This window comes from Impatiens glandulifera, chromosome 2 (assembly GCF_907164915.1).
Source record: "Impatiens glandulifera chromosome 2, dImpGla2.1, whole genome shotgun sequence".
Lineage (NCBI taxonomy): Eukaryota > Viridiplantae > Streptophyta > Magnoliopsida > Ericales > Balsaminaceae > Impatiens > Impatiens glandulifera.
Window position 1 is genome coordinate 58,395,752 of NC_061863.1, and position 140,939 is coordinate 58,536,690.

Below are 140,939 nucleotides of genomic sequence, written 5' to 3' on the forward strand. Positions count from 1 at the left end.
TTCGAAACACTACACTAAGGTATTAATTCTATCATCTTGATCATGAATAAAATAAAAAATAAAATTACGAGATTCTAAGGGTTGAAAAGAGGTTGATCCTAGAAAATGCTCATTGTCATCTACTCTACACCAGTAAAAGAATGAAATTTTACGACAAAAAATCCGTCACTGTTATGCATTGGTATTTAACGACGGTAAATATATTAGCGTCGAAGATATTTAACTGCTAAAAGACATTAAGTCGATGGTAATGAACAAAGTTTGGGTCCTCAGTCCAAAAAAAATACCTTCTTAATTTTTGTTTAGTTTGTATTTTATATTGGAATATATAATAATATTTTTATTAATTTTGTATTTAAATTAATAATATAATTTAGTTAGTTAAATCTTTTACATATTCAACTTTTTGTGTAAAACGGTGTTTTTTTTAAGAGCTCGGAAGGGGTGCGGTCTAGCTCGCCTTATTCTAGAGTCGGCCATGATGTTTAGCGACAGATAAATTATGTTTAACGAGAGTATATATCTTTAATAATAAATTACAAACGCTGCGTCAACAAATTCAAAGCCAGTGAATTGAATCACAATGAGTTGCTTCTTGAAAGATCAAACAACTTTTTTTTCATAGAGTATTCAATCAATTCCTCAAACTTATAAAATGATTAAAATTGTTGATGGCATGATTAAGGACTGAAAAAGCTTTACACGTTTCAAAGTTTAATGAAGTCTATGGGAGAGCTGAATTAAACTAAATGATGATGTTGATGTAGTTTAATTTAGGGGAATTGTTATTTATTTAGTTAATTAATTGTTTTTATATAATGATTAGATGACTTGCTTTCAGTTAGGACAAAAAAATATTATAATTTATGAAATTTATAATACTTAATTGCAAATTTGTCCATTATCACGTGTAAACATTAGGTATATAATTTGTTATTACTTAAATTATTATATTCTAATATTTTTAAAAGAGAAATATTATATTCTAATTTTTTTAAACAAAAAATATTTGAATCAATCTAACAATTTAGGTCTGATTAGTTTGAATTATTTGGATTAGTTTGAATTATTTTAACAACCCAAATCTAAAAAATATAATTTCATTTTATTCATTAATCAAAATAATAAAATATATTTTATTTTAAATTATTATATTTTATTTTATTATTATATATTAATACATTTTAATTTTTTTTATTAAATAAAAAATATTGACATTTCTTCTTAATCATCACAAATTATTATTATTATTATTTTTTTTTAAATTTGAACAAGACATATATATGATACTTAAATTTAGATTGTTAGTTGTAATTCATGTTATATTTTTTAATCATTTTAATATAATAAAACAGTTTTTACTATAGTAAAAAAATAAAATTAAAGTAGAGGTTTATAATATTTGTATTAATAATTTGAATAAAAATAAATTAATCAAATGATTAATATTAACTAATAAGTTCAAATAACCTAAAACAAAGCAGTTTTAAAAAATCAGTCAACGTTTTGATCGCTGCCCTCATCTTCAATTCCTAAAATTCCTTTTATCAAGAAAATATTAAGGCTTATTCTCTCTCTAGAATTTGAAGGAGAGAGAATAGTAAAGCCATCCGGAGGTAGGGTTCCACTTTCTGCAGCGGCCATTGCATTTCGCAAAGGCAGTGGACTGATGGACCCAGTTGTTCTTGACAAGATCATCGATCGCCTTTTAGAGGTCCGATCAGCTAAGCCAGGAAAGCTTGTGCAGCTCACAGAATCGGAGATTAAGCAGCTATGCATTGCTTCTCGCGATATATTCATCTCGCAGCCTAATCTCCTCGAGCTTGAAGCTCCTATCAAAATATGTGGTACTGAACTCTTTCTATGTCGTTGACTATGTTATTTTGCAATATTTGTATCCTAGATAATCGATTCATTCGATGATTGTAAAATATAAGACAATTTCACATCAATTTTTGTTTCCTTGTTCTTAAAGTTAATTGAATTTCACCGGATTGAAAGCTTCTGATGTAATTGCACAATGAATAAATTTAAAAAAATAAAATTTGTGATATTGTTTAAGTAGTCGAATTAGGTTATGATGTATGATTGATTTCCTGATCTACTTTTATGATTTAGGTGACATTCATGGACAGTACAGTGACTTATTGAGGCTCTTTGAGTATGGAGGATTTCCTCCACAATCCAATTATCTATTTCTTGGGGATTATGTTGATCGTGGAAAACAGAGTCTAGAAACTATATGTCTATTGCTTGCCTACAAAATTAAATATCCTGAGAACTTCTTTATCCTTAGGGGTAACCATGAATGTGCTTCTATTAATCGCATTTATGGGTTTTATGATGAATGCAAGCGCCGGTTTAATGTAAAAATATGGAAATCCTTTACCGAATCTTTCAATTGTCTTCCTGTGGCTGCTCTTATTGATGACCGAATCTTGTGCATGCACGGTGGGCTTTCTCCTGATCTCAATAACCTGGATCAAATCCGTGAGTTACCTCGTCCAACTGCTATCCCAGATGCAGGTTTACTGTGTGATTTGCTTTGGTCTGATCCTAGTAGAGAGGTCAAGGGATGGGGAATGAATGATAGAGGAGTTTCATTCACCTTTGGTCCTGATAAGGTGTCAGAGTTCTTGACAAAGCATGATTTAGACCTGGTTTGTCGAGCTCATCAGGTTTCGTGTTCACCTTTTTGTTGTTGCATTTTTTTTCTCTGTATGTCCACTTATCCACATAGATCTTTTAACTTTATTTTCTTTCTAAACCAGGTTGTTGAGGATGGCTATGAGTTTTTTGCGGATAGGCAGCTGGTAACAATATTTTCAGCTCCAAATTACTGCGGTGAATTTGATAATGCTGGTGCCTTGATGAGTGTAGATGAAAACTTGTTGTGCTCGTTCCAAATTCTTAAACCGGCTGAGAAAAAAATCAAGTTCATGATGTCCACCAAAATATGAGGGAATGAACAACAGCTTCCTACCCAGGTTAGTTCAATATATTGTGTTAGTTACAGTTTGTTTCTCAGTTTTGTCTCAAAACAAAATGAGATTATTTTGGAAGATAAGGACATAATCTACTACAAGTGAAAAAGATGCTAGTTTTTATAATAGAACTGAGGTTTCAGGTCATAAACACATTTTTCCCTTCAACTTGCTCAAGATATCCAAATCAGCCCTTCTACTTTAATTTATGCAAGAAGTTGTGATGGCCCTCCAACTTTTGTTATTATACTAGCCAGACTCTGAAATCGCTGAACCATCTCAACGATGATACACTAAGGAGAAAGTGCCTAGTCTAAAAGAAAATATAACTCATATTAAAGTGTCTAGTTTTCCTTGTTTGTTGGGCACACTTAAAGGAAACACTTAAGTTGAGGGCAAATACGCGTTACTGGCCATGATTTCTATAGTGCTAACTTTAAATCAGCAATTTTCCAAGGCTTGTTGTTGACTTATATTTCTCATTCTATTATATGTTTTCTGTAAGGATTCATCTAAAGCAAGATAAAATAATGCTGATGTCAAGAAGGGGGGAGGAGGTGGTAGCTCTATTTTCACACTGTTATCTTCTGGTTGAACAACCACAAAATTCATGGCTTTCCAGACAATGTTCTTTTTAGAAAATTTTCATTTGTGTCTCAATCTCAATAAGAAATTGCCAAAACTGTAGTCGTACTCAATATATTTTTAGTTTTGTAAAATTATGTAGTTATGTGTGACCACAACTCTATTTGGAAAATTTAATAATGGCTGCATCATGATTCCACTTTTAAAAATATATATATCTGTGTGTGTATTTGTTTGGTATAAAAGTGTAGTTGAGTTTTCAGTCTGATGAAAACGAAATTTGAGCAGATCAGCAGAATGAAATCAAATATCATAGTTGGCTCTTTCAAAAGGGGTCCATTAGGTAGAGGAGATTATTAAATAATCTTGGAGGAACTATATCTCAGTCAGTTGTGAATGAATTGAAGGAGTTACAGTTTTAATCTCTCATCGTAGTCCTCCAAGTTTCTCTCATCTAGACTTGGTTATTATTATCTCTTATAAACCCTAATTCAGAACCTGTAATGTAAACAGAATGCTATAGGAGGTATGAACAACTAAACACGAAGTCGCGGTTCCACAGATGCTGTAATATACCCGAAGGGAACTTGAAGGGCTCCATCTGTTCTCTGCAATTTTCCTTTCTTGCTTAGTTTCAATTTGTTCCCTCCAGTGCCACTTTTTATTATCTTTGTTTCCACAGCATATTCCTGTTTTTGCTGGTGTCTAAATTCAACATTTGTACATATTCTCATTAATCCAGTTGTACTTCAAGGTTAATGTTATTGCAAAAATTGCTTAATCTTATGCTTAATTGCCTCTTTGCTGCAGTTACCCCCTCTAAAAAGCTGGTTGATTTGATAAAAAGCCTCTATTTGAGTTCATTGAGGAAGGTACAGGTTAAAGTTGCAATTACTACTTTAATTAGTTTTGATGCTTAATACATGAAATTAGAAATGAGAGTGACTGGTTCAGATTACATAGATAATGTTTAGATATCAACAGTCAAACTTCTCTTTACATTCTTGTAAGTGTACCTCTTAGCCACACACAGAAAAACACACAAGTTCAAACTACTGATAACAGCCAGAAGCCAGTAAAACTTATCCAAACGGCTATCCTTTAGATTCTTTCCAAACCAACTATCCTTCTTCCCATTCTGTTTTGTGACATGATCCACTATTGTTATCAGAAGGCTGCTCAAGAAACTCCCAATCCCAATCACACTCAAGAAGAAGGCCATTCCCATGCTTCTCATCCTGTCAGGAACTTGATCGTAGAAAAACTCCTGCAAACCGACAAGTGTCAAACTGTCTCCAATTCCCATCACGACAAGCTGCGGTGCCAGCCAGAACACGCTAACCGTGCTCGGTTCCGCCGCTCTCAACCTCTTCCTTTCTACCAAAGCCGCTATGACCATGGTGAGAACAGAAAACGCCATTCCTATTCCCACCCTTTTTAGGATGTTTATTCCTCTCTCGTTTCCAGTCGCTTTCCTCAGAGTCGGAACAAGGACTTTGTCGTAGATGAGAATCGATGTAATCATTCCGATGGCCAAGATTGCATTGACTGAGGCTGATGGGATCGTGAAAGAAGTACTTATTTTTCTGTCCATTGTACTACTCTGTTTGACGAAGAACGTCGGGGATTGTGCCATTGTCAACCCGAATGCTAACGAAGATAACCAAACTGGGATCATGTTGAGTAGAAGTTTCAGTTCTTCAACTTGGGTCACTGTCGCTAATCTCCACGGGGAGGAGTTTATCGTCTCCCCTTCTATTATCGCAGCTTTGTCTAGAAATCTGCAGTCTTTTTCATATGAGTGATCAGTTTATTGAATATAATATATAAAATTATCTTTGGTACCTAAGATGATCTGTATGAGAAAGGTTCCTTCCATGGGATTCCAGTTCCTCCTCATACAACAAAGTTGGAGTCGAAGGCAAAGAAAGCTTCCTCTTTGCAAAAGCAGCAACAATGACTTGAAGCATAGGTATTAATGGACTCCCTTGTGCAGTTCTGTACCTATAAAATTTCCTTCCAACACAAAACACAAGGAAAGTAACTGCCATTGAGAAAGTAAGGACAAGATTGGCAACACCCCAGCTGACATAGTCTTGCAAGTAGACTATAGTGGTCACTCCGAGGAGCATCCCGCAGCAAAGGGCAGAGCTCCACCAATTGAAGTAGGACATCTTCTGCTTCCTCTCGCTAGCGTCGTCATCATCGAACTGATCAGCTCCAAAGCTCTCGAGACAGGGCTTGAACCCACCTGTCCCTAGGGAGATGGAGTAAATGGCAAGAAAGAAAGCCACTTTGTGGTTTTGGTCCGAGCAGTCCTCTGTTTGTAGGCTGCCACATGGCTTTATTCTCGGAACTAATTCTCCCATAGTCAGTAGACATAAGCCCTGTAAGTGTTGGATACCGAATTTTAAGTGTCAACTAACTTAACTGTAAGAGAAAGAGTGTTTTTTTCATTTTACCATAAGATAGATTATGGAGGAGATTATGATCATGGGAAAGCGACCGGTGTATGAGTCGGCTAGGAAACCTCCGAGGAGAGGCGCGACGGTTGTTACTCCAGCCCAGTAGTTGACATTCTTGACCGCAGTTTGAAGATCCTGATGCATCACTTTGCTCAAATATGTGATGAGATTTGCTGATAGAGCAAAATAGCTCAGCCTCTCACTGAACTCGATCGCTTTATGTTATACAAAGATGGAATTAATAAGCCATATATTATCAAACTTTGGGAACATATTACATTACATTTACTTTACCTAAGACAAAGAGAGAAGCTTTCCATAAGCCGGTTGAAGATCGAAGAGGAACCCTTCCTTTGTAATCCAGAGAAGAATCATAAACCAATTTGCCATGATCTTCTGTAGTCTTCTTCATCATCATCTTATCTTTAGTTAAAAGAGGTTCAATTCAATGGCCAAGTGTTTTTATAGAGTGATGAGCTAAGTTAGCTGTAAGACTCGGTCTTCAATTTCTGGTTTTGAATCTTATTAATGCATGGGGTCCTACTTCAAACGACTATCGTGCAACTAATTTAATATATATATATATATATATATATATATATATATATATATATAATACTCTAGTGACTAGTCAATATTCTACTCCAATTTCTTTTACTTTATTTGTTTATTTTTGATACGCACGCCTCATTAATATACGATTTTGATATATAATGTTATAAAATTATTTGTAGTCTAAAATCAAATGTTATAAGTTTAGTTTCAAACCTGTGTATTTTTTGGTCATATAAACACAATAAGCTGGGTCCCTTGCGATAGTGCTCCGCTAATGTTGGGTAATAATTGAACAAGTTTGTTTTATATATATATATATATATAATAAAATTATATTGTTTGTTATAATATCTCTTTTAAGCTTGTCACTGACTTCAATATATGTTGATTTAATAATTAAATGATATGGTTGGAGTTATTCACTTGAAATAAGTCACCATATAATTTTCTATATTTGTTGCCGTCTGTTTAACATAATCTTGCATCACTTCAATAATAAACATAATCTCATTCATACCAAAATCTTCTTTGTATGTTGTCTCGTCATCGTCTAGTCTCATGCCTTTATCATGTACATCTCGTATTTCGTTACACTTCATGAAAATGAAATTTATATACTGACAACATATGTTCGTCTTTTTCGCTTTTGTAATATTATTTTCTCATTGATTTACATATCTAACTTTGCTTGGAAAAGTTTGTTGAAAATTTATTTGATAAAGTGCAAGTTGTAAAAGAAAAAATTGTGGACTAAGAAATGCACCCTTTTGGAAATGACCACATCCTAGCTTCTTAAAGATAAAGGGTCATTGTCTTCAAAGTTAAATACAAAGCAGATGAATATATGTTAAAAATAAATTATTAATTTCAAAAGCTTCTTCCAATCTAACGGTATAAACCTTTTTCCATGTTAGAAAGTTGAGCACTATCAACATAATTTCATCAATTGAATGTCAAAAACCCTTTCCTTAAAAAAGTAAACATCACCGGAAATTCAAGCATATTTCAACTTCATAAATTTTTTTTAAAAATTGTTTTATTTTTTGTTCAAACTCAAAATGTTTCTAAAATAATGTTAGCAATACTTTATTTAAATAAATACCCAAAAAAAATTAAAAAAAAAAAGAGCAATTGACACACGTGCTCCAGATGAGCTACAAAAAGTGAATTAATCTTCAATTTAATAAATTAGTGGAAGTGAAGAAAAGGCACAACTTCCAATGGTTGTAATGTAATCCTTTTAATAAATTGGGTTGGTATCCCCTGTCATGTGCATGTATGATTTCACAATTTCCCGTACTTTTTAATAATGTTGATCATAAATTAAATGGGAATAAAATGGATTATACTTGCACACTGTATATATTATTTATTATATGTGAATTTGAGTTGTCAACAAAAGTTGTCACAGTATAAACAACTCATATTTAGGTCTCCTTTTCAACAGTATATATTCCAAATAGCTTTTAACAAGTAACACAATAGTTATATATCTATACAAATATTGTTTTTTTATTAATTGAATACATTATCCAAAAGAACTAACCTAGCTAGAAAGAAAAGAATAAACTATATTTTGCAGCAATAATAGCTTTTGAATCCATCATTATTATTAAGTCATTAATTGTGTCCACCAAGGATGGGCAGAATAGTAAGACCATTTCCCTGCTACTAAAGTCTATTATACCAAAACTGTGGCCAATAATACCATTACTTTCTCAAAACTTCATTTTTATGGGAAATTTATCATTCTAAGGTATTCAATACATTGTAGGAAACAATAGACTGTTTTCGGCATATGGAAAAATAGAGTAACAGATAGAAGATTGATCCCTCGTACAGATCAAATGTATCGAACAATTTTCTACAAGAACCAGTTTGCCAAAAATTGGTTTTGAAATAACGTCTAAGGTAGTTAACAACTTGAGGCAACAATATGGAAAGTAATTTCACACACAAGTGTCAAGTGGTTCTATCAATACTGCAATGAGTTGCAGACACAATGTACTTACAAAGAAGATTAAATTGGAGCTTTGAATCATTTCTTGATCGTTTTCAGCATATCACCAACCAGATGTAAAGAGCCAGCCACAAGCACCTATATATTGAAAATAAGCAATTTTCAGATATAGTGAGCTGTTTAATTTGATATCAACATCTTAAAACCATGATGATGTAAAAAACTAATCTCATCATGAATCATAAAAATAAAAAAAATCTATATACCAAACAAAAAGAAAAAGACTTTCAATTTTGACTTTGATTAGTTTCCAATTGGATCGTTAATGTGACATAATACCAGTTTCAAAATAGATTCTATAAGCAATGAAAAATTGTGAATATTAGAAGCTACAAAATCACACTATGATTTGCAAGTCCATCATAAACCCTAAACCCTAAGGAATACTGTAAAAACAAAAACAAGTTTACCTTATGCATTTCCAATATTTAAATGAAAAGGGTTTCAATCCCTCGTTTGAGTTGGTGCAGTAACATGTTTGTTTAGAAGTAATTTTTCAATTCATTGTTTACTTAAAACATGTTTTTTATTACATTTTCTGACCTTTGTTTACAGAAAAATAATAATTTCAAAGATACAGGAAAATAAGTGTTTGTCAAATGAAATAAATTTAACCAAATTTGAAATTTATAATATCAACAGTCACTATATGTGAATCTCACATTGATAGTACTCAATAACATACCTGCAAGCGTGTAGATTCATTCTTCCGAACCATTTCTCTCAACAAGTTGATAGCCATGGGAAGGGAAGCTAAAACTGTGCTGCTTTCGGTGCTTTTATCATATGCATCTGTAATATCTTTAGTTTGCCGGATGTTCGAATTTTTGGAATCCAGTCCTATCATGCAAAGAGAAAAAAAAAAACACAAATGAAACAATTCTATCAATTAATTGTGAATATGGATTCTATGCAAGAGTGGTACCTCTTTCACCATGCGATAGATTCTCCCAGACCGTTTGGAGATTCAGCTGCCATGAGAGGTCCACTTGATGATCACTTGATGTAGGCAAGGCACTATTCCCAACCTTGTTATAAACTGATATATTTGGAACGAACAGAACTTTCTCAAAATGGACACCTGAAACTCAAATTAACAAGCTGAATTCAAAACTTTAAGTAGAATTATTTCCACAAGCACACAAATACATTCTCCTACTGTTTCACAGTTACATCGAAAAATAAAAGTTGAACGCATCTTGCGCCCTTTTTAATAAAAGTTGACCTTTTAGAAAAACAGTTACATTGAAAAATAAAATCTCTACTATCATAGAAGTAATTCAGAGAGTAGAAACCTTCTTTCAAATACTAATACTCTCTATTTTAACCAGACAAATTGATCTTTACTTTTGAGAGATTCTTGTCCAAATTTGACTACTTATTTTCAACCGAAGGTTATACAGTCCAGATATTTTTGAAGATTTTTTTCCCTGCAAGTTCTTATAATTTATCAGTTAGTATGTGAATATTTTAGATAGAGTTTAGTAGTTATTTCAAATTTCAGATTTATGAAATTATCAAGTTGATATATGAAGATTTAGTTAGCTTTAGATTGCTTTTATGTTGGGAAGATAGACTCTATAGATAGATAGACAAACTCTTATCATGCTAAAATACATGGTTAAATAATGAATGCATTTGAATCAAGTTATCATATCTCAGCTATACACCTCTTGTTCTCTTCAATGTATGTTTTCTTTAACATCAAGAGGATAGAATTTTAGGATCGTTGGAAGGCGGAAGCTAACTCAATAAGTACATTAACCTTCACATGTTTAGACCGCATTTTTCAACTTGGCGAGATGTTCAAATCAACCTTCTACTGACATTTATGTCAAATTGGAATCTCTACTTACACAACATATCAAGTTCAATCTTCAACTTATAGAAAAAAATTGTAGATCAGAGGCCTTTTATAAAATTGATTTCCTACTCTTTTTTTAAATTCATTTTCTGATTTTTATGGAAAAAGGTAAATCATCAAATCAAATCCACCCTTCAAAAGTATTCCTAGTTGTTTAAAAGGTTTACCTCATTTTCTGTTCATGTTATTATCGGATGTAAATATAATATCTTCCCATAAAACTAACAGTGAATGAATACTTTTCATCCAAAATGTTTCAAAATGACAATTATTTCCAAGTTGAAGGTGAACGAGATATATCCCGCAAGTTGAGATCCCAATTTGGCATGAACATATAAAGTAGAGTTTCTTGGAATATATCTCGAGCAAGTTAAAAGGCGATAAATGAATAATTGGCCTCAAATATTGGATGCATTTCAATTTGTTCTTAATCAATATTCATTATATCTCAGCTATGCATCTTGCCCAATTTAATATCTGTTTTGTATCATATCACAGGGAGTATTAAAATCTTTAGGCCGCTACCAACATCCTCAGCTTCCTTAATGTAACAAATATTTCACAGTTTATTAATATTGCAAGAATTATTATTGTTTGAAGGTCCCTTGGAATTAGATAATTACCATGCTTTGAACAAGTAGTCATCAAGGGTGGAAGGAGCAAAGCTGGGTCTCTCACGGGCATACAATTGAACAACAAGATCTGCATTTTCATTAGAAAAACTTCAGCTCAACAGCATTACGTGACACTCAAGCATTTAAAAGCAGAAGTTAAAATGGAAAATGAAAAAAAAAACAGAAAAGAGGAGCATGTTCCATTCCCTTTTGAATCTTGTCCTTACAAAATGCACATGCATATATAATTTACAAAATATCACTCTCAACGTATGCCATAGAAAGACTGAAACTGCATGTGTTCTATGTTGGAGGCTCCATCAACATAAGTTCCTTGGAATTGGTGCAATTTTGCTTGCACTCAACATGTTGAGTGTTGTCAGTCCTTCCTTTTATTACACTCAATGTTTCTTTAAATATCTGAATTTTTTATGTAAACCTCATCTCAATATTTTGAATATCATTATCACTCTTACTATCATTTTTACTCTCAATCTTTTATCTCAAGAGCTCAATAATTTCTACATCTTTAGAAGTCGCTACAAAATTATGAGATATTCAAAAGAATCTAATTTCAACATGAAATGATAGATAAGACCTTAGAGTAAACTGAAAAAAAAAAAATTAAGGAACTATTTGTTTGTTTTAGTTCAACCACTGTAAGGTTATTTTTCCCCAAAACTCGAAAGTGCACATGAAAAGGGAAAACAGTTTTCTTTTGGCTGCATAAGTAAACAATTGAAAATAGAGTTATAAGCATGAGTACAAATATTAGGAAAATCTGAAGTGGATATGTCGCCAGTGAAATTATAAGGAGCCCATCAACAGAGAATGTGTGCTGGCTCAAGGCATGGCATGAAGAATACTTATAACCTTCTTAATTTGTCAGTCTTTTCTTTACTTAGAATAGGATCCCTATTAGTAGGTAAAAAGTACAGAGGAAATCAATAATAATCCATCTGTATTCGAATCTAATATCCGTTCCCTTGATTGTAGACCTGATGTCCATGCCACTAAGCAAATAGCATCAACATGCATCTGAGAATCACACTACTGGTTACTTTATGTATAAAAAGAATGATTAATTTGGACCAAACTTACAAGTCCAGCCCTCACAATTTGGACCTCAATAAGTTCAGGCCTTAATTGAGTCCATAATATATATTGGGCCAATATATGTCTCAAAACTATGGCCAGCCTTTGAACAGTTAAACCTTTGTTTAGTTATCATTAATTAAAATATTAAACTCTTTAAAATTGCTACAAATACATGATGCCAGAACTCATGAGAACCTAGATTTGGCGAAATGAACCAAATCATGAAAATTTAGGTAGACCTGCCTCTAGCAATCTTTGAAGATTCCAGAATCTTACTTCTAGACATGTCTTAGAGGAGAAGCAGAAGAAAGAGCTAAACCAAATTCTTATTGGAATACTAACCAGGGCTCATTCAGATCAACGCTATTCATTCTATTAACATACTAAGAAACTTTTGTAATCAAATATTTAAACAGTGTCCCTAGTATTGTATCATCCTTCAAAACTTCTTGCTTAGGTTTTAGTTAATTAACAGAAAATATTCTGCCCATATCACATTCTAGTTGTCCAAATTCGTAAGTGTGGTCCATGAGGAACACTGTCTTACCTGTTTTGATTTCTTCCGAGAATTTATGCTCAGATTCTTGTCATCCTCTTCTTTGATGGCAACAGAAAACCACTTTGCACATACTTCCATACTTTCTGGACTATGAGCTCCATCCAAATAAAACACCAGATCTCCAGATCTTTCAGGCTCAATGGAAGGATCTGCAACTATTTGAGCCCGTCCTTGCAAGCCAGCAGTCGAAAGCCCTTTAAGAAATGTCTCGGGTAGAGATCTCTATTTCCAATCAGAAAAAGAAAATTTATACAGGCGGATACTAAGTTAGAAACTAAAATAGATAAATGCCCGGAAGACCTACAGTTTGTTCCAAATAGCTGATATCACTGTGGCCAGTCTTCTGAAGCCATGTAGAACATAAGGCAACAGCAAGGGCAGCGTTTATATATTGGTGCTCACCATCAAGCCCAAGATGTAGAGACTTGTCCAAAGGGGAAACAACTTGAAGAGGGACCTGAAATGAGCAACTTATATAAAATAGAATCTCATATTTATCTTTATACAGATAAAAGTATTAAGTACATAAAGCATGAGAGAAGGGCAGAGGGCCATGGAGAGGAAAAAACAATAATGTTATGTTTGGATGTGCATACTGGAATTGGGGTTAAAACTATAGTTCCAATTTTATAAGAATTCATATGCTTAGACAATCATACAATTGTAAATTCCAAAGTGGGAATGATGAAATTGAAAACTTAAGGAATCATATATATTGAATTTCAATGGAATTATAACTCCAGTTTCAATTCCTTATTTTAAGTCATTAAACAAACGAAGGATTTGAACCCCCTAATTCCAATTCCGCCCAAACCAATAGCCTAACTTATTTTTCACACACACATCACATATAATGCAATAAATACCTAATTACATTAAAATAAGAATAATAATAAATATAAATAATGTTAGGTTAAGGAGAAAGTAAACGAAAATGTGTAATTAAAATCCAAGATTAAATGCATATAGATAATAGTGAAAGTAATATTTAATGAACTTGAATATACATAAATATTAAGAATCTAAAATATTTGTACATATATAAAATATGTGTGCAATGATTGGCTGATTACAAAGATGTATCAGACTAAACTACAAATTTTGGATCATATTTATTATCTGGCGCATCGCTAAAACACTTCAGTGAAGCTTAAACTAACTTTCTAGAAAGTCTGATGCGAGGAAATTTCGGGAAGCAAAAATAATGTTGGTCAGCAAGTTAATGACACTAAACCAACCCACTAACTGATTACTTAAGGAAAGCTCAAGTTATGCCAATTATGTGAAAGCTGTTTCTTCCTCACATTAAGCTAACACCAGTCCTCCCTCGAAAAAACAATGGTATCAGCTTACGTGTGAGAAATTGAGAAGTTGGATTGTGCCAAAAAATATAAAAATAAATAATTGGAAATGGCTTGGCTTCAGTGATATATAAAGAGACTCATACTATGAATCAGGATGAGTGTAATTATTAGGGGTAATTAGTAGTAATAGACAATAATAACTACACTACCATGGAGTAATAGATGGTCATAGAAGTAGCTTTGGAGAACTAACTTAGTACACTGCCAAAAAAATTATGTAGATTCTTAGCACATTGCCAAAAAGAATATGTAGATTATAAAAGATTCAACTTTATGGTAATAGGAACCACAAAACTTACATTCAATTCAGAAGCTTTCTCCTTAAGAACCTGCATTGGTTCATCCAGCTGGGGAGCAGTAAAGGCTGGAACACCTTGCTATACACAGGCAAAAGATTGGGTCAACAAAGATTTCAGCAAGTAACACAATATAGAAACATTCAGAAGTTCTTTTTTTTGGGGCATTGAGGAAATTATTGTTTTAGTAATTTCAATGCATTGTTGGAACACCTTGAATATACCAGCCTTCTCTCCAGCAATTGCTCCAAGAGTGTTACCTGCTTACAAAAAACTTCCCCCCATAAATAAAGAAAGCGAACAATTTATGCATTTGGCATGACTCATTGAAAACAAAATGAATCCAATCTTAATGCATACATCAAACAAAATGAAGTTTCAAAATAATCAGTACAACTCTTATGGTTGTATACAACACCAATTATGATGTGAAAACGTACACATTAGCCTAAGTGTGCAAGACTTAGTATTTCTGCAGAACATTGTTCCCTGGTATGTTTCTAATATTTTCCAATCAGCAATCAATAGGCAAATTTCCCAGAAGCATTAGTGTTGCAAAAAAAGTGATAAAAGTAAGAAGAGACTAATCATGAGACCATTTATTTCATGGTAAGGCTCTAATCATTTAACTTGGAAAATAAAATATAGCAGTCCGCATGACAATGAAACTTAATTGTGGTTCTGTAACTAGAACTGGTGTGCCAAAGATGCAGATATGTCGAATGTCAGAATAAAAGCAAAAGTATAAAAAATAAGGACTTCAAAACAGATTAAATGATTCTCATATCTCTAATATATGATGGACACTGCCAAGTAATGTAAGAAATATTTTCAATGTGGCAAAATATATATATGCATCATGCATGTCATTTTTATTCTAGTTTGCAGACAAGATGAGATGGCTAACATAAACCAATTCGTAATAAAAATTGAAAGAAAAAGTAATTATGAAAATTGATCACGTACCAAGAATTTCCATATGATCAAATCCAAGAGAAGATATACCACAAACCATTGGCTTTTCAACCTGAAATTGGATAAAAAAATAGTTATCAACAAAGAATACATATTGTAAAAAGGATAAATCCTAAATCAAATTTTGAAATAGTTTAGGGGATTATTTACAGGGTTTTTCCTAAAAAAATGAGAACTCCAACAATCATACTATTGAATCAACTAAAATCTATAATGACCCTTAGAAGGATAAAATGGGGGAATTGTTTCCAATGAAATAGCTTCTATGTCTTTCTGTGTAAGGAATGGGAAACCATCCTCAACTTTTGAACACTAAGCACCACGACCTTAAAAGATCTCAGAGGAAGATACAGAAACAAAATTATATATATAAACAATTGCTCTTAAGGTGAGAATCTTTAGCTACCTACCGCATTTGTTGCATCAAACTTTCCTCCTAAACCAACCTCCAAAATGGCAACTTCTACCTGCATCAACATGAAAATCCTCACAACCGTAGTACTTTTGCTTTCAGCTCACCTTGTCAGAATCAGAACAATGATGCTATATAAGGGATGCTATATAAGGGAAATATAAAGTTGTTAATATGTTACCTGCTCTTCACAAAAAATCTTGAAGGCAAGCAAAGAAAGGAATCGAAAATAAGATGGCATTGGCATATCCTCATTACATTGTTCCTAAAATTACACAAGAAATAAATAAAGCAAATTTACAAGTTCAACAACAAATAATGCAAAAAGATTAGAATGGAATAATAATTAAAAGATTGAAGCATATATGAGAAGAAATCAAGTAAGCAAAGCATGCCTTCAATCTATGCCAACACCACCAGAAATACGTCAAAAACTTCTCTTCAGAGATGTCCACACTGAAACAACCCAACCAAATGTAAGAAATAATGCCACAGTTAAAAGTTCTAATATGAGAAGTGTATCACAACAACTACATTGTCAGAAATATGAGGATAATAAACTTGCAAAGATATCACATATTCACTCCTTTTCTATGCTCACAAACCATCAGTTAGGACTATCTTTGGCATATTCTGGGAATGCACAAAAGGCAGAAGCAAGAACACAAACTCAATTCTACAGATTCTACCTAAACCTTAAATTGCCAAGATTATTTGCACAAACTTCTATAGTTGCTCTTTAATATTCTTCAACTAGTAGTATACATAGAAAAAAAAAAAAACTAGTAGTATACTATCAAAAAAGTTAAACAATATAACACTAGTATGCATCTTTTGGTCATGATGAAATCAAAGGAATCAAACAGATCTGAGAAAGCTCACCCATCCAGTCGAAATCTTTCACGAACATCAATGAGGTGAGGAGATGTGAATAGTCCAGTACGAAAACCACAATTTCGTAATATCGATTCGGAGAAAGCACAGGTTGAACCCTTTGGAAAATATCAAGGTGAAATATAACTCAGCACTTCATCCCATATACACAGAGCTCTGAAGTTTGGTCACACGCAATTTATTTTTCAATCACAAAGTGATATTGTAGATTACAGGTGCAGACTTATGAAACTTTAGTGATTAACAAAAGAACATGTGAAAGAAGGAAAGACATGCCCATAAACTATGAAGAGTGGAACTGGAATATGGAGAATCTGATTATATGTTCTAGACACTTTGAAATCTCAAAGTACAAAGACGAATTGACTCAAAAGCTTGGTCTGGCAGTTTATGGCAACCATAGGAAGTCAATACATGAATTCTCATATCCTCCATTACTAATAACTTATAAGAAGGTGAAAAGAAAAAGAAAAAAAAACTATAAAGTAGTACAAAGACCAATTGAAACATATTGAGGGTGGTCATCTGACAAGTACTAACAAACTTAATCAAATGCAACTCCATCAATGAGATGGAGATTTGGAAATATACCTAATAATGTTGCACTTAAAGATAAATGGAACAAAGATTGAAACTTATGGAAAATAGTCAATAGATAAATAAGGACACAGAACAAGTCGCATAGGCTAACGGATGTAAGCAGAGTTACCAACCTTCCCCTTCGTACCAGCTACATGGATAACTTTCAAGTTCGAAACTGGCTCTTCTAGGTCCATCATCTGTAGCCAACAAAAGATAAAGTCCTCACACACACAAACAAAGTTGCAGTATTACAGAACACAATGAAGGTTCTACATTCGGATTAACCATGATATCAATAGACAGATTTCATGACAATATCTGTGTATTATTAAACATGTTCAGATAAAAACATTTTCTTCAATGCTTATAATAAAAAATGAATTACACTTCAATTATTTAAGACATGTTTGACTCCATACTGTGCATTTCAAATCCAAAAGACGTCAAATCATAAAACTTAAAGCTTCTATTATTCATAGTCTAACGTATGAAATCCATATTCAACTTGCAACAAATACAAAACAAGGGATCCAAAGGCACCACCTTGAAATAATCAAACATTAACTCAAATCGATCGCCGTTGTTACTCTTATCAGCACGAGTGCGTTTCGTGATGAGAGACGAGAGGGCTTCCATTGCCTCTTCATATGGAGACTCTGCAGGCGTCGGCAGTCCATCTTCACCTTCAGAAACACACACAAAACGGAACAGTAAAACAACTTTTGAGTAATCTCTATCGTTCACTGAACTAACATGTCATTTCAATCCGTCATGAAGAGAAGAATGATCAAGAATTACTACACCCATAAAAAAGATCGTAAGAAACATATGTTTGCAATAGTATAAATCAATTGGGGAAACATATGACGAGAAGTAACTCGATACCTTGCTGCTGCATAGTTAATATGGCCTTGTAAAGAACGCCACACCAAAATGGCAAGCTGGAAGAAGAGTGTGGAGTAGAGAAAGTGGGTTACGGCGCTTTGATGGAGAAGACGGAGAAAAGGTTTAGATTTGACGAGCTCGGAGGAAGAAGAAGAACAAGACTAATACACTTCCTCGACAGACGATTGGATTTGGAGCGAAATCAAATAGTAAACAATGACCGAGGGAAAGTATATCAAATAGCATTTGATCTTATAACAAATATCAAATAAACTCCTAAACATGTAAAAAAAAGTATTAAAACCCTAAATTTATATGATGTATTGTATTTGGATCCAAAAAATATAAATATATAATGAAGTACTTGTATTAAATAAAATATAACAAATTATTATTTAAATTATAGGAGCTTTTATTAAAAAAATATGTGAAACATTACAATAAATAAAAAAATATGAGAAAAAAATATATATATATATATATATATATTTTTATAAGTGTCACTTAATTAATGGAATACATGTAACATCGAAATAACTGAATTTGGAGAAGGAAATAGGGGTTAATTCGATGCTATCATGTATTCATTAAAAAAATGTCACATGTACAAAGAAAAGGAAATCAAATGAGGGAAGTGATGCTTCACTTTTGTGTATATGTGTCACTTAATGGAATCAATTTTTGTCTTACTCAGGTTCAAACAAGTTTTATCATTATACCCATCTTTTCATTTTCATTCACAAAATACTCATTTTTCTCTCTTTAAATCATTAATTAACATATTAATTATAGTATATGTGTTATTTCAATATAATATATTTTATTTTAATATATAATATTAAAGATTTATATTTATGTAATATATTTTATTTTAATATATAATATTTATTTAAATTATTTAATTTATAATGTTTAATTTGAATTATATATATTATATTTATAAAATTAAGTAAAAATAAAATATATATGTATTATTAATTTTAATTATATATATTTATATTGGTAAAATAAAGTATTAATAAGTTTAGTGGGAAAGTTGTAATTAATATGTTAATTAATTATTTATAGATTTATAAAGAGAAAGATTGGTATTTTGGGAATGAAAATAAAAATGTGGATATTTTGGGAATGAAAATAAAAAGGTGGGTATAATGGGAAAACTTATTTAAAACATTGGTAAGACAGGAATTGGTTCCACTTAATGAGTGGGATACAGGTGATAGCATCGAATTAATCGGGAATAGGAAAGGGGAATGATAAGGCATCACTTAATTGGTTGGAAAAATTAAAAAATGTGAAAAAATATAAAAGAGAGAGATAAATTATTAGATTTTTTCGGTAATCGAATTTCTGGCCTATCATTCTCGTCCAATTCTCTATTCCAATCGTTTCTTAAAAAAAATATGATTAGATAAATATCTTATAAATAATGTAAATAAATAATTCAAGTAGATGGAACTCTTTTTAATTTTTATTTAGAGAGATAGAACAGTTCATTATAACATAGTAAAAAATTATTGTGAAAAAAAAATGAAATAACATGTAAATTTATCTATTTAAAGAAATTAAGGTCAATACCATAATTTCTCCCTGGCCCTTCTTCGGATTTAAATTTTTAAAAAACTCGAAAAAAGAAAAATGGTAATGACGGGTTGATTGTACTAATATATATAAAAAAAAAATTATAAATAATATTTTAAAATTTAGTTAATAAATTGAATTATATGATAAACAAGAAAAAAAAGTAAAATAATGTTGAATTGTTTAAATAACCTAGGCCTAAATATAATTTATCTAATTGTAATTATAGTTAAACAAAATAAGATGAACATATTAGATATGGTCACTATTAAGTAGATTTGATATGAGAGAGATTGATGTTAAATAACTTTGGATTGACACATTACAAACATTGCATATAGTGTGTAAGCGCTTTAAATGAATAATCTCACAAATGAATGGCAAAATAAAATAAGCTTGATACACTACATATGGGAAACTTATAAAAACCATTTGGAGAGAAAAGGTGTTGTGTCTTGGTCATAAAGAAACAACATATTTTGGTCCCTATCATAGGTAAGATATTTATTTTTTATTTTACTATTTTAATATGTTTATAATATATATATATATATAATTAAAATTAAACATATTAAAATTAACATAAATATTAATATTATGTATTAAAATAAAATAAAATATATTACATAAATATTAAAATAAAATACATTGCATAAAAATGACACTTTACATTAACGTGTTAATTTTATCTTTACATTGTCAATACAATTTTTGAGTTAATAATTCATATAAAGTTTTCGGTATACATTCAATTCAAATAATTAACTTATAAAAATAATTTATAACTAACTTCGCATAGAATACAAAATTCAAGCAAATTCCACGGGTTAATTTTTTTAATTTTTTTTGGTCGAGAGTGATATATTAATAATTATTTTTATTTGTAGCTGATGAATAATTATTTTAACGAAACTGTAAAATCAAATACAATTATAGATAACTTAAGTGATGTGGATGATCAAAATTATGATAATATATTTTGTTTTTAAATATTTAATTTACTCTGCTTAGTTTTAATTATATATATATATATATATATATATATATATTATATTTATAAAATTGAATAATCTGTAAATTTTAAAAGAGAAGACGAGTAGTTTGATAATAGAAACAGATGTAGGTATAATAATAAAATAAATGAGAAAGTCGGGTATATCCGAAATTGAATTATATTTTAAGAAATAAAATATAATTGTTAAGTATCTTTTTATAATAGATATTTTAAATGATGATTTGTCTTCAAGATAATGAGCTTTCCAATAGAATGAATCGTTATGGTCAAATTAAATTAAGTGAACACTAACTAAATTACTTTGGACCAATTAAGCTAACTTGTGAATTCCTTAGTTCATTTTTTGCATTGCTGTAAGGCCTTGTTTGGAGGAGTATCTATAAGAGAAGAATTTAAAATTGAAAATATATTAAGATTAATAAAAAAAAAATAGTGTTCTAATTAATATTATTATAATGAAATTAATATAATTTAATAAAATAAAACTCAAAGTAACTTAACAGACTTGGATTTGGACAAGAGAAATGGCTGGTCTAAACTCTCAGGTGCAAATATAACTCAAACCACTTTGATTGAAATTGAGTTTGAAATGAGTGAAATATTATATATATTAGCCATCTTTATAAATTAAATTATAGTGAAAAAAATCTTAAGAATAATAAATTATAAATATTTGGCTCTTCCAAACAAGGATTAAATGTTGACTATGAATGTCAAGCAGATCTGTAATACCTACTCCCAAAACTCACAATTATATTGCTGATATTAAAGATTAGTAATTTATTACTTCCAGCTAATATTATTATTTCATTTATGTCAACTATAAGTCTATACAACATGATATAGAATATGAATTATTCTCTAAATGAAAAATATGTATATATTTTAATTGAAAGGATATATATATTATTCAACTTTGATATAGTTATTTTATTCTTATTCTACTTTACAATATAATTTTCTTATAAGTCATTAACCTTTTCACATTTTTTATCCTAAAATTTCCCTTAAAAAAACAAAATTTTGTATTAAGGTTCTTAGTATAATATTTTTAGCACTTAATTTTCAATCATTTTTTTTAAATAATGTATATTAAAAATAAAATAAATTGTTTAAGCATAAGCACAACGACAAAGCATGACATTAAGAAAAACAAGAAATAAGAAAAAACGGTACTCAATAAATTATCGAGCTCGTAAATTCTCAAAAAGAACGATTAACTATTAACAAACTCTAACTCTACTGTTTTTTCTGTACGAATCTCAAAAAGCGTCATAATAATAGTATTATAAATAATACGAATAAGAGAACTACGATCATTAAAAATTCGACGATTTCTCTCTACCAGTTAATTCACCAAAAAATAATTGGGATGATAACTCAAATATGTAGGTCTGTCACATCAATCGCATCAATCCAAACTTCTTAACAACTACCCAAAATGAATTCTAGTAATACTCCACAAAATACTTCAAATACTAGTCACTCATCGACAATGCAAAAATAAGTGAGTTATCGATTCAACCTCTTCGTGATAGATACGACTAGTCATAATACAATTTTTTTCATGCATATACCATCTGTTATAATTCCACAATGAATAATACTTCATCCAAAAAACGAGATCTTGAATGGAATCATTGACTTCCAAAGTTTTCCCAACAAAAAATATATTGAATCATCTTAGCAAACAGCTTGTAACAATGCTACACATGTAAACTATACATATCTTGTCAACGCATAACGTTTTGTTTAGACGGTGACACTTGCTTGTGTCATACAAAAAGTAAAAACTCTATTATGGGACGAAGTCTCCATAATATTTAATCTCCTTCAATATCTAATTCGGCTAGCGAACCCACTAGATTGAGAATCAAACATGTCATTAACTGTGTCATTTCTACATATAGCAATGGAAACAACCTCAAGATACGTCGTAGTTAAACTTTTGACACTACATCAAATATCGTCCCAAAATGTAATCGAAGAATCATCCCCTATAATGAATTTAGACTACTCACTAAATCTGTTTCACATAGAATAAATTCCCTTCAAATGCTACACCCCGCTGAATAATTAAACATTTTGGTGAACAACGACCAATCATTACTATATTTACATCTGATTATCGATGCCCAAAAACTATTCGGCTCCATTACAAATCTACTATATTATTTTGATAGAAGAGTCTTATTAAAAGAAATAATATCTCAAATATGTAGACTTCCTTGATCTTTACAACATTTAATATTATCCTAACTAACTAAATGAAAAAAACGATGAGTTAGAAGATCTTCATAAAAATTTACACATTATTCTCTCCATTTTCACCATCACAATCTTTGAGATAATGAATAACGACGTCATATATGTGGGCATAAATGACAACACACTCTTAATGAGTATTAGCTAACCCCTTTCGAGATTAATTTACCTTTTCATCTAGACAATTTACATTTCATTTAACACCTAATGACATACCAATATATGTTGACGGAAAACCATCCATTCTAAACTCCAACATATTTGTCAACTCTATTCTTACTATATAACATTCTTTATTACCATACCTTATCACTTGGACTAACGATACATCGGTAACCTCATCCTCTCTATTCGAAACAGAATTTGAAAAAAGATGTTTAACTTATTAAGATTAACTTAAAGACCAGAACATTCACCAAATAACCATAAAATATCCCGAAGGTGTTTAAAATTCTTATAGGTAGCATGAACCATATGCAAAGCGTGTCATCAACAAAAATGATATCTTCTTAACCCACAACTCACTCAACGGGTGAGTTCCGAGTTTTCTGCGAAATCCATCATATTTTTAAAGAATTTCTATAACATTGACAAACGTAAATAAAAAGAGAGTGAATCACCATCCCTCTAAAATTCTCAAAAAAATCTCTTAGAACTCTCATTAACAATAATAAAAAAAACTTAATAGTCAAAAAAATCAAAAATTTATTCTAACCAATCAATTTCTCACTCATTCTTGTTCACTCACATAAAATAAAAACTCTCAGTCTATATAATCATAACAATTTCCAATCACTTTTACTCACTTAATTATTATTTTTTTTTTTGTTTATTATCTATCAATTTATAATTTTTGTGTTTATAGGGTAAAGCTTATGATTTTTTTTTTTTATAAACTATTAGAAATAAAAAAAAAAACACAATTTTTTTGAATAACTATCCTGACAAATAAGTCGTTACAATTGGAAAAATGACAATATAAGACATTGAGACTTAGAAAGTCAACATATTACATTGGAGCATTTCTACGTTGGATAACTACAAGTCTAAATTTTACTTCTTTTTATTTACAAACTTTAATCTTCACTCTGGCTCCTCACAGGCTCGTACCGACAAACAAATATATATATATATATATATTATTTTAAAATGTCAACATTTATTAAATTATAAAAATTAACGATAACCTTCTTTATTATTATTATTAGATTTTTTTAAAAGTGGTTAAAAAACTTTGTGATAATAAATAAAATTAAAATATAAAAAATTTGATAACAGTTGATATAAAATAAATTAGGGTATGTTTGAATGTGCTATTCTATTGAAACTATAATTTTAAATTTAATTTTAATTTTAATCTTAAATGATAACCAAACTCACCTAAATTCAAATTTTTTTAGTCACAAAATGATAATAAAAAAAATTAAAATTAAAATTGATATATGATTCAACTTATATTCAGCTTCTTGGTTAGAAGTTGAGAGAAAATTGGGTTTAATGTTTTATTATAATATTTGTGTTAAATTTATTAAGCAATCGCTATCCTCCCCAATCAAACGTGCATATAGAAATAGTAGGAAGTCTTCTTCTTCTAAATAAGGTCGTCCACATCTCTTACCCCCACCCACTTGCCCACTTGCTGTCTGCTACTACAAAATGATGATGGTTTTATAAGAGTGAGAGAAATTAAGAGAGAGAGAGAGAGAGTAGAAAAAGATGGCTCCATTGCAGAAAGCTTCATCACACGGAAGAACATTATCATCATCATCTGATAATGATCAAACAATAATAACAATCCAACACTTCACCCACTCAAAACATCCTCTTCAAAGAGTCTACATCCAAGCAGAATACAATTGCGACGGCTGCAGCACCTTAGGTGGGGCTGGTTTCCGCTACCGCTGTTCGGCCGGCTGCGACTTCGACCTCCACGAGCAGTGCGCCACCTCTCCCTTTACTCTCTCCTCAAACCTCCACCCTAACCACCAGCTCATCCTAGTCAACCAGCCCGGCAACGGCCATTTCTGCAATTGCTGTCGTCAGTCCGTTAACGGACTCTTCTATACGTGTCGCCCCTGTAACGTCGACATTCATCCCATCTGCACTCACACTCAGACTCAAGGCCAAGTTCTCCGCCCCACTGGCGCCCCTGCTCTTGCGACCCGTCCAAAAGTCAATTGGGCCGCATCACAACAACCTAATAATAATAATATTAGTGTTAATTCTTCTCGGTTTGTGAATCAAGGATTTCAACAACAACAACCATATAACAACAACAACGGTTTTGTAACAGCACCAGCAGCAAATCCAACAGTGAATTGGGCCGCATCACAACAACCTAATGGTGTTAATTCTCCTACGTTTGTGAATCAAGGATTTCAACAACAACAACAACAACAACAAACATATAACAACAACAACGGTTTTGTGACAGCACCAGCAGCAAATCCAACAGTGATCAATTGGGGCGCATCACAACTACCTAATGGTGTTAATTCTACTAGGTTTGTGAATCAAGGATTTCAACAACAACAGCAACAACAACCATATAACAACAACAACAACAACGGTTTTGTAGCAGCACCAGCAGCAGGAGCAGCAACCGGGTCTAATAGGCAGACCAATAATAATACTCAGTTAATAGGTAAGCTTGTGAGAAAAGCTGTGACAGCTTCAATATTTGGGGTTCCATTATAGGTAATTAGGTCCTTCATCAATTTTATATAACTTTCTATTTCTTTATTATTCAACTGTTGTTCATATCTTAATTATGCTATGTGTGTCTGCTGCGAGCTGTTTCAATCTGATTTGGAATATTTTCATTTTCTTGTTTGTTTCATCATTTTAACTAAATCATTTCATTTTGAATTACAATCCCAATTCAACTCAACTCAATTGTATATGGATACCATACCAGTCTCAACTTATAGAATTTTATTTTATTTTATTCTTTTATGTTTATACATTATGAATTATAATTATACATTTTTTCAAAACATGAAGTTCATTTTAAATTCTAAAAGAATTGAAATTGAATTTTTAATTTTAATTTAATTGATATTTTTATCTAAGACTGATCAGTTCAACACCAACATTTAAGACTGAGTTTGCCTAATAATTCCTACAAAATATCAATAAAAATTATAACACATATCGGTATTAAAATGTCATTTTTTCTTTACTTCATTACTCTTAAATTTATGTAATTAACGTCTTCTCCCCTCATTAATTTTTTTTCTTTATTAGAATTTTTATTCATTGTTTTGTCATTCTTTTATTTGATAGAACCTAATTTATTTTTCATATTAGAATGATAGTCTATTTCAACTAGAATGTTATAAGTGAAAATAAAAGATGTGACTGGTTTTTATCTTTGAACTATAACTTATTAGGTTAATTATTATTTTAGTTTAATTAATTAAATATATTTGATTCACCATATAAAATAATAAAGTATTTGAATTAAATATATATATATATATAATATTTTTATTATTAGTTTAAATTATATTATTAATAAAATAATGTGGAATTGAGGATTGAGTTATTAATTATTGATGATTTATAAAAAAAATTAGTAAAAAACAGTGATTAGTATTTAGAATATATATATATATTATATATTATTAACCATTAATACAAATATATAAAAATAAAACAATCATAAAATAAGCCGATATAAAACCTACCTTGTGAGGTGGGAGATTGGTTTCAAATAAATCAAACTATCATATCTGTTTAAAATATACATACTTTTATTTTATATTTTATTAGACTTGTACATTTTCGAATTTGTTTTAGCCAATTCAAAAATCGAACCCAATTTAATTTTTGTTTCAAATTTTGAATAATTCGAAACGAATTTAATTTTTTTTTTTATTGTCAAATCTTAAATTCAAATTATTCTAATTCAAAACAAATCAAGACTACAGAGAAGAAACTCTAAAGTTAGCTAGATTAGATAGATCGAAATTTAAAAAGGCAAATATAACAAGATTAGATTAATAGTATCATTTTTCAGGTGCACGGTTAATGATTTATGAAGACATTTTTATATGAGAATAGAGATGAAAGAAGGAAGTGGCGACTGAAGAATTATGTTAAAAGAATAAAGATGAAGGAGGAGATGAGGAGGATTAGGTTAAGAAAATAAAGATGATGGAGACTAAATATATTATTTGATTACTAGAGAGATTATTTGATTAAGTTTCAAGAACATAAATATATGAGGTGGGCGTCTGAGGAATAAAGTTTAGAGAATATAGATAAGGTGAGCTGATGAGGGAGTTGAAATAGGTTTAAAGAATATAAATGATACGAAAAAATGAATTATTATATCTAATATATAATAAAATATAAATAATATATAATAAAAAATAATTCGGTTTTTGGTTTAGTTTTCGAATTGAAACCCCCAACTCGAAAATTTATTTGAGAATTGGTTTGAAATTCGATAAAAAAAAAGCGAAAACGAAATTTGAATTCGATAAATTCGAATTCGGTCGGATATTCGGTTCAGACCAAATATTGAACACCCCTACATACGGAATAAAATAACCATTTGATTATTCAAATATCTGTAGATCAAACAAGGCCTTAAATGTTTTGCACAAGAGAATTTCTAAACTCATATTCTATAGACATTGAAAGCAGCCAATGTTCAATATAAAACAGTTGCAATTTTCTCATATTTTGTTAAAGCTAAGATGCTGTGTGACTGATGTTGATAAATATAGAAAGCACAAGAGAAACAAAACACATTATAACTATCATAAACCACAATACAAAAAACTTACCCCAAAAAATTATAGGAATTTCTTGAGATTCTTCAGCCACATCAAGTACTCTCTGCTGTCTTTGTTGATCATGTACTCCTGCAAGAAATTTGTTGTGCTAGGTTTGATTCCTCTTATCTCAAGATACTTAAGGAAGGCATTTTGCAGATTCTCGTCCAAGTCCCTAACACATATAAACAAAAACAAATAAATAACATGGATATTAAGCTAAACACAAGGTCGGGCCAAATGAAACTCACAAGAAGTCCGGTCCTTCATAGGCAATCTGATCCTCGGATTGATCTGGATCCTTCACAGATAGGCTGTGGATAGATATCTCATCAGGAGAAGCGTCACAACCAAACTCCAAGTAAGGACCATCCGTCTTGGAGATGCTCACAATAAGTGGGATGTTTGGTTGGTTGTTTTTGTGGGCATCATCTACATTTTCATCTTCTTCTTCTTCCCCGGTGATAAGACTGCTCATGTGGACCTCTACTTTGATGGTTTCACCTTGATATTCTCTGGTCAAGCTAACCGTCTGTTGGCCAGGATTATCTTCAAGTTTGAATGGAAAATCTTCTGGAGTGGCTTCAATCTATACAACCAAAAAATAGAAGAACTATGGATAAAACTCATCATGGTTGGTCTGGCAGACTGAAAGAAAACACTCATTTCCCATTCAAGAGCTGTTTCTATACAATCACGGATTGCATATCAAGCCAATCTTGCATCTCTGCTAACAACATAGATTAACAAATATGTAAATTTTTCTAGTGACTGTTTTTGATAGGGAATACCTACCTGATCAACATCGACAGACTCTTCGGCGCACTTGATCTCCGATTCAACCATCTTTCGTATAGAGTCGTCAAAGTTCGACTTGGTAGACATGAAATGGCAAGCTGGGAACAAACTCCGGCAAAGTTGTCGGGGAAGAGAGCTGGAATTAGCGGAAGAGGTTGTCAGAGTAGAGCAATCCTGTCGCAGATGGTTTCCGATTGCTCGCCTCGCCAATGGAACGGCAGATGCTACCGACCTCCGTAGAAAGGAAGCAAGTGCCATTCTGTGAATCGGGGGTGAAAAACGAGAAAAGGAATTTAGGGTTTTAAGAGGGTTTAAAGAAACAACACAATTCACTTTGACCCTATTTATATGAAAAAATGAATTACAATATATTGTTTCTTTTAAGAAAAACAAAGTTCAATGGTACAGTATTCCCAAAATAGGTACCGATGGTTGAATTCGAAAATTTTAAATTGAGGTCGGGATGGGTCTGGAGTATGCGAAACTCAAACCACTTGTCTTTTTTTATTCCTTGTAACATGAATCTGTTTAGTTGACAATAGAAGACAGAAAGTGAGTGAATTAAAATTGAGAATTGGACAAATTTTATTAAGAATATAATTAAGATACAAATATGCAACCCATTAACCAATAAATACTAGATCTCCATCTCAAAGACTCAAATAATGAAAGCCAGTATACAAACCATGCTTTTACACAATACAGAAACATTTCTTTAAAAGGGAAAGATACTACTGCAGAGATTTGATAGAGACTCTAGTTGGGTTGTTTCTTCACATTACAATCTCCGGTTTCAAGATGCTAGATTTGATCTCCTTATGAGGAAGAACCACACCACCATTACTATAAATTTCATCACACACATGAACATCTTCTCCCAGGATAGTCATATTCTCAATTCTAGCCCACTGCCCAACGGTCGAGTGCCACCCAACAATACTCCCGGATATGCACGCGTGTTTCTTCACCCGTACTCCCCTCATCACAGTGCATCGAGAGAGTCTCACTCCCGATTCCACAATGCACCCCGGTCCAATTGCTACGTCCGGACCAATCAAACATCCTTCCCCAATTCTAGCCGTCTCGTCCACTATAACGTTGCCCACTATGTGGGCGCCACTGGCTAGCTTAGATGATGAGTTCTTTCTTAGGGAGTCTAGATAGAGTCTTAACCCAGTTATGTAATCCCTCGGCTGACCAATGTCCATCCAGAACCCGGGTAAAACCATGCCAAACAGCTTTTCTTCTGCAGCAATTTGAGGGAATACTTCTTTTTCAATTGAAGTTGGCCTCAGTTGAATTCGGTCAAGAACAGACGGGTTCAACAAGTATATCCCAGCATTGATCTTGTTTCCCACGAATAATTTTGGTTTCTCCACGAATCTCTCAACCTTCCCTGTTCCTTCTTCCATCACAACCACACCATATTTGGATGGCTCGTCCACCTGCAGCATTAATTACCAATCATTATTCTTTACTCAAAAAGTAATAGATCAGAAAACATGCATATGGCTTTGTTTAACCCCTAATTCTCATGATAGTTTTACCTTGGTCACCATAATAGAAGCCTCCCCTCCATGTGACTTGTGGAATTCTATCATCTCTTTTAGAGGGTATTCGCTTATGACATCACTGTTAAGAACGAAAAATGGATCACCAGATTCATCCAACAGTTTGTCCCTAGCCAGAGCAAGAGGACCGGCAGTTCCAAGTGGTTCAGTCTCCTGTGAGCATGTAATCGTGATTCCAAGCTTTGCCTCAAACTCCTTCAAGAAGTTCAGCATAATCTACAGAAACAAATATATGTGCATCCTTGAGCATTCATTTAACTTTTGGTTCCCAGAAAATAAAGCTTATCTCTGATTATTCTTGTTTACCTCTGGCTGGTAATTGATTGCTAATACGACTTCAGTCACGCCAATAGCCTTGAGCGCCTCAATCTGTCACGATGAAGATAAAAATTGAGATGACTGACTGCTCGCAAATATAGAAGCACACATACACATGTTTACTTGTACATACATCACATTGCAGATACGTGTAAAACAGGAAAAGAAGCCTTATGTTATGGAGTGAGTACCTGATGAAGAATCATAGGCTTGTTAGCAAAATCAACAAGTGGCTTTGGGACGCTGAGGGTCAATGGCCTCAACCGAGTTCCAAATCCACCAACAAGAATAAGAGCCTTCATCCTGTGGTTAATTATAAGAGAAAGCAAATTTAGCAAAATATTGAAAATAGATAGTCAGATTTCAACATGTAAACAATTCTCTATGAGGAACAACAGATCTTATTTCATTTATTGGACCACAAACAATCAATATATTATATATAGTACCTACCAAATTGGAATCAGTTTTTTTTAGGTTACATTTACATCTGATTCTAATTCGACAAAGATTCCACATATGCCAGCACTAATCCGCACACACAAAGACTGATGATGCAGCTTTAGCAACTATTCCTAAAGTTTTTCAGAGTTTTTCCAGACGGATGCGAATCTTAATAGAGATTCTGCTCCAATCTTTCATGTCGGCCAATAACATGAAGAGTGTAAGCAAATTAATAATCAAGAGATATAAAAGAACAAGGATCATTCATCATTCAGACTAGTTTCTAGATCTGAAGTGATATAGCAAATATAGCAGCAATGAATGCATATGAGCTCATTTTTTATCTGATTCAGTTTTTTTTAGGTTACGTTTACATCTGATTCTAATTCGAGAAAGATTTCACATATGCCAGCACTAATCTGCACACACAAAGACTGATGATGCACCTTTAGCAACTATTCCTAAAGTTTTCCAGAATTTTTCCAGACGGATGCGAATCTTAATAGAGATTCTGCTCCAATCTTGCATGTCGACCAAAAACATGAATAGTGTAAGCAAATTAATAATCAAGAGATATAAAAGAACAAGGATCATTCATCATTCAGAATTTGCTTTCTAGATCTGAAGTAATATAGCAGCAATGAATTCATATGAAGCTGAAGAAATTATTCAAATAATTCAGTCGGAAATACGTGAGAGCTCAAGTATTACAAATATCGACGGCGAAATGGACGTTCGGAAGAGACGGAATCAACGATGAAAAAGAAGGAAATGCAGATCTGATAAGAATAACATCTAAATGAAGAATTCACCTGAATTCGAACTTCGGAATGTGCTTGCTGAGAAACTTCCCTCGCTTTTTTCTCTCTCAAAGTCCTTCCGCTATGAGAGATACCAACCGTTTATCAGAAGGCTTCGTTTGACCAGCCTTAGCTAAGCATATAGAAAATCGTCATTATATATAAGATCATTCATTCTCTCTCTTTCACGCTCTCTCTACAGTCTAAAGAAGGTGGAGAGATGTGTCAATGGTAACTAACGCAGCTTTCTCCTTTAAAAAAAAAATGTAAAAAATGATGGATATTCCTTTTTATTTTCCCAGTCCAGGCTGGCAAAATGGTTGGCCCACAGAGCCCTACATGACATGGTAAATTACTAAATTACTATTTTGTAATGTTTTTACCAATTTAATTTTGGACTACATTAAATTCATATTTAACTTCTATAAACTAATTTATTTCTATTTTAACTTTATATTCTTCTCAACTTTTTTTAAGATTCATAAGAATTAAAAGTGATTTTAATTAATTAAGATTATTGTTAAAAGTTTTGGTAACAAAAATATTTCACTTTAAATGAAAAAAAAGATTCTTAATAAATGAAGAGCAATAAAGAGCGCGAGGATACAACTTTAACTTTTTTTTGGTATTTCTATTTTTTTAAAGTGATAAAAATTAAATTTAAGGAATTTTAATAGATTACATATTTGATCCTCGTTTAAAAACATACCAAGATTAAGTGAAAGTCAAAACATAACATTGAGATTATGCTAGCTTCTTATTTTATATGTTCCAACAAAATATTGAATAAAAAAAATCTTTTTTGCTTATTTTTTTATTATATATTTTAATCAATGTTTTAAATTTTTAATATCAAATGTAAACAAAATTATGTCAATTTTTTACTTTAATATTTTTTAGGACTTATTATAATAAGATAGTACTTTAAGAAATATCTTAATATATATTTTTAATGATATTATTTGGTAATAATTAATATATTACATAAATTATATTTAGTAAAATAATAATTAATTTTACTTGATAGATTAGTAGTTATTTCAACTTACAAATTTAAAGTCATCAGTTGGATATTTGATTTAAATATAGTTGGATATAATTAAGATCAAGCAAAATATTTATTTTATTTAAAAGTATTTATTTATCTTTGTCATTTACTATCCAACTTTTCATTTGATGTAAAAATTCTATAATAATATTTATTAAATTATTTGAAAAATAATATGCATTATAAATTCATATTTTATTTGATAAAATATTATTATTATTATTATTTGAGTTTGAATTGTGTTAAAAAATATTTAAATTAAAAAAAAAGACTGGGATAAGAGGTGATTTATTTGAATTATTTAGATAAAATATTAAATTTAATAGTTTAATTAAATAATTGGACAGTAGATTGAATAGAAAAAACTTTAAAAATAGTCTCTAAAGCACTATTAAAAGAACTAAATTGATATTAAAAAAATTAAAAAATTAAAGAAGAAGACAAAAGTAGCTCCTACAAATATTCGTTTTGAAATAATTAATATTTGTTTTGGGACTTTGCGCTAATTGGTTATTTGAGTGACTAATTGCAAAGAGGCCCCTATATTTTGGGCTCGTTTTATCTTGGATATTTATAGAATTTGTGTGTGTAGGGCTTGTTTGGATTCAAGTTATTCAAATAATTTGGATTATTTAAAAAATAATAATTAGTGATAATTTTGAGAATGTGAAGATTTTTTTGTAGTAAAAAGTTTAAGGCTATTAAAATATAATTATAAAATACAAGGTTGATATCCTCATATTTCTTTAGAGGTCCTAATTTCGAGTCTGTCAGATAACATATTATGCGTTAGTTAAATGGTTAAGTGTATTTGTAGGCTATGTGTTTAACTTTTGTGGTCAAATTTTTTTATAATAATAAAATACTTTTTTTAAATAAAAAATATTTTAATATTTTGATTAATAAAGTGAGTGATATGATAAATAAAATAAAAAGTAAAATATATTTGATTAGGTTAAATTATTTAAATAAATTAACCTAATAAATTAATTAATATTTACTCAAAAATAAATTAAAAGAATATTTATTTTATAAAGAAAAGTCAAAGAACTTTAAATACACACAGTAATTAGAGGTTGATGGGATCATGGGAACCACATATTATGTGTTCTTAATAAATAATAATAATAATAATAATAATAATAATAATAATAATAATAATAATGCAACCACCAATATCCACACTAACCACACAAAGTATTGGGACCATAATTATTGGATTTTGTACCCTCCTCGTTATATATATTATTTATATGTGATTATTGTTGTTTGTAGTTTAATTATTGTTTTATTGTCAAATTTAGAAATGGTATGAATTTGATCTTAATCTTAAACTTTTGTAATTTTTTTTTCGATTTTTTTTTTAATAAAATAATACTAAGTTGTTTTCCAAAAAAAATAGTTGTTACCTTAAATGTAAAATTTCTCCATCAAAATAACAATTAACTTTTCTCTTCTCGTTCTCGTTGAGGATGTTTTTTTTGTATGCCGTGGAGAATGTCGTTTATATGAGCTATGGATGTCACGTAATTTCCTCTAAAATTCACAATCCTAATCATTAAACTTAAAAATAAGATATTTAATTAAATTTATTACTTTTACAAATATATAATGTTGTAGCATAGTTCAAAATAAAACTTCAAATTTTTATTTGATTATGTGTGGGTTGACTCTCAATGTGCCGCATCATATTATTTAATTAATTATTTGTTTAACTACATATATTAAGAAAGTCAACTATGAACACCTCCTAAGCCAAACATTCAATAACATAAAGAGTATACACTAGTGTTAGATTATCAAAACCATTAAAAGCTACAGTAGTTAACGTGTTGTTAGCAATATCGTATAATTTATTTTATTCTTTGAAGAAAAAAAAAAGTAATTTTCATTATTAGAAATAAAAAAAAAATTACACATGATAAGTACTTTGTTTAGTATAAAAAAAAGTTAAACAGTGAATTTTATTTTATTTTGTGAATAAAACGAATTTTGTTAATTTATATATTTGTGAAGATCTTCAAAATATGGTAACATACATAAAAATAATAATAATAATAATAATAATAATTTATAAAAGTTGAAAATCTAATAGTGAATGCAATTGCTTCTTTCCAACTAAAAAATAGAGTAAAGTGAAAAATAATAATCAAAAAGGGTAACTATAAATTGTATTTGAGTTGTAAAATTAAACAATGCTTACAAAATTTACATGAAAAGAAGACTAAACACCATATATGTGAAGCATATAAAAATTATGAAAAAGTAAATAAAAATAATTTTATGCATTCAAATAAGAAACAATTTCAAATTCAATAATGAAATTAACACCATCTCAAGATAACACAATTGAAGAGAATTGGTATACCATCAGCTCACTAAGAATTTAAAATACTATTGAAAAAAAAATTAAACCGAACAAAATACAAAATCAATATTAATCATTGGTCAGCCAACAAGATGATTTTGTCTACTATAGGATTTTTCTAAAAGGGGATAATATAAGTACAAAAAACTAATTATTGTTGAATAATAGTACTTTAGGAATGTTTAATTATTAATATTTGTTTGCGTGTTCATTAATTAGTGCAAACATGAGAAACAAAACAAGTAATAATATTTCTAAATAGGCTAATTTCCCCTCCTTTAGTATTTATCTTGATTATAATTAATACAACATAATAAATTAAAAACTGAAATAACAAGAATAATAATGAAATGTCCCACATAAAAATGATTTATTGTAATGGACTCATGAGGTCATTGTCTTAAGAAAGTTCTTGCTACCACAACCACCCTAAATAAAGGAAGGAACGCATGATCTCTATACTAATAAACTTGAATTAGGTACGATTGATTAATAATTAACATTGACAATCAAATCATTTGAGAATTTATTTTAAGGTTACAATTATATTTAAGATTCAGAAAATAAATCAATTCATTTTTTTGAGGAAAATGACAAGTAAATACCCCCATGCCTACATATCAGGGAAGGTTCAGATCAAAAGAACATGGGACATACCCGTCATTATCCATAAATTGATCATCCGTACAATAGTTTAAAAGAAAATTGATATGAATCTATTTTATATGAGAAATAGATTAAAACAAATTGTTTCTAAATATGTAAATGCACTTCTTCTTTACTTATATAAATAAAAAACAATATCTAATAATATCTTCTAAGTTCTAAGTAACCAACATTTTCTCGAGATAGCTCTATTATAATGTTTTCATTCTTACACAATCTTACTTAATATTATGCATTTTTAGTATATCTTAATTGTAATGCAAGCATTTGATAAAATGAATTTACATTTGGCTTGATGGGATATTAGAATATAATTATACTGTTTTTAGAAACCCTAACCAAGAGATATTAGGAAGGAAGGTTTTGTCCATTTTGAATAATTTAATTAAAAGAGAAGCTAGATATAATAGAGGTATGTATATTGAGTTCTAATTACACTTCCTCCAAATAGAACAAGATAGCAAAGAGAAAAGAAGTTTCTTATTAAAAGAGCTGCCAAGATAATAATTTATCATAATCAGCCAACATTCTTTTAGAAAAATATCTACCAATATATATGTTATGCTTGTTAAAAATGAATGTAATCTAAAAAATATGATTTATATCAAATGAAACCAACTTTACATATTAATGATAAAATGTTGTTTTTGAGATAGACTATTTAGTTAACAATCTAAGTACATTTTCTAATAGTTGGGTCAAAATCCACAAAATTATTATTTTTTAAATATTGGGGGATTGGGATGATACATAGGTAATGAATGACCCATCTTGATTTACTAAATGATATATATATTTTAGCAACAATAATTTAAACACAATAATTTAAACGTGTGCATTATATATATAATACTACTTTTAATAGTTTGTAGGCACAACTTTCATAAATTGTTGATGAAATTTATCTATAAAAAAATGATTATATTAGTTTAATTGTCTTGAAATACAAATTTAAAAATATAAGCACAAACTGTTCCTTTAAATTAGCTAATAACATACACTATCTAACTTGTTGAATTGAATTGATAGAAGAGGAAGACTGTGGTAACATTTTTACTAAGGTTTTTATTTGAAGGTTTTGAATATATTATATCTCATAACCCTCACTTCAATTAAGATTTTCTATTATTATTTGCTTGGTTCAAATAGAGGAATGAGAATAGAATTGGGATTGATAAATGTGTGGAATGAGAATGAGTATGATTGATAGAAATGTAGTGTTTAGTTAAGAGTTTTAATCATTCTCATTGATAACGTTTTGATTTATAAGAGAAAAGTTATAAATATAATTTTGTTATTAAAATTATGATTATTTTTAATTTTTTTTATTAAATTAAAAATATAAAATATTATTATTTTTATAACATTTAAAATATATAAAATATTTAAGTAACGTAATTTAATAAAATATAAACATTTAATATTTTTTCATATTAATTATATTTTTTAAAATAAAAATACTTATAACAAAAAAAATATTATTTATATTTTTTTTAAATAAAAATAAAAATACTTATAACAACAAAATGTTGAATATTTCAATTTTTTACTAATTATAAATAAATAAATAATTATTTATTAAATATAATTAATATAAGACAAAGTTTTTTAAATATTATATATTAATAGTAGATAAATACATTTAAAGTAAATATAATATTTTATTTAATAATATATTATAACATGGTATAATTTTTTTAATAATAACTTTTATTAAAATATTTAATATTTAACTTTTTTAATAATTTTTTTATATAAAATTGTTATTTTATTTTTAGTTTTATATTTTAATTTATTTTAATTTTATTATTAATATATAATATTTAAAATTAATTATATTATTATTAGTTATTGTAATTATTATTAAAATTTTATTTTAAATGATTCCTTAATATTATTTAAATAATTTCATAAATAAATAAAAATTTATTATTATGTTAATTATAAAATAACTTATAATATAATTATAAAATATATATGATATTATAATTATAATCATGAGAAAGAAAATAGGAGAGTGGAAATAATGAGAGAGAAAGTGTATCGCTCCGAAATGGGATTCATTCCTCCTAGATAAGATTGGATGATTCCTCCCAATTTAGAGAAAATTGGATGATTCCTGAGTATCTGAGAATCAAATCAATATCTTGGATTCAAAACCACCCATCATATCATTCCTTCCTTCCTATTCTTGAGTAAAAAACCACTTATTCAAGCCTGCCCTGTAATAACATTTTTACTAAAGTTTTTATTTGAAGGTTTTGAATATATTATATCTCATAACCCTCACTTCAATCAAGATTTTTTATTATTTTTTTCTTAAAAATTCTTAGAATAGTACTTGGTTGAAAATAAATAAACAATTGTTATTATAGGAAAACTCGTTTAGTCAAGTGGGTTAAGATCGTGGTTATTAAAAAATTAGCAGGACATGTTTCACGTGGTATTAAGGACAGTTGTAAGACCAATAATAGAAAAAATAGACCATATATCTAGATAGTAGATTCTCTACCGACACTCATATTATTTTTTATATATCAGATTCCCTTTTCTCTCTAATAATCTATAATTGAATTTAAATTTATGATAGGAGAACGAATTACTCGAATCTAACAACACCCTTTACAAGTTGTATGTTTTTAAACATTATAGTGAAAACACAAGAGAGTGTCTTGACTTAGGAACATGAACAGTTGTTGGGCTTAAACAGCAGTTTTCAGGATTGCAAGCAAAAGAATATATATACATACATCATACCAAATTAAGCCTCTAGATCTCCTCTAAGCTGTCATTTATATATGTATTGAAACTTGACCTTGAAAGAATGATTCGTTTAATAATATAGATACAGTAGAGTAAAATACGATACAATGCTGTTGTATGTACATATCGGCTGAAACCTCCTCCTCCAATCTACTACCAATGGGGATTAGAATTACTAACCTAACAAAAATGTGTGTTAGATATGTCCTCCTCTTGGCAGCCATGGAGAATTCAAGTAGGCGATTCAGCCGCCATGAGAAGGGTATGCCACCAACCACACGCAACGTTTCTTGCAATGCATCCATCAATTGGAACTTGACAGGGAATGTTTCTGTCCATTACATCTCCTAGACCAAGCTGATTTTATTACCAAAACAACAAAAGAAACTTTCATTTTTTAAGTCGCAAAAGCAAAACGAATTAATATACATATTATGATAAATAAAGACTACCTGCCCGTACTTATTCCATCCCCAGCAGAATACCTTTCCATCATCTACAGTAAGAGACAAACAATTATTTGATCAAACTAACCTCGTCAAAATTGAAATTGACATTACCTGTAACCACAGAACTGTGTCGAGCTCCACACGATACAATAATAGCATTCGTGTCTGATAAACTTGGAGCTTCAAGAACCCTGGGCAGAGTCTGCAGAAAACAGAACACCGAATCCAGTCATACCCATTACCCCCAATAGCTTTAGAAATAAAAATTATGTCAGGACTTCCTCTAAGGGAGGTTCTAAAAGCTGCTAAGAGTAAACATTTTTTGGTATTAAAATCAGCTGAATATAAAAACACTGAATGTATACCTCAGCTTGATCACTGCCGGTTCCCAGTTGTCCAAACTGATTTCCACCAAATGAATAAACATCACCATCGGCAGAAATGCAGACTGTGTGCCACAGACCGGCAGCCACTCCCTCTATTCTGATGCCCAATAAGGAAGATACACATACGGGACTGAGCTCATCGTCTGTGCTTCCAAGTCCACACTATAAGCAATACAAATGCTTACAAATACATAAAAATAATGCTTTTCTGTGCAGCTATAAATTTTAACACACAGACAAACTGCTATAGACAGACATATATGGCAATCATAAGAGGATACAAATTGTTCATTCACATTTCTAGTTATAGTTGTTCAGATCACAAAAGAAAATGTTTGAGAGAAACTGGAGGCCTCACCTGTCCATAGAGTCCCCAGCCAAAAGCAAGTAGCGCACCAGCATCTGTAAGTTCAACAGATTGAAGCAAAGAAGTAAATAAAATCGCTGCAACAATAAACATTAAATTTGGAAAAAGCATAAAAGAAATGATAAATTTAATCTGTCAAAAAAACAAAACTAACATTTTTTACAATAAACACTAAAGGAACATCAAAGAAAAGCTATTTCTTCTGTTCATCTTTTAGTTATTGCTATATTATTTTTTTGAGAATTGGGTTTTTTCTCTCTGGAGAAGACAAGTCCAAAATCCCGATGCCATGACCCCCCACTTCAATCAAGTCTTGAGACATGAACCCCTTAGTTCAAAACTCTTAGTCTCTTACTATATGAGCTACACTTGATATAGATAAGCAAAAGCATCCACATTTGTCCTCGTAGACGTACCTGTAATCACTGCACTATGTCTCCCCCCACACGCAATTCCCTTCACATAGTTTCCTGGTACCCGATAACCCTGTCCCTCTGAAAGCAAACCTCCTTGTGGAAACGATGTAGGCTGATCTTGCCCAAAAGCACACGAAGAAATGCAAGGCACTGGATGTGGAGATGATACCATACGGATCCTTGATCCTAGACCAAGTTGTCCTTCACCTCCATAGCCCCAACCCCACACTTGTCCCATATCTGAAACTTCACAGAAAATATATCAAGGGTCATGCTTTAATTCTAAAGCCACAAATTCAATACGCTTACTTCATTCTATTCTAATGTAAATATGACGGCGGCTGGTCAATGCTACAAATGAATACCTGATAGTGCCAATGTATGACGACCACCGGCAGCAACTGTCGCTATTCTTACTCCAGGATTCAGAGTCACTAAACATGGCAGTGCCGAAAGAGTTTCATCACCAGCTGATGAAGTTTCTGCTGTTTGCTTAGCGGATGATATTCGCCTGCGTTTTGTAGTTTCTTCTCCACCACCACTGCTAGATCTTAGCTGAGTGCGGGGAGTAGTCACTGCTAGAGTCAATGTTTACTTTACTACATAAGTTTGTTACATTTTAGAATAGGTTTCTGTTGGTTATTTCTTATATAATAATTTCAACCCTTTCCCCCCCAATATTACCTTGATCTGTCAATAATGAGTTCTGCTTTTCAAGTACTTCTACCTTCTCCAAGCTTACTCCTGTGGGTTGATCACCAAATATCTTTCCTGTAGGAACACATTCTTTCCATCCCCATGTGTAGACTTCTCCATTGTCTTTGTTGAAGAACAGAAAATATATGTGATTGTTCATGATGAAAAGAGACAAGGCAATCGACTAGACCATATGATTGATACCTGTAACTGCAACACAATGTGCCCATCCAGCGGCAGCTTTGACTATTGAAGATTCAGTGGGAAGAGGAAAAGGCTCTGGTGTTTCCTAAATAATTGAAATGTCAGATTACACATGTCAGTCAGTCAGTCACAATTTTAAGTTGAGAAAAACTAAAAGTGAAGATCTGGTTTTGCCTTTACCCCGTGTTTCCCAGAAGTAACGTAACTTTGGCCTAGGTCATCCGTTGAACCCCATGTAATTAGTCTCCCAGTATCTGATAGAACAAGTCGAATGAGTACACTTTTAAAATAAATGAAGACGGGAAGTCAATGGAAATAGTTTGTTCCATCAAATTGACCAACAACATTTGAATCGACGGAGTAATCGAGAGGATGAATATAAGAAAGAAACACACCTGATATGGCCATTGCAAACCCACATCCGCCGCCACAAACATCGTTCCACGAGGCTCCTCTGATACCCGTGGAGTTAGAGAGCGTGACGGCAGTCGGAGACAAGAGCGGCGACCTCTGAAGAGATACTCCGGGAAGGTAGCCACACATGAAGACGGAGTTGTCGGTCTCCATTTTCACACCTTGGTCAGTTCCTCCTTCTGCATCGGCACTCATTCCAATTTTTCAAGAGAGCGAAAGATAAAGTCTTTTTGTAAGCCAACAAACAACCCCTCCTCCACTAGAGTGATAGAAAATTTTGCTCCGGTGGTTGGGGGGCTGCCGCTTGAGTGGGATTATTGTAACGTGCCCTAATCGATGATGCTAACTGATGATAGTGCTTCTTCTGCTGCTGCTGCTTCAAAAGAAAGAATGAAGAAAGACCCGTATCATTTCAAGAGAATGGGGAAAGACACGTAGGATGCTCACGTGGTAGGTCAGACACGCGGCGAATTATCAGCCGCTAGATCTCTCGGAGAATTCTAGCCAGGAGTTACAAGAAGTTTCTGGAAGGTCGGTTGGGTCACAGAAAAACCTTTAAACACCATTACTCCATCCAGAGAACCCATGTGTGGTAGCTGCTTGTCGTGTCCTGACAGCTTGTCCGCCACGTGTCTTCTTCCAGCATCTCCAATCATTCGCCTCGCCTCACCAGGTCTCTCTTGAAGAATCCATGTCAGCTTTGAGGTAGCCTCCCTGTCCCACCCACTTCGCATAGCCCTTGTTTGATCTTGATTTTTTTATTTCAAAATTATGGGTCTGTTTAATTCAGTGTTTTTGAGTAATAATAATATTCTTACAGATTTGGTATAAAGCTAAAGTAAAAAATTATAATAAAAAATATTTTACGTTTTTCTCAACATATTCTCAGTCTTCTTAGGAGGTTTTGGGTTCGAATCCATCAACAAATTTTAAGTCTGTATTTGTGTTTTATAAGATTAACTTTCTTCTTGCCACATTTTTTTTTTCCCAAAAATGAATTGAATTCTATAGAACATAATTGAGAATAAATTTGGAGGAAATAAGTGACTATAACTTTAATTAAACTTACTTTATATTTATTGATTATTTAGAAAAGATAATAAATATATTTTTTAATCATTACGTAGTATATTATTTTAAATTAATATGAAAATAACCCACTACCCAAACTATGCCAAAAAAAAGTTTATCATGTTTTCTTTTAGCTGGTGAAATCAAACAAAGAGTTTGTTTGGATTGGGTTATTATAATTTAAGATAAAAAATAATGATAGTAGATAATTTTGGAAAATAATGATTATTTGTAATAAAAAAATTTGAATTTTATTGATATATATAAATAAAATATAAAATATAATGTATTTTAATATTTTGGAGTGAAATCATGTTTGATTTTACTCGGGTTATTAAAATAACTCAAATCGAATCAGGATCTGAAATCGAATCAGGATCTGAGGTTGAAATGATTTAAAAATAATAAAAATAATTATTTATAATGATTTTGAGTAGGTATAATTTTTTTTTTAAAGATTTTAAAGGTGTTAATATATAATAATAATTTAAAATAAATGTTAGTTTAATATTTTGATTAATAAATTAAGTTTTTAATAATGAAGATATATTTTTTGAATTAAGTTATTTAAATAAATGAATAGAATATACCTCACATAGGGCTTTGTTTATTTTTCTTGGATCTGTTGATGACACGTGTGCATATCATTAATGTGAAAGTGGGGAACCATTTCCTGTCTTACCCACCTTTCAAACAATTTTTCCCAAACTACCCACATTTTCATTCACATTCCCAAACTACCCACCTTTCTCTCTCTAAATCATTAATCAACCCATTAATTAACTCACTCTCTATCTTAACCCACTAATTAACTATCTCTCTAAACCCATTAATTAACTCCTCTATCTCTTTCAACTATTAATTAATATCCTCACTTTTAAACTATTAATTAATTCAATTAAAATATATTATATAAATATTAAAATAAAATAACACATATGTTTTATTTTTATTTAAATCTATAAATATAAAAATAAAATAACACATATGTTTTATTTTTATTTAAATCTATAAATATAATATATATAGTTCAAATTAAATACACTAAATTAAATAATTTAAATAGCTATTATAAATTAAAATAAAATAGAATACATTAGGGAACTTAAAATAAAATATATTACATAAAAATTAAAATAAAATACATTACATCACAATAAAATACACAACATAAACATTACAATAAAATAAAATACATAATAAATATTAATCACGTTCAATATACAATAAAATGCATATTTTATCTTTATAATTCAATTTTATGATATCTACTCCATTTTCCACAAGAGCAAAAACCTCTATATAAATCCACATTATGTTTGTTACCACCCTTTCAATATCCATTTATGGTTCTGTATTGTGCAGTAACGATTTTGAAGACTCCTCTTTGTTCATTGTATGGAATAATCTTGTGTGATGATGTTTTTTCTCAACAGTTTCAAATAATTCTCTTGACCTTTGACAATAAATTTGACCATTTTGAAGGTCATTAAACGTCGCAGTTTCAAATAAATAAAAAAATTGAATTATAAAAATAAAATATGCATTTTATTGTATATTGAACGTGATTAATATTTATTATGTATTTTATTTTATTGTAATGTTTATGTTATGTATTTTATTGTGATGTAATGTATTTTATTTTAATGTTTATGTAATATATTTTATTTCAAGTTCCCGTTTATGTCATGTATTTTATTTTATTTTAATTTATAATAGTTATTTAAATTATTTAATTTAGTTTATTTAATTTGAACTATATATATTATATTTATAGATTTAAATAAAAATAAAACATATGTGTTATTTTATTTTAATATTTAATTGAATTAATTGATAGTTTAAAAATGATAATATTAATTAATAGTTGAAAGAGAAAGGAATTAATTAATGAGTTTAGAGAGAGAGAGAGAGAGTTAATTAGTAGGTTAAGATAGAGAGTGAGTTAATTAATGGGTTGATTAATGATTTAGAGAGAGAAAGGTGGGTAGTTTGGGAATGTGAATGAAAAGGTGGGTAGTTTGGGAAAAATTGTTTGAAAGGTGGGTAGGACAGGAAATGGTTCGAAAGTGGGGGCCTAATATCAATAATCTCGGCACATCAAATGGTATGCTTTATAATTTGATTCTTCTCGCCGACCAGAATTATACTTTAGGAAAGTAACTACATAACATTCAACCCAAAAAAAAAATCAACTTACTTTTTAATTTATACATAGTTTGCTTAAGGATTTAAGTTGCAATTATTGTTTGCTAATGTGCGAATCAATTATCTACTAAATAAACCGAATCAATCATGCTTGCAAATATATTGTAAAGCTGCAAATTTTCTCAATATACATGGTGTGTTGTGGTGGGGTAAACAATTGATGTCAACATTGTTTGTTTGATAGGGCAAAAATTTTGTTGGTGCAAATTTTCTATCATATCTACAGACCACTAAATAAGTTTGACAAATTAAATATTACATATTCAATTAATCTTTTGGCTGCCTTACTTATAGGTGTCATCTAAATAGTAGTATTGGGGGAGAAGGTAACAAATTTAGATATTAGTATTACAAATTATTAAAAAATAATTTTGTGTAGTTGATTTCTAAACATGCCTCTTCCAGATCTAAACATGCTTTCAAAATTTAACATATAATCAGCGTAATCAAGTTTGGCTATCAACATCATTTAAATATATGATCATTTATACAATATGTCATCTCTCTTTTTAACCAGACGGGATCCACGACAAATGAGTTCGATAAACAAAAACAAAAAACTCCAACAAAAAAATCTTCAAAAACTTGTATATATAGTTATTTCCAAAGAAGAAAATAATACATACAATTATCGAGTTTCTAATCTATATATAATGATGCTTAATTTTCAAAATGTTCGGATTGTTCGGTCGAGAATTGTGGTTAATTTGGATATATGCGAGAATAAATGGATATTTGGGTCAGATTGTGGGTTGACCCGCCCATAAACTTAAAATGATTAAAAATAAAATTAAAAATATTATATGTATGAGTCGAACTTGTAACATAACAAAACAAGTACAATTTTTAACATAATAGGCTAATAAAACTTTATATTTTAAATTCAACACCAAATTTGATGAACGCGAGACATTCTTAATAAATATAAGTTCAACTTTTAACTAACTAATATATTTATATATATATATATAATGATTCTTAATTTTTAAAGTGTCTGAATTTCCGAGTTGAGAGTTGTGCTTAATTTATATATATATATATATATATATATGTGAGAATAAATGAATACTTGGGTTAGATGGTGGGTTGACCCGCCCATAAAATTAAAAAGGTTATGTATGTTTCGAACTTGCAACCTAACAAAACAAGTATAACACTTTAACCAAGTGTAATTGGGATATGGTTTGCCGAGGGATAATAGACCGGTAACAATTGAAAGGGGTTAAAAATATAAATCAAATATTTGATTGATCAAAGTGTGACGTCACAATGCTAAATATTAAAAAATACGAATCAGATATTTGATAGACCAAAGTGAAAGTGTAAGGTCACGAGATGAGAAGTTCATTGAAAAAAAAATATGTGACGAGATATTTGAGAAGATAAGTTGTTTTACCGAAATAAATAAAATGTGAAATGAGAGTATTTTATTTTTTATTGCAATATATTATTCGTGATTTATTAAAAATTTTAAACATTCAAATACATATTATTATAATTTTCTTAAATTTTATTTTATTTATGGAGAATTTTCATAGTTTATAATAGACGGGAAGAATCTCATTCAAACACCATCAATGCCACGTTATCATACAATTTACACAATAAATCAAGATAATATGATTATGTAATGCTATTTTCATTAATCATGTGATAATAAATAAGAAGATAAAAAATAAACAAGAGCAAATATATGTTTATAAAGATTTACATACTATATATATATATATTGAAAGATTTGTGATAAATAGAGCACAACTTTAGGCATATGATTGAATTTAATCAAATAAAAAATATGGGAAAAGTAAGGAGAGTCTAGAGTCAAATTTAATGAGTAATAAACTTAGAGGCTAAATTAAAAGGAGATGAGAGTTCAGGGGTCATTAATTGAATATAAAACCATCTTTTTAAAGGATGGATGCACACGAAAGAAGAGGAAAATTTGATTGAATGACCTAAAAGATTGTTTTATTTGTACCGTGGTGATGGTATAAATTTTTTAATGGGCTAGTGATACCTTTTATTTTTTGTAACGAAAATGTCCCTATTGGGAGACCCAATCGGATGTCATGTGAAAAATTCACAATCGCGAGACGCAACTGATATTCGCGAGAAAAATTATTTTATTTTATTTATAAAAAAACGTCTCGGAAATGCCGGTTGCGTGTCTCGTGATTATGAACTTTTCACCATGCATCCAGTTGCGTCTTGCAATAGAGACATTTTCGTCCAAAAAATTAAAATGTGTCACCAGCGCATTCAGTTTTATGCGCTGGTCAAAAAGTCAAATAAAACCTAAATATGATTCTGTTAAATTTTCCAACAACATCAACTTTTTATTACCGATATCAAGAGAATTAAAATATTTATTTAATTTTTAAATTTTTATGATTTTATGAATGTAATGATATTTAATGATTTTGATTTTTTTTATAAACTTTAAATTATTTAAATTTGTACGCATTTAAATTTATTAAATATTTTACGATTTTATGAGTTTATAAATTATTTTTAATTTATAATTTTATATAATTTTAAAAAATAAAAAGGTAAATTTATATTTATAAATAAACAAAAAGATTATTTATTTAAATAAATAAATTAATTAATATAATTGATTTTGTAATTATAATATTTATGTTTGGGTTATTAAGTTATTTTTGTTTTTTAAATTAATTATATATTAATAATAATAACTAATATTTCTTTTTTAGAGTAAACATTAACTTAAACTCTTAATTTTAATATGTTTGTCAAAAAAAACTTATGACTTTCGTGATGAGAACAAAATTTAGACATCAATCATCTCTGAGTTGGTTGAATATTTCTTGTAGGATAATAATTATAAAATAAATGTTTATTATATTATTTAATATTTATATCGAAATATATAGATTCAATCAAGCACAATTAAAATGAGACAAATGCATATTCTATTATTTCACTTGATTAAATTATTATTATTATTATTCGAGATAATAGGAATAATTTTAATGAAACACTATAGCATTTTTACTTCATGATAATTAATAAAAAAAATTTTTTGTTGATATTATAACTAATATAGTCAATTATATATATATATATATATTTAAGATATGGAAACAATCATATATATATATATATATTTTCATATATATTATTTTTATAATCCGAGATAATAGGATAATTTAATGAAACATTATAGCATTTTTACTTCATGATAATCAATAATTTTTTGTCGATATTATAACAAATATAGTCAATTTTATATATATATATATATATATATATATATATATGATATGATATGATATGTTGAAATAATCATATATAAATTATAAAAAGACCAACTATATAGTGATTGAGTATATGAAAAATATATATGAGAAGTAAATATGAAGTCACAACTCTTATAATAGAAATAATAATGCATATATTCAAAAAAGCCTCTAGAAATAAAAATGCATATCCTTTAAAAAAATATTTTGTCAAAACTCTAAATAATAATGTAAAATATATAAAAAATAGTTATTTATTTTTTTAAATGATAAGAATAAAAATAGTCTTGATTTAGATGTAATATTTCCGGTTTAGTTACCCTTAATAATTAATAATATACTTAAATAACCGAGTCAAATAATGATATAAAAGATGAATATTTACATATAAATAGTAATAACATGTTTAACATTTTGTCAAATTAAAACCTTTTAATTTTATAGAGTATTAAAAGTTATTGATAGTTTATATTTTTGTTATTGTATTATAATTATTCCTACTTATAATCAATTAAAAATCATCACACAAATTAAATTGATAATGAATTTTGAATTTAGGAACCAATCTTATAAATATTGTATATAAATATTATTTATGATATCATGAAAAATTAGATTTATTTGTAATAGTTGAAAATTATATTTAATATAACTTAATTTATAAAATTAGCTACTTTGTAGATTATTATATAATTTATTTTCAATTGTTAAATATAAATATATATATATTTATATATATAAAATGTTTATTATAAATTGTATTTAAATAAATTTAATTATATATTTTGTAGATAAAATTTAGTGATCCAAAAAATGGGTTTTGATTAATTTAAATATTTGAGTAAATCAAGAAAAATATAAAAAAAAATAAAAATATAGAACAGATCAGCTATTTTAAAGAGTGAAGTGTTGGAGTGTTAGTTGGGTTTGAAGTTGCTGCTCTGTTTTCGCAGAGCGGGCAAGCAAAGTTGCACGAACTCCCACCACCAATCGCTTGAAAGTGTAATTGTATGTATATGAACAATCATTATCTTCTTCTAAACATACTTTTACTTATTTTGAACGTCAATCCTTCATCTTTCTGCAATGTTGTAGCGGATTAATAAGCGAGAGAGAAAGAAAGTTACCAGATCGGATCTGGGGGGCGAAGAAGATCGCTAATTGGAGCTCAAGGATAATGATGAATTCCTTAAAAACCGGCGGTCTAGTCAAGCTCTCTGGCTTCCTCCTCGTATCTATCGTTTTCTTCTACCTCGGTAAGCATTGGTCGGATGATTCTCAACAACTCATCTTCTTCAATTGGCGCCAAACCCCAACAGATTCCTCGTCTCATACTCCTACTATTTCCCTCTCACCCAATTTCAACAAATCCTTCGATATACCGTCTCTCATTAATGACACCCTCCAAACGGAAAAAGTAACTGAAAAAGCCCTAGATACGAATCAACCCACATCGGATCTAGGGTACATCCCTGTCTTGCCTCCTCCTCCGCCGCCGCCACCGCCAACGTTGCAAAGATTTGGTATTGTGGATGAAAATGGGACGATGGCCGAGGATTTCGAGGTTGGGGAGATCGATACGGGTGTTGTTGAAAACTGGGGGAGTGAGGACGAGACTGAGGTTGTGGAAACTGAAAATGGAGAGAGTAGGGTTGTTGTGAAGAAGTTTGGTATGTGCCCGGAGAGTATGCGAGAGTTTATACCTTGTTTGGACAATGTAGAGGCAATTAACAGGCTGAATTCCACCGACAAGGGTGAGAGATTCGAGCGGCATTGCCCTGATCAAGGTCAGGGCTTAAATTGCTTAGTTCCACCTCCCAAGGGGTATAGAACTCCTATCCCATGGCCACAAAGTCGAGACGAGGTATTGGAATTTTTATTAATTTGTTCTTTCATTCTTTACAAGATCTGAGTTTTGAACTGTTTGGTGGGTCGTCTTCTCCCACTGGTAATAAGTTTATTAAATGAATCAGAAGTCAAGAGACTAGCTGTTAAACATATTAAAGAAGAAGCATTTTGTAAATTTTATCTAAAGATTTTGAGCCCTTCTCCATCAGGTATGGTTCAGCAACGTGCCTCATGCTCGCTTAGTTGAAGATAAAGGGGGTCAAAATTGGATTTCCATAGATAAAGACAAATTCAAGTTTCCTGGAGGTGGCACACAGTTCATACATGGAGCGGACCAATACTTGGATCAGATTCAGAAGGTTTGTTAACTTGCCAAATAGTTGAATGATGGTATACCATTTTTTTTTTATGTTTATGGTGATCCGAAAAATCTATTATTTTGCCAAAATCATAATGTAGAAAATAATTTGATTATGGTCCAGAAAAATCTCTGCATAAAATGAAACAAAAATTACATTATATGATTTGGGTCATAAAAATTATTTATGTACCAAATGAAACAATAAAAATTACACTATAATTTGGATAATGATCTAGAAAATAATATGAATTGCCATCCGCGTAATGATACAGATAGTGCAAATATATGTTTCCAAAAGGGTTCATTATGTCTGCAGTTTCATGCTTCCCATGGTTATTTTTGTGTCTCTTTCTTAGATGCTTCCCGAAATAGCATTTGGACAGCACACTAGAGTTGCTTTGGATGTTGGATGTGGCGTGGCAAGTTTCGGTGCCTATTTATTGTCCAGGAATGTGGTCACCATGTCAGTAGCCCCTAAGGATGTTCATGAGAATCAGATTCAATTTGCTCTTGAACGTGGTGTGCCTGCTATGGCGGCGGCTTTTGCAACAAGGAGACTTCTATATGCCAGTCAAGCTTTCGATCTAGTACATTGCTCAAGATGCAGAGTTAACTGGACTCGTGATGGTAATTTTTACTTTTCATGTTCATATTTTAATGTTTGCCTCCATTAAATAGGGTACAAACTTAGACAATTTTGACAATGCACTAGTAGACTACAGTTATAAAACGTGCAAAACTCTATTGTTCTTTTGTTTGGAATTTCAAGATCTTGTTTTGGAGAGAATCATCTTAAGTTATGCATCAATATTGTTCAACTATCAAAATATCAAACTGGATGCACCTCATCTTGCAGCTTTAAGCAAATGTTTTTTTGATGATATTGTGATGGTATACTTCTATTTGAGCTTTTAGTTATTTAAATGACTAGGATTTCATTCATATAGTTTCTTGGCCTTGATTATTGCTGAAACTTAAACATAAAATTCTGAAAAAGATTTTTTTTAGAAAAGTAGGCCAAAAACCTAAATTAAGGCTTGGACTTCTACGTGAAGCTGAAATTGAATTAAAGATGTTTTTGCATTATAATTTCTCTAAACTTGCATGAGAAATTGAACAAATCAGGTTCTTTCATGAGATATTGAAGTTGTGGCTTATTTATGGCAATGATATGATCTTGTATATTTTATTGTCAATGTGATGTTCTCCTTTTGACACGGCTTGCTACAACGAGCCACGTATACTATTCCTGAGCTCCGCATGTGACAAAAGAACCAAATAGGCCCTTAGAACACTCATAACTTCTTTCCCAAAGTAAAGGAAAGAGGGACATAAAAGAGAAATTATCACTGCTACGGTGCCACCTCCTTCACTATTGTTGCAGTATGAGAATGTAACAACTGAGGGCTTACTTGAAAATTTTAGGAGGAAAGAAGATAGGATTGAGCAAGATTAGAATCTCTGGAAATAGTAGAGAGAGACAAAGAGACGGATAATTTTGAGAGAGAGAGAGAGTGAACCAAAATTTTCATTCTTTCAATTGATAGATAACATTCTTTAGCTAGACCCTCTATTTATAGTTATAGAAGTTTCCATTTATACTAACAAACTATTAGCTTTCCTAACTACTTGGATAATAATAGCTAACATAATCAAGGGCCTCTTAACTAATTGTGCCATTAACAGAGATTTTTTCAACCATCAGAGCTTCATGACCAAATTGGGACCAACTTTACCTCTCTTACTATTTCCTTATCAGTCTAGTCTAACATTGGACACCTCTTCTTCTTTGTTAACTTAACCGTCACTCAGATCAGGTTGTGGGGCCTGTTCCTCCAGTGTTCTTCATTTTTGCCCTCCTGGACAATTTTTCAGAACAAAGCTTCAATGAGACCTTCCCAATGAAGTTATTCTGGCTTCAAAGTCTCTGTGTATTCAATTTGTTCAACAATAACAGATCAGGAGATTTTCTCAAGGTCCCATAGGCATCTATTAGTTGCCCAGCCTTTTTATCTCCACCTAGGTGGAAATTATTTCTCCAATGTTATTCATTAGGTTTGTGTTGCATGTGAGGATACATACAATGTCATGAGTATACACTAGTGGGGAGGAGAATGTGATTATCTGTTTTTTTTTTAAAATGTGATTTTAACTGAAAGAGGTTACAGAAAATTTCTACCTTGAGAAGATTAGGAAGGGGATAGTAACTTCTTAGAAAAGCAAGGACGATACTAGTTTGAAAGCGGAATTCGAAGATTAGTCTTTCTCTTCTTTCTGCACACGCTGTATTTTGCCCAATAATAGAATAAAATGGAAGGGTGTTTGGAGAAGAACAAGATAAATTATACTCTAGACTAATATAGTGAAATAGGTTGCCTAGCAAATCTCTGAAAACATTATATTGTGCAAATTGGGGCTTCATTACAGAAAAAATGTTTCCAAAGAAATTTATTAACGGTTTCTCATCTAGATCCAGATTCAGACAAAGTGTTTCCAAATGGCCCAAAATGAAGCCCCAATCTGCAGAATCAACACAAGTTCCAGCCATGAATTGTCCAAAAGGAGTTTGAACTTTGATTTCAATTTTTTCATACAAATTGAAGCCAAACTTGTAAGTTTTCTGCCAATTTTAATAGACAAACTTAATCCTCTAGATTCTGAGGAAGAACTAATAATTATTGAAACTCTATGGAGGACCTATTTTGCATAAGTTGTACATTAATTAGGCACCATTGTATCCACTAGTTTAAGACTTTTGACATTCTGTTTTTGTGATGTAGTATATCATCAAAGTCTCAAAACCATTTGCCCAAACTGCATTTGTATGCAGAATCAGTCTTCATTATCATCTTGCAGATTGTTCTCTCTTTATTTTTTCTTCCCATTTTTAATGTACATGTAGTCATCTCTGATATTTTCATAAAGACTGTTGTATGTAGTCAATTTGTTACCTTTGAATGTTATGATCAAAGGATTGCTGATCCCCTTAATCTTCTCCATGCATCATTGAAGATGGAATTTTGCTACTTGAGGTCAACAGGATGCTACGTGCAGGAGGATACTTTGTCTGGGCAGCACAACCTGTCTATAAGCATGAACCCCTCCTAGAAGAGCAATGGCAAGGTATTATCTCCCAAGGGTTTGCGGTATTTGTTTATATGGATGGCTGATCTTTCTGTAAAATTTGCAAGCGTCTAAATACCAGATCAAACTTTTCTTCTGTCTTGTTCTCAGAGATGGTTAATCTTACGACCCGCATTTGCTGGAATCTTGTGAAGAAGGAAGGTTACATTGCTATTTGGCAGAAACCCCTTAACAACAGTTGCTATCTGGACCGAGAGGTTGGGACCAATCCTCCTCTCTGTGATTTAGAAGATGATCCAGACAGTGTTTGGTATGGTGCCTTTTTGGCTATTTGACAAATTTTCAACCTTTTCATCTTCATAACAAAAGTTTTTATTTGATCAAACCAATTAATTGATTTTCTTGCTTCCATTCATCCTTCCTAACATTTAGTATGTGACTATCTCAGGTATTCTGATCTAAAAGCATGCATCACTCCGCTGCCAGAAGATGGAAGTGGATCCAATGTCAGCGTGTGGCCTGCTCGCCTGCATAACCCTCCTGACCGGCTCCAGAGCATACAAATGGATGCATTCATTTCTAGGAAGGAATTATTCAAGGCTGAATCCAAGTACTGGAGTGACATTATACAAAGCTATGTTCGTGGTTTACGTTGGAAAGAGATCCAACTGAGAAATGTTCTTGACATGCGTGCTGGATTTGGAGGGTAATCAGTATTTTCCTTATATGTCTTTATGCTCCACCTTAGTCCTCCCTTTCCATAGATTTGAAAGGTAATTTTCTTGGTCTTTTGTTCTTACTTTGTCCACAGGTTTGCAGCTGCCCTAATTGATCATAAACTTGATTGCTGGGTTCTAAATGTGGTGCCTGTTAGCGGCCCAAACACTTTGCCCGTTATATATGATCGTGGGCTTCTCGGTGTGATGCATGATTGGTTAGTATTATTTACCTTCATTACAGTGCTTCTTTAGCAAATTTTGATGGCAATTTTTATATTTAAGAGATTTTGGAGAAAAAGGAGTTTCACATCATGGTTTGTGCTTAATGTTTCCCAGGTGCGAGCCTTTTGACACATATCCTAGGACTTACGACTTAGTGCACGCAGCGGGTCTTTTCTCAGTAGAGCGCAAAAGGTTTGGTTCTCTGGTTTTCTCTATTAGTGATTGCAACAAATAGTTTCTGAAACTATAAATTTATTTAATTATTATATATGTCAGATGCAATGTGTCAAGCATCATGCTTGAAATGGACCGAATATTGAGACCTGGTGGCCGGGTTTACATACGCGACTCTCTTTCGATAATGGATGAACTAAAATCGACAGGGATGGCCATGGGTTGGCACGTATCTCTTCGCGATACAGCTGAGGGTCCACACGCAAGTTATAGGATATTGATTGGTGATAAACGTATTCTCCAGACCTGAACCAACATTAGGATTATACTCTTTTGTCCTGCAGCAATAGTTTTGTATCGCGGGTGAGAAGAGGCCGGGGTTGCTGGACGACATTGAGGATTTTTGATCTTTCAAATGCCAAGTATATCTTTGTTATATATTTATATGCAGAATTCCTTGTTCCCCTACCTGTATGATTAGCAGCATAGTTTGTGTAGATTTATTATTATTTTTTCAGTACTTTGAAGAATGATGAATGTAATAGTTTGCTCTCTCCACACAACAACATAAGTCCAATATATATTAATTTATTTGTCAAAGTTGTTCATTCAAGCTTTTTACATTACATGAACATTTATTTTATAGGAATTAAGTAGTGGGTGTTATTCAAAAACAAACAAACAGAGCCGAATTCATTGGGCAATTAAAAGTGGTGAAAGCAACAAGAAAAATTCCATGTGCACGTCTGATCAACTGCGGGTTTGAACTTGTGAAGAAACAGTGATCAGGAGGAATTAAGTGTAAACAACAACAGAAAGAGAATAATATAGAAGATGTGCCAATAAATAAATAAATACATAAATAAATACTGTCAGGAAGGCAGCTAACATACCTCTCTAAGTCTCTCAGTGATCTCAATCAAGTCAGAGAAATTAGCCATGGCCAACTTTAGCTCAATAACCACATCACAGTAGTAATGTCCTCAAATATCCAAGCTTCTTCTTCTGCAATCTGTTTTCTAATTAATTAATGGTCTGACTGGGCTGATGATGAATAAATACCTAATATTGGCAATTCTTCTGAGCCTCCCATTAACTGAAAATTATATTGCTGCTATTCACAACTACATTCTGAACACTACCACATGATTGATCATCTATTTACTTGTACTTCTTATTTATAGTAATTATAAAACTTCAATTCTTAATCTCACTTGTTCATGTTAAAATGACATTTCACCTACCCTAATTTTTATTGTTCATAATCCGCCAGTTGTTCATGATCAACCTATTGATTTTGGCTTGACTAATGTTGACCCGAGTCAGAAAGTGAAAAACAAAATACATTCTCAAAATGGTGGAACACCATAATGCATGGTCATGCATGTTGTTGATGGGAGACAAATTAAAAATACTATGAAGAACTTTCTGTGTGTAAAAAAATCATGTCATTTGAGTATTAAAGAATTTCCCTGTTTTTTTTTGGGCACTATCGAACCGCTAGAGTAGGCAAATTTTCAGATCTTCAAACTCTTTATTTGTTGGTCGCAACCCAGTTTAGATTAAACGATATTGATAATTGCTTAGCTAGCTTGGGGTCGAGCTATCAATATTGATGAAATATTTTATTGGGCGAAAGTATAAATCAAAATGATCTTCATTCAAACGAATTTGAGATTTTATTCATTAGCCTTGTCTAATGTGGGAGAAACTCCCTGTTATACATCAAAACAAAAATCTCCTATTCTATTAACACTAAAAACGTTTTAAGCTAAAGTGAATTAAAACTAAAGTAAATATAGATAGGACTGATTTGAAGGCGTGTTAATAAATTAATTTTTAGTTATTTTTTCGATATGCTGACATCACTAACAATATATATCACTTCAATTTCAGTTGAGTATTAATCAATTTCTTCAAACTGCAAATTAATAACCATGTTTATTGATTAAAACAAAAGTTCATTAATTAGTTAATCCGTTAATAATTCTGCAGTAAAAATGAAGGTGTTGGAACAATGGAACTAAGTGAGAGTGAAAAAAAGAAAAGAAAAATGAGAGAATATTAATTAATCAATTCCTAATGAATTAATAGAGATTGCCAAGCCTGAGCTCAAGATCCAAATGATCTTCACCATTAATCCTGATTGTAGCCTCAAGATGATGAGCAGACGATGATGTTCTTGAGCATGGTTGACGAAAGAATGGCAATGTTGGTATTACAGTATTAGTACTGACTTTCATTCTCTTAACGTCGACCTGAAGATCACGATCATCAATATTGACATGATCCCCATGGCCAGTACTAGTACTACCCAAGCTCAATCCAATGCACAAGTTTACATCTTTTTCTCTCTTCCTGATCCTCCTCCTCATCCTCTTCAAATTGCCATCCTTTTGATCATCAATAATAATTCCCTGATCCTCTGATATTGGAGACGAAGAATTATTAGAAGAAGAGTTAACAACAACATTATAGCTCGATGAATTAGTGTTGTTGTTGTTATGATCACGGGTTGCTGCTGATTCTTGATCATGATCATGTTGATCCTGTTTGAGTCTAGCTCTATCCCTTCTGTGAACATTCATGTGGCCTCCAAGTGCCTGAGCAGACCTGAACTGTCTATTGCAAAACCCACATGAATAGGATCTTGGCGGCCATACTAGTCCTCCAAACGGACCACTCAGACCATGATCTTCATCACCAGTACCAAATGCTTGAGATTCCCATGACTTCCCGGCTTGCTGCATGATGTTCTTGCTCTTCACCCACCTCAAATAGTTCGAGTATTCATCCATGATTGTTATGATAAAGAGAGACGCAGATTGTGAATTAGTAAGGGGGAGAACCATCTATTATTAATAAGGATACTGCAATGCATGGGGTGTTTTGGCTATTTGTGTAGGGAGAATTTAATATGTGAAAGGTACGTACATAAGAATTTAATATCATAATAATATTATTCCTCTTACAATATGTAAAACCATATCCTTTTTAATCAAATATTGTTGGGTTTGGTTTATTTTTATTTTTTTTACAAAAATATTTACTGCAGTTATGTTTGATTTTGTTTGTATTGAGAGAATGAATGAAAGTGGTAAAAAAGAAAAGGATGGGTGTTGTTGAAGAAATGGAAGGTGAGGTTTAGGGTATAATAATGGCTTGGCAGTAATTTTGGCTCTTTTAGTGAAGTTTCTCTCTTGTTCTTTAGCTCTTTCATTCTAATAATTACTCGTCCAAAAACATCTACCTCTGTGGGCCATATATATATAGATATATTAATTGTCAAGAGAGTATTCATGAAGGCCTTAATTAATTTGCAACTGTCAGATATTTCAAACAGATCCATATAAATGGACTGCCTTTTGTATGTTATTGTGCCCTAATTACAACATTGATATTTGATTCATTAACTTTATTCTCTAATAATGTATTTACCTTATATATATAGAGTTATTATGCTTGTTAAAATAGTAATAATGTGACACTAATAATACCCAGAGATATTTTGTTTTGGATACTTAAATTCTTTCTTACTGAAGCTTCTGAATGTATTGGATTTTTTTTCTTTTCTTTCTTTGTTTATACATTATTGAGATTGAGAATCATAGTGTACAGATAAGACAGATAACTTAAAAATTAGATTATATAGTTTAGAATTAGAACAGGAATATCAATTTCATATGTTATATAATGAATTTAACTAATTCTAATATAAACTTTTTATCCCACTCTACATTGATTTTAATAATTAACTCCTATATATATTGGATCATGTGAACATGAGAAATTGCAAATGATCTTACCCATATGTCTGGTTGTGAATAGTTAATTTGTAAACTCAGCAAAAAATGTAATTTTGATTATTTATTAATAAACATAAACAATTGGAGTAGTACTTATCTTTGTCTTAAATGTAACAGAATCTTTGCAAGTCTTCCTTCAAGATCACATCTACAATATATATTTAAATATATTGATATGTTTATTCTCTCTCTCTCTCTTTATAATTGTGACATTAGTCTCTTGCTTGGCCTGATCACTTGCCTTGATCAATGGCATTATGTTGCTGGGCTCTATACAATGTCTATAGGAAAATAATTGACTATACTATATATTTATATATTTATATATAATAGCCATTAGCAAGCTGCTCAATTAAACTTTTTTTTAATTTTATTTTTAAATTTAGACTCCTATATGTATATAAAATACACACACTTTGATTCCATCTAATAAGAGGCTAAGAAACATCTATGTATATAAATATATACTTTTTAAGAATTGCAGAAGGAAGGAGCATCAATCAAGCACCTTCCCTTCAATAATTAGTGATCAATCATTTGACTTATTAAGGTAATTAATTAATACTTTTTTACTACAAGAGTTTTTAGATCAAATTGCATAATGTAACTTATTACAGTATCCCCTCGTGACAATTTGTTAAGAGTTTTAATGAGGCAATTTTCAATGTCGGTCTTTAAGTTTGAGGTGTCATATATAAGCTAAATAAATAAATTTATTCTTTTTTACTTTATTTTACTAGATATATTTTTATTTTAGATTGATTAATTATAATAGTTGTGTATTGTTATTAATAAAAATATTTTAGTCTAGATGGTTAAATTTTATATTAATACATGGAGAAAGTTAAAATTATATTCTGAATATATGACCTTCTAAGGTATTTCTTTAGTTAAATGAACATCTATAGTACATTAAGATAAACAAATGATGAAGTGTTCTATGGGGTTTTCCTTTCTTTGTTCTTATTTTTCTACTCGATATAATTGTGTATTTTGATGTAATGTTGCAAGAAAACCAATTAATATCGTCGTGTCTTTCACTTTAATTTAGATCTCTAAATAGGATCGATCAAATTTGAGAACTTAGAATGATAATTGTTTAAACTTCTTGTAATTAACTCAAGATGGATACTAATTAATTAAGTTAACATAATAATTAGGAATATTTTGTGTCACATTACCCTATAATGATTAAAGCTGGTTGTGTAGTCATTTTCAAATTCTGCTCTTGAATGTCTTATTCGTCAACTTGTGGGAGTGGAAGGAAGTTGATCCCCATCAAAGATTTTGTAGTTTTGTGAGTACAAATTAAATGAACAATTAATAAACATATATAATTAATTATTTATTAAGGAGCAGTTAATATATATAAGTTATGAGTTGTTAATTTATAGATAAGGATATTACTTAGTCCAACAATTAGTTGAGACTAGCTAGGGTTTTCATTTTCAGCCGGCTAAAAGTGTTTTTTTTAGGTAAATTAAAACAGAAGTAGTCATTTATTTATACACATTAACTTGATCACGTAAGCTCACATTTGATTTTATACTTAAAAATATTAAAGGGATTGTTGCAAGTCTTACAGCAAAAAACCTGGATTAAAACAACTATTTTGTATGTTTTGTTACAAAGGATATTTACTATACCAACAAAACTTGTTACACTTTGAGCTTTGGAACTTTCCTCTAATTTTTAAAACATAAAATACTCAATTTTTCACTATTAGTAACCAGCAAATATACGAATAAAATAAAAAAAATTTTTTTATAAGAAATTAATTCTCACTAAATTTAATAATACAAGATAATATCTACACCATTAAAATAATTAATTAATCATCTAAATATTAAATTATTTAAAAAAATACAAAAATAAAACTTCCAATGAAAAAATTCAACGATCATTCAATTGGTTGAAAATCCTCGAAATCAACGATGAATGTTGTTGAATTAGAGCAAGATGAATGAAACAGTGTTGAAAGAATCTCTACCAAATATTCTGAACGACAATTAAAATTATCTTTAGCCAATGGTTGGTAAACAACGTCGAAAAATGTTCTATCAAATAAAAATAAAATTTTTACATGTATGACCGAAATAGTGATAAATCCATACAAATAATAAGAGGATATATCTGAAATGTCCTCCATATGAAAGATCAAATCTAGATTTTTTTTTGAAAAAATGGAAAATAACTCTAGATCCGATAATTTCGTCTCCTTTGTTGCTAAGAAGGGGACGGACACGAACCCGAGAAAAGATCACCAACACAATCGGAGGATATGAGCAACAAACGACCCACCAATGATTGAGAGCATTATTTGAATTTTAAAAATCCGAGACAAAAAAACCGATACAGCTAAATAGGATGCCAGATTGAATAAAACGTAACACGATAACATCAACTCAAATCTGAGTTATGAAAATAGAAACGAGACACACTCCAATGCTAAAAAAAACCCACCGAAAAGGTTAAGAAAAATCAACCTTTCAATTTTTTTAGAGAGAAAAGTGAGATTTTTTAATAAAAATATACTTTAACTCAAATCAATTTTTTCAAAATAGAGAAATAACATTAGTTTCAATAGCCCCTCGACTAAAGTTTTGTAAATGGGTACAGATCCAGAAACATAAATAAAAAAGTTTTCAAATAGTAAATCAAGTCCATGTTCGGGATAAACGTAACTATAACTATAGGAAGATTATGTTTGAGAACTTACCTTTTAGTATTTTAAACAAACTTGTAAGCAATTGAAATAATTTGATTATCCTGAAAAGTAAACTAAAATGACATAGTGCATTCAAGGGTTAATCAAATCATGTTGTTTGGAAACATTATTGTCCGCCATTAAAAGTTTACCATTTTGTTGAAGAAGAGACGCGGAAAAAAGAATAAATCGTTGAAGTCCGTAGTCGTGGAAGGAGGAAGAAGTAGCCGAAGAGGAAATGTCGAAATTGATAATGAAGAATGTGAAGAAGAAAAAGGAGGAGCAGGGAAGAATAAAAAAAAAGAATACGAAGAGAGAAGAGACGGGATCACAAAAATTAGGACTAAAAAATTAAAAATAAATTATTATTTTTAAAATAATAATGTATGAGTTTTACTTTTTTTTATATATAATTAAATAAACAAATAATAAATTAAATTAAAAAAATATAATATTAGAGAAATTATAAATTTTACGATAGAGCCTAATGTAGATAGAAAAAAGGTTATGTTCCATTTCACTAAATAATTGATTAATGTAAATCCTTAAATTTATCTCTCATTTAACTAATTTACAAATTTAAATATAGTTGAGAATCTAAAGAAAATAATATATTAAATTATTTTTTATATTTTTTACTTAAAAATAATATAATAATTTTAAATCATTATTAATTAAATAATTATATTTTTTTATGAGAATAACATAATTATTTTTTATATATATATAATAATATATATATATATATATTGTTAATATTATTATGATATATATTTAATTAATAATAATTTAAAATTATTATGTTGTTCATTCTATAATATAATATATATATATATATATATATATATATATATATATATATAATTTAATTTATAATTTTTTCCTTTAAATTCTTCACCACAATAATATTAATGTGATATATATTTAATTAATAATGATTTAAAATTGTTATGCCATTAATAAATAATATTAATGTGATATATATTTAATTAATAATATATTTTTATAATTATTATGTTGATTTTTTATCAGTGCATACTTTTTTTAATATGTTAATATTATTAGTAAAAATACATATAACATTTTTATGTCATTAATAAATAATATTAATGTTATATATATTTAGTTAATAATATATTTTTTTAATTATTATGTTATTTCTCGTAACAATATATATATATATATATTTAAATAATAATAATTTAAAATAAATAAAATATTTAATATATTATTTTCTTTTTTAAATTCGAATTATAGGTTGATGAGTTAGTTATGAGAGAGAAATTTAAGGATTCAATTTGTCAATTATTTAAGAATTGAACTAACCCATAAGAACTAATGCACCTCAACAAAGGAATAAATAAGATCTGTGTTGTTCTTGATCCCTATTCTTTGAACTTTTGTATATGATTATAACAATTTTTTTCCCTGATTTATATAACTTTAATTGGTTGTTTTGTCACAAATATACATTCTTTGCACAAATGCACATTAATTAGTAGTTGCACCCTCAAAATCAAAGTTTAAGCTAACCTAATTAGTCAAATTTAATAAATTATTAAATTAATTAAATTTCTAAGATTATAAAATTTTATGATCTTAAGATTTTATATGCTTACCAATTGTTTTAATTTTAGGATTTTACAAAAATAATGTGAATAGTTATATATATACTTATTTTTTTCATATAAGTTATCACTTATTTAAAACAAATGTATAATAAATTTTATAATCATATATTATATATTACATTTTTTTTAGAAAAATTATATACATGTTTTTTACACACCATTTGTTTCAATTTTAATATCATCCTGATTTTTTAAAATATACTTATATTATATATATTGAAACCAATATACTATAATAATTACTTTAAATACTTATTAATTATTTTTTAAAAGTACATATATAGAGATGTAATTGAGTCAGGCCGAACAATGTCAAGCTCGAGTTCGGCTCGTCTAGTATATATTCGAGTTTGAACCTGTTTCGAACTTTTACAATCGATCTCGACTCGTATGAATTTAGTTGAACTCACAAGCTGCTCGTACTCGGATCGTTTAGAGCTCATTTAGAAAGCTCGTTTAGAGCTCCTTTAGAAAGTCGAACTCTTCTAGAACTTGTCTAGTGAAAGATTGTTTACTGATTGTATAAAAAATAAATTTATGAATTCTAACAATAAAATTATTGAAACATTAAAATTAGAATTATAAATATACTTTTCAAATTATAAGAGTAACATTGAAGTAAACCTTCAAAACTACAACACTAACCAATAACATAAAACATTTTGCTTTAGCTTTAAAATACTTCTAAAAAGGTCATAACACACAAATATTATAAAAGTATTTTCTTGTCAACCAATAACATAAAGCATTTTGCTTTAGTTGCATTATACTTAAAAAAGGCCAAAATACTTGCATATTATCGAGAAGCCCATAAGCAAGTCTATAAACGAACATGTTTGCGAGTTTACAAGCCGAATATTGAGAAACTCAAGTTCGTCTCGTTTAAATTTTCGAGCTTTCAAACGAGCCTGAGCTAGGCTCGTTAAGACTAACGAACGAGCTCGGACGAGCTCTTTGCCGAGCCGAGATTCGAATAGCTCGCGAGCAGCTCTGTTCATTTATATCCCTATCCATATATTAAAAATAAAAAATCATTTAAACACAGCGAAAAAACATGACATTAAAAAAATAAAAATAAAACGATACTCAATAAGTTATTGAGCTCGTAAATCCTCTAGAAAACAATTAACTCCCCAACAAACTCTCCTTGCTTTCCTGAACAAATTTCAGAAAACGTTATAATAATAGCATTATGAATGATATCAATCAGACGACTACGATCATTGAAAGTTCGACGATTTCTCTTAAGCTAGATAGTCCACCAAAAAATAATTTGGATGATAACTCAAATATATAGGTTTGATATATCAGCCACGTCAATCCAAACTTCTCAGTAACTACCCAAAGACTCGGGCTTTACCTAATGAATCCCAATAATATTCTATAAAAGATTTCAAATACTAGACACACCTCGATGATGCAAAGTAATGAGTTGCAAATTCAACATTTTCATGACATATACGACTAATCATAATACAACATTTTTTCATACACATATCATCCGTAAGAATTTTGCCGTGAATAACACTCCATCCAAAGAACGAGATATTTGATAGAGTCTTTGACTCCCAATATTTTTCCCAACAAAAATGATATGAAATTATCTTAGTGAACAACTTGTAACAATGTCTCACATAAAAATTATCAATATCTTACCAATGCATAATGTTTTGTTTAGACAGAGACACTTGCTTGCGTTGTACAACGTTCTAAAAAAATAAAACTCTATTATGAGATAAAGTTTCTAATATATTTAATCTCCTTCTATATCCAATTCAGTTGGAGAAGACTGATGATCAAACATGTTATTAACCGTGACATTTCTACATATAACTATAGAAACAAACTCAATATATGTCGTAGTTAGACTTTTGATATTACACCAAATGTCGTTCAAAAAACTAATCGACATAAAATAAATTATCATCCAAATGTTACACTCTGTTGGATAATTAAACATTTTGAATATATGAAAATTTTTTAAAAATTATAATAATAATTACAAATGATAAATTTAGGTTTTTTATAAGTAAATTATCAAAATGATATTTTTTTTAAAAATCAAAATACATGTGTTAATTTGCTTATTTATTTTATTGAATTTTTAGGAACCGGTCTCACTCTAATTTAAGATACATTTAGTTAGAATTTAACACTAGACATTTAGCTTTAAGATAGACATGTAATGATTTAGTTACCCTATTGGGCTAATTTTAATTTGTGAAAATATTTGAAAATAATATTTAATTTAATTTTGAGTTAAAGCCTTATAAATTATTTCAAAAGAAATATTTTAATATTGATTAATTTATTAAAATAATTTAGTTTTAAGTCTATTTTTATATTTCATGCTTACAAAATATTTATGTAAATTCTTAATTCGATTTTATGTTAGTTTTCTAAATAGTATATGGGGCTTAGAAGGAATGCAGCTACAAGGCCCATAAACACAAATGAAACCAAATGCCAGCCCATTAAGTTGATTTTTACTAAGAGCCTAAGAGACCGTTGGCCCATTTCAAAAAAACACCTTAATGACCAATGTTTGAATTTCAATAACAGGTCACTTGGTGCAAAATGACTAAAAGGAAAGAAGATATTATATATGGAAATAATTTAAATTAAATCATCTTAATTTTAGACATAATTGGTATTTTTTCAAATTCCTTCCTAAAATTTATAATATATATTTTTGCTAGTTAAATGTGATTTTAATTTTTTTAATTAAATAGTTTATTATTATTTTACTTTTCAACCTTTTTAAATTATAATGATTTTTTATTGAATAATTTTTTTATTATATCAACTTTTTATTTAATAATATATATTTTTAAATAATATAATTACTGTAAAAAATTATTATAAAAAAAAATATGCATAAATTATTTCAAATATGTCAAAATAATGAAATATCGTGTATCTATTTTTCTATATTAATTTTCTAAAATTATTTTTATGAATATAATAAATCTATCAAATATAATAAATACTAGTTTTTGTCAACAAATAATTCGAAATATCTTGATTTTTTTCCATTTAGAATAAGGTTAAATGTTGTAAGGATCAATAATGTCTAGATTTTCGAGTACTTAAAATTTAGCAAGGTTCTATCAAAATGATATAGTAGATTTACAACGGAGTCAAATAATTTTTGGGCATTGATAATCAGATATAAGTAAGTCATTATTGATCTGGTTGGTTCATCAAAATGTCTCATTATTCAGCGGAGTGTAACATTTTGAGGGTAATTTATTTTATTTAGAAAAAAAATCATAAGTAGTCTAGATTCATTTTGGAAGATGGTTATTCGATTAAGTTTTGGGACGACATTTAGTGTAGTGTCAAAAGTCTAATTACGACGTATCCTGAGTTTGTTTTCACTACTATATGTAAAAGTGTCATAGTTAAGAATATGTTTGATCATCAGTTTAGTAGTTTCGCTAACCGAATTAAATATATAATGAGATTAAACATTATGAAGACTTCGTCCCATAATAGAGTTTACTTTTGGTAGAACGCAATCAAATATCCCCGTATGAGCAAGACATTATGCGTTGACAAGATATGAATAGTTTCCATATGAACCATTTCTACAAGTTGTTCATTAATTAAGATGATTCCATATAATTTTTGTTGTGAAAAACTTTGGGAGTCAAATATTTCATCAAATATCTCGTTCTTTGGATGAAGCGTTATTCACGGTGGAATTTTATGGATGATATGTGCATAAAAATGTTGTATTACTGTTAGTCGTATGTGTCACGAAAATGTTGAATCGACAACTCACTTATTTTACCATTGTTGATGGGTGACTAGTATTTAAAGTCTTTTGTGCAGTATTAATGAGATTAATTGATGATGCTCGAAACTTTGAGTTGTTGTTAAGAAGTTTGGATTGATGTAGGTAATATGGTATACCTACATATTTATGTTACTATCCCAATTATATTTTGGTGCACTATCTACTTTGAGAAAAATCATCGAACTTTCAATGTTCGTAGTCGTTCGATGCATATAATTCATAATGTTATTATTATGACGTTTTCTGATATTCGTTCAGAAAATGCAGTAGAATCTGTCGATAAGTTAATCGTTTTTCTCGAAAATTTACAAGCACGATAACTTATTAGGTACCGTTTTTTCTTCTTATTATTATTTTTTTAATGTTATGTTTTTTCATTGGGATTAAATGAAATTTATTCATTTTTAATATATATAGACCTTTTAAAAAAAATAATATATATATATATTCAAATATTAATAAAAAAATTAATCTAATTATATTTGATATAATTTAATTTTTAATATGAATGTAGTTTACATTTTTTATACAAAATATAATTTTATTATATTAAATAAATTTAATTAATATTATTATTATTATTAAAAAAAAGTAATTATATTATTTTTTAAAATCAAATTATTTAATTATATATATATATAATTAAATGAAAACAAAATTTAAGAAGTTCAACAATAAATAATAAAAATAAATTATATTCAAAGAATTTATGCAAAGTTTATACGAAAATACCACTTCATAGTCCAAAGTTCAAATTTGAATCAGATTGAGTTTGTGCAAAATGGTGAAAGTGAGATATAGACTATGTATAAGAAATATTTAAATTGAATAACTTGGGCCTTGTTTGAATTTGGGTTATTTGAATAACTTAGAGGGATAAAAAATAATGATTGATGATTATTTTGAGTAGGAAATTATTATTTTTGGTAAAAAAAAATTAAATTATATTGATATATATAAATAAAATAAAAAATAATAATAATTTAAAATAAAAAAATATTTTAATATTTTAATTAATGAATTAAATGATATGATAGAAGGGAGGTGACTGAAATGATATTTAATTTTGTTTAAGTTATTTGAATAATGTAAACCGAAAAAAGCCTTGCTTTATTCTAAATTTGTGTATGTTTTAAGAGTTTATGTCAATATTATTATTTTATTTAAACAGCCATGTTTGTTTGAATGACATATTTTATATTTTATTATTTATAATAACTTAGTTAAATATATTATTCAAATAATGAAAATTATTTTTGAAATAATTTAATTATATATTATAAAAATAAATTATAATATCTAAATTTAAAATAGAAAATATTAAATTTAATTATTTAAATAATATGATAATATTACTTAATCAAACTTTTGAGTTTTTTTTAAATGAATTAAAGTAATTTAATTAAGAATTCTAAAAAATGAGAAAAAATCAAATGAATTTATGTATTTTCTTGAAAGTCTAGGAAAATTAAGTTTGTTATGGTCTAAAAATAAATGAATTATAAACCATCATCAAAATTACAAATTTGTCTCGCTAAAAAACAGTATATTTGATGACTTCCTGATAAGATACATTTCGGTTCCCATGTAACTTTTGAGTTATTTATAAGAACTAATGTTCAATTGGGTAGATAAACTTTTGGGTATTATAATTACATTCAATTTTATAATTTATTATGTATAGTTAAATTAAAATTATTATTTGTTAAGTATATTTTATAAAATGTTATGTATTAATTATTAAATTTAATAATTATCTATTTAGTTAAAAATCAAATAATCACTTATTATGGAGATTTTTTTGCATAGCAGACCTTTTTCTTTTTCGGATTTGAATTATTTAAATAATTTAGTCATTATGAAAAGGCGGTAATTCAGAAGCCTCAGTCTTCACTTAGTCTACACTGAACCATTTGACTTCTTCCTTGTGTAAAGGTGTCCATTAGTCTCACTATCTTTTCTTTTTCCTTTCATTTCTTCTAGAGCAAGATGGGGATGGATGAGAGGAATAGTAATATTTTTGGTAAAAATAAAAATTAAAATGAATTAATATATAATAATAAAATAAAAAATAATAATTTAAAATAAATAATATTTTAATATTTTGGATAATAAATTTAATCATAGGATAAAAAAAGGAAAAACAATATGATATTTTTGAATTATAAATTATTTAAATAACTTTACCAAACCACACCTGTCCACTTTTGCATTATCTGCAAGGACGATGAAGAAAAAATCTCATCCACTCCTTCACTCACGAATAGCCAAGTAATAAAATAAAAGTCACATATTTTTAGTTACAAAATTATGGGAAAGAAAGAGACTTTTGCTTAACAATGCCCAAACTTTGGAATTTGTTTGATGTTAGATTATTTCCGGATGGATGTTCAACCACATTTGTAAATTGACTTACTTAATTAAGTGGGTTAGACCGTTAGAGAATCAAACTTAAGCTTTAGAGTTTATATTTTTAATAATATTTAGAAATTAATATTATATATTTTTTAAATATTAATTTTAGAAATTATTCATAATTTATAACTCATTATATAATTATATATTTATAAACATAATATTTTCTACTTAAAATAATTTTATTTTTGTATTAAATTAATTTTAAATATTAATAAATTATTTAAATGAATAAAAATTATATAAATATATTTGTTTTATAAGTTTTTATTCATATATAATTTTAAATTTTAATTAAATAAAAAGTAAAAACAAAAATATCCTTTGGCTATAAAGTTGATATGGATTTTTGAAATTTAAACTTTATTTAAATTTTTTATTAATTTTAAAAAAATGATCTTGAATTTATTTTAGAAGGTTTTTTTTGGATTTTGCTTAAAAAAATAAAATAATCTATTTTTATTTTTATTTAATTTATAATTAAATTAAATTAGAAAAAAAAACTAAAAAGAGAAATTAAAAGAAATATAATAATAAAATTATGAGAGAAGGATTAAAAAAGAAAAAAAAAAGGTGATAACATTATTATTAGTTTAAATAATTTAAAAAAAGTTATACCAAGTTTGGGCTTGGTTGATGGAATTATATAAGTATAAGTTGTACAAGTATAAATTTTAAAGAGGTATGATAAGGTATCAATTATATAGATTTTTTATTTTGTCATATAAGAAGTAGTAAAAAATGTAAAAAAATATTTTACTTATAATTATATAAAATATTTTAATATTTATCTTATAGGTGATTTAAATGATTAATTATATTGAAATTAATAAAAAAAAAATATATATATAATTATCATATAAATGTATTTTTAAAATAAATAATATTATTTTATGATTTATATTCTTTTATATATATTTCTTATAATTTAACTTATGTAAATAATTTTTATATTAATTAAAATTTTTGTATTATTATAAATATTTGTATATTAAAAAAAATAGTTTAAGCAAAATGACAAATCATTATGTTAAGAAAAATTGTACCGTTATTGAACTCGTAAATTTTTGAGAACAACGATTAACTCTTTAACAAACTCTACTAGTTTTCTTGAACGAATTTAAAAAAATATATAATAATAGTATCATGATTCATTAATGATACGCAACAAACAATTATGATCATTGAAAAAGTTCGACGATTTATCTTCAACTAGATAATTCACCAAAAAATAATTAGGATGGTAACTTAAATATGTAAGCATGTCATATAATAAGTTATCGATCTCGTAAATTTTCAAGAAGTCTGATTAACTCTTTGACATACTCTACTGATTTTCCTAAACAAATCTTAAAATACGTCATAATAACATTATTATGAATGATACGCATCGAACACTACGATCATTTAAAGCTCGACGATTTCTCTCCAACCAGATAATCTACCAAAAAATAATTAGGATGGTAACTCAAATATGTAGGCATGTTATATTAGTCGCATCAATTCAAATTTCGCAAGTTATCACCCAATAAATCCCAGTAATATTTCACAAAATACTTCAAATACTAGTCATCATCGACAATGTAAAAGTAAGTGAGTTGTCTATTCAACATTTTTATGACTCATACGACTAGCCATATTACAACTTTTTGATTTTATGCACATAAAATCCGTTAGAATAAAATAATTTTATTTCTTTTCTCTCTTTCTTTACACATTTTTTTTTCTTTTTTCAAACAATTAGGTAATGTCACGTAATTTTTTTTCCCAAATTCTCCATAAGTCCTCATAAATAAATGTATAAATTAAAAAACAAATAAAAATAATTAATTGTTTTAAATATAAATAAATATTTAGTTATAGGTTGTTATTTTTATTAAAATATAATAAATAAATTAAAATTTTAATAATTTTATAAAATTAAAAGGTAAAAAGAGAAATATTAAATTTTATTTAAAATTATATGTTCATTTCCACCCCGTAGGAACTACGAGATCACCCCAAGGACGCCTTCGGCATCCAGGGTTCGCGGACCGACCATAAAACCCTGTTCAATAAGTGGAACGCATTAGCTGTCCGCTCTCAGGTTGGGCAGTAAGGGTCGGAGAAGGGCAATCACTCATTCTTAAAACCAGCATTCTTAAGACCAAATAGTCGGGCAAAAAAGGGAGGAAACCTCTCCGTTCCTGATTCTCCTGTAGCTGGATCCTCCGGAACCACAAGGATCTTTAGTTAGAATGAGATTTCAACTCCTTTGAGTGAGATTTTGAGAAGAGTTGCTCTTTGGAGAGCACAGTACCTTGAAAGTTGTAAGCAATATGTATTATATTTTACCATTTTCAAAGTATATTATACTTAAATAATACCGTAGACCAAACAACCCCATATATCTAATTTACCGATCAACAGTACCCATACCAAATGTAGTTATAAAAGTTATATCAACTTATAAGTTGAAAATAATAATTATAAGTTGAATAGTGGTTTCATTTAATACAATGTTATTTTATTTGGTACCAGAATTTCATGATGACAAGATGAGCAAACAAATGTAACTTGTCAGGATACAGATCATTTGAATAGACTTTTTTTTTTTTTTTTAATAAATCATTAAATTTTATGAAGAGGGATAAAAGGGAGAATTTGGGGATATAATGAATTTGTTGAAGAAATGATAAAGGATAAAGAGAGAAGAGAAAAATTTTGTTATTTTTTAGTGTCATTCCCTTTAAATTCTCTTTTCCAATTATTTCTCATATTTTATATATCTCATTATCATTCTTATTGATTAAACTATCATTAAAAATATCATAATACATTTTAGTTACTTTTTTAAAATCTATTTTACATAAATAATTTTTATATCATTTAAAATTTTAAGATTATTTAAATAATCTAGAACAAATTTAGTGTGCATAATTTTCATTTGACTAAAAATTCTACATTTAAGAAGAAAATCGTGTAGTTAATTTAAACTATATAAAAAAAAATCAAAATATATATTTATATGAAATCAAGATTTTATAAGAGAAACTAAGAGCTTGTTTCATAAATGAGTTATTAGGATAAACTTAAGTTTTATCTCAAAATTTAACTGTCTTGTTATTAATCTAATCAATTTATTTATTTCTTAAAATATTAAATTATTTCTTATTTTTTTTAATATAAATTAATTATTAAATAAAATATAGAGAAATAAAAATTTATTTGATCAAAATAAATAAAAACTAATATTTTTTTAAAAAATGAAAACAAAAAAAACACCACCAGAAAGCTCTAAATGTATGAAGAAGACAAAAATGCTCGTGGCAGTAGCTCTGTCCCTCTTTTAACATGCAATTTAATTAATTAATAGAGATGAAGAAGAATGAAGGTTGAAATATATATATATATATATATATATATCAATTTGACTGAATGAATTAAGAAAATTTTCTTTACATTTCCTGGATAGACCATTTTTCTTAATGAAAACACCAACAATAATCATCCTGCTGCTCATTTCTCTATCCCTCTTCTTGCAGTACTCTTCCTTTCTGACCCGTACCCGTTTCTTCCGTTGCCCCGAATTTCACTATCCGACCTGCACCACCGTTTCTCATGAATTCCAACCCTTTAACCATTCCGAACCAATTATTACAAACATATCTCACATCGTATTCGGTATCGGGTCGTCTTCCAATTCTTGGAACCTCCGCCGTAATTACAGTCATCTATGGTGGCGTCCCAATTTAACCCGGGGCTTCGTCTGGCTCGATGAAAACCCGGAGCCAGGAGGAGGAGGAGGAGGAGATTATAATAATTATCCTTCTTACAGAGTGTCATCTAAGGAATGGAAACGGTTCAAGCACTCGAGTTCTCCATCGGCGGTTCGGATCGCCAGGATATTGCTAGATTTATTCCGAATCGGGTTGCCGGATGTAAGGTGGTTCGTGATGGGTGACGATGATACGGTTTTCTTTACCGACAATCTGGTTTCGGTTTTAGCGAGGTACGACCACCGTCAGATGTATTACATAGGTGGGAATTCGGAAAGTGTGGAGCAGGATGTTATGCACTCGTATAAGATGGCGTTTGGCGGCGGAGGATTCGCCGTCAGCTACCCGCTTGCGGTTGTACTCGCCGGGAAATTGGATGGTTGCCTTGACCGTTACCATTATTTTTACGGGTCTGATGAGAGGATATCCGCCTGCGTGGCGGAGATCGGGGTGTCTTTAACCATTGAACCCGGGTTTCATCAGGTACGTACGTCATCTTTCAAATATATGGCCTCGGTTTTTAATTATTCAATATTATTTGTTACTAGATTTGAATTTGGTCTAATTAAATATGATATAAGAAATATTAATAATATATTATATGATTAACTTGAAAACTTTTTGCAATTTCAATTATATAGGTATCTAATTAAGTTTGATTATCTTTGGAAATATCATATTATGAAATGGTTCTCTTTTACACTTGAAAATATATAGTTAATAATAAATAAAATTCAACTGTTGGTCAAAAGAATGACTGATGATGAATTAAGTTGGATATAGCTGGGCGTAAAAAACGGGACGATAAACATAAGTGGTGAGACGATGTGAGGTTAGGCTTAGAGACAAATTCAGGAAAAGAAGGTTGACTCTACTGACACTTTTAAGATAAGTGTCGATTCCCAATCAATTTTGTTTTTACTTCATTTTCATTTATTTTATTTTATTTTTAAATAATCCATTGCAAAAACACAATAATCTTGTTTAAAGTTATTATGATTTCTAGGAGAGATTTTTTAAATATATTTTTAATAAGATCCAATTATAAATTTTATTTGAAAAAAAACATTTAGTATTTCAGGAGCCTAATGAATTAGAAAGGTCAAAGTATATTAAATAAAGTGTCAACAACAAAGGGTAATAGTTTAACATCATATATTGAATGATTCTTTGATAAAAAATTATTTCTTCCATTTTATGTGTTTTATCAATAGTTTTGAAACTCGACCCGACCATCAACCCGGTGAAAGGACTGAGTCACTGAGTTACTGGTTCAACCGGGAGTCGACTAATTCAACCGTTGGTTTTATATAATAATAAAATAATACAAAATAACAAAAATTTATTAAATTGTTTATACAATAATAGTCAAAGTAGAGATTAAAAATTAAAATATTGTTTCGCAATTATATCATGTTTATTGCAATTATTAGAGACAACACAATTAAAATAAATGCAAACTCTTAAGTCATTTATTAAGACAATTAAAATAAATATCAACTACTAATTATTCGCACATGAAACTAAAAATAAAAATAGGTAGATCCAATTAGAACAAAAAATACTAGGAGAGAGAATTGAGAGAGGGATAAATGAGAATAAAAGAAATGATCTTTTTTTTAAAGTAGGATAAACCCGGATTAACCCGAGCTGTCGGATTTTTCTGGTTCAACCGACGGGTTGACCGGATTTAACTGGGTCGATTACATTTCCGATTTTTTCATTAATTAAGCCCGATTTGATGACCGATTCATCGGGTTTGCCGGTACAATTGACAGGTCAGACCGAATTTTAAAACTATGATTTTATCCTTAATATATATATATATATATATATATATTTATATATATATATATATATTTCAAATAGTAATGGAACGCACTTTTGTCAAGGTTGTTATATATATTCAACTATGGAGAAAACAATTTTCTTGTTCGGTTCAAGGCATAGACGAATTTATATATTAATTGTAATATTATACTCTAAAATATTGAAATTTTATCCAAATAATATGGTTGGATTCTACTACGGCACAAGCCATATATATAGTATAACAGAGTTAGTATTTTATAAACTCCATGATTTTGTGTTAGTAATATATAACTGTGTATTTGGTTAGACAGATTGATCTTCGCCGGGACATATATGGGCTCCTAGCAGCGCATCCAACGGCACCATTAGTATCACTTCACCATCTAGATTATGTGGATCCCATATTCCCTAACCAAGGCCGCATGGAATCCTTAAACTTGCTCATGAAAGCCGCCACAGCCGATCCTCTCCGAACTCTACAACAGGCTATTAGCCCTGACTACAACTACAACCACCAGAAATTATCGATTTCAATTTCATGGGGTTACACAATTCAGTTATACCCTTATCTTGTTTACGCCAATGAACTAAGGCTCCCGTTACAGACATTTCAAACGTGGCATAGCTGGTCCAACGGCCCTTTCACTTTCAATACCAGGCCATTGAGAACCGACCCCTGTCAGCAGCCACTGGTTTACTTCTTTGAAACCGTTCAGGAAGTAATAATTGGTCAGGATCATCATCATAACTTGACTTTGTCCACATACCGGTTACATCTTGATCAGGACCAAGAGAAAAGGTGTGACAATGCAGAGTATTCCCGTACCATGGGATTGAAAATAGTCGAGGTCGTGGCTCCAAAAATGAATCCTAACGAGTGGAAAATGGTAGGATAAGAAATCTCAATTCTCAATTGAACCATGTTATGTTTTTTTTTGTTGTTGTTTCTTTTTTAAAATTACATTAACATGAACAGAGACCAAGGAGGGAAGATTGTGTGATAATTGAGAGCTGGAAGAGAACTAGCATGAGGCTGAGGATTGGAAGCTTCCAAGTTTAATTAGTGAGACGGTTCAATGTATATTTCTTTAATTTCTAAATATATACGGTAAGTTGGTGTGTACCTAAATTAATTAGAAAAAGCTGAACTTTGTTTTCTATGGAATATAGATAGATAGAACTTTTATGAAGTTGATTAATACAAATAATTAATCTCAAACTAGCTAAGCTAGCAAGCTAATAAAAATACACATGCACATGCATGGGAACCATTCAAAACTTGTCCTTTCATTCATGGCTTAATTTCTTATATATAACATTAACAGGCTAACAGCCACCATATATTTTAGATCAGGACGGATCAAACACAATATTAATTATTCATGATGTTACCATATTATATAATCATCCGATTTCATCTGGGTTACCAATTATATCCCATGCAAGTTGTTCATGATTTCAGCTGTTACAATATTATCATCATGAATCATCCATGATGCAGAAGGAGGGTTCCTCTGAAAACTGTCCTCCATTATTCCCAACAAACAGTAGTACTCAAATTGGTTCTGAATCTGATCAATTGTGTCTGCCTCCCACATGAATTCATCAATATTTTCCGCCGGAAGATCGATTAATAGATCATCCTGCAGCAGGGGATTTGGCTGAGGAGGAGGATCAATATGATCAATTGCATGATTAAAGTCATGTGCTCCATCATTAATATTATTATTATTGAAACTCTGCATGTAATTTATAAGCAGTTGATCATTGGACCAATTCTGGTTATGATCATTAAATTGGTTTACTAGAAGACTATGTATCTCTTCTTGTAAGCTAGTCACCTGCATAATATTGATTAATTGATTAATTAAGGATGAAAGAATTATGAATTGGGAAATGAAAAAGAAAACCTGTTGTTGGAGCATTATGATGTGAGAAACGCAGCCGTATATAGGATCATTAAGGCGAGCCAGGGCTTCGTAAGAGACAGTAACAGCAGCCTCACGGCGAGAGTGGATGGGGAGGTGGGAAAGGAGTTTGGAAGCGTTGCTAGCTCCGAACACCTTGTGGACAGCGGCGAAGTGGGAAGCGGAGTTTTCGTAGGAGAAATATGGAGCAAAGACGCAATCCATGGAGCATTTCCTCCTTAAGAACTTGCACGCTCCACATGATGATGTTGAATTGGAGGAAGATAAAAGACCTGTCATATTATAAATTATGAATCTTATAAATTTGTTTCTTGTATGGTTTATTATAAGAAGAGAAATGATATATAGAAATGAAATGAGATGGGCATAAGCTTTTTAACACCTTTTTTTATAGCTAGCTAGTAGGTTAGCTGCAGATGGATGAGTCGACATTGTTTTTTAATTAATTGGTTAGAAAAGAAAGTAAAATTCTTTTAAGGTCTCCATAATGGGCAACATTGTCTGACTGAAAATAGGTAATTATCCCAATTCGTGCAATAGAATGGGTTTAATTTATTCCATTTTGGTCTAAGAAGAATGAAGGGATGTCATCCGCTAGCTTCAATTTTTGGTGGGCTCTAAAAATGAGGAATAATTGGGTAGCTAATGTTGATGATTCTGTTCTAAATTAGTGTTATTGTCGTTTTGTAACTGTAAATCGTATGTTTTATTTATTTATTTATTGGGCGGGGGAGGGGCACTGAGATACTACATTTTGCCTTCCACTAGAGTAATGATGAGAAGACAAATTAATGCACATGTGGCCCTTTGCCAACAACTGGTTTGCTCGAACCGGCTGCAATTTACGCCACCTACTTTGTTAAGGTTTTCATACCATTTATGTCAATCTTTCTCACACACACACTTATTAATACGATGCTCGTTTTAGTCTATGGGCTTGTTCGGATTCGGATTTTTTTGTAAGCGATAATTTGAGGAGATGAATAATTTTTATGTGGACAAAAGAAAATGAAATGATTTGGACAAATGTTTTGTCGATAACCTTATATCAACCAGTCGAATGCGTTTCTAAGGTAGTGTTCATCTACATTTATCATAATGAGACGTCTATTGAATCGTTGCAATTGATGTTAGATTTCGAAGAGATCTTCAGATCGGAAAGTGGTATATAATGATAAAATAAAAAATAATAATTAAAAATATCCTTAAACAAACCAGCCCATGTTAGGTTTAGTTTTGCATTATTAATTATTCTCATCTATTTTTGAGGTATCATTGGATCTTTTGGAGAAGATAATTAGTAATTGATGTCGTCTACTTTTGGCCTACTTTTTTTTTTTACATTGTGCTTTGACTTGCTTTGGACTTTGCTTCTCTTTTTTTATGATTTTTTTTGCAATGACATTTAAAGAATTTTTAAAATTAAACTAAATTGATTTATTGAAATATATATAACTTAACATTGTGAATGATAGAAACTTGCTAATTTAAGGGACAAAAGATGTAGATTTTTCAGACATTATTTAGGGTTCACCTCAACCATGTCAAATTGATGGAATTGACATTGTTTAGTGGGAATTAGAGAGAGCATAATTATATAATAGGTATGAATTACATAATTAAAAAAGTTTTTATATTTTAACTTGCAAAAGTACTCCCAATTGAGTATTCAATTTCAGTTATTTGTGCATTTGTTAGGGGTTAATTTGATTATGGATTAGATCTAGACTACTCCCTTTATATGTCAACAATAGTTTGTGATTGAAATTTTAAATGATTTATTAGAATAGTAAAATATTTTATAGGTAAGAGATGAAAATTTAAAATTTAATTTTAATTCTCTCAAATAACACTCAAAAGATAAATAAATAAAATAAGAAGTGGCGGCTCATATATACCTTGTCTGATTGCAACTTGTGTAGGTTAGGGGCCTAGATTAATATATGTAGAGTTAATGAGTCATTGTTACAATTTGGCATGATGTCTATTACATTATTTTTATTATTATTATCTTCTTTGTAACTATATATTTATTCATCATGGTTGGCCACTTGTTGTCTCTCTCCCTGTGTGTGTGGTGTGGGGTGTCATTCCCATGGCATAAAAAGTAGGAAAAAAGAGTCTGAAACAGTTTCTTCCACTATATAATTCTCATCTAATCCCATTATATTCCCAAAATTAATTCAATTTTATCTGCACCAATAAACAAATATGATGCATGTTGTTGTTTTAAGCATGTGAGTGTGGGTTCGATCGACCTATATATAATTAAGAAACAAACGTACGTATCGGGACTTCTCATGTATTACAGGGACATGACTAGATTGAGGACCTCGATTATGGTATTTGTGATGTTTACTAAATGTCTCAAAAATTTTAAAACATTTGAAATTGAAGTAGGGGCGAAGCTAAGATGAAAAATTATCTGGCTGACTCCAACTTGCATCTCAGATTTAACTTTCTATGTTTCGTTTTTTTTTTAATAAAATTTTCACGATTAATAGAAGATGGAGACTCGTCATGCTCTCTCAATGCACACGCTTGCAAAGTGAGCCACCGAGTGCTTTTAATAGTTGTTGTAAGCCGTAATCTGTTATTTTGTTTTTCATCTGAAGACTGTGCATTCAGTAAATTGTCAATATGACAAGGATATTCATTAAATTATCAAGATATTCAACTGCCCTATTATGTGGTGAAATATTACATCCTATATGCATAACAAAAGAGCATTTATCTCTATCATTAACTCGTTTTCAATATTTGAATTCATCTATTTAAATGTAGGTTTTGGGGGTTGCTTATGTTCAAATAAGAAACATGAGAAACAAAAAACAACATCTTTCAAATGAGAGTATTCTAACCAAGTAAATTTCTTAAACCAATGACTTTGGAACCGTCGATTTTGATTTCCAAATTTGGTCGACGGGTACTCATCCTTAGTAGGTTGATATGACCACATATTGATATAAGATCGTCTAATTTCATCCATTTGATTAAAATGATATTTCCATATCGGAATACATAACGCTGGATCAAGTTTAAGAGAACTTAAATCAACATCAATTCTAGGAGATTTGTTAGGTTTTTGAGCAGGAATATCAAATTATTTATTTAAATACCGAACCAAATCTATGTAACTATTTTAACTTGTTTATTCATATTAATTTATATTTTCTTATAAAATTTTGAAATAGTTTAAAATTAAAAAATATAAAACACTATTATTATTTTAATTTTTATATTTTACCCTTATAAATAATTTGTATTATTAATTACATTAAAATAAATAAAAAATAATATATAATTATTATATAAATATAATTTTAAAATAAATAATATTATTACATGAATTACATCATTTGAGCTATGAATCAAACATATACATAAAATATTTTATTTTAAAATTTTAATTTATGTGGGGCTGGAGCCCACCCTAACCCATGGGTGGCTCCGCCCCTGAGTAGGTCATTACTTTGTGGATTGTGTTAGGTTTTTTTTTTTTAAAATATACAAAATACGAGTGTTTAAAGGGTCACCAAACACACTCAAAATACAACGAGATTAATCATTTGAGAAACAACTAAGAAAACAAAATAAAAATGTTTACCAATAATATACATTTTTACCATTTCTTATTTCAATTAATGTGGTTGTTATTGTTACAATTCTAACGCTTAAGAATTCTATTTTTCCTGTTGATCTTATTGTTAAACACTCTCTGATCTATATATTCCAAAATATCCAACCGGAAACCATTTCTGATTGAATTTGGCAATCTTGCAAAAGAGATGTTTTTATTATATTTATCAAAAACATGTTCGGTTTAAGAGTACATATCTTTGAAATAAATATTTTGACACTTAAACTAATTTAATGGATTGTGTATATATACCTCAATTTGTTAGATATAATTACATGGAAATTATTATTGTTTTTAAATAAAGAGAATCAGAATAACAACTCATAGTCACAATCACATTGATTTTCATTTTCATTGAAAATGTTTTTACTATAACATCAATTTTCAAAAAACTATTTTTACTTGAACTATCTTATAATATATTTAACTATGTATAATTTTAATAGTTATTTTAGAAGTTGGATTTAAGATATATTTGTATTAAACTGAGGTTAAACTATTTAACATTTATTAATTGTTGCATGCATCGAGCATCTAGAGAGAAATGATGAGATGATGGGGCCGGGTCGACACTAGCTACCATTTTAAGTAAAACATAAATTTCAACTTTCCGTCTTCTCAAAGGCCGAAAGTAATTAATTCCTTTCCTACAGTTTTGACTCTTAATGGAAATGGAGCTAATTAAGTTCATTTTTATTTTCTAGAATTAAAAATAAAAATTTAAAATGAAAAGGATAAGAATGACTTGGTCAACTTTACTAACATCTCGTTTCCTTGATAATTTCTTTAATGAATACAATTGTTTAGGAAGCGAGAGCACAAAGAAGATTACCCTGGATTTTACTACAATTCTTCAAAATAGAATTTGTATCAATTGATTTTACTTTGAAGTTAAATTTATTATTATGAAATAAATATTAATTAAAATAATACTAATAATTTGAATAACTTTATTTTTATTTAAAAAAAACAATCATTAAGCTTAATAATTCATAATCAAGAGTTTCGAAAATAATATTAGTATAATTAACAAGTATGATATATTATTAGTTATAATTGAGTTTAAATAAATAAACATATTTCATTTTGATTTAATATTGAAGTATTATATATTAGGAGAAATCCAAAGAAAAGTTAACTTTTATCAACCTCTTTCTCTCTCCTCATGAGTGCAACCATGCGTTGTACTTTATCCATTAAAAGGAGTGTAAAGGATTTCTATTTTATATTCCTCCAAGTTCGAGGAAATGCTTATGAAAAATAATTAATTAATAATAAATCAAAGCAAAATGTTTACTAGGCGGCTAGGCGCTTGCTACAGAAGTTTAGAATCCTTCTATCAAAATATCCCCCAAAAAATATATATATATAATATATTTGAGTATTTTATATAAAATCTCGAACCAATTTTGGTTCATAAATTTCCTTGAATTTGTGGGATACAAAAAGGTCACTCTTGAACTTGAACTATAACTATAAAGAATCTATCAAATTATAAAGTTGTATTTTAATAGAATTAGAAAAAGTATTATTGAGATAATGAAATTATTTGAAATTTAATATTTTGTCATAATCATTATCACAATTCTTTTTAAAATTATCAAAGAATGATGTCAAGTGATTTGTTTATTTAATTTGATATCAAATATATATGCTATTGAATTAGATGGATTTATTTTCATGAGAAAAATGAATTTTTGAACAAATGAAAGAAAGAAAAAAAAAAGAGTTAGTTTTGAATTTTTACAAAAACAATAAAAATAAATTATACCATATAAGGTTGTATTTTAAAACTGATGGTCTAATTGTATTTGTTATGTCAATTATATTCATAATAATTGAAGTGAAAAAAGTTTACACTTAAGAAGTTGAGATTTCTTATTCATTTTAATAATCATTTGAAAACACTTTATTGAGATTAGGGCAAAGTCATGCCATGATATGTTAAGTCTAGCTTGATCGAATGGCAAATTTATGAAAAATGTGATTACTTTTGTTGTTAATATTGTGTCTTACATATGATGAGTCCTTATTCATGTATTATTTCTGTAATGATTGATAATTAAGGGTCATTACTATTGGGCTATATGTTCTCAATCTTACTTTGTTCATGCCATGGTCTATCAAGTGTTTTGGTTGTCATGGTCAAATGCTCCTCTTGATATCTCAATTTTCTTTGGTTATAGATCATTCCAAAAGAAAAGGGAAATAATGATTTGATTTAAAAACAAAGATATATATTTCGATTTTGTCAGAGGAAAATCTGCTAAATATGCAAGAAATGTTTATGACATAATAAGTTAATAAAGATATATATCTCTTTTAGTTGGTTCTATTTGAATTGTTTAGCATTTTTTACATTTAATTTCGACTTGTGAATGATTACTCCAACTTCATTGTATTGCATTTTTAGGTAAGCGTATATATACTTTGATTGTTGTTTATAAAAAAAAACATTTATTACAAAAATAAATTGTAACCAATTATTAAATCTAGAAGTTGCAATCCAAATATAAAGAAAAAAAAAATCCTAGAATTATGTCAAAATTGATATTCAGTAGATAATAAGTGTTGTGCTTATGTTTGTCCAAAGAAAACTATACAACTTAAATGCAAGTACTATGTTTATAATTGCGATCCTTTGTCTGTATCTCATTTTTATGCAATAATTAATTATACTTTGTTTGTCAAGAGTTATTGAAAACTTACATGCATTTGAGAATGAATAATCTTATCCAATCTGGTGGATATTAGACAAGATCCAAACTGCTATAGTTTTGGAGTTTCGCAAAGGGATCCAATGATTATTGGTTCAAGATTTATGTTTTGTTTTGCATTAGTTTAAAATTTGATTTATGATAAGCTTTTTCAATATTGTTAGCTGAATGCTAAATCTTTTTGCATGGTATAAAAGATTTAATTACAAAAATTGTTTCGATGTATTGGGCCTTGGCCCATTGACTTGCTTCTTGGACTTTCCACTACAATTATTGATGATTTCAAACATTATCCTTTAATTTATTCTTAAAAAAAACAAAAAGAATTCCAGAAGCCAGTATGAGTTTGCCCGTCTGCTTTCAATATTTTCGTCGTCTGATCTGTTGTGTTGTGAAGTGGAGATGATGAAAGATGAAATACTAACCTCATAAAATTATAGTAGAAGATGAAATTGAATAATAATAAAAATATTTGTGTCTCTGTGATGAATCCACGTGGCAAGAGAGTAATCTTGAGTGTGTGGCAGTTAAGCATTCTTCATTCTCAGGCCAATCCTATGGTGATGATGGGTGTGTGTAAGCCGTCTTACCCATATTATTTCTCTGATCTCAATATTTTTTCTATAAAATCCATCCACTCCACTCTCACCCCATTGCTACTACTACCAATTCTCACCTCTTTCTTTCTTAATTAATTACTCACATCCGCCACCGCCGGAAATGGCCACCGCTGTTTCAACCGTCGGAACTGTCAACAGGGTACCGGTAAGTTACCATGTCTTTGTTTTAGTTAATTGAAATGGGTGGGGTGGTGATGTTTGTTTAATTATTACAGTTGAACTTGAACGGGAGTGGTTCTGGTTTGGCTGTGCCGACTTCTAGTTTTTTGGGAAGCAGTTTAAAGAAGTTGAACAACTCTTCCTCCTCCTCCTCGAGATTCCTCAACCAAAAGATATCCTCGAATGGGTTCAAGGTGGTGTCGGAGATGGACGTAAATCCCAAGAAGCAGACTGAAGGTGACAGGTGGAAGCATCTGGGCACTGATCTATCCGATGACCAACAAGACATCACCAGGGGAAAGGGTATGGTCGATTCACTCTTCCAGGCTCCCGACGGAGCCGGAACTCACGACCCAATCATGAGTTCATACGAATACCTCAGCCAGGGTCTTCGCCAGTACGGCGACATGGACAACACTCTCGATGGCTTATATATTGCCCCTGCATTCATGGACAAACTTGTTGTTCACATTTCCAAGAACTTCATGACCTTGCCCAACATCAAGGTAAATAATAATAATAATATTTATAATTCTTCTTTTTTTTTTTTTAAATTTGTTTTAACAAATCTAAATGATTAGGTTCCTCTTATCTTGGGTATCTGGGGAGGCAAAGGTCAGGGAAAATCCTTCCAAGCTGAGCTTGTCTTCCAAAAGATGGGCATCAGGTAATTAAAACTATATATATATATAATAATATGTCTTTTTATAATGGGATTAATAATAATAATAATAATAATTAATGCAGCACAATCATGATGAGTGCCGGAGAGTTGGAAAGCGGGAACGCCGGAGAGCCCGCCAAGCTAATCAGGCAGAGGTACAGAGAGGCGGCTGACATTATCAGGAAGAAGGGTAAGATGTGTGTCCTGTTCATCAACGATTTGGATGCCGGTGCCGGTCGTCTGGGAGGAACCACCCAGTACACAGTCAACAACCAGATGGTGAACGCCACCCTCATGAACATCGCCGATAACCCAACCAACGTCCAGCTTCCTGGTATGTACAACAAGGAAGACAACGCCCGTGTTCCGGTCATCGTCACCGGTAACGATTTCTCCACTCTTTACGCGCCCTTGATCCGTGACGGGCGTATGGAGAAATTCTACTGGGCACCCACTAGGGAAGACAGGATCGGTGTCTGTACTGGTATTTTCAGGAGCGACAATGTGCCTTTTGAAGCCGTCGTCACGCTTGTTGACACCTTCCCAGGGCAATCCATCGGTAAATAATTCATTAATCCATCGGTACTAATAATGAATGAATTGAATCTGAATTGGGATTTTGATTTTGATTGTGCAGATTTCTTTGGTGCCCTTCGTGCTCGAGTGTACGATGACGAGGTGAGGAAGTGGGTGAATTCAGTGGGTATTGAACAGGTGAGCAAGAAGCTAGTGAACTCAAGGGAAGGACCGCCGACATTCGAACAGCCGAAGATGACTCTGGAGAAGCTTCTGGAATACGGAAACATGCTTGTCCAGGAACAAGACAACGTGAAGAGAGTCCAACTTGCCGACAAGTATCTAAGTGATGCCGCCCTCGGAGATGCCAATGCCGACTCTATTCAGAGAGGAACTTTCTTCGGTTAGATCTCTCCTCCCCGTCCTTCCTTCCTTCCTCAGCAGGTTAAAATACCGGTGCCCGAAGGTTGCACCGATCCGATTGCAGGAAACTATGACCCGACTGCTAGGACTGATGATGGAAGCTGCTCTTACACACTATAGTAGGCCTTTTCTGAGGGAGGGAGGGAGGGAGGGAGGAAGGGAGGAAGAGAGGAAGAGAGAATCAGATATTAAAAACTAAGGATGTGATTTTGTTTAAGTCTATCCTTCATTTTTTTTTTTTTGCCTTTTGTTTCTTCATCACTTTTCATTTTCATTTGTAAAATGTTCAATGTGCAATGCAAAATAAAGTATGGATTTTCAATTTGTCTAAGGTTGAATCAAAACCAAGGTTATCAAGAGTGCCTATCTTAGCTATTTGAAATCGCATCATCGAACCGAATTATCCCGTTTGAGGCGATTTTTCTTCGAAACCGACGAGAATGGTATTTGTGTCCCCTGCCCGACTCTTCTTCCGACTCTTCCTGATCTCACATCATTTATGCCTTGAACACTGTAAACACAATTAAATATATTTATTTATTATATTTATAAGAATAGTAAGTTTATTTATTTATAATAATATAAATTTTTAATGTATTATAATATATTATATTAAGAAATTCGTTTATATAATTTTATTGTATATTTTATTTTTATTTATTTTTTAAATATTTATAATCAGTGTTCCGTGGAATTTCCCGAAACCGAAGGGGGGCAGGAATGGTATTAAAAAAATCTCTGAAATATAAACGGGACGGGAATAATAAATGCATTCTTCCTCCCGAACTGTCCCATTACCATCCTAATACCTACCGTGTAGTTCTAAAGCATTTTTAAATTTTTGTTTTAGTTATATAATCCATTTCTTATCCATAACAACCTATTCATTATTTTCAAAAATCTTTGACTAAGCTCCACATCCAACTCAAAGTAACCGAATCTTGTTTTTCAAATATAGAAACTACAATTTAGGCCTTAGTTTGATAAAAGTGTTATTTTGATTTCATTGAAATGTGTTAATCAAAATTAATGAGAAAAAAAAAGTTGCTTTAAGAAAACATTGGAGGCTAAAATGCACTAAGAATGAAAATTAAAGGCTGAAATTGTTGATATAGTGGAGAGTGAGGGTAAGTATGAAAGTTTCTGTTTAAGCTTATTCGTTCATTCGGAGTCGTAGAAGGGCAGATAGTTAGGGTTTTGTAAAATTCCATCGAGCAAGAACATGGCTGCGGCGCTCTCCTCTCGATCTTATCGATGTATGTTTTCATGGTTATGTGATGATTAATGTCTATCTATGCGTTTGGTTGAATGATTAACTCCTTTTCTCCATGAAATCTAATCAGTCGGGCGTTCTATTCTCAACGGCCTCAGCAACGCTTCATGTAATCCACAGAAGATATCTCATGATCTGACATCCATTTCCAGCAATATATTGACTCAGGTTAGTTTATCTTTATCCACATTTTGATCTTCTATCGAATCTTTTATACAGTGAATTGATCTGCTGATGTATATTCAAACAACAGCAAGAAAGGAGCTTTATACAGATGAGGACTAATTTGAAAGTAGTAGACAACTCTGGTGCGAAAAGGATATGTTGTATACAGGCATTAAAAGGGAAGAAAGGGGCAAGGCTAGGGGATACAATAGTTGCATCAGTAAAGGAAGCACAACCAGGTGGGAAAGTGAAGAAGGGTGATGTTGTTTATGCAGTAGTTGTGCGAGCTGCAATGCAAAAGGGTAGATCTGATGGAAGTGAAATCAGATTTGATGATAATGCTGCTGTACTTATAAACAAGCAAGGTGAGCCAATTGGAACAAGGATTATGGGTCCTGTTCCTCATGAGATGAGGAAGAAGAAGCATGTAAAAATCTTGAGTCTTGCAGAACATATAGCCTGATCATCATCATCATCTATTGACTTGCTGTTGTTGGTTTTGTTTCCAAAAACCCCTTTTGTTTTTGGTCTATTAGTACTACATTCATTCTTATTGTCTTGGATGCAAATGTTGTTCCACTTTCAAATTATCATGAAAGATGTTCAACCAATGCTTGGATCCACCTCCCAATTTGAACACTTTGAATATTGACCATTTTTCAGTCTTGTCACGGTTCTATATCCTCAAAGTCTTCCAAAGAACGACCACTTCTATAGATCTCATTCAAGGTTTTCATCATCAATTTATCTCCACTGAACATTGAATGATAAATAGAGTTAATAGTAGTTGTTGAGTGTTGACTAGAGCACTATATATATTTCAAATTTAACGGCAAGAACAAAATTATGTATCTTTTTGTTTTCTTTCAATCAGTTCGATTAGAAAACAATTTTTTTTTTTTTTAAATCGTGTCATTGTTGGTGGGTGGCTTCCAAGTTTCATCTAATCTTGAATTTATTAGGTTTTTTTGGTGCGCCCTTACCAACCTTAAATTTTATTTTTATCAGCTTACTGAAAAAATTGGAAAGAATTGTCATGTCCTTTAGCTAAAAAAATATTATAAATATGAAAAGAAGTTGAAATTTTAGAACATTTCTTTGAAATTTCTGGATATCAAATTCCGTAAATAAGAGCGAGTTTGGCTGGGATTATAAACTAGGTGTTTAGTGTTTGCCTAATAGTTTATTACAGTAACTTGCATTTAAACGCAATTTTCTCTTCATCGAGGAAAAGCTCATTGAAATTCACCTTCAGGAATAAGTGTCAAAAACTTGAAAAGACAGCCACGTTATCATTTTCTTTTATTTGCAGAGGCAACTTTGTCAATCTAAAAGGACCCATTACCATTAACTTGTATAATCTTATACCAATTTAACCTTGGTATAAATTTCTTTTTCTAGCACATATAATTCAACCAATAAATAATAGTCTATTATTATAAATTGGCTGTTTTTGAAACTGTTTTAACAACAGATATTTGACACCAAATTTTGTGAAGTGGTTTTGCACATTAATTAGTTCATGTATTTTTTCATTTGCACTACCCACGTTGAGTGGGTCTTAGTGGATCTTACCAATGTTTTGTTTACAGATGTCAATTTTAATACTCATAAAAATTGAGTCCCCTATAAGAAAATATTTTAAAATTTCATAACTATTGTTTATTTTTATTATTTTATATATTCAAATTAGACTATTATTATTATATATTTTAGTTATCTTAAAATATAAATTGTAATAATATTATCATTATATTATATTATTATAAATTTGTTATATCTTTATATAATAGATATATTTTATAATTATCATTAATACAATTTTTTTTCTATATTCTAATATGGTATAGAACTTTATTGTTCTTAACCTACCAAATCATATTTTTTTTCCGCTCTATAATGATTATTCTAGCTCAATAATTATTGATAGATGGTTCTCATAAATTTATTACTATTTTTTTAATAATAATTTTTCATTATTTCTTCGGCTATCATAATTTTGGAATTATTTTTCGTTATTTCACCTCATCATTCTATTTCAATGAGATTTTACCCCTTTGTTGGTTTCTTTTATGTAACACCTTGTCATTCCATCATTGAATTAATTATAAAATACCCGAGTAACTTTAGAATTTTTTTCAGTTATTGTTTCACTCCAGCATTCAATGCTCATGTAATTCTATTTTATTCACTAGATTTTTTAACACAAAATACTGTCATCACGTCGTTGGATGAATCTCAACACTCACAAGTTTATCAATCTTGAAGATTATAACAACAATATTTCACGGTCTCATCTTCAACCTAAAGTTGTTAAAGTCCTTTCTATTTTGAGTTTGAGGAAGTGTGTTATAATATAAAATAATATTTGTATGATTATCACAACATTATAAATTATGATAATATCATTATTATATTGTATTAGTTTTTTTATAAGTCGAATATAATGTCTATATAATAGACATGATCTATACAGGACCGACCATGGAGTAAGCCCAACAAGCCCACGAGATAGGGTAATCTATTTAATAAAAAAAAATAGTTTATTTAGTTAAATTTATTAATTGTTGTAATATAAAAGTGTGTAGTATAGTGGTTTAGGATGAAAAATAAGATTTTTTATTTGGTTATAGGTTCAAATTTCACAAAAAATAATTTTAAGGTGAGAAATCATCCAAAGACTTTGTTTTGCTCCTTTCACTGATTAGAGTCGAATCCATGGTGTTAGATCTTAACATATCTAACTCAGTCCAAAATAATCTTTAATTGTCGAAATGCTTGGTGAATTCCATGTTTTCTTGACTAAGATTATTAATGATTTTCTTGACTTCAAGTACTCTAGTGAGGTTTGAGATGTTGCTATAGACGTTTTTGAGTGTTTCCCAAAAATTATTGGATATTTCATAATAAAAATAAGCCCTTAACATGAAGGGAATTTTGAAGGAGACCAAGAATAGTTTGATCTTCTTGAAACTATTTGTCTTCCACTATCAGCATGGTATTTTTTTTCCTTATATTTGATGGTAGAGTTAGAGGCTCCATCTTTCTTGATGATAGGTTTAGGCGAAGGCTCGATTCCTTTAAGATTAATTCATTTGTCTTCTGATGCCAGATTGGTTTCTTCTTCATTGTCTTTGATGGTAGAGTCAGAGTTTTCATCTTTCTTGATGATTGGTTTTGTCGATGGTTTGGTTCTTTTAACATGATTTCATTTGTCTTCTGTTGTCAACTTGATTTCTTTTTTCTTTTTCTTTGCTTGTAGAATTATAGTCTCCATCTTTCTTGATGATGGGTTTTGGCGAAGGCTTGGTTTCTTTAACATGAATCTATAATCCTCGGCCACAAAGTGTTGTTCTTATGGTTCTACACTATAGGAGATAGTTTGCTCTTTTCAAAATCACTGGAATCACAACTGGTTTAGTGTTATCTATGATTTTAAATTGATTTTAGTTTCAACAAAATAGAGATATCCACAATTCTAGTATTTTTCACAACTCAATAATCAATTATTTTGAGAACTAAGTCTCAGAGTGAAATAAGGTTAGTAAAATGAAAGATTTAAGAATTAAAGATTTAAGATTTGAAATTTAAAATTTTAGGATAAGAACAAGAAAAAAACAAATATTGAGATAATATAGTTCTATGTTAGAACCTTTTATCAATAACTAAAATAACAATTGATGTAGCTAGGCAGCGGAAGACTATGATATCATTATAATTATGAAAAAGAAAAATTGTATATTGGATAGTATCTTTAGCTAGGGTGGCAATTTAGGTAAGTTTCAGGTTGACTGGTTCGGGTTGACAAGTTAACGGGTTCAACGAATCTAACCTAAACCTGACATGTTTAATAATTCGGGTCAAAAATCTCAAACCTAAACTTGACCTATTTATTTGTGTTTGACCTGAACCTGACCCGTTTGACCTATTTGACCCGATTTACCTAACTCAAACCAGACTTAATGCAATTAATTCATATATCTCTATTTCAAATAAAAATGAAGTTAAATCATAAATTCACTTATACAAAATTTTACAAAAGAAAATGAGTGAGTGTCTAAGAAAAAATAACACAAAACTCAACAAAAGAAACTTGTAAACAGATTATCGGGTCTACTTTGGGTCATGTTAGGTTGACCCAATTTTGATATGTTTTTTAATAAGGTTAAACAGGTCGACCTGATTTTGACCCGAACAAAAAAATAATGACCCTTATAACAAAGTCACAATCAAGACTTCGATGATCGAACCGTGAAGAAATATATTATAAAGTGAATAGAAAATTTAGAGAATGAAAAACAAACTAGAATGAGATTATGTCTATTAAACTTGTTGTAGATAAGATCACGATTACATAACTTATATAAAGTAAACATAACTTAGATATTAAACTAAGAGACATGAAGAGTCTCATTTACTAGATAAGATCAAGAGTCTTGGACAATCCAAAAGGCTCTTTAATAACAAAAGACTCCTTAATTATTATTATTATTACTTTAATTTCTAACACTCCCCCTTAAAGTGATGTCCGATGAACTAGTCCCAACTTAGATCGTAGATCTTTGAAAGGACCTTTAGGAAGTGCTTTTTTGAAGATATCAGCAACATTGTCTTCACTTCTTACTGCAACCATATCAATGATTCCCTCAAATACTTTTTCACGAATAAAGTGATGCTCCAACTCAATGTGTTTTGTCCTCGCATGAAACACTAGATTTGAAGTCAATTTAATAGCACTAAAATTATCTCTATGGATAGGAATAAGCTGATCAAACTTGACATGAAAATCCTCCTAGAGTCTACGAAGCCATATGCACTCTTGTGCTGCGTGAACTGATGCTTTGTATTCTGCTTCTGTTGTAGATAAGGATACCGATCCTTGTTTTCTGCTACTCCAAGATATGCTAGTGTTTCCACAAAGAAAAATAAACCCAGATGTGGACCTTCGATCGTCTCGATCTCCAGCAAAGTCAGCATCTGCATATCCTTGCAAGACGAATTTTGCATCTTTTTCGTAGAGTAGACCAATATCTAGTGAGGTATTAATATACTTCAGAAATTTCTTCGCTTCTTCGAGGTGTGGTTTCTTTGGCTCCTGCATGTATCGACTCACCACTCCAACTGTATAAGCAATGTCAGGCCTTGTTATAGTCAAATAAATCAGACTTCCCACAAGAGCACGATAAGGACGAGGATCTGGTATACATGTTCCTTCGTCTCGACTAAGTCTTGGATTTACGTCGATAGGAGTATAGTTCTTTTTTCTATCAGCCATACCAATTTTTTCTACCAACTTCTTTGCGTAGTTGATCTGCGATACAAACAAACCTTTATCGAAATTTTCGATTTACAGATCAAGAAAAAGTTCCAAGTTCACCAAGCTTCTTCATTTAAAAACGAAGCGAGAGCTCATCTTGTAGACGAGCAACCTCATCATAGTTAATGTCCGTCAAGATTATGTCATCCACATAAAGAAGCACAACCACCATCTGTCCATGATTCTTCTTTATAAATAGACTTGAGCCAGATTCTGAAGCTTTATACCCACAAAGTTGAAGATATTCTACAATCTTTCCATACCAAGCACGCGGGGCTTGCTTTAATCCATATAGTGTCTTCTTAAGTCTATAGACCAACTAGGGACCATCAGTCTTCTCGAATCCAGGTGGTTGTTCCATATATGTTGGACAATCAAGTTCTCCGTAGAGAAATGCATTCTTGACATCCAATTGCCATAACTTCCATCGAGAACTTGCTGCTAAGGCCAACATAGTGCGAATTGACGTCATCTTCGCAACTGGGCCGAATGTCTCCTCGTAATCTTCTCCATACTTTTGTGAGAATCCTCGAGCAACCAATCTAGCTTTGTATCGATCTATGCTTCCATCAGCCTTTCGCTTGATTCGATACACCCACTTACATGTGACTACTTGAGTGTTAGGAGACTTCGGAACAACGTCCCATGTTTCATTCTTCTTGAGAGCATGCATTTCCTCCTCCATTGCTGCCACCCATTCCTTGACAATTTTTGCTTCATTATAAGAAGTGAGTTCCTCGTCGTCTAATGTGTTTGCCAAGAAACAAGAAAAGGTTGTTATAAAATTATCATCCCTAAATCGACAGGGCCTTACAATGTTCCTTTTTGGTCGAGATTCTCCATTCTGTTGTTGACTTGATTCTTCTGATGTGGACTTTCTGGTAACCTTTCACCTTTGGCTCCTTCATCGACTGAAGTATCTTGAGCTAAGTCAGGGCTCCCCTTGTCACTATTATCACTACTACAGGATCTTCCCGTAGACTTGGGAACATGAAGATTAGTCTAAATAGTTTCTTCAACATCCTTCATGTAGTACAAAGAAATTTCGTCGAAAACAACATTTCTCGACACAGTGCATTTGTGGGTTGATGGATCCATACACCGCCACCCTTTCCTTCTCTAGTCATAGCTGACAAACACACATTCGACTGCCTTCGCATCCAATTTGCTCATTCTCGAGTCTGGAATATGGACATAATAAGTAGATCCAAAAACTCAAAAATGTTTAACATTTGGCTTAAAATCAAAAAGCATCTCGAATGGAGATTTGAACTCATTTGGGCTAGCGGAACTCGATTGATGATATGAGCAACACAACTCATGCCTTCTGCCCATAATTTCCTTGGTATATTCTTCATATGCATCCAAGACTTACAAGTCTCTGTAAGGTGTTGAATCTTCCTTTCGGCTATCCCATTCTGTTGTGGGATCTCAGGACATGAGAGTTCTCTTTTTATGTCATTTTGCCTACAAAACAATTCAAACTCTTTTGAGCAAAATTCCCCACCATTATCTGTCCGCAATACTCGAATTTTCCTTTCTTGTTCTCCTTCTATCGTCTCCTTGAACTCGAGAAATTTAGAGAACACTTCGGACTTTTCTTTCACGAAGTACACCCAAGTGAATCTGGAGAAATCATCCACAAACAGTAACATATATTTACTTCCCGAGTATGAGGCAATTCGAGTTGGTCCCATCAATTCACTATGAACTCGATCCAAAGGACCATTACTTCTCGATACAGAGTTGTCGAATGGAAGTCGATGAGCCTTCCCATATTGACATCCTTCACACACACTTCCCTCCTCAATTCTCAGATCTTCAGGTACGAATTTTTGGGTGATAATATTATCTCGTGGAATTCCAAGAAACAACAGGTTGTTGCTCGATCTAGCACAGAATCTGAATACCGAGCTCTAGCCCATGCCACTGCTGAACTCATTTGGCTTCAATCTCTACTACAAGAACTTCGTGTCTCTCTCATTCAACCTCCCACTCTCTGGTGTGATAATATTGGTGCTGCCTTTCTCACCGCCAATCCTGTCTTCCATGCTCGTACAAAACATATAGAGATTGATTTTCACTTTGTCCGTGAACGTGTTGCTCAAAAATCTCTCACCATCCGGTACATACCTACTGATAATCAAATTGCAGATATACTCACCAAAGGACTTGCGACAAACCGTTTTGCTCTATTACGTGACAAACTCACGGTGTGTGCCACTCCGTTTCGTTTGCGGGAGGATATTAAACCAAATAATTAATTCCTCATTTATTATTTAAAAACTTTTCGTATTTCTAGCTTTTCATATTCTTAGCTTTTCATAGTCTTAGACTTTTCATTTTCCCATTTCATGTATATATATATGTCTATTGTTTATCAATAATATACACAATATCAATTCTAATCTTCTCTCTATCTTATCTTCTTCCTATCTTTCTTCTCTTGATTTCTTTCACGTTCCTTAATAACTTCACATCATTTGGACCGAACAACACAAAGTTTCCAGCGTCTACAGTATTTGCGACTGAAAAAAGGTTCTTCCGAATTCCTGGAACATGGTAGACATTCTTCAGAATAATAGATTCTCCTTTGTCGCTTTGAATGACAACCGATCCTTCCTTTTTAACTTCGTGAACCGAGTTATCTGTCGTGACAATGCCACCGCCCCCATTATGAACTCGACTCGACGAGAACACAAAATCATCTCTAGTAACATGTTGTTCGCACCCTGAATCGACGATCCACCTTTGATCGATCTCCTATTTACCATGAGAAGATTTGTTTTCTTTTCCTTCAAAGTCGTCACATCGACATGAAAAGCCTTGTCCTAGTCCTCCTCAACACGCTGATTAGACTTTTTTCCGAGATTTGAACTAACAAAATTTCCATTCAAATTTACTCGACAGTCTCTCTTAAAGTGTCCAGTCTTGCCGCACCTGAAACACTTAAGGGGCTTTTTAGGAATATTTGAAGAATCCTGACCTGTTTCTTCCTTCTTCGACTTTCCCTTTTTCCATCTTGATTTCTTCACGAACAACGCGTTGTTCGACTCCTCCTTTATACTCGTTCCAGCCATTTGTGTAGCCAACGACTCTTGAGATGAAAAGAGATTTTCAAACTCCTCGAGTGAAGGTTGTTGAGCCCAGCCTTGAATCGATGTGATGAATTGTGTATATTCGGGTCGAAGTCCTTGAACAATATGCCTCTTTGTTCGAGCCTCTGAGATTTTCTCATCTGGGTTCAATAAAGAAATTTCTGAGCATATATTTTTTGCCTTAAGAAAGAACTCCGAGACAGATCCGATTTGTTTTGCGGCTGCCAACTCGTTTTCAAGCATTTGGAGACGAGCCTCGTTCTTCTTGTTGAAAAGACGATCAAGCGTTTCCCAGATCTCACGTACAGATCCACAATCGATGATGTGTTCGAACAGATTGTGGGAGATTGACCTCTTCAACACAAATTATGTCTTTGCGTTGAGTCTCTTTTGCTTCTTCGATGCTTCTGCATTTTCAGCAACATCCTCATGAGCTACATCATCATCATCTACGACGATGACCCACAAATCTTCCCTAACCAGGTATGATTCCATACAGGTTTTCCATATCCGGTAGTTTGATTGGTTTAACAACTCCAAACCGAGTCCAGCTACACGACCACCACTTTCCATATCGAATAACAACGATATCTTCTTCAACAATATTACCAAAGCTCTTATACCATGTAACGAAGTCACAATCAGGACTTCGATGATCGAACCGTGAATAAATATATTAGAAAGTGAATAGAAAATTTAGAGAATGAAAAACAAACTAGAATGAGATTCTGTCTATTAAACTTGTTGTATATAAGATCACGATTACATAACTTATATAAAGTAAATGTAACTTAGATATTAAACTAAGAGACATTAAGAGTCTCATTTGCTAGATAAGATCAAGAGTCTTGGACAATCCAAGAGACTCTTTAACAACAAAAGACTCCTTAATTATTATTATTATTACTTTAATTTTTAACACAAATTCACTTATACAAAATTTTACAAAAAAAAATGAGTGAGTGACTAAAAAAAATAACACAAAACTCAACAAAAGAAACTTGTAAATGAGTTATCGGGTCTACTTTGGGTCATGTCAGGTTGACCCGATTTTGACATTAATAAGGTTAAACAGGTCGACCTGATTTTGATCCGAACAAAAAAATATATGACCCTAACCTGATTTTTTCATGTTCGATCCGGATCGTGTTTTCGTGTCGTGTCTAAAATTGTCAGCCTTATATTTTTTGTTACATATATTATGTTTATTATATAAACATTAATTAATTAATTAGACTCGTAAAAAATTAATATAACACTAATAATATAATAAAGATATTATCACAATTTATTTTAAAAAATATATTTAAAATTTATTATTTATTTATAAGAATATAACCGTGTATCTAAAATTATTTGACCATGGCTCTAGCATATATATATAATAATAAAAATATATATAATCCAAAAAATGAATCGAAGAAGCGCGTTACTACTGGAAAGATCAGTCAATGCCCTCATCCGACATAACTGACTTCAATACACTATAAGTCTAGAAGACCTCGAGCAGGAAAAGTTCCATAACATTACAAAAATTATTTGTAAGAAAGTTTTTTAGTTCTAGTTTGATTTTTATTATTTGATTTTTTTCTTATTTTTTTCTCTCTAAAAAAAATCATGTTTAATTAAATTTTATAAAAATCAGTTTTTTATGTGAAATAGTCAAAAATATTTTTCATTTTCTCTTAAAATATATTTTTTTAATTTTATAAAATATTATTAAAGATAATTTTAACCTTTAAATATATAAAAGAATAAGAGGAGTGATGCAGAGAGGGAATTTGGTGAGGGAATGACTTGGCATCACCTTCATTAGTTAGGGAAAATGTAAAAATGGGAGGAAAGAGAGAAATTATTTAATTTTTTCAACTAATAAAATTATGCCAAGTCATTCTCTCATCAAATTCCCTGCCTAATCATTTCTTAAAAAATAATTAGATTAATTGAACTATGGATGAAAAGAGAGTTAGATTTTAAGATTAAAAAAAAACACTACAAACTACAAAGTTCCTTCATGGTCCCACCGTTTATGTTTTGTCGCCATGTATCTGGATGCTTGCGCCACTAATGACCACTCAACCAAGTTGAGTGTTGGCTTTATTATTATTATTATTATAAAAAAAGAAGGTTGTTTATTTATATATATACGAAATAGTCTTGGTGAGAAATGACTTGGTGTGATTGACTTAAAAAAAATATTCTCTTATTTATTTTATTTTTTCACATTTTTTTTTTCAACTAATGAGTTTATGTCACATAATTTCTAATTTCATTCATCCATATCACTCATATATAAAAAATTAGAGAGTGTAAATTAAAAAAAATAAAAATGAAAATTAGGATAACTTGAAGAAATTAAAAGAAAAAAAACACGTTAGCATGAAAGAATAAAAACAAGAAATACTAGATGTGTTCGTGTTATATTGATCTTAATTATTTATAAAAAAAAAACAATTATTTATTGTAAAATATTATTGAACATAAAAATCTAACAACCCTAACTAAAAACAATAATTACTCATTGATATACGTCTCGTCTCCTAACAAACATATATATAATAATAATTAAATAAATTAAGCAACAAAAAGAACCCATGTTGATGATGAGGTACTGATAAATGATAATAGAGAAGCACCTCAAGGTCTTCAACCAATATAAATGTCACATATAGAATTGTTCATGAATCAAATTGGTATTATTCTTTAACAAAAAAAATATAAAATTAATTATTTTGTATTTACATATAAAAATAATTTGTTTGCGTGTCAAAATTTAAGAAATAATATGAGTTAAATATCAAATTATTTATGAGCTTGGATAAAAATGTCAAATTTATGCATGAACTATAAAATATTATATTTATTCTTTCTTTTAATTTATGGATAAATTTGAGGATTTTATCAAACTTATGAAAAAATTAATATTTAACTCAAAATTATATCTATCATACATGTAAGACCAATCAAAACACAAAAATTAATAAAGGTGAACATATCTTCAATCGAACCAAACCCTAATCTTAACTAAATTTGAATAAATTAATTTAATTTGGATTGAGTTTAATTCTTAAATAATAAAATAACTTTTAATATATTTATTTTCTCACTCACTCTGCTGTCATTGTCATTAGTTAGTATGCACCATCAATAAGTCCATTATTCTTTTCTGTATCAATTGAGTCAAATAGTGTTAAATAGAATGAAAACTAAAAATAAATAAATATGTATTACCCATATTGACCAAGCCATATATTAATGAATAATGTGAATTAACTTATAACTATGTAAATTTTATTTTGATTGAATTACATGGGTTGAATTTACTCAATGCTTACCCTAAAAATTAACATACAATTAATACAAAATATATATATAAAAAAAAAAGAATTAACATTTTCAAACAAAATATTTAGTATTCAAATATATATACACTTGACTAAAATAATTTATAAATAAAGAAAATATAGAGTCAATTATGAACATTCATTAAACATAATAATGTTAAGATCTCTCCACACCTACCTAGAAAGGTACTATTATTTATTTTCAATCAAATTATCTATAAATATTAACTTAAAATATAAATAGATAGGTACTGTCTATCTATTTCATTAATGGAACTTGTTTGATTCAAATGTTTTTTTTATTTAATAATTAAATCATTTAATTTATTAATTCAAAATTATATATATATATTTTAATATTAAATGTATTTTTAATTATTGATCAAATAATTCTAAATTAATATTTAAAAACAAAAATAAGATTTTAATTTTATAATTCTAATATTAGATAACTAACATTGCAGACATCTATTTTGCATAGCAATTCTATTACAATGATTTCGACTTCCTTAATTAGATATCTAATAACTATATATGAAAATACAATGAAATTAACTAATGTTGTATGAAAATAATGTTGTATTAAGAATGGTCAATATAATTTAAAGAAATTACTAATTCAGTGATTATTGCCCAAAAAAATATTGTAGTAAGTTGTTTTTTTTGTTGGCTTAAATTATTTATAAATCTGTATTGCAAGTAAAATAAAGCAACTAAATAAGTAATTTTGAAATGTTAATCTTATAAATTATAATACATCAAATTAAAAGCTAAAATAATAAATCAGAAAATATAAGTGGCTTGTTGAGTAATAATATGATACATCACATTCGATTTAAACAAAAATTAGCTATATTATATACGAGTACAAAAATTTAATTAAATAAAATCGAACGATCCTTTAATTCTGTTCCAACAAATTTCTGGAAACAATAGAATACAATTTAATATGAATATAATTATGCACCTACCAGACTACTACACACTTATTGCTTTTTCACGAGCTTGTTTGATTTTGTTTTTTTAGAATTTGTCAAAAAAAACTTTATTTGATAAAAAAAAAAAATTATTTAGATTTTGAATTGGTTCAATTATTAAATTTAATAAAAATAATGAAATATATTTTAGTATTTTAATTGATAAAGTAAATAATTTGATAATTAAAATAATAATAATATGATAAAAAGATTTAAAACAAAGCTCACATAAAACGTGCTTAATAAGTATTAAATCTATATCGTATTTCCAAAATTAATAATATATGTATCATGGGGTATCAATACATTTTAAATGTACAGGCTATATTGGGTAGAAATTTTAAAAACAAATTAAATATAATTTAACATTATTTTTTTTATTAATTATATTACTTAATTTATTAATTTAAATATCAAAATATTTTCTTTATTTTTTTTTTATAAAAATATTTTATTATTATATATTAATATATTTTAGTATTTTAATGAATAAATTAAATATGTGATAGATGAGACTGAAATTATATTTTTTTATTCTAGTTATTATTTAAATAAGACCTAGTTTTAGTTTAAATATATGTGAGAATTTTATTTGAATAATAATTGTTATTGATAATTAATTAATCAAAAAATATTGTTCATACACATTTATAAGAATTCAAAAATATATTTATGATCAAATGATGGGATATTATGCAAGTATTTAAGCTAAGTTAATCATATGTTAAATTATTTTGTTTCAAACTCTAACAAATTGACAATGAGTTAATCTAAAAATTTCCAATAATAATATTTTTTTACTAAATAGTTTCAATAATGAATGAATTATATACTTAACTACTAATGTATAAGAGTGTAATCTTATACCAATAATAAAAAACTTAACAAACACAATATTAAGATATTATTGATATTATTTTTATTATACTAATAATGTTTACTAATTACCAAATATTATTTATAATGATAAAAGATGTATTTCAGTTTCACTCTCAAGTTTAACTTTCTTTTTTTTCTATTTTTCTATGATTAATATTATGAATTCTTAGAGGTCGGTGAGCCTCCATCCTCCTCCTTATCTCTTTCTTGAACGTGAAATTCCTCACTATTATTATTATCTTTTTGTCCATGTCTTCGTCTTTGTCGTCTGTCTCTGCTTCTTTTACCAATTGCTTTCTCTCTTATTATTATGCAGCCACTCACCATTGCGTCTTCCTCTTTTTAGATTTCAGACTCTAAATCGCTCTTGATTGATTTTGTTCTTGTTTGTGTTTCTTAGATGGCTAAAAGACACCTCCTTTTCTTATTACTCATCTTTCATTCCGCCATTCTTGTGCTTTCTCAGTTGGACGAGTTCATCTTCCATGGATTCAAGGGCCGCAATTCTGCAAACATATCCCTTAACGGCGCCGCCGAGATCAAGGCCTCTGGCTTGATCAGGCTGACCAACGATACCTCGCGTTTACTAGGTCGTGCCTTCTATTCAAACCCGATTCGGTTCAGAGAATCGTCCTCCCCTGCCACCAGTTTTTCCTTCTCCACCGCCTTTGCCTTAGCCGTCGTTACAGCTCCCGGAAGGCCCGGCGGCCATGGCATGACCTTCGTTATCTCGCCGACAAAGGAACCAGCTGGGGCGCTTCCGAATCAGTACTTTGGACTCGTAAACCAAAACAACACTGGTAATTTCTCAAATCATTTGTTTGCGATAGAATTCGACACTGTTCAGGACTTGGAATTGAAGGATATAAACGATAATCATGTTGGAATCGATATTAACGGTCTAATTTCGAATGAATCTGTCACTGCTGGGTATTTCGTCCAAGGAAATTCAACGATGCAAATCATTGATTTGAAAGGGGGACATGTGATTCAGGCATGGGTTGATTACGATTCCATCAGAAATGAAATTAACGTTACTCTCTCTCAATCATCTTCGAAACCATCAACACCGATTTTGTCAGCTAAAGTCGATCTCTCGCCGATTCTTGAAGATTTCATGTATGTTGGATTCTCTGCTTCGACTGGCTTGCTAGCCAGTACCCATTATATCCTCGGATGGAGCTTCAAGATGAATGGGCAAGCTCCCTCTCTGGATTTATCCTCTCTCCCTAAACTTCCTCGGCCCAAAAAACCCCGCACCGCCCTAATCGCCGGCGTATCCGCCGCCTCCACTGCTGTGTTGATGTTTGCTGTTGGAGCCGCCATCTACTTAGTAAAAAAAATCAAAGATATGGACGTGATTGAATCTTGGGAGCGAGACGTTGGTCCCCATCGATTCTCCTACAAACAATTGAAGCAGGCGACGAAGGGTTTCCGCGATAAAGAGCTTATTGGGTTTGGAGGATTCGGTCGAGTTTATAAAGGGGTTTTACGGAGCCAATTAGTTGCTGTGAAGCGAATCTCACGAGATTCTAGACAGGGGTTGAGGGAATTTGCATCGGAGATCACCAGCATCGGCCGTCTTCGCCATCGGAATCTGGTTCAATTGCTCGGGTGGTGCCGCCGGCGAAACGATCTGTTACTCGTATACGAGTTCATGCCGAATGGGAGCTTAGACAAATACATATTCGACGAACCAGCACAAATCCTGAGTTGGGCACAGCGATTTAAGATCATGAAGGGTGTCGCTTCGGGTTTGTTGTATCTGCACGATGAATGGGAACAGGCGGTTATACACAGAGATGTTAAAGCAGGAAACGTGTTGTTAGATTCTGAGATGAACGGAAAATTGGGGGATTTCGGTTTGGCGAAATTGTACGAGCACGGTACGAATCCGAGTACGACGCGGGTGGTGGGAACACTGGGTTATCTAGCGCCGGAGCTGACAAGGACCGGAAAACCCACGACGGCGTCCGACGTTTTCGCTTTCGGAGCTCTGTTATTGGAGGTGGTGTGCGGGAGAAGACCGATTGAGGCAAAGGCATTGCCGGAGGAGCTGATATTGGTTGATTGGATATGGCAGAATTGGGTCGACGGGACGATATTGAAGGTGGTGGATCCAAGACTTGGAGGGTATTTTGATGAAGGAGAGGTGATGGTGGTGATTAAAATCGGGTTGATTTGTTCGAACGATGCGGCGGCGGCGAGGCCTAGTATGAGGCAGGTAGTGAGGTATTTGGACGGGGAAATGGAGTTGCCGGAGACGGTTGAAGCGCCGGCGGGAGGAGGGGAATCAGTTGGGTTTTCGGGGATGATGATGGAAAGTTACTCTTCGTCCAAGTTTACGGGGAAGACGAGCTCGTCGGAATACGAGACCTTTCCACTTTCGGGTACCGGTGGAAAAGACGGCCGGTAGCCTGTCCAGAGAATGAATTTTATTATTATATCTTGTTTGGCTTGAATAACTGATTATAGCATAATATTCAAAATCAGTCTAAAAGCCCCTAACCAAAATTTTCAATTTGAATATCTTTAGTGGTTCTATTATTTAGAGTGCATTGCCATGTTTATAAAGATTGTTTTTAGACAATATTAATTATAATATTGGGCCGAATTATATTTATCTATATATTTTTTAATAAGTTTAAACTAATTAATCTCAAATTTTGTAAAAATATAAACTAAAGTGATTATATATTTCTCTAATTAGTTTATATTTATTTCAAATATGGTAATATATATATTTAATTTAGAGAAATATAAAACTTTTAGTTGAGAGTTAAAAAAAAGATTGATGTCTTTCTATTAGTTAGATTTGAATTGATGTTCTGTTTGTTTAATATTACATATTGTTTAGTTGAATAAAATTTGTCTTCTTGAATTTTTGTGATTGAATAACTCTAATCAAGGGTCGTTCGTCTCCGGTTGTTCCATTGTGTTTGTGATAATTTTCGAGTCTTTATAGTGTTTGTGATAATTTTTCGACTCTCTATTTTGTTTGTGATAATTTTTCGTCTTTATTGATTTTTTTTCTTGCAACAAAACATTTTTATTCTTTTAATAAAGAGTTTTTGGAATTAATATTTTATCTTAAACTCTTTGTCATTTGAATTTTGGTTATATATATATATATATATGAACAAATATATATGAACATACATGTGTGGTTATGCGGTTTGGCCCTAATAGTATTTTTAAAGATATTTTGAGATTTGAGAAATTAGGTTCTCCCATAAATTATAGAGAATATATATTAGTTCTACAATTGTTAATGTGAATATTTTTTAAAATTACCTCGTGACTTCGATTCTTTAATAATTCAAATTAGATTTTTTCTTTTATCTAAATTTTTTCTTTTATTTAAATTTTTTCTTTTCTACAATCTCCATGTATGGAGATCATAAATAATGCTTTATTCTCAATTAGTATAGAACTTAAATGAGGTTGTTATTTGAGTTACCACAAAAGATATTGATTATTGAATTATCTACCATTAAACTTTAATCATTGCAATTTTTAATTTTATTATTTAACATTTAAAGTTTTAATTTTTTTCATTATTTAAATGTTATATTGTATTATTTGTAGTTTAATTATTTATATGTAAATCTTTATTTAAATGAATGAGAATTAGTCATTTAATAAATAAAAAAATCTCTTAATGGTGTGAGACAAATACAAAAATACAGTAAGTAATCTTGAGAAAATCACCACATATGTAAAATTGTACACAAAAAACAAGCAAAAGCTCCAAATTGGATTTCATGGGTATCTAACCCTAATAACATGTAAGAGATTCCAAATATAATTAAGCTTCATTACACATGTTATAAGTAGTCTCATTCCAGTTATATCTGTGCAGGAAAAAATGGAATCAAAGTTTGAAAATGAAGATCGAATTGAGATAGTGAAAATGGAGGAAGGGTTGGGCTATGGAAGCTCATTAGCAGTTCCGAGTGTCCAAGAAATTGTTAGGAATGAGCCTATGAATGTCCCTGAAAGATACGTCCGTGAAACCAAAGAAAGACCATTAATAAGCTCTCAAATCCTTCCTCTTTCCGCTCGCATTCCAATCATTAACCTATCTCGTCTCGCCAATGGAGACGACCACGAGAGACTAAAGCTCCACATCGCCTGCAAGGAATGGGGTTTCTTTCAGGTACTTAACTCACACGTTGTTTCCTTCCACTAGAAATTTTCATGTTTTTTTTCAACTGTTGTTGTTTGATGTTTGATCTCCTATTCAATTGAGAGACGTTGACTTGATGTGTAAATATTTTTAGTTAAGTTATTTCCACTGAAAATACGCGAGATTTGCGAATAGGTTGAATAATTAAATCGTTGCATCCTCTACAAAAAAAAAGTTTAGTTATTAGTTGGTGCGTTGCAGCTAATAGGACATGGAATCCCCAAGGAAGTGTTGTGCGGAATGAAGGAGGCTGTGGAAGCATTCTTCCGCCTTCCTTTGACAGAAAAGAAAAAGTATGCGATGATGGTTAATGACCTACAAGGATACGGGCAAAGTTACGTCGTATCCGGTGAGCAAAAACTCGATTGGAACGACTTAATTTTCTTGATGGTGTCACCTATCAGTACTAGGAACATGAAGTATTGGCCAACCGCTTTACAAGGTTTCAAGTATGTATTTTTTAAAATTCTTTGTGATATGACAAAGATCTTTGTGTTTAGTTTATGTAATTAAATTTTAATTTAATTTGTTTAACAGAGAGGCTGTGGAAGATTACTCTTCTTATATTGTAAATGTGACAAATGAGATATTTGGCCACTTATCTATATTAATGGGCATGAAAAGAGAAGGCCTAAAAGAATTGCATGGTGAGATCATGAAGCATGGGATGAGAATGAACTATTACCCGACTTGCTCCAAGCCCGAGCTCGTTCTCGGTGTGAGTCCTCATTCCGACGCGAGCTCAATCACTTTACTCCTTCAAGACGACGATATCACGGGCCTTCAAGTCAGACACATGGATGTATGGGTACCTGTGGAACCCCTCGCAAATGCATTAGTTGTCAACATTGGTGATGCTTTGGAGGCAAGATTTACTTATAGTAACTAGTTTAATTCTTTCATTTTTTAAAGAAATAAATTAATTATTATTTTTAAACAAAAGAGTTATATATATATATATATATATTCTTTTTTATCTAAGGTGCATAAAAAATAATATTTTTAATTATTTATTATATTTTATTAATTCGACTATAAATGAACAAACTTTTGATTGAAAGGGATGGAGCAACGGAGTATACAAGAGCGTGGAACATAGAGCGGTCACCAACAGTGAAAAATCAAGAATATCGGTTGCGAATTTTGTCATACCAGATAACGAGGTTGATATTGGTCCTGTGGAGACAATGGTGAATGAAAAGTGCAAGCCTAAGTTGTACAAAAATATGAAGTATATTGAATACTTGAGGTATACTTTAGCAAGGGAAATGGATGGGAAATCCAATCTTGAATACCTTCGGTTGGATGTATAATTAAATAACTTTTGATATATGAATCAAGTTTACCTTTAGTATAATAAATGTATTTTGTGACAAATCTTAAAAAGAAATATATATATATTTACATAAATATATATTATGTGAAAGTTTTCATTGAGGAACTAATTAATTAAACATGAGTTTGAACAAGAGGAGGGTTTATTTATACTTTTATTAAGATATTAATTTGAGATGTAATTACATTATTAAATTTCTTAGAGTTAAAACCAATTAATTTCATAAATGAAACAAATAGTCACCCTTGACCTTGACTTGTATATAATTCAAGTAGCAAATGATAGTTAATCACGTGACACTAACTTGTTGGCCGTGTGGCCCAATTAAACTATCTATTTTTTTTATGTTGGGTTTTTATAGTTTTTATTTATTTATTTGTTTATTTGTATCAAAAATATTATAATAATTCAACCAACTAAAAACACATATAACTTTTAAAAATATATATTTAAAATTTTAAATAATCCAACATCAAACTATAAGTTTTTTACTACCAGAGTTATTCGGATTTCAACTCTGTGAAAAGCTTGTTTGAACTCATTCGTTAAGTTGAATTTGTTTAAATTTTAATAACTTAAAAATTTTAATTAGGCAAGCTTGATCTAAAGTTCCAAATATTTTTATGTAGAGACTAGTTGATGGGTTTGCGAAACATTTTCATTTAAATGTTTGTTTAAAATTTTAAATTAAATTATAAATTATTATGTTAACTAGCATGTATCCCGTAATAATATAAAAAATCGTGAAAAAATATTACCATAAAATTTTTATGCGCGGGTCAACCCACAATTAGACTCAAATATCCATTTACTCTCACATATATCCAAATTAATCACAGCTCTCGACACGACAATCCGGACACTTTAAAAATTAAGCATCATTATATATATAGATTAGTTAGTTAAAAAGTTGTACTTATTTTGTTAGGTTGCAAGTTCGAACCATAACTATAGCATTTTTAATTTTATTTTTAACCGTTTTAAGTTTATGGACGGGTCAACCCACAATCCGACCCAAGTATCCATTACTCTCACATATATTCAAATTAACCATAGCTCTCGATCCGGCAATTCGGACACTTTAAAAATTAAGCATCTTTATATATATATATATATATATTAGTTAGTTACAAAGTTGAACTTATATTGTTAAAATGTCACGCGTTTATCAAATTTTGGGTTGAATTTAAAATATAAAGTGTTATTAGCCTAGTTGGCTAAAACGTTGTACTTGTTTTGTTAGGTTCGAACCATACTTATAACATTTTTAATTTTATTTTTAACTGTTTTAAGTTTATGGGCGGGTCAACCCACAATCTGACCCAAGTATCAATTTACTCTCACTAATATCCAAATTAATCACTGCTCTCGACCCGACAATTCGAACACTTTAAAAATTAAGAATCATTATATATATATATATATATATATTTCTTTTCATATTCAGATTAAAATTAGTCTTTTCTATTTATTTGTTTCTTTTTCTTGAATTATTTTTTATTATTTATTCAATAAAGATGAAAATTAAATTGCTTATATATATATATATTTATATTTATTTTGTTCTTAAAATTGTTTATCGAAAATTGAGAAAATGGATAATTGTTTAATTAGTTTGATTATATAATTGTCTTCCGGTAGAATGAATAAATTGATAAGAAGGTTTGGAAACCGCTCTTAATTAGGGGTGAGCATTGGGTGCTTTAATCCGAAATCCAATCCAATCCGAAACCTAAATATTAATTCGGATTGGATATTTTGGATTGGACTGAGATCGGATCGGATTGAGTTCGTATTGAATTAAATCGGATTGGATTAGGATTATCCAAATTATCCAAACTATCTAAATAAAAATATATTTTTTAATTAATTTTCTTTAAATTAAATTTCATCTCAATATAATATATATTTTACTTATCATCACTTGAAAACGATATTTATTTTTATTTTATTTTATTTATTATTATTATTTTTATTATTTTTTTCAGATTCAAATTTAATAATAATAAAAAATTCGAATTTTAAAAAAAAAAATTAAAAAAATTTTTAAAAAAATTTAAAAAAAAAATTGTTGACTAATTTCAAGCTGATATATATAAATATTTTTTAGTTTGAATTATCCAAACTATTTTCAATCCAATCCGTATCTGATCCGTATTAATTAGTAAAATGGTTTGGATTACGGATTGGATAAACTTAGTTTTGATTTAATACGGATAGGACAAAACAGATTGATTTTACCCATTTGCTCACCCTTACTCTTAATAAGTTCTGAGCTCGAATTCTATTATAAAAACTCGAACTCAAATATAGGTTAAAAAGTGGAGTTCAACCTTTAATTATTACTCAACTAATTTATAACCTACTTATTAAGCTCATGATCTTCTTCTTCGATTTGAACCTATCTATATGAATTTTATGATTCAAATTCAAATGCTTTGGTCTCTAATCTAGTAATCTTACTCCTTTATAATAATTTGAAAATTTCCAGAAATGCCATAGAATGAAGTTTAGGGGCCAAACTCTTCTCTCAAAACAAAAGCTTAGGGGCCAAAACGTTGTTTGTTAAAGCCAACGTCTTCTTAGTATTCCGACAAACGACAGCGAATGAAGGACCGTGAGCATACAGAAGATGCAATGGGAATGAGATGAGATAATCATCAGAAGAATGCGTTGGCTTTAGACGAGGCCAACCCTTCCTCTCCAAAGAACAAGTCAACTGTCTCTTCCTCGACAGACAATGGATGTAACCAGGTCCCTCCTCCATTCTTGTTTTGCTTACTTGGGGGAAATGTGTGTGTGTTTGAATGCTATCACTAGGGTTTTATGATCGATCACTAGGGTATTGTTATTGATCGCCTTATTCTTCCTGCGACCATGATTTGGTGCTAATTTCGGCAGCAATTATTGCAATTTCATCACTTTAGCTGGGAATTAGAATTGCATTCAACAACTCATCCTTGCTTTCATTTTAGTTAATTGTCCATTTTCACTTCCGAGGACTTCTGAGTTCTGAACCTTAAAAAAGAATCAGCATCTGAATTCTTCTGAACAATATTTTGGAATTAGAGAGTTCCATAATCTATCTAGTTAGTTAAGGAGGCTGATAAGAAGAGTCACTTCCAATTTGGATTGTTGTATGTTTTTAACATCAATGCAAAATAAGTATTTTACTTATTTGACTTGCTAATCTTATTTGATTTACCCATTTTGTTTGGTATTTTCTATGTAACACATCTCTGGTCTTTTTCTATTTGCAGATAGATAACTTTTGATTTGCACTCTCATTTTTTTACTTTTTGGAACACTCCTTCGATATGAGTTTTGTTTTCCGAGGGAGTCGAGCAGATTTAGAGAATGGATTACCTGAATATTTTCCTCAAAGGCGTCAACTGGTAAACCTATAGAAGAATTCTACTCTAGCAACTTAGCCTCTTCCATTTTCATGGCTGATTTTTCTTTTGTTGCATCTGTCTGAAAGTTCCTGAAACAGTTTTGCTTTCTTATTTGTACTAGCGTGTGCTGCGTTCAGTTCGACCACCAAAAACTAATATGCTTGCTTTCCTTGTCACAGGTGCACCATTTTTCTCATTCTCTCTTATATTTTCATTTTTTCTAAAGCTTATTAATACTTGAAACAAACTTTTTTGTTTTCTTGCAGTTATATTGCTTTTCATGATTCTAAATTCAAACCAAATGCCAGCAAACTTTTTGGTAAATATCTGAAATAGTAGAGTATTTAATCCTCTTTTTTGTACCTAATACAGTGACTGATTGATACCTTGATTTGTAGCTCTGGCTAGTTCTTGGTGTCTTTTTTATGGCAACAAGCCTAAGAATGTATGCAACATGTCAGCAACTTCAAGCGCAAGCTCAAGCTCAAGCTATAGCAGCAAGTGGACTTCTAGGTCATACTGAACTGATGTTGCATACACCGCCCTCTATAGCCCTTGCAACTAGAGGAAGGTTGCATGGTCTCAGACTTCAGCTTGCTCTTCTCGAGAGGGAATTTGATGAATTAGGTACAATTGTTTTCATTTCGCATTCGTTTGAATCCAAATATTTTATCCAGTGGTACAATGAAAAATCCAGCTAAACATTTTACCAAACAAAAATTTATCAAGTCTCACAAAATCATAATCCAGCCAATGTAGTATTATCCAAACTAGCTTTTTTACCAAATGAAAAATTATCAGTTACAACTAGAAATTTGGTGATTTTCTCAATGCAGTTGAATATTAGTGGGTGGGTCTTTTACCCAATCAGGTTGCTCAAGTGGTAATAGTTTTGAACATAGATGATGAGATTCATGTTCGATTCCACTGAAATGCACCTTGATTCAAGTTGTGGATCATATGTTGTGCTAGCAAAGGAAAAAAAAACTGGCATTAAATTACATATGTATATATATATATATAACCGCATTAGTGGGTCCTTTATGCTTTATATATATTATGGGAATGAAAGGGGTCTTAACCTCATTTAATGACAGGAAGTATTGCAAATGGTGTTTTCTTCTTGATACAGATTATGAAACATTGAGAGCTTTGGATTCAGAGAATGTTCCCACAATTCCATCCATGAGTGAAGAGGAGATAAATTATCTTCCTGTTCATAAGTATAAGATGTCTAGTTCCGAAAGGTTAGTCAAGCTCAGACATCCATTTCTAATCTTTGGATTGTTTAGCATGGATGAATGAAACCGCAGCGTTTCTTGTTTGTTGACGAAGTTTCGTTAGTTCTTGATATGCTAATGACTAGCTGCCCCTGATTTTGTTATACAGCGGTAGTGGTGGTTTTCCATTCCGGCATGGTTCATCTTCAAGTCCATCTGAGGTACTAGTTTCTCTAAGTAAATCAGGTTTCAAAAGGTTCTCTTGATAAAACTGCTAATGTTGAGTGCATAATGTATATTAAGTATCTGACAAATAAAATATTTATAAACAAAATGAAAATATCGAAAATTGATGTATTGGTATCTAACTTGGTTAGATAAAATGTGAAACTAATGTAATAGGGAATTACTTAAATACTATTTTACCCTTATAATACGTAATTTGATTAATTTTAAGGGTTAAAGTTGTCTTTGCAATGCTCTTACTAAATTTAGTAAGCTTATCAAATTAAGCTAGATTTAAATGACAGTTATCGAATGAACTTAATCAAATATGATACCAAATGAAGCAAATTATTTTTTGGCACATGTAGATGATGCAAGACATTTCGATTGGGGTTGGCGGCACGAAAGGTATGGGTGATGAGCTGACTTGCATCGTTTGCTTGGAACAAGTCAACATTGGTGAAGCTGTCCGAAGTTTGCCATGCTTGCATCAGGTTTAGGGCTCTTCATCTTAATTGAGATGTGTTTATTTATGTTCATCAAGTCTTAACAATATGTTGGATTAGTAATTTGACCCCAAACTGTGTGTTTCATTTGCCAGTTCCATGTTAGCTGCATCGACCCATGGCTGAGGCAACAGGGAACTTGCCCCGTTTGTAAATTTGAGATTAGCTCAGGCTGGGGCGATAATGGACAAGACGCCATTGATGCATCTCACATGGTTTGAAAAGTGTCAGCTCATTTTACAAATATTGACTTGGTAATGCTAATTTAGGCTAAAGGATGAGAGACTTTTATTTTTATTTTGTTATGAAACTATTGAAAGGTGTATATCAGATTTGGTGCCATTTTATTATTATTCTGTAAGAGAATTAATTAAGAAACAAGTTAATATGGGCCAAAAATTGGATACTTCATAGAATGTATCAAAATACTTATGCTTATAATAATATAGTTTTTAACTAATTCCAGTATGATATTTTTAGCAAGAAAGAAAAAAGATACACAATATGATATCATCAGATTGAAATTCTTAAACAAAATGTTTCCAAATAGAGAATCATTAATTCCTTCCATGAAGTGAAATTAAATGAAACTCAATGTGAAACAACAATAGCATATTATTTTATCGAACAAAATTTCGATCAAGTGTCTTTTTTGCTATAGTGAATTAACATTGTTTATTGGTGTTTATTCCTCGTCAGATACTATTCATGGGCCTAGTAGTTAGAATGATAAAACCCCTTCATTTTCCCTTGCCCTTTGCCTTTCCTGGACCCTTCTTAGCATCCAACTTGGCTTGGATTCGAGCAGCAGCTGCAGCTTTAGCCTCTTCTCTCTTCTTTTTCTCCTCTTCCTTAACCGTGGCTGCTAATTCCCTCTGTTTTTTCAGTTCACTAGTTTTTACCCAAAAGCAAAAGAGTTAACTTGAGGGATAGAACTTGAAAAAACTAACTAAGAGAGAAGATGACTTTACTCGAGTCTAGCCCTCTCCTCTGAAGCGCTGCTCACGCTGGAACCCTTCCTTGGTCTACAAGCAACCAACTCAACCTCGAAAACAAGGGTTGCACTGTAAAACAACATGAAAATCGAGATTATTATTGAATAAATAACACTGGAAATTTTCCACACAGAAAGATCACAGTACTCTGGAGGGATATCTGGTGGAGAGCCAGCACTGCCATAAGCATATTCTGGCTTGAGTGTAAGTTTAGCCACTTCTCCCACCTGAAACAAATTAACAGCTCCCAAATTAATATATACTTTTGGCTAGAACCAAAATGAATTTAGTTATTCTGTTTTTTTCCAGTAAAAAGACTGCACCTTCATGGTTTTGAATGCAACATCCCATCCTTTGATTACGCTTCCCTTTCCAAGTTCAAACGTAAATACTGTATTATCTTCATGGGTGGTATCGAAAACTTCACCAGTTTCAGCTAAGATTCCTTCATATTGAACTATACGAGCACAATATGCAAATGATGTCAACTAATTTGGCAGTTTGCACTAGACAATGTAGCAATTTTGAATCTTAGGATTATAATTCAAGAATCTTTCATGACAAAAACCAATGCCATATTTCACATTGACATGATTATTTACTAACGCAACTAGTGTTAACAAATGCTTGCAAAAAGGGTGAGGATAACATGTATGTTCAAAATCAGATTGAGACTAAAGATGCCTGGGTTATTTGAGATTATTTCCAAATTATCCATTATCTAATCAACAATCTACTCATGAATCACATCATTCAAAGCATCAAGAAAAATATCAAAATACCCACTATTTAAAAAAAAACGGATATTTATACCCTTAATCTCTTTTTACTTAAATAACCTCAAATAACCTGTTTTTTTGTAACATACAGCAAACATGGTTAATTGAAAATAACCTAGTTATTCAAATAACCCCTTATCAGTTGCCATAACAAGTACTGATATTTTTTTTCTGTTTACTAGTAAACTAATTGTGATCAAGAAGTAATTACGTTGTAGGGCTATTTTGGAACTTGTTAGCTACACAAAAGTTAGTATGCTAGTTTAAGACAATTAAATAATAGTAGAAAGTTCTGGATATTACAATCAGATGGAACAATAGATAAAGGAAGTACAAAGAGGTTTAATCCTTTGAGCACATAAACAATGTTTTGATGATCCCCATTAGCATAAATATTTTTACAGCATACCTTCAAGAAGAGGAAAGCTTTCTGATGGAGCGGCTGCATCAGGTTTGGGACTCTTCAAGATTGTCTTCATAACACCTCCATCTCCAGTCAAATCAATTGCATCACCCATGACTTCAGAATTTTCAATAACCTGGTAGGTAAACAGATAAGTCAGGTGCCTAAAGCATTTAATATAATAAGATCTTCGGTTGAATAAAACATGAGAAGAGACTGTCAATGGAACTCTTCATGCAACATTGGATGTCTAACAGTTAAATACAAACTATTTTCACATCTCAAAAACTGAAAAGCAGGTACATTTTTTACATGAATTAGGGTTTAATAAAAAGAAAGTGATGAACAGGAGAGAAACGAATTTTAAAAGAGAAGATGAGAACATCTTTCTCAGTTTCAAAATATCTGACTGGGTGTTTATTAGTTCCTGGAGCTATTTATATAAACTTTTTTGACACTTATTTGAGGATAGGAAATAAAATTAAGGACATCATCTGAAGAATAAAAGGATATATGAGTCAAAGCATTTCAAGATTTTGTAATGTTACAGCATTATACTCTCACATTTGAAACTGAAAATGAGTCAAAGTGTTCATTAGTAACTCTTTTGACAGCTTGCCAGAAAGCCTATTAATGCAATATCTGGATGAACTTATGGGTCTCCCACTCAGCTATAAAGATAGGAAATCGGCAAAAGTGATAAGACACAGGAACTAAAATAGACTCAACTCTGACTTCCATAAAGGAGGAGAGGTTTGGATAGAATCATAGAAAAGGGCGATAGCTGAGATACTAACGCACAAACTAAAGGATTCCTGTTTCCTGATATAGGCAGAAGCAGGACATCCAATTGGAAGGAGACAAAATCAGCTGATTCTAATATCATCACTCTTCTATTTCCCATTATACCATGAAGTAATCACTATATATAAACATCACAACTCAACAAATAGGCTTTAATAACGGACATCAAAATATACAAATGGTTAACATTCGACAACATTTGCAACGCCATCGACACAGTTATCGAGATTAAGAAGTGATAATCACCAAATTTAAGGAAAATTTTGCACATGCATCAACCAATGTAAACATCTAGGGTTTCTGAGATGCTAGAGAGAAAGAGAGAGAGAGAGAGAGAGATTGAGGTTACCTGGTTCAATAAGTAATGGTGAAGGTGCTAATCGGGAGGTCGAAAGGGGTTCGGGTATTGAATTGGAGATACGTTGAGAGGCCGGAGACTTCGCCGGCCATGCCTTTTCTGAAACACTGCCTCAACTTGCCTTCAAGACTCACATTTACTGGTTTAGGGTTCATTTGCGTATTCCAACACTTATGCCTTGTTTGTTTTCATATTTCATTTTTGTTAAATTGAATCTAAAATACACAACCACATGGTTGTTAACTTCGATTTCCGAAATCTAAAACTATCTATTTCAATTTATTGATAGATCGGTTTCAAGATCTATTGGACCGATTTTATTCATTCTCAAAATTTAAAAAATAAAAAAATAATTGTATATAAAAAAATAAAAAACGGTACTTAATAAGTTATCGAGCTCATAAATTTTCGAGAAATACGATTAACTTTCCAATAGACTCTGTTGATTTTCCTGAACGAATTTTAGAAAGTGTCATAATAATAGCATTATAAATTATTTGTACGACTAGGATCATTGAAAATTCGACAATTTCTCTCAAACCAGAAAATCCCCCCAAAAAAAATAATTGGGATGGTAACCCAAATAGTATATATGTCATGCATCAATTCAAATTTATCAATAACTACTCAAAAACTCAATAATATTCCACAATAACTTTAAATTGTATAATATACTAAGTATCAGTATTATCAAAGTTAGTTTATCTATCACCTTACAATGATTAACATAGCACTATCAAATAAAAAAATTCAATACAAATAAAACATATCCTCCGAAGTGTTTCATTAGTCATTTTGCTAGTTAATTTGATTCCCTACAAAGATATTTTTAATTTGTAAATAATGACGAGGATTGTCTTAATATCTAAAAATAGTTGGAAAAAACTGGATGTTCAAGATATTAAATGTGTTTGTATTGTTAAAACTTAGATAAGTTGGGTCGAATCACATTTTTATCGAACTGCTAATTTTTTTAATATGTGATACTTGGTGATTTCTTTGTTCCTATTACAAATGTTTTCCAAAATTGTTTTTCATGTCATTTTATCTTAAGTTGTATTCATCATATATATTGATTTTTTTAATTTTATTTTTGTGTGGTAATTAAGCTTTCTTAAGTTTATTGAATAGTCATAAAGTTCCTCATCTTTTTGCAAATTGGGGAAATTCGAACACAAAGTTAGTTATATATTTTTACTACTTTTCTAACAACAACTTTACAAGTTTGAAGTGCATGCACTTATTGAATCTGTTAAAAAAATGTGGTAAAAGTTTAGCTAGGTAGCATTTGTGACTGTATTTGGCGAACTGAAAAGATATAAGTTATAAGTAAAGTGAATTGTGACAAACCCATGAGAAGATCTTGCTAGCTAGCTAGGACTTGTCTTAATTTAGGTTGCTTGATTGGGATGTATTTAGATAGTCAATATACATAGAGAATTTAGCTGTATCAATAAGAACTCTTGATCATGAGATATAATTAGTGATAAGAAAAAAAACCTTTGGCCAAAGTAGTATCATGATGCATTGATAATTTAAGTAATTGATTTTAGATATCTTAAAATAATAGCATTAGACTTTAGGCATGGGTCCTTATCCAATAATAGTATTAATTAATAAATTTGAAAGATGACACAAATAAGATGTCATGAGATTGTAAGGTAGTTGATCTTGCAATTAAATTAAATTAAATTAAATTAAATTGGTCCCTCAAATGATATAGGTAGAGATTATACGTGTGGATTCTCGATCATCTGTGTTTGGAGTTTTAAATTTTGGCATTCATTCATTCGGTTAATTAGATAGGATCATGCATGCCTGCCTGTCTGGCTGGCTGGTAATTGGCTATAGTGATGGAGACAGAGACAAACAAACATCACATGGGAGGGTTTTTATTTGTTGGTAATAAGAATGGGTGTTTGTTTCGATGTGGACCCTAATTTATTTTTCATTATGGGAAAATTACTTGTTTAATAACAAAGTACTATATATAGTTTTCATTTAACTAACTAGTTACTAGCTAGCTAGCTAGCTAGTAGGGGCCTCATTTTTTATTTTAACAAAGCCCAGACAACAAATTAAAGCTTAGAAAGAACAACATTATTATTAATGTATGTCAACTATTCTAACAAAAATAAAGGCCATTGGATCCACAATTCCTCACACTTGTCCCAATTATGTCTACTAGCTACCTAGCCTAGGTTATGCATGCCGTGCCATACATACATACATACACACTCTTTTATGTGTAAAAATATTTATGTTTTTAGGGTTCAATTATGGTCTCATCTAGCTACCTCCATTTTTTTCAAGATTAATATGAATGAATTCATATTTATATCAACAATAAAAATTAAATGATAACTATATTCTCCTACGCGTACAGTTGCTTATTAAAGATATTGAGGCTGTTAAAGATAAGGATGCCCTTTTACATTCCAAGGAGACTAGAAAACATAAAGTCTCATTCATTCCCAAGGAAACGTCAACACATACCAAGAGTCTGCCAATTAATAAATGATGTTGTTTCCCAATTCATTGAATCTTGTATATAAATAGTGTTTATGTAATATCAAAGAAATATATAGAAAATATAATTTTCCTTCTATCTCTCTCATTCACCTATCTCTACTTATCATTTATTCTATATTATCTAACTTGGTATCAGAGCAATCAACAGGGAAACCCCTCTTACATCGATCCCCTTCTCAAATGGCTCAAAATAATGCTTACTCTCTTCAACATACATCTATTATCAAACTCGACCAAAAGAACTTTGTTCTATGGCGTTCTCAAGTTGTACCTGCTCTAAAAGGATACGGATTATTTGGATTTGTCAATGGAGATCTCCCAGCTCCTACTAAAACCGAAGAAGCATCGACTTCCACTGAGCTTCAGGCCTGGGAACAACAAGATCAACGTTTGTTAAGTTGGCTTCTCGGAACACTATCTGAATCAGTGTTTGCACAGGTCGCAGGTGAAAACTGTATTTCATCTCAATACCTCTGGGAAACACTTGAACGACGTTTCGCTACTCAATCCAAAGCTAGACTAATGCAGCTCCGCCTTCAACTTCAAACTATCAAAAAAGGAGAATCATCCATGGAGTCTTATCTCCAAGCTATCAAAGTCATAACTGATAACCTTGCGGCTGCCGGGCAAAAAGTTGCAGACGAAGATCTTATTCTCTACGTTCTTGGTGGCCTTGGACCCGAGTATGAATCCCTTCTAGTCGCAGTTACTACACGTCCAGATTCTATTAATGTCGACGATCTTTCTGGATTACTTCTCACACATGAAATCAGACTTGAGTCTCTCTATGCCAACTCGCCAACTGCTAATGTTGTATATAGCCGTCGCGGAACTTCAGCGACTACGAATCATACTAATAAAGGTGTATTTTCTCCCTCTTTTGGATCTGCTACTCGTCCATCGACACCAGGTGGCTCTTTTCACTCACAACAGAGTGCCTCTACTACATCTTCTATTTTAGGCCAGCCATCAAATTTCTTTAATTCAAGGACTGGCCCATCTCGCCCTCATCGTCCCTATCGTGGCTCTCAAAATCAAAATCGGCCTAAATGTCAAACATGTGGTCGTTTTGGACATCTCTCTAATATGTGTCGTTCTGGTTTAATTTGTCAACTTTGTAATATTCTAGGACATTCTGTAGGAACTTGTCGACGCAGATTCGACCAGAACTTTTGTTCATCTTCCTCATCGGCAGCTATGATGGCAACTCCATCTATTGTATCTGACTCAGCTTGGTACCCTGATTCTGGAGCAACTGATCATTTGACTGCTAACTTGGACAATCTCTCCATTCATTCTCCTTACAATGGTGAGCAACAAATTCTAGTTGGGAATGGAGATGGGCTAAATATTTCTAATATTGGACATTCGTCATTTACTGGTACGCACAGATCTATGCATCTTACAAATATTTTGCATGTTCCCATGATTACGAAGAACTTGCTTAGTGTGGCTCGATTTACAGCCGACAATAATGTATTCTTTGAATTTTATCCAACCTTTTGTGTTGTGAAGGATCAGGTCACGAAGAAGGAAATTCTTCGAGGAACCTTGCATAATGGATTATATCGACTACTTAGTCCAAATAGTGAACCCAAACAAGCATTTATTAGTTCCCGATCAACTGCATCAGTTTGGCACTCTCGATTGGGTCACCCGTCTCCTGCAACTTCTACTTATATTATGTCTCATTTTAAGTTACCTTTGTTGGGTAATATGCATACTGAATTTTGTGATGCTTGTCAATTTGGGAAAGCTCATAAACTTCCTTTTGTATCATCCAAAACGTGCTCTTCTGCACCTTTAGAGCTTATTCACTCAGATGTTTGGGGACCTGCTCCAATTTTTTCCTCTAATGGTTTTCGGTACTTTATTATTTTTATTGATGATTATAGTCGATTTACTTGGCTCTATCCGCTCAAACGCAAATCTGATGTGTTGACAGTATTTATTCAATTTAAATCATTAGTTGAAAACCAATTCAGTAAAAAGATAAAAACTCTACAAACTGATGGGGGAGGCGAATATCGTACCTTTGGAAATATTACCTCTCTTAATGGTATACATCATAGACTCACATGCCCTCATACAAGCGAGCAAAATGGGGTAGCCGAGCGGAAAATTCGTCATCTTACTGAAACATCTCTTACTCTACTTGCTCATGCATCTATGCCCCTGTATTTTTGGGATGAAGCCTTCTCCACAGGTACCTATCTTATCAATCGATTACCTACTCCTGTCTTGGGTAATCGATCTCCATATGAAGTATTGTTCAATCAAACTCCCAATTACAACTTTTTGCGCACTTTTGGATGTCATTGTTATCCTCTTATTCGAGCTTACAACAAGCACAAACTTGACTTTCGATCCCAAAAGTGCTTATTTTTGGGTTATAGTCCCTCACATAAAGGCTATCGATATTTTCACATTCCCACGGGACGCATATTTATTTCACGCCATGTCATTTTTGATGAAACCACATTTCCCTACAACTCATCCTCTCCCCCACAAAACCCACAACCTATATATACATCACCAACAACAAATCCCCATTCTTTATTACCTATCACATCTACTTTCCCTAGTCCACCTGAACACACTAGTCCACCTGAAACCACATCACCTTCTTCATCACCTCTACCTTCACCTAACCCAAGCGGTTCACCCTCTTCATCACCTCCATCTTCATCTAACCCAAGTGGTTCACCCTTTTCATCACCTCCACCTTCACCTAACCCAAGCAGTTCACCCTCTACTTCAAATGTTTCATCGCCCACTTCATATTCTTCACCACCTACTACCCCCTCACCCATCATCAATCAACGTCATACTCCAATCCTCAAAGCCCCTGCTTGCTCCAATCATCCTATGCGCACCCGTGCCAAGTCCCGTCTCCCTTTTTCTTCCGCCCTTTTCACAGCCATCACTCTTGAGCCGACATGCTTCTCCTCTGCCAATAAAGATCCCTCTTGGCGTTCAGCCATGACCTCCGAATATAATGCTCTTATTCAGAATCAGACATGGTCTCTAGTTCCTCCTAAATCTGGACAAAATATTGTGGGTTGCAAATGGGTTTACAAACTCAAACGAAAAGCGGATGGCTCAATTGAGCGTCATAAAGCTCGTCTTGTGGCGAAAGGCTTTCATCAACAACTTGGTGTTGACTATGTTGAGACTTTTAGTCCAGTTATTAAGCCAACAACAATAAGGACCATTCTTGCACTTGCTGTGTCCCGAAATTGGCCTATTCACCAACTTGATGTTAGCAACGCCTTTCTTCATGGAAAATTACACAACGAGGTATATATGACTCAACCTCCTGGTTTTGTTCATCCTGAATTCCCTAATCATGTGTGTCAGCTCCATAAAGCCCTATATGGTCTAAAACAAGCACCTCGTGAATGGTACTCTACGCTACGATCCTCACTCTTGTCGCTTGGATTCTTTGAAGCTAAGTCTGACTCCTCCTTATTCCTCTATCATACATCTACAATCACTGCATATATCCTTGTGTACGTAGATGACATTATCTTTACGGGAAACTCAGCCTCACATTTGTCTACAATCATTTCTCGCCTACAAGACAGCTTCCCACTTAAAGACCTTGGACAACTCCATTATTTTCTCGGTGTTGAAGCTTCTCGCTCATCTGATGGGCTCTTTCTGAGTCAGTCACAATATATTCAGGACCTTCTTATTAGGGCTGACATGCAATACTCCAAACCACTTAATTCTCCCGTCTCTACTAGTTCTTCACTTTCTAAATATGATGGTGATCCCCTTTCTGATCCCTTCTTATATAGAAGTATTGTGGGAGCTCTACAATATTTAACTCTCACTCGTCCTGAATTAGCATTTGCGGTCAATCGTGCTTGTCAATTCATGCACGCTCCAACATCCACCCATTGGGTTGCGGTCAAACGTATATTACGATATCTTCGTCATACTCCACACCATGGGCTTGTCTTTCGTCCATCGGCATCCCTCTCCCTTGAGGCCTATTCTGATGCTGATTGGGCAGGTTGTCCTGATGATCGCCGATCCACTACAGGTTATTGTATCTTTCTTGGTAATAACCTCATCTCGTGGAACTCCAAAAAGCAGCATGTTGTTGCTCGATCAAGTACTGAATCTGAATTTCGAGCCTTAGCTCATGCCACTGCCGAACTTTGTTGGCTTCAATCTCTTTTGAGTGAATTACGAATTTCATCAATCCATCCACCGACTTTGTGGTGTGATAATATCGGCGCAACATTTCTCTCTGCAAATCCAGTATTTCACGCTCGTACAAAACATATTGAGATTGATTTCCATTTTGTTAGGGAGAAAGTGGCTCAAAAATCTTTACTTATTCAGTATGTCTCGACTCATGATCAAATTGCTGACATATTTACAAAAGGATTGTCATCACCTCGGTTCATTTTTCTCCGTGACAAGCTCACGGTGTGTGCCTCCCCGTTTCGCTTGCGGGAGGGTATTAAAGATATTGAGGCTGTTAAAGATAAGGATGCCCTTTTACATTCCAAGGAGACTAGAAAACATAAAGTCTCATTCATTCCCAAGGAAACGTCAACACATACCAAGAGTCTGCCAATTAATAAATGATGTTGTTTCCCAATTCATTGAATCTTGTATATAAATAGTGTTTATGTAATATCAAAGAAATATATAGAAAATATAATTTTCCTTCTATCTCTCTCATTCACCTATCTCTACTTATCATTTATTCTATATTATCTAACTTTGCTAAATACCAAATCCTGACTGGAGTAACTGTACTAGAAACTAGCTAGCTAGCCCAAAATCTATGGGTAAAGGAAATTGGCTCGGCTCATTGTTTTAGTATTAGGAACAGTTTGATTCAGAGAGATTATATATGGAAATCTGAAATAACATTAAAATATAAAAATAAAACTACAGTCAAACAATCTCTAAAATATGCAAACAAACATGTTTTTATACCATATACATTGTATCAGTAGATAACATAAGAATGTGATCTTTCAAGAATCTTCCAAGTGATCTAGGCAATCGAAATTTCTAGTAACCATATCTTTTATACATACTTATATATTTCATTTAAAATAACATAACTTCCAGTCTAATTAATTTATATTAATAAAACGTCATACATATTTACTATTTAGATTATTTACTTTAATCTTATCTAATCCTCTCTCTCTCTCATAAATTGTATTATCCATCTTACAAAATAATTTGGTTAAAATGACTTTTTTTCAAAATATAAGGTTTTGTTATGTTATTTTGTAATATTTATACTTGCCTAATTAGAACATTCTTATATTAAATGTAACTAATTCTAGTTAGTTAGTCAAATGTATTAAAATATAAGATTTTGGATTTGCAAGCTAATGGAGATATTGCATGTTATGTTTTTTTTGTCATATTATTTTGATTTTCTTAAATTATTAATATTTAATGCAATAACCAATTAGTGTAAAGATTGTCCACTGACTCCACTCCATAAGTAATGTTAGAGGATTTGACCCTTTGTTAAGAGACGTCTCACCCTTTAAAATAATATATATTAGCAAAACTTTATCTTAATTTGGATTTTAAAATTAATTATATTATAAGATATTAAGATATAAATTGTAAAACTAAAAGGTGAATTGCATGATGTTATTTGGGAATATATGTTGTTATTATTATTGTTTTTAATTTATTAATTAAAATGTTTTTATAAAATTTAAATAAAATATAACATTATAATAATTCAATAAATTAAAATTTTGAATAATCTAAATTTTCTTCAATTTTTGAATTTATTCAAATCTTTTTCTTCTCATATTAATTTATATATATAAGTGAGTTCTTCGGCCTTGTTTTGTATGAATATTTTGAAAAACTCAAGTTCAAAAATAAATAAATATATAATAAAAAAATCTATTACTTTATATTTTGATTTAATAATTTAATAATATAATATGAGGTTAATAATTCCTTAACAAAAAAACAAAAATTTTAGAATAGAGTGTTAAATAATTAATTTAAATTAGCAAAAAACAAAAAAAAAATGGTTAATAATAATTATAATATTAATTGCTTTATTCTGTTCGAAATTGCAATATATAATAAGAAATTGGATGGGCCCACCGAAGCCTGAGGGGTTCAGACAGTCAAATAACAGAAGCCATTAAGGACAAAGTTGTCATTTAACAGAATCACAAGATGACTCATATCCCACTCCATATGATCACAAGTGGTTGTTTTAGATGATTATCAATTGATTTCCTTCATCAAAATACTTATAATATAACATTTATTGGAAATTGTATTTTTTTATATTAAAGTAATCAAAGTTATTATACCATGTTTTTAATTTATATTATTTAATAATCTATGGGCTATTTTCATTTAATTTTATTATTAGTTGAGTTTATTAAAAATGTTAATATTATTTTAACCACTTATTAAGCCAAGCTATAATATTGTATCAAATAAAATAAAGTTGCACAATATATAGATTGCCCTTAATATCATTAGTCCAACTCAATATACAATGTGTTAGCAATCCTCCATCATCTAATTATTCTGAGTAGCTATGTGGGTTAGTTTGAATTCACCTATAAAAATAAATAAGTTATTACATTAATTTTAATAAATAAGTTAACTTATAAAAAAGATAATTATATGAAATATCGTATAAAACAGACTCAACTTTAACTATTAAATACTAATAAAAACATATATAAAAGTTTAATGAATAACCAGTTTGAATAAGCTAGCTCAATGAAACTAACACATATTAGATAAAACTGTGTAAACTTTTTTTTACCTAAATTAATTGATCACACTTGAGTAATAATAAGTAAAATATACCAAGTTTGAATTTGAAATAAGAGTTGAAGGGTTTTGTTTTAATTTAATGCATACAATACAAAGTTTTAGGGATGAAGTGTACATTGTAAAGAAATTCAAACCTTTCTATAAGGCGCCCCTAGAATAGTTTGAACCTGGTAATTAATTTTACTCTGGTCACTTTCAATTTTCATTTTTTTTTTTTCAATCAAATTATCAATAATATAAAAATAAATAATTAAATTTTGAATATTTATAATATTATTTAAAAATAATTACAAAAAAAATCTCAAATAGTTGTCTTGGAGTTGAATTAATGTTGGGTTCCCAATTCTATTTTGTTGGTTTAATAATTGTTATTTGTAATTTAGTAAATACATAAACTATTTAATAATAATGTAGAAAAACAATGTAAAAATGTAGAGAGTTGTCATAAATGAATTGAAGGAAAAAACAATGGCAGTAAAATGGGGCATTCCCCAAACACGATCAGGTTATTTATTTCTCTCTCTCTCTCCCACGATGATCCATTACATATTTATATACTTTTTAAAGTTTGATTCCCAACAAACTAACTACATATTATTATAAAAGAGATAAAAATATACATATTTAGTAAAAACGGCTTCCAAAGTGAAAATATTAATAAGCTTGAATGTATATATAATTAATGAATGAATTTACCACCGTCAGCGTCAGCCAGTGGCTGGCCTGGCAGGCACGCCAGATTCAGAGAGAGAGAGAGAGAGCTCTGTTCTGTTCTGTTCTGTTGTGTGTTCTTTAATTGATCTTTTTTCTTCTGCAGCCATTGTTTTGTTTTGTTTGATCAGAATCTCTCTCTCTCTCTTCTCAAAAGTCTCCCCCATCTCATCAAAACCATGCAAATTCATTCATGATCTGGGGATTAGCTGTTTCTAAATTAATATTTGGAAAACCCTTATAGAATCATAATAACAAAGAAAACAGCATGCATAGATAGATTAATAAAGCTTTTAATTCGGTAACATTCAGTGTGTTTTATATGGTAAAAATGATTCCACAGTTAAAAGCAGAATCAAAGTAACCCAACGGAAGAGGGAGAGAGAGAGGAAGAAGATGGGAGCAGAGAAAGAACAGAACAGGAGAACAGAGAGAGCAGAGGAAAAGAGAGAAGAAATTGATAGCACAGCACAGCACAGGAAAGAAAGAAAGAAAAAGAGTATAGTAGTTGTCAGTATAACAGTTGTAAAATCACTATCTCCATGTCAATTTCTCTCTCCTCTCTTCTTTTTTTACTCATCATCAACCGTATGGTATGGTAATCATCGTACATACGTTGTAAAAACATTCATCACTCTTCTTCTCTTCAGAGAAATATCCCCCCAAAACAGAGACATCTACTACTATTATAATGTATACATGTCTTCCTCTTCATCTTCCTGATCTCAGCTAACTTTCTACTAATCCAACCCTCCATTGTTATTGTTTGTTGGACCTCTCTTCTCAAAACCAACACTATTCAAATTTAAAAAAGAAAATAAAAAAAAAAAGGCATCTTCTTCTTCTTCAGTTCTTCTTCTTGATCAAGAATCGGCGTATTCTCGCCAGCAGATGAGCATGGTAACACATCGCCTCATGATGTAGAATCGAGCTCTCTGTTCCTTAAACAGCCTCGCACACTTTCTGCTGAACGAACATCTACTACGCTGTCGCCGCCGCTGCTGCTGCTGCTCATGCTGTCGAGACGAAGAAGAAGAAGAAGAACTTCTATTAATCGACTCCACCACCACCACCACCATATTCTTCTTCTTTCCATTACCATTACCATTACCATTTCCAAGAGCTGGAATTGAAGAACATGATCGGGAAGAGGATGACCAGCTTCTAAATGAACCACCTTCCTTCTTCAACGACGACGACGACGTCAGCTGTGCCGCCGATACACTGGATGACCCCATTGATATATGAAAATCGAATCGCCACCGGCAACTCAATTAATCTCTTTTGATCAATCGATCGATCGATTGATCCAAAGATAAAAATATATATAAAGAAATGCAGGGCAGGGGATTTGTACGGCGGAGGCGTAGGCGTGGACGACGAACACTTGTAAAACTAATATTTATAGGAATGATCGATTCGATTGATAATGGAGAAGAGGTGTATTTTATATTTATATATATATTTTAGAGAGAGAGAGAAAGAGATGCTAATTGCTAGCTAGAGAAAGAAAAGCTGATTCTAATTTATATATATATAAAGAGAGGGCACTGGCAAGTGTGACTGTCTGAGTCGGACTATTATTAGTTTTATTAATAATTATTTTATACAACAAAAATTCAAATACATAATTTATACATGAGAGAGATAGAGACAAGTGGTGGTTGGCTTATTGGGCCTACTGATTTTACTATCCAATTATTATTATTATTATTATTAGGCCCATATTATTGCTGCATGCATTTGATTTTATAAACATGCATTATATAGAGAAAAAGAAAAGGAATTAAGGATGAGGATGGATGGAAGCATTCAAAATTGAATTTATTATTGTTTTTATGGCATTGGCATATATGTGTCGTCACATCAGACATGCAACAAATAAAGAAATATAATGGATGTATATATTTAGGATTATACTAGATAATGAATGAAGGGAAAAGTGAAAAAATAATAATAATATGGAAATGACCATTCAAATCTGTGGATGATGGATGTGACCCTACGAGAGGGTGGAGCAGGGAATTGATTTTGGTTTAGGGTTTTTGAAATGAATTGGGATCCTAAGTGACAGAACAATGCCCCCCATACGATCCTTCAATCATCACCCATCTCATCATCTATCTTGTACGAATTTAATTTCCTTACCAATAATCCCGGGGACCCCGGCCATTTTACTATTTTTTTTTTTTTTTTTTACTTTTCTGCGGTAAATAATTAGATACTACTTTTTGCTTAAGTGCATTGAAATCCACATAAAATTGCACCTTTTTGGTTATATATATATATAATGTTTAATTGAAGACAAAAACAAGAACCTTGGAGAAATATATAGATTGTCTGGTGAATGGTACGCGCGGTAGCCTCTTAAATAAATTACTGCTAATTTAAAATATTTATTTATTCAAAACATCTTCTTCCTTAATTAAACAAGAACTCGATCGATGCTGTTTAATGTTCCCTTCTTCAAGTATCATCAGTTTTTTGTCCAAATTGGATGTACATATGAACTTCGGCAACAAATTAATGAGTCCAAAATATATATTTTTTTTTAATTTTTGATTAATGGAATTTAGACAGATTTTAATTTAAGATGTATGTACATTTTTTTTAATTTGTAAGTCCATCCTTAATTATGTGGTCTTGGCCATTGACCTGAATTAATTCAATATGCACATATAGACAAGATCCTTAACCAATTTTCTTTGCTTGCTTGTTTGATGTAATGTTTGGGTTAGTTTGAAATAATAATTAATGATTGTTTGATCCTTTTTCAACATTATATTATACAAATATATATTCTTACTTACTCTCATCTTATAATAAAAGATTGAAATGAATTATTCGTACCGTGATAATGAATTACAACTAATTAAACCACGCACATATGAAGTATATATATTGATCATGCATGCATGTTTCTATCTAAGAAAGAATTGAGATTGATAAACTTTAAATTTAATTATGAACAATCATTGGACAACAACCATTTATTATTAGTTTGGGGGGCCAAAATAAAAGAATCATAATATTGCAAGGAACAGACCACTCCTTAATGCTGCATTGTGTTCATCAAATGGGGAACATAAACCCTAAAACTAATCCCCCTCTCTTATCTAATTCATCTTCAATATCATCTATAGGCTTTGTTATATTAATTATTAGTATATATATTACCAAGTAATGTGTAGTCCCAATTTAATTTGAGAGGACATCTTTGCTAATCAGTTGACTGTCTAATCTTCTAATGCCTTTTCATTTTATTTTTTTCAATCCTCACACCTAACCTAGCCAGCCAGGCCATGCAAGTTTAATATTACCCATTAGGTTTTTTGGGACCATTGGATTTTATTACCTTTTAACTATATATGATTCGAGATATCTTTATCGACTTCTTGTGTACTTTTGATAGCATACTTTTTCTCTAAAAGATTCTCACAACGTGAAATAAATAAAATTAAATTATCATTTTGCATGATTGCAAATTTAGTCTCTTTAATTGTGGTGATTAAGGGATGCCTTACCACAAAAGTAAGCAATCTCTAACTAAGGTCATTAATTAGGGTCAAAAGCCTATTTTGATTGACACTTTAAATATATATCTAAATAACAACTAGGGAAGCTTTAAATTTTTGGACCATGGAGATAAATATATATGTATATACACTCAAATCATCTCACATTTTCAATTCATGATTAATTAGGGCAAATAAAAACATTTAACACCACAAATGATTGTCCACTCCTCTTAATTTTGACATCAAATCTTTTGTAGCATTGTCATACAATTAATGTTAAAGTATAAAAATAGTATAATATAAAGTCTTGCCTTTAAAAAAATAAAAAAATATATATTATTTTACAATATTCTATAGTTTGACTAATTAATATGATATGCGCGCAGCCACTTGACCATATCCTTTAATTATACTTTAGGTTGTTCGTGATTAATTAGAATATTGCTTCTAATGTGTAACATTACAATTGCTAACTATCACATGCTCCCATGTGAACTTTGATAGTTTCTTTGTTAAATTAATCCTTAAACCTTAAATAAAAACAAACAAGTAAATAAATAAAGCCTAATAGGCAATACTTTCATAAATATTTTTTTAGGGTGGGAGAGAAAGACAGAATCTTTTGGAAGAACATATCTTTGTTGTAGGAATATATCTGATATTTTCTCTAAAAATATAAGTAGTTTTTTTTATATTAATTAGTCCTAGTTTAAGTCATATAGTATATATAATGACAAAATATTTAAGTTTCCCATTTAGTTCATATCATTTTATACATAAGTATTATATAAAATATATATTATTTATTTTGTTTAACATTTATTTTTCAAGTTTGTCAAAGGCTGATCAATACCTATCATAAGAGGGCATCCATCTTAGCATATCATTGTGGTCAAACCTTGTAAAAATTTGTGTTGGTAGATTAATTATATTCTTTATTATTATTATTAATTAGATTAGTGTTTTGATTTATTTTTTGTTCAAATGATTTTCTCTTTTTTATTTTATTTTATCTTATAAATGGGTCCTAATATTTATTCTTTAATTTTAAATGATCAATGATCTGTTTTAATTTATATGTTAAGAAGAAATTAACCTCCACAAGGTGAAAAGATTAAATTATTGGTGACAAAATAAATTGAACGTGTGATTTAGACGTACGGTTTCGGTTCTTTCTTTTGAAAAGTAAAAAAAAAGAAAAAAAGACAAGGAATTAAAAAAAAGAACCTGCTCTTGGGACAAAATTGTAATAAAATATATTTTAATTAAAATATTATGGTAGCAACAGTTTTGTTCATAAATTTTTTTGGTAGGTTGATCCTAATTTTTTTTTTCAGGGACACTCAAACTCTAATTTAAGATCCGTCTTTTATAATAATAAAAACACTTTCATAATATTTTTATTATTAATTATTTACTATATATATATATATATATATATATAAAGTACACCTTGTTTATTCTTTTGACTTAATATTTTTTAAATGGCATAGCATGGGGCAGGCCACTTTTTTCTAGGAATGGTTCATAATAAATTAAAATGTGAATTTTAATAAGATGTCTAAATTCAATTAATTAATAATTACCCTAGATTAATACCGGGAAACGTATTAGTTAATATAATAAATTATATATGTATAGACAAATTATGATTCGTTCATTTGTTCTCATTCTCCCCTTACATGCATGCACTAATCTAGTTTTACAGATATATAATAAAGTGTAGAAGAAAAAATATCAGTTAATTGCTTCAAACAAATTAAATATTATTTTAAGAATGCTTCAAATTCCGAGAGCTTATTTATTTATAAGGTAGGTAGATGGATGGATTAAATGAAAATAATTTTATAAATCCTTTAAAAAAAAATAATAATAATATTAGTAGGTAGCTTAGCTAGGTAGGTGAGAAGAAAAAAAAAGTTTGGAGTATTGAGTAGTGAGTGACTCATGATATATTGGTTTCACAGTTCTTTTAATTATCTCATCAACTTATAAAAAACAATTAATTAAAGAATGAAGTCCTAATTATTTAAGATTCCATCTAATTGAAAATGATGATATTATGGTTGAACGCACCTACTAGATCGTTATATAAAAAACACAAAGCAAATCAAAAAATGATGATCACACACACAACCATATATAGATTTATTGAATAATTAAGATGACCAACTTAATTAGTTATTCTTCATTAATATATATATAGATTTTTTATTCTTATTATTGTATTTATAATTACTTTAAAGCTAATGGGGTTTGGTTCCATTCCATTCCATGCATTCTATTATTTTTTCTTTATTTTTTCATTCTGAAATGTAAGTATTATGTTAAAAAGATGTAACACTAAGTTGCAATCTACCTTAAGATTAAACAACTTAAACCAAATACAAAGATAATTAAAGTCTGATATAAAAGAACACCTTTTTTCAAGTAAATTTAATTATCATTAAGAACTAGATTCTCATTAAGAAGAGATTAATTGTTTTGCTAGTTTGATTAATTGTTTTGCTAAACTAGCAATAGAATGAGAAAGATGATTACCCTTTCTCATAATAAAACTAAGGCATAAATCAGATATATTAAAACAACCTCATTTTGTCATAAACAATTTTTCAGATAAGACAAGGGCATATGTCATTCAATAAAGAGCAAATACCGATCATTAGTTGGGAATCAGATTAAAAAATTACATTGTGGAGATTCAAATTGTGTGTGAATGTGATTTTTTGTTTAATAACCTAAGACTTCGCGTTGTAACACATGAATTTGATTTATTTTTGTTTAATAATCTAAGACCTCGTGTTGTAACCTATGAATTTAATTTAATTTTTAATAAACTAAGACCTCAAATTGTAACAAATGATTTTTTTTAACCTCTTGATAATGACCAATAAAAAAAGAGCCAGGTTAATTTCAAGCAACAATAATAAGAAATTTATTTGTGTACCATCTATTAACAAGTGAGTTTGGGATTGATTTAATAATGGTTGAAACTTGAAAGTGTCACATAGAGTATGGTTTTAAATAGGCCCATAACTCCCAAACAAGACAGGGCCCATCTTTTCCAAGTTATTGCTTTGTAATACATACTAATAATTGTCATCCTAGATTTTTTTTTACTATGAAAAACAAGGGTCTGATTTTAAATCTACCGACTACAATTTAACAGTACCAAATTGAGTCTTAATAGTGTAGCTTAGAAATTTAGAAATGCTGTCCAAAAAATTGAAGAAGATCTAGCAGCTAAAATCTTAGTTATAGAAGATTCATAACTAAATCATAGCTATAAGATAAACTTATATTGATATACAACTGTCGCTGTTGCTATTTTGACTACTGCTACGATCGACCTGGAACTTAAACAATAAATGAAATATGAAATAGAGAGAATGGAGATTGGCGATAGGAACGTCCTCCTTAGTCTTCTCTTCTCCTTCGTAATCATGAAATTAATAAGACAAAATATATATATATAGATCGATATATAATATATATATATATAGATCCACATCTCGATCGGAAAAAACTAAATTTTTTTTTTGAATTGATCGATATATTTCTCAAAACAAACGAAAGATAAATCATGGATCAACTAAAACCCTATCAGGGACTTACTTAAAATTAAGAAAGAGGTTCCCGAAACGCCTTTTCAAATATTCTTCAATGTCCCCGCTATTCACGGCACGTGAGAAGTTAATCCTCCGTTTCCGGAAGAAATCGAAGAATTTCTTGAAAATTCTACCATTTATATATATATATATATATATAAGGTAAATCTGACCTTGTTTACAAATATCTGGAAATTGCTATGTATATATATGTATCTTGTATCCATAGTAAATATTGTAAATTTCACTTTTCTATATCTAAAGAAACGAAGTTATATCCTAGACAAAAAAATAAGAAGGAATTTGTGTAGATTAATATAAATATGAGAAACAATCTTGGAGCATAAAATAAATTGAAATTATTTATACATATTAATATATTATATTTAATTATTACTGGAAAATTATGTATTTCTTAAAAGATTGCTCTCACTATTATGGATATACCTTGAAGATTTGTGCACATACCAATTATTAAAACACATGCTCCATATATATATATATATATATATATATCAAAGTATATATATTAAGTGCGTACATATCCTTAATTAAACAAAGTCGGTCGATTGCATGCATATTTGTTTTATAAAATAGATATTTAATTTTGGCAGGGTGCTTGGGGCCTTGGAGGAAGAATTGCAAAGAGAAGTTCGAGGTCAGGTGGATTAAAATATCCGTTGAGCGGTGGCTTTCTGATCAGCTCCGGTCGCAGCAGCGCCACCGTCTTCTTCCTGGGAGCCGGCGGGCATACTAGCGGAATCTCAATATTACTACGCCGTTTCTTTGGGGTGCTGTAACATTCCTCCGTCGCTAAATCAACCACCCTATCTACTTCCATCTAACTAATTAATGAATAATGTACGTTTGTTTGTTTGTTTGTTTATTTATTTATAGCAGTACTGTCTGGCTTGCGATGGAAGCCGCCGCCGCTTCTAATTGAAGACTTATTTAATCAAATCGTATTGTGGAAGAATCGCTGACCTCACCTTACCTCTCATGGATCCTACGTGTCAAGCCAACTATGTATTATGTATTAGGATTAGGGTCAGGGTTACTTTGATTCTACCATTACTTTCACTAAAAAAAAATGTACAAAAGAAAAAATCAACAAATAAGAGGTGATACTTCATTTTTCATTTTTGTGTATAATTGTCCATTCATGAGTGAGACACACTATACTATACGGGTAACATCGAATAAACCGCAAATAACACCTCTTCGATAAAAAAAACTAAGCCTTCTCCAGTTATATATTAGGGTTTTTATAATAACCTAGAGGGAGAAAATGAATAATGATTGGTGATAATTTTGAAGAGGTGAGAATAATTTTATTAAAATTAATTAAAGGCTATTGATATGTAATAATAAAATAATAAATAATAATTTAAAATAGTAATATTTTGAATAATGAATGAGTGATATGATTGATAAAAAATAAATTAAATGATGTTTAAGTGAAATGGTTATTTACAAGCCTAACAAAATCTAACTTGTGTTCAATAAAGTGGATACCAAAATCAAATTTTGTTATTTTATAATTCATAGCAAACTAAAAATATATTAAAATTTTATATCTTACAAAAAAAAAAAAAAAATTCTAAAGTTATATTAAAAATTTGTATCTTGCAATTCGCAACTGATTTATTTTATTCCAATCATATCATTCAATATATAAAATGAAAATTTTAAAGATTTTGGATTAACAGTCAAATCTAACCTACTACAATCATATAATTCAAAAAATATATAATATTAAATTTGCGTTTTCAACGCCCATAGGAGGTGCCTGATTGAGCACTCAAGAATAAAAAAAGTTCATTAATAACTTTTTAGCCAGGTTCAAATTCAGAAAACAAGTGTTTTATCATGAACTAATTGAAAGCACAAATACTTGTGTCCCTAATATCTAATATCATGGGTTTGAGTTTTTTACCCGGACCATTTAAAAATAAATAAATTAGCTGCCCTACTTTTATTTCAAACAAATTGTAACACTTCAAAGAAAAGGAGGGAAAAGATAATTTGATATGTTGGAAGAATAACAAAGAATTCAATACTCAAAATTGGAAACATGTTTCTGTTTGACTTATAATGAATACAATACTCAGCATTGTCAGCTAATATCTTGCAATGCAATCCTTTCTTGGCAGATCAAGTAAATCTCTCTTGAGGATGGCCTCGTAGCCTTAGGTCTCAGCCAAAACGACTTTCTAAAGAGAGGCTTGCAAACCCTGCTCACTTCTGCCAATGTAAAAAAGAAGACCAAACAAAATGTGTTAAGGATTTCAAAGCATTTAATTAGTATGTCAAATTCCTCACCTTGTATGTCTTCACTTTCTAGAAGTTTAATCACAAGATTACCACCCATAAGTAATACACCTTTGTCATCCTCACCAGCCTCATCGGACTGCTTATCCATTATTAACATACTATTATCACCTAACTGACTACTTAAAGATGCTCTCCCAACCGCCAATTCAAGTGCTTTCATTCCCAATTCCACAGATAAAGCCGCATCTCTAGTTGTGATTCCAGAAACAACAGGGCACATGTCTGATAGAACAACAGAAAACCCTTTCTGCACCCCACCAAAATAAGAAATATAAAACTCATTGTACCCTTTGGATGTGCATAATTGGAATGAAACTTAAACTAAGAGCTGTCAATTATCTAATAACAATGTAAGAATATTTTCCCCCGTGTGGTACCTTGGGCGAAAACCCTCTGAGTTGGGATCTGGGGAGTTTCATAACATCAGCACAAACAGTTTGAACCCTAGCATCACAATGAACTGAAGGAGCCTTCACTTTCTGTTCTGCAAACGTGGACCTGAAATCTCTTAGGAAATGAACGAAAATGTATGAAATGATTGAAATTGTTTAATGTTTTTTAAAAGGATACAATACAACACCTTAAGATCGATGCCGACGACCGAACCACCACTCTTTGCTGATCCTAGGCTTTGGCATGCTACCTATATATATTCAATTAGATATGAAATGGAAATCAACAAAAGAACAAAATAATCATCTCGTGTTCATTCAACCAGTGAGATGTGTGTATGAGAGACTGAGAGAGAAGGAGAGACCTGAAGCCAAGCACCGGGAGCACAGCCAAGATCGAGAACGGAAGAACCAGGTTTTATCAATTTATACTGTTTCTGCATCTGAAGCAGCTGATATCACCAAAGAAACGAAATTAAATGAGATAAACATCAAACATGTAACGAATCTGCAGATGAAACATAAGACAGAAATGTAAGCGGAAGCAGGAAAGAAGACGAACTTTGAAAGCTGAACGAGCAACGTAACCTAGACGTTGAGCTTCCCTGTAGAAGAAATCTGCCGTTCCTGTACCACTCATCCTTTCTGTCGCCTTCTTCTTCTTCCTCTCCTTCCCTGGCCTGCAAACCCTAAACCCCCTCAAAAACCCTCTTTTCCCATGTGGGCGGGCCTTCTTCGAAACCGGTTTATTTGGATAACTGTCTACTTATTTTTCCTTACTTTTTTTTTTTTTTGAATTTTTTTGTGTAAAATAATATTAAACAATAGTGTTAAATGACTTTTTATGAAAAAAATAATAAGAATAAATTAATATCTAATTTATCTCACCAATACAACTCTTATGGTGTTAGTCACGTGTTACATCAAATAATATCACTTCATCTCATATTGATTTTATTAATAGCTTATTAAGAATAAATAATTACACGTGAAAACAATTTTTTTATCTAAGAGAATTTTGATTCTTAATTATAAATTTTGGTTCTTAATTATAATGTTATGGTTTAATTGAGAGATAATGTCAATCTTTTCTGAATAAACTCATACATGAAAAAAAAAATGATAAAAAAAATTGAGGATTACATATCATCTCATTAAGAAATAATTAGGTGGAAATTTCCTTTTCTTTTCCTTACGACGAGGAATTAGTATTAACTTCACCACCACAGTAATAATAAATCCTAAAATAACACCAATACCAAATTGCAGCCCAAAGATTGAATCTACATCAAAATCACCACCACCACCTTCTTTATTAGCAGGTTCCTTCCCCACAGAACCACCGCAAGATGGTTTCATACAAAGGCCTGAATTCCCCTTAAAACTCGAATCTGGAAACGTCGAAAACTGCCCTCCGGTTGGGATCCTCCCAGTAAGAAAATTGTAAGCAACATTGAAATTGGAAAGAAAGTTGAGTAATTGCAATGAAAGTGGAATTGACCCAGACAGATTGTTATATGACAAGTTTAATGTCTCCAAACTAGCCATCTTAGACAAGTTACTAGGAATATCTCCAGATAACATATTATGGCTCAAATCAAAGACTTGGAGTGCCCTCAGTTGCCCAAAGTTTATCAGAATTTGGCCCACAAACTTGTTGTAGCTCAAGTCTAAGGTAGAAGGAAAGCTTGACAATTTATTATATTGCCTGGCTTGTAAAGATTGGTTCGTTTTTAGCAAAAGTGGAAGATCCAGTACTGTAGAGGAAGCTATAACCGATGAGTTTCTATATTTCAAGCCTCTTAGCTCTGTTAAGCTTTCAGGGATTTGTCCATTAAAGGAATTATTTGACAGGTCCAAGTAGAAAATAAAGTTCAAGCTGTTGAACCATGAAGGAATCTCACCTGTCAATTTATTCCAGGAAAGATCCAATAGTTGTAAGTTGGCTGAATGACTCAACCAATAAGGAATCGAACCGGTTAGACCACAATTGGCAATCACAAGAGTCTTGACATTGCCAAATCTCAGGCCAGAGTCAATTGGCATGGCCTCGTTCTTAAAATTAGCTGTCAAGATCAAACTGGTTAAGTTTTCACATAGTTGGAGGATGGAAAGAGCTGACGAGAGGTTTGAGATGTTCGATCTGAAAACCGATAAGGTTGTGAGCGACTTCAGGTCCTTAAAGCTTTCGGGTATTTGGCTGTTGAGCCTGGTTCGAGCCAGCAGTAGGACTTGTAGTCGTCGACATAAAGAGAGGCTGTCGGGAATTGGTCCAACAAAGTTATTGCTACCGAGGTTAAGATAAGTTAAAGACTGCATGGCAGAGCAGTTAACAACGGAAATGGAACCGGACAAGGAATTATTGTTCACGTTAAGGGATGAAATGCTGGGGGAGTTTACCAAAGACATTGGCAAGTTGCCCGAAAGCCTGTTTGAGTTTACGAAGAAGTGTTTAAGGTTTTTGAGACGTTGGAAAATGTCGGGAATCTGTCCCGAGAAATTATTGGAAGATATATCGAGGTGGATTAAGCTGGTGAGGTTTCCGAAATCGGGTGTTAAAGTTGCAGACAGCTCGTTGTCGGAGAGATCTAATCGAGTCATCCCCTGAAGCCAAAAGACATCCTTTGGTGGGTTTCCTGCGAAATAATTTGCAGCAAGTAATAACTTTTTAAGCAAGTTACAGTTTCCAAAACCAGGAGGGATTTCCCCGGATAAGTAATTCAGGGATAGATCAAAGACCTCCAAGGATGTTGAGATTTCGGAAATATCCCATTTTAGGACGCCAACGAAAGAATTGTCGGAGAGATCCAAGATCCTGATCTTGGGAAGGGAGATTCCGGGTGGAAGGGATCCAGAGAATTGGTTATGGCTCAAATCGAGAAATAGAAGATTTGGAAATCGAAACAAGTCAGTTGGAGCAGAACCAGATAAGTAATTGTTAGAAAGATTGAGAGTTTTGAGATTGACTAAACCTGACAAGGCTCCTGAAAGTTTGCCGGCCAGCTTGTTTCCAGGGAGTTCTAGACCAATCACCCGTTGATGAACCTGGCAGGTGATTCCTTTCCAGCTGCAACAGTCTAATTTGTCGCCGCCCCAGCTGCTTGGTGCTGATTGAAGGCTGTCTATGAAGCCATTCAAGGCTGTTAAGTCGTCGGGGTGGCAGGATTGGCTGAAATTTGCAGACGAATTAGTGCATTGTGAACCCATAATCAGGAAGAAACCGAGAAGGAGGAGGAGGAGCATGAATGGAATATTTTCTGATGATCCCATTAATTTGGATTTGGAATTTTCGTAGATGGAGGAATGAATGAAGTATAAACTATAGAGTAGCTATTACTCTTCATGTGCTTTTTAATCTATGCATATCTGGAGGGACATAAAATATTATAATGATCTTGATTAATTGGTATTAGATTCAATCATGAAATTAATAAACAAGTAACAAAGTTTGACGGTTTAGGATATAATTGTTTTACATGGATTAGGTATATATGTAGAAGACCCTTTAGATGGAGACAGAAGAGGTTTATTATAATAATATATATAGTTAATTACATAGTTTGAGTTGACACCTGGCTTAATGATGTTTGCATTTTGTCATCGTGATTAATTAGTTGATTAACTAAATTATGATTTAGGCGATTTTCTCATTTTATCACCTAAAGTTTATATAGTTGTCTCCATTTTTTTTCTTGATTCTAAACAGTATGTTTGTTTACCTTTTATAATAACAAAATGGCAATCAAAGGTCAAACAAGCTTTAATAATTTGACCAATCATCTTCAAATGCTTGTTTTAATCTAATATACTAAAATAAAATACAAAATTGTCTGCTATTTATTTTGTATATACATGTATATTAAAAATATAACACAACAAAGAATGATGAAAAATAATAAATAAATAAGTCACAAAAAAAAATAATACAATATAAACACATTATCTTGTATCTTCTCATCAAGAAACGAATAATTTTTCGATCAATTATTCCAACTAAATAATTTATCAAAAAATAATTAAGATAAAAAATAATTAAGATAGTAACTCAAATATTTGTTCATATTTTAATTATTTTATATTATTAACTTTTAATTATTTATATATTATTTTGTTTATATTACATAATTTTTTTAAAAAATATAATAAAATTATATGTTGATACAGATAGAATATAGGCATATATTATGTATAATTATTTTTTAGGAACAAAATTTTTATGACTAATTAGTAATCTTATATGAGCTTTTTTTTTAGGTTTTTTTGTTGGGTTTTATTTAAAAAACATTGTTTTGATAAATAAAAAAAGTTATACGGACTTTTAATTTGTTTAATTATTTAAATATTTATTGTATTGAAAATTTAAATTTAATAAAAATAAAGTATATATATTTTAATAAATGAAATAAGTAATTTAATAGTTATAATAATGATATAAAAAAATTAAATAAAATCTAAAAAAAACAATCATATCAAACAAGCTCAAATTATTCAAACTTGGAATATAATTTTCATTTCACATTTGAATATTTAGTATTCTTCTTGCTAAGAAATCATTTCTCTTCTTCTTTTTAGGAGAACGACGAATTAGAAACTTGACCACGAGTGTACCAACAAACCCTAAACAAACACCAAGGCCAAACTGCAGCCCGAAAATGGAATCTACATCAAAATAACCATCTTCATCACCTCTGTTTCTAATAGGTTCCTTCCTTGTGAATCCGCAGGACGAGGACGACGAATATCTCATACACAGACCCGAGTTCCCCTCAAAACTCGAATCTGGAAATGTCAGAAACTGACCTCCAATTGGGATAATCCCAGTAAGTAAATTGTGACCCACATCGAATTTCGAAAGAAAGTTGAGTTGCTGTAATGAAAACGGAATCGAACCCGACAGTTTGTTATACGACAAGTCTAAAATCTCCAGGTTAGCCATCTTAGACAAGTCACTTGGAATATCCCCAGATAACATGTTATGGCTCAAGTCAAAAACATGGAGTGCCCTTAAATTGCCAAACATCGTCGAAATATGTCCCTCCAACATGTTGTGGCTCAAGTCCAACGTCGGAGGAAAGCTCCAAAATGTATTATACTGTAAGCTTTGTCCAGAATGGTTTTTTTTTGTGAAGAGTGGAAGTTCCACTCTCCACGGTTCTTTAACCGATGAGTTTCTATGTCTCAAACCTCTCATCTCGGTTATGTTTTCTGGGATTTGTCCATGAAGTGAATTATTTGACAAGTCCAAGTAGAAAATAAACTCCAAGTTTCTGAACCATGATGGGATTTCTCCTGTCAGATTATTCCAGGAAAGATCTAATAACTCTAAGTTGGCTGAATGGCTCAACCAATAAGGGATCGACCCGGTTAGCCCACAATTGGCAATCACAAGGGTCTTGACATTGCCAAGACGCAGACCAGGGTCGATTGGCATGCGTTCGTTCACAAAATTAGCTGTCAATATCAAACTCGTTAAGTTTTTGCAGTGTTGGAGGATGGAGAGAGCTGACGAGAGGTTCGAGATGTTGGACTTTGAAACCGATAAGGTGGTGAGTGATGTCATCTCCTTGAAGCTGTCGGGTATTTGGCTGTCGAGTCTGATTCGAGACAGCATTAGGACTTGTAGTCGTCGGCATAGAGATAGTGTGTCGGGAATTGGTCCGACGAAGTAATTTCTGCCGAGGTTAAGGTAGGTTAAAGACAGCATGGAGGAACAGTTAACAGCTGATGAAATGGAGCCGGATAAGAAATTGTTGCTGATACTAAGGGATGAAATGCTGGGGGAATTTGTGAGCGACGGTGGTAACTGTCCTGTAAACTTGTTTGAATACCCAATAAACATTTTAAGGTTCTTGAGATTCTGGAAAATGTCGGGGATCTCCCCGGAGAAATTGTTTGAAGATATGTCGAGGTGGATCAAGTTGGAGAGATTACTAAAATTGGGATTTAGAGTACCCGACAAGTTGTTCGCGGAAAGATCTAATCGGGTTAGTGATTGAAGCTGAAAGAGATCCTCCGGCGGATTTCCGGTGAAAAGATTGGAACCAAGTGATAGCTGATGAAGGGAGGTGCAGTTCCCGAAACCCGGCGGGATTTCCCCGGAGAAATCATTATGAGAAAGATCCAAGAGCTCCAGCGTTGTTGAATTCTGAGACATATCCCATGTTGTTAGGTAGCCGGAGAATTGGTTGTGGCTCAAGTCGAGAAGTTGGAGATTTGGAAATCGAAAGAGTTGAACGGGAACAGAATCAGTGAAGAAGTTATTGGAGAGATTGAGTGTTTTGAGGTAAACTAAACCTGACAAGGAAGCAGGAAGTTTACCGGAAAGTTTCTTCCCGGCGAGCTGGAGACCAACGACGCGGTCGGAGGAGTCGCAGGTGACTCCTTCCCAGGTGCAACAAGCACTGTCTGTAACACTGCTTCGCCAGATGGGTGATGGTGATTGGAGGCTGTCTATGAAGCCGTTCAGTGCCGTTAAGTCGTCGGAGTGACAAGAAGGATTCAAATTATTATTATTATTATTATTATGACATTGTGAACAACCAACGAGGAGCAAAGTTACAAGGAGCATAAAAAATGATAACTTCAGCGGTCTCATTTGGTTTGGTTTGGAGCAGCTAGCTTAAACAAGAAGAATCTGATTGTAAGTAATCCCCAGATAATTTTCACAACAGAGGAATACTTGATCTCTCTCTCACGACATCCATCCGGTTTTAAATAGTTT

At 30.9% G+C, this 140,939-nt stretch overlaps 22 protein-coding genes across 29 annotated transcripts; 9 read left to right on the forward strand and 13 right to left on the reverse strand.

The window, feature by feature from the left end:
* The first annotated feature begins 1,551 nt into the window (after positions 1–1,551).
* Positions 1,552–4,347, forward strand: LOC124926251 (serine/threonine-protein phosphatase PP1 isozyme 4). 2 transcript variants are annotated; one of them, XM_047466446.1, is made up of 4 exons: positions 1,552–1,847; positions 2,119–2,678; positions 2,772–2,987; positions 4,083–4,347. In XM_047466446.1, the coding sequence occupies exons 1-3, from the start codon at positions 1,670–1,672 to the stop codon at positions 2,958–2,960; spliced, it is 927 nt and encodes a 308-aa protein (XP_047322402.1). In that variant the 5' UTR covers positions 1,552–1,669; the 3' UTR covers positions 2,961–2,987; positions 4,083–4,347. The 2 variants fall into 2 exon arrangements, with proteins under 2 accessions (XP_047322402.1, XP_047322401.1); XM_047466445.1 differs by lacking the exon at positions 4,083–4,347 and adding an exon at positions 3,490–3,769.
* A 151-nt stretch (positions 4,348–4,498) lies between these two features.
* Positions 4,499–6,487, reverse strand: LOC124926250 (protein NRT1/ PTR FAMILY 5.6-like). Its single transcript, XM_047466444.1, has 4 exons — positions 6,329–6,487; positions 6,032–6,249; positions 5,415–5,956; positions 4,499–5,350 (listed from the first exon to the last, which is right to left on the reverse strand). Exons 1-4 carry the CDS (start codon positions 6,450–6,452, stop codon positions 4,540–4,542), a joined length of 1,695 nt encoding a protein of 564 aa, XP_047322400.1. The 5' UTR covers positions 6,453–6,487; the 3' UTR covers positions 4,499–4,539.
* A 1,870-nt stretch (positions 6,488–8,357) lies between these two features.
* Positions 8,358–18,339, reverse strand: LOC124926112 (folylpolyglutamate synthase-like). Of its 3 annotated transcripts, XM_047466279.1 has the most exons (16): positions 18,153–18,339; positions 17,811–17,950; positions 17,399–17,464; positions 16,674–16,783; positions 16,187–16,247; positions 15,973–16,056; positions 15,790–15,846; positions 15,371–15,431; positions 14,618–14,664; positions 14,408–14,485; positions 13,049–13,201; positions 12,733–12,966; positions 11,097–11,175; positions 9,535–9,690; positions 9,295–9,449; positions 8,358–8,687 (listed from the first exon to the last, which is right to left on the reverse strand). In XM_047466279.1, the coding sequence occupies exons 1-16, from the start codon at positions 18,163–18,165 to the stop codon at positions 8,628–8,630; spliced, it is 1,554 nt and encodes a 517-aa protein (XP_047322235.1). In that variant the 5' UTR covers positions 18,166–18,339; the 3' UTR covers positions 8,358–8,627. The 3 variants fall into 3 exon arrangements, with proteins under 3 accessions (XP_047322235.1, XP_047322236.1, XP_047322237.1); XM_047466280.1 differs by lacking the exons at positions 17,811–17,950; positions 18,153–18,339 and having other exon boundaries at positions 16,674–16,841; positions 17,399–17,438; XM_047466281.1 differs by lacking the exons at positions 16,674–16,783; positions 17,811–17,950; positions 18,153–18,339.
* Positions 18,340–24,649: 6,310 nt separating this feature from the next.
* LOC124927725 lies at positions 24,650–25,881 on the forward strand. Its single transcript, XM_047468184.1, has one exon. It carries the CDS (start codon positions 24,730–24,732, stop codon positions 25,708–25,710), a length of 981 nt encoding a protein of 326 aa, XP_047324140.1. The 5' UTR covers positions 24,650–24,729; the 3' UTR covers positions 25,711–25,881.
* A 1,767-nt stretch (positions 25,882–27,648) lies between these two features.
* LOC124924151 (uncharacterized protein At2g39795, mitochondrial-like) lies at positions 27,649–28,924 on the reverse strand. Its single transcript, XM_047464227.1, has 3 exons — positions 28,593–28,924; positions 28,049–28,386; positions 27,649–27,972 (listed from the first exon to the last, which is right to left on the reverse strand). The coding sequence occupies exons 1-3, from the start codon at positions 28,851–28,853 to the stop codon at positions 27,819–27,821; spliced, it is 753 nt and encodes a 250-aa protein (XP_047320183.1). The 5' UTR covers positions 28,854–28,924; the 3' UTR covers positions 27,649–27,818.
* A 237-nt stretch (positions 28,925–29,161) lies between these two features.
* LOC124924152 (mannose-1-phosphate guanylyltransferase 1) lies at positions 29,162–31,916 on the reverse strand. The gene is made up of 5 exons (XM_047464228.1): positions 31,741–31,916; positions 30,676–30,787; positions 30,473–30,535; positions 30,143–30,382; positions 29,162–30,040 (listed from the first exon to the last, which is right to left on the reverse strand). Exons 2-5 carry the CDS (start codon positions 30,784–30,786, stop codon positions 29,369–29,371), a joined length of 1,086 nt encoding a protein of 361 aa, XP_047320184.1. The 5' UTR covers position 30,787; positions 31,741–31,916; the 3' UTR covers positions 29,162–29,368.
* Positions 31,917–38,538: 6,622 nt separating this feature from the next.
* LOC124925632 (ultraviolet-B receptor UVR8) lies at positions 38,539–41,867 on the reverse strand. Of its 4 annotated transcripts, none has more exons than XM_047465693.1 (11): positions 41,487–41,867; positions 41,272–41,345; positions 41,092–41,176; positions 40,876–41,010; positions 40,557–40,766; positions 40,192–40,431; positions 39,767–39,810; positions 39,388–39,570; positions 39,134–39,224; positions 39,026–39,069; positions 38,539–38,930 (listed from the first exon to the last, which is right to left on the reverse strand). In XM_047465693.1, the coding sequence occupies exons 1-11, from the start codon at positions 41,698–41,700 to the stop codon at positions 38,805–38,807; spliced, it is 1,446 nt and encodes a 481-aa protein (XP_047321649.1). In that variant the 5' UTR covers positions 41,701–41,867; the 3' UTR covers positions 38,539–38,804. The 4 variants fall into 4 exon arrangements, with proteins under 4 accessions (XP_047321649.1, XP_047321647.1, XP_047321648.1 ...); XM_047465691.1 differs by having other exon boundaries at positions 40,192–40,437; XM_047465692.1 differs by having other exon boundaries at positions 40,557–40,769.
* A 7,091-nt stretch (positions 41,868–48,958) lies between these two features.
* On the forward strand, positions 48,959–55,052 carry LOC124925360 (probable methyltransferase PMT11). Its single transcript, XM_047465342.1, has 10 exons — positions 48,959–49,052; positions 49,140–49,908; positions 50,102–50,251; positions 50,610–50,880; positions 53,266–53,376; positions 53,488–53,647; positions 53,786–54,043; positions 54,149–54,271; positions 54,393–54,470; positions 54,555–55,052. The coding sequence occupies exons 2-10, from the start codon at positions 49,222–49,224 to the stop codon at positions 54,760–54,762; spliced, it is 2,046 nt and encodes a 681-aa protein (XP_047321298.1). The 5' UTR covers positions 48,959–49,052; positions 49,140–49,221; the 3' UTR covers positions 54,763–55,052.
* Positions 55,053–56,539: 1,487 nt separating this feature from the next.
* On the reverse strand, positions 56,540–57,250 carry LOC124925058 (probable transcriptional regulator RABBIT EARS). Its single transcript, XM_047465032.1, has one exon. The coding sequence runs from the start codon at positions 57,248–57,250 to the stop codon at positions 56,540–56,542; it is 711 nt and encodes a 236-aa protein (XP_047320988.1).
* Positions 57,251–72,248: 14,998 nt separating this feature from the next.
* Positions 72,249–75,570, forward strand: LOC124927468. The gene is made up of 3 exons (XM_047467881.1): positions 72,249–73,054; positions 74,695–75,270; positions 75,360–75,570. Exons 1-3 carry the CDS (start codon positions 72,281–72,283, stop codon positions 75,441–75,443), a joined length of 1,434 nt encoding a protein of 477 aa, XP_047323837.1. The 5' UTR covers positions 72,249–72,280; the 3' UTR covers positions 75,444–75,570.
* A 243-nt stretch (positions 75,571–75,813) lies between these two features.
* Positions 75,814–76,590, reverse strand: LOC124925059 (LOB domain-containing protein 33-like). The gene is made up of 2 exons (XM_047465034.1): positions 76,294–76,590; positions 75,814–76,224 (listed from the first exon to the last, which is right to left on the reverse strand). The coding sequence occupies exons 1-2, from the start codon at positions 76,588–76,590 to the stop codon at positions 75,814–75,816; spliced, it is 708 nt and encodes a 235-aa protein (XP_047320990.1).
* Positions 76,591–83,272: 6,682 nt separating this feature from the next.
* On the forward strand, positions 83,273–85,377 carry LOC124927831 (ribulose bisphosphate carboxylase/oxygenase activase, chloroplastic-like). Its single transcript, XM_047468315.1, has 5 exons — positions 83,273–83,433; positions 83,504–83,953; positions 84,029–84,114; positions 84,195–84,670; positions 84,749–85,377. Exons 1-5 carry the CDS (start codon positions 83,389–83,391, stop codon positions 85,033–85,035), a joined length of 1,344 nt encoding a protein of 447 aa, XP_047324271.1. The 5' UTR covers positions 83,273–83,388; the 3' UTR covers positions 85,036–85,377.
* Positions 85,378–86,149: 772 nt separating this feature from the next.
* Positions 86,150–87,169, forward strand: LOC124926712 (50S ribosomal protein HLP, mitochondrial-like). The gene is made up of 3 exons (XM_047466993.1): positions 86,150–86,306; positions 86,394–86,491; positions 86,577–87,169. The coding sequence occupies exons 1-3, from the start codon at positions 86,273–86,275 to the stop codon at positions 86,949–86,951; spliced, it is 507 nt and encodes a 168-aa protein (XP_047322949.1). The 5' UTR covers positions 86,150–86,272; the 3' UTR covers positions 86,952–87,169.
* Positions 87,170–91,280: 4,111 nt separating this feature from the next.
* LOC124925060 (secreted RxLR effector protein 161-like) lies at positions 91,281–91,977 on the reverse strand. The gene is made up of 2 exons (XM_047465035.1): positions 91,918–91,977; positions 91,281–91,799 (listed from the first exon to the last, which is right to left on the reverse strand). Exons 1-2 carry the CDS (start codon positions 91,975–91,977, stop codon positions 91,281–91,283), a joined length of 579 nt encoding a protein of 192 aa, XP_047320991.1.
* An 8,421-nt stretch (positions 91,978–100,398) lies between these two features.
* On the forward strand, positions 100,399–102,728 carry LOC124926307 (L-type lectin-domain containing receptor kinase S.4). The gene has a single exon (XM_047466503.1). The coding sequence runs from the start codon at positions 100,504–100,506 to the stop codon at positions 102,517–102,519; it is 2,016 nt and encodes a 671-aa protein (XP_047322459.1). The 5' UTR covers positions 100,399–100,503; the 3' UTR covers positions 102,520–102,728.
* Positions 102,729–103,971: 1,243 nt separating this feature from the next.
* LOC124925061 (protein SRG1-like) lies at positions 103,972–105,605 on the forward strand. Its single transcript, XM_047465036.1, has 4 exons — positions 103,972–104,262; positions 104,494–104,741; positions 104,830–105,157; positions 105,354–105,605. Exons 1-4 carry the CDS (start codon positions 103,972–103,974, stop codon positions 105,603–105,605), a joined length of 1,119 nt encoding a protein of 372 aa, XP_047320992.1.
* Positions 105,606–108,226: 2,621 nt separating this feature from the next.
* On the forward strand, positions 108,227–111,327 carry LOC124926651 (E3 ubiquitin-protein ligase SDIR1-like). 2 transcript variants are annotated; one of them, XM_047466922.1, is made up of 9 exons: positions 108,227–108,382; positions 108,889–109,023; positions 109,145–109,202; positions 109,290–109,342; positions 109,422–109,650; positions 110,156–110,270; positions 110,413–110,464; positions 110,837–110,962; positions 111,070–111,327. In XM_047466922.1, the coding sequence occupies exons 2-9, from the start codon at positions 108,946–108,948 to the stop codon at positions 111,193–111,195; spliced, it is 837 nt and encodes a 278-aa protein (XP_047322878.1). In that variant the 5' UTR covers positions 108,227–108,382; positions 108,889–108,945; the 3' UTR covers positions 111,196–111,327. The 2 variants fall into 2 exon arrangements, with proteins under 2 accessions (XP_047322878.1, XP_047322879.1); XM_047466923.1 differs by having other exon boundaries at positions 108,233–108,382; positions 108,893–109,023.
* A 141-nt stretch (positions 111,328–111,468) lies between these two features.
* On the reverse strand, positions 111,469–114,448 carry LOC124926652 (peptidyl-prolyl cis-trans isomerase FKBP20-1). The gene is made up of 6 exons (XM_047466924.1): positions 114,305–114,448; positions 113,158–113,287; positions 112,293–112,426; positions 112,117–112,196; positions 111,946–112,038; positions 111,469–111,865 (listed from the first exon to the last, which is right to left on the reverse strand). The coding sequence occupies exons 2-6, from the start codon at positions 113,264–113,266 to the stop codon at positions 111,715–111,717; spliced, it is 567 nt and encodes a 188-aa protein (XP_047322880.1). The 5' UTR covers positions 113,267–113,287; positions 114,305–114,448; the 3' UTR covers positions 111,469–111,714.
* A 10,781-nt stretch (positions 114,449–125,229) lies between these two features.
* Positions 125,230–125,604, reverse strand: LOC124925063 (small polypeptide DEVIL 13-like). The gene has a single exon (XM_047465037.1). It carries the CDS (start codon positions 125,602–125,604, stop codon positions 125,230–125,232), a length of 375 nt encoding a protein of 124 aa, XP_047320993.1.
* Positions 125,605–133,521: 7,917 nt separating this feature from the next.
* On the reverse strand, positions 133,522–134,941 carry LOC124927152 (ribosomal RNA large subunit methyltransferase E-like). Its single transcript, XM_047467512.1, has 6 exons — positions 134,781–134,941; positions 134,584–134,670; positions 134,407–134,469; positions 134,204–134,305; positions 133,815–134,073; positions 133,522–133,736 (listed from the first exon to the last, which is right to left on the reverse strand). The coding sequence occupies exons 1-6, from the start codon at positions 134,856–134,858 to the stop codon at positions 133,609–133,611; spliced, it is 717 nt and encodes a 238-aa protein (XP_047323468.1). The 5' UTR covers positions 134,859–134,941; the 3' UTR covers positions 133,522–133,608.
* A 423-nt stretch (positions 134,942–135,364) lies between these two features.
* Positions 135,365–137,425, reverse strand: LOC124925064 (phytosulfokine receptor 1-like). Its single transcript, XM_047465038.1, has one exon. It carries the CDS (start codon positions 137,423–137,425, stop codon positions 135,365–135,367), a length of 2,061 nt encoding a protein of 686 aa, XP_047320994.1.
* A 1,306-nt stretch (positions 137,426–138,731) lies between these two features.
* LOC124925065 (phytosulfokine receptor 1-like) lies at positions 138,732–140,813 on the reverse strand. The gene has a single exon (XM_047465039.1). It carries the CDS (start codon positions 140,811–140,813, stop codon positions 138,732–138,734), a length of 2,082 nt encoding a protein of 693 aa, XP_047320995.1.
* Positions 140,814–140,939: the final 126 nt, after the last annotated feature.

Coding starts and splice junctions, on each gene's coding strand:
- LOC124926307 (XM_047466503.1), top strand. CDS start 100,504: ATGGCTAAAAGACACCTCCTTTTCTTATTACTCATCTTTCATTCCGCC.
- LOC124926652 (XM_047466924.1), bottom strand. CDS start 113,266: ATGGGTGATGCAATTGATTTGACTGGAGATGGAGGTGTTATGAAGACA. Junction 112,039..112,116: donor CCACCAGATATCCCTCCAGA/GTACTGTGATCT, acceptor GTTGTTTTACAG/TGCAACCCTTGTTTTCGAGG. Junction 111,866..111,945: donor GAGGAGAGGGCTAGACTCGA/GTAAAGTCATCT, acceptor GGTAAAAACTAG/TGAACTGAAAAAACAGAGGG.
- LOC124927468 (XM_047467881.1), top strand. CDS start 72,281: ATGAAAACACCAACAATAATCATCCTGCTGCTCATTTCTCTATCCCTC. Junction 73,055..74,694: donor TTGAACCCGGGTTTCATCAG/GTACGTACGTCA, acceptor TTGGTTAGACAG/ATTGATCTTCGCCGGGACAT. Junction 75,271..75,359: donor ATCCTAACGAGTGGAAAATG/GTAGGATAAGAA, acceptor TAACATGAACAG/AGACCAAGGAGGGAAGATTG.
- LOC124925058 (XM_047465032.1), bottom strand. CDS start 57,250: ATGGATGAATACTCGAACTATTTGAGGTGGGTGAAGAGCAAGAACATC.
- LOC124925063 (XM_047465037.1), bottom strand. CDS start 125,604: ATGGGGTCATCCAGTGTATCGGCGGCACAGCTGACGTCGTCGTCGTCG.
- LOC124926250 (XM_047466444.1), bottom strand. CDS start 6,452: ATGATGATGAAGAAGACTACAGAAGATCATGGCAAATTGGTTTATGAT. Junction 6,250..6,328: donor AGCTTCTCTCTTTGTCTTAG/GTAAAGTAAATG, acceptor TATAACATAAAG/CGATCGAGTTCAGTGAGAGG. Junction 5,957..6,031: donor CCTCCATAATCTATCTTATG/GTAAAATGAAAA, acceptor CAACACTTACAG/GGCTTATGTCTACTGACTAT.
- LOC124926651 (XM_047466922.1), top strand. CDS start 108,946: ATGAGTTTTGTTTTCCGAGGGAGTCGAGCAGATTTAGAGAATGGATTA. Junction 109,651..110,155: donor GAGGGAATTTGATGAATTAG/GTACAATTGTTT, acceptor TTCTTGATACAG/ATTATGAAACATTGAGAGCT. Junction 110,465..110,836: donor CATCTTCAAGTCCATCTGAG/GTACTAGTTTCT, acceptor TGGCACATGTAG/ATGATGCAAGACATTTCGAT.
- LOC124925061 (XM_047465036.1), top strand. CDS start 103,972: ATGGAATCAAAGTTTGAAAATGAAGATCGAATTGAGATAGTGAAAATG. Junction 104,263..104,493: donor AGGAATGGGGTTTCTTTCAG/GTACTTAACTCA, acceptor GGTGCGTTGCAG/CTAATAGGACATGGAATCCC. Junction 104,742..104,829: donor ACCGCTTTACAAGGTTTCAA/GTATGTATTTTT, acceptor TTTGTTTAACAG/AGAGGCTGTGGAAGATTACT.
- LOC124927831 (XM_047468315.1), top strand. CDS start 83,389: ATGGCCACCGCTGTTTCAACCGTCGGAACTGTCAACAGGGTACCG. Junction 84,115..84,194: donor TTCCAAAAGATGGGCATCAG/GTAATTAAAACT, acceptor TAATTAATGCAG/CACAATCATGATGAGTGCCG. Junction 84,671..84,748: donor CTTCCCAGGGCAATCCATCG/GTAAATAATTCA, acceptor TTGATTGTGCAG/ATTTCTTTGGTGCCCTTCGT.
- LOC124925632 (XM_047465690.1), bottom strand. CDS start 41,700: ATGAGTGCCGATGCAGAAGGAGGAACTGACCAAGGTGTGAAAATGGAG. Junction 40,770..40,875: donor CTCATTATTGACAGATCAAG/GTAATATTGGGG, acceptor CATTGACTCTAG/CAGTGACTACTCCCCGCACT. Junction 39,811..40,191: donor ACATAGTGCAGTGATTACAG/GTACGTCTACGA, acceptor TTGAACTTACAG/ATGCTGGTGCGCTACTTGCT.
- LOC124926251 (XM_047466446.1), top strand. CDS start 1,670: ATGGACCCAGTTGTTCTTGACAAGATCATCGATCGCCTTTTAGAGGTC. Junction 1,848..2,118: donor AGCTCCTATCAAAATATGTG/GTACTGAACTCT, acceptor TTTATGATTTAG/GTGACATTCATGGACAGTAC. Junction 2,679..2,771: donor TGGTTTGTCGAGCTCATCAG/GTTTCGTGTTCA, acceptor TTTCTAAACCAG/GTTGTTGAGGATGGCTATGA.
- LOC124927152 (XM_047467512.1), bottom strand. CDS start 134,858: ATGAGTGGTACAGGAACGGCAGATTTCTTCTACAGGGAAGCTCAACGT. Junction 134,306..134,406: donor TCGTCGGCATCGATCTTAAG/GTGTTGTATTGT, acceptor TTTGCAGAACAG/AAAGTGAAGGCTCCTTCAGT. Junction 134,074..134,203: donor TCAGAGGGTTTTCGCCCAAG/GTACCACACGGG, acceptor GGTGGGGTGCAG/AAAGGGTTTTCTGTTGTTCT.
- LOC124924152 (XM_047464228.1), bottom strand. CDS start 30,786: ATGAAGGCTCTTATTCTTGTTGGTGGATTTGGAACTCGGTTGAGGCCA. Junction 30,536..30,675: donor AGCCTATGATTCTTCATCAG/GTACTCACTCCA, acceptor TCATCGTGACAG/ATTGAGGCGCTCAAGGCTAT. Junction 30,041..30,142: donor CTTCTATTATGGTGACCAAG/GTAAAACTATCA, acceptor TTAATGCTGCAG/GTGGACGAGCCATCCAAATA.
- LOC124926112 (XM_047466279.1), bottom strand. Junction 15,432..15,789: donor AGTTTGATGCAACAAATGCG/GTAGGTAGCTAA, acceptor ATCCAATTTCAG/GTTGAAAAGCCAATGGTTTG. Junction 11,176..12,732: donor CTCGGAAGAAATCAAAACAG/GTAAGACAGTGT, acceptor ATGAAAATGCAG/ATCTTGTTGTTCAATTGTAT.
- LOC124925059 (XM_047465034.1), bottom strand. CDS start 76,590: ATGACAGGTCTTTTATCTTCCTCCAATTCAACATCATCATGTGGAGCG. Junction 76,225..76,293: donor TCATAATGCTCCAACAACAG/GTTTTCTTTTTC, acceptor AATATTATGCAG/GTGACTAGCTTACAAGAAGA.
- LOC124925064 (XM_047465038.1), bottom strand. CDS start 137,425: ATGGGTTCACAATGCACTAATTCGTCTGCAAATTTCAGCCAATCCTGC.
- LOC124925060 (XM_047465035.1), bottom strand. CDS start 91,977: ATGGTGGTTGTGCTTCTTTATGTGGATGACATAATCTTGACGGACATT. Junction 91,800..91,917: donor CGGACATTAACTATGATGAG/GTTGCTCGTCTA, acceptor TTTGTATCGCAG/ATCAACTACGCAAAGAAGTT.
- LOC124925360 (XM_047465342.1), top strand. CDS start 49,222: ATGATGAATTCCTTAAAAACCGGCGGTCTAGTCAAGCTCTCTGGCTTC. Junction 54,044..54,148: donor ATGCGTGCTGGATTTGGAGG/GTAATCAGTATT, acceptor CTTTGTCCACAG/GTTTGCAGCTGCCCTAATTG. Junction 54,272..54,392: donor CTCGGTGTGATGCATGATTG/GTTAGTATTATT, acceptor AATGTTTCCCAG/GTGCGAGCCTTTTGACACAT.
- LOC124924151 (XM_047464227.1), bottom strand. CDS start 28,853: ATGGCACTTGCTTCCTTTCTACGGAGGTCGGTAGCATCTGCCGTTCCA. Junction 28,387..28,592: donor AGTCTGTCGATGTTGATCAG/GTAGGTATTCCC, acceptor TTGGTTGTATAG/ATTGAAGCCACTCCAGAAGA. Junction 27,973..28,048: donor TATGAAGGACCGGACTTCTT/GTGAGTTTCATT, acceptor TATATGTGTTAG/GGACTTGGACGAGAATCTGC.
- LOC124926712 (XM_047466993.1), top strand. CDS start 86,273: ATGGCTGCGGCGCTCTCCTCTCGATCTTATCGAT. Junction 86,307..86,393: donor CTCCTCTCGATCTTATCGAT/GTATGTTTTCAT, acceptor AAATCTAATCAG/TCGGGCGTTCTATTCTCAAC. Junction 86,492..86,576: donor CCAGCAATATATTGACTCAG/GTTAGTTTATCT, acceptor TTCAAACAACAG/CAAGAAAGGAGCTTTATACA.
- LOC124927725 (XM_047468184.1), top strand. CDS start 24,730: ATGGCTCCATTGCAGAAAGCTTCATCACACGGAAGAACATTATCATCA.
- LOC124925065 (XM_047465039.1), bottom strand. CDS start 140,813: ATGAGACCGCTGAAGTTATCATTTTTTATGCTCCTTGTAACTTTGCTC.